This window comes from Ursus americanus, chromosome 7, assembly GCF_024610735.1.
Source record: "Ursus americanus isolate L20-20 chromosome 7, mUrsAme1.1.p, whole genome shotgun sequence".
In the NCBI taxonomy this organism is placed as follows: Eukaryota; Metazoa; Chordata; class Mammalia; order Carnivora; family Ursidae; genus Ursus; species Ursus americanus.
This window is the reverse complement of record NC_142133.1, coordinates 3,134,066-3,278,244: the sequence shown is the minus strand read 5'-3', so window position 1 is coordinate 3,278,244 and position 144,179 is coordinate 3,134,066. Positions and strand designations below refer to the sequence as shown.

At 38.4% G+C, this 144,179-nt stretch overlaps 1 protein-coding gene and 1 pseudogene across 1 annotated transcript; one reads left to right on the top strand and one right to left on the bottom strand.

Annotated features, from left to right (window-relative positions):
• Positions 1–66,144: 66,144 nt before the first annotated feature.
• Positions 66,145–99,665, bottom strand: LOC123775998 (transcription factor IIIA-like; annotated as a pseudogene).
• A 391-nt stretch (positions 99,666–100,056) lies between these two features.
• Positions 100,057–130,795, top strand: SLC5A7 (solute carrier family 5 member 7). Its single transcript, XM_045771775.2, has 9 exons — positions 100,057–100,555; positions 101,871–102,099; positions 107,443–107,556; positions 108,301–108,456; positions 113,785–113,933; positions 117,712–117,855; positions 121,454–121,607; positions 125,540–125,757; positions 126,787–130,795. The coding sequence occupies exons 2-9, from the start codon at positions 101,922–101,924 to the stop codon at positions 127,411–127,413; spliced, it is 1,740 nt and encodes a 579-aa protein (XP_045627731.1). The 5' UTR covers positions 100,057–100,555; positions 101,871–101,921; the 3' UTR covers positions 127,414–130,795.
• Positions 130,796–144,179: the final 13,384 nt, after the last annotated feature.

The window sequence follows — 144,179 nt, the reverse complement described above, 5'->3', positions numbered from 1 at the left end:
AATTGCATTGGCTATTCAGGGTCTTTTGTGGTTCCATACAATTTTTAAGATTGTTTGTTCTATTTCTGTGTAAAATGCCATTGGACTTTTGATAGGGATTACATTGACTCTATAGATAGTTTTGGGTTATACAGACATTTTAATATTTGTTCTTCCAATCTGTAAGCATGGAATATCTTTCCATTTATTTGGGTCTTCTTCAATTTCTTTCATCAATGTCTTCCAGTTTTCAATGTACAGATCTTTCACCTCCTTGGTTAAATTTATTCCTAGGTACTTCATTTTTTTTCAATGCAGTTGTAAATGGAATTGTTTTCTTTATTTCTCTTTCTGATAGTTTGTTATTAGTGTATAAAAACACAACAGATTTTTATACACTGATTTTGTATTTTCCAACTTTCTAGAATTCATTTATTAGTTCTACAAGTTTTTTGGTGGAGTCTGGGATTTTTTTTATATAATATCATGTCATCTGCAAATGACAGCTTTACTTCTTCCTTTCTAATTAATTGCCATTGATTTGTTTGTTCATTTAATTAATTAATTAATTTGCCTACTTATTCTGATTAGGACTTCCAAAACTATGTGGAATGAATTTGGAAAGAGTGGGCATCCTTGTCTTCTTCTTGACCTCAGAGGAAGAGCTGTCAGCTTCTCATCAGTGAGTATGATCTTAGTCATAAGCTTGTCATATGTGGCCTTTATTAACGTCAGGTATATTCCCTCTATATGATTTTTATCCTTCATATTTGTTAATTTAGTGCATCATATTGATTGATTTGCAGATGTTGAACCATACTTGTATCCCTGGGATAAATCCTTCTTGACCATGATATATGATCCTTGTAATGTATTATTGAATTTGGTTTGCTAATATTTTGTTAAGGATTTTTGCATCTACTTTCATCAGAGATGTTGGCCTTTAATTTTCTTTTCTTGTGGTGTCCTTGTCTGGTTTTGGTATCAAAATTAATACTGGCCTTGTAAAATAACTTTGGAAGTATTCCATCCTCTTCTATTTTTTGGAAGAGTTAAAGAAGCATGTGCATTAATTCCTCTTTGAGTGTTTCCTAGAATTTACCATGATGCCATCCGGATCTGGACTTTGGTTTTTTGATTACTGATTCAATCTCTTACCAGTAATTGGTCTGTTCAGACTTTCTATTTCTTCATGATTCAATATTGATAGGTTGTATGTTTCTAGCAATTTATCCACTCTTTCTAACTTGTTCAATTTGTTGGCATATTCACAGTGGCTCTTATGTTGCTTTGTATTTTTTTGGTATCAGTTGTAACATCTCATCTTTCATTTCTATTTTATTTGAGTCCTCTCTTTTTCTGGTGAATCTAACCAAAGGTTTATTTATTTTCTCAAAGAATGAGCTCTTAGTTACACTGATGTTTTCTATTGTCTTCTTAATCTCTAGTTCATTTATTTGCTCTCCGATCTTTGTTGTTTCCTTCATTCTCTGAACTTTTGGCTTCATTTGTTCTTCTCTTTCTGGTTTCCTGAGGTGTAAAGTTAGGTTGTTTGAGATTTTTAGCTCTAGAAGTAGGCATTTATTGTTATGAACTCCCCTCTCAGAATTGCTTTTGCTACATCCCATAAATTCTAGCATGTTGTATTTCCATTTTCATTTGTCTCAAGGTATTTTGATTTTTGCATTGGTCCATTGGTTGTTTAGTAGTATAGTGTTTAATCTCTACATACTCGTGGATTTCCAATTTATTATAATTGATTTCTAGTTTTATACCATACTTGTGGTTAGAAAATATGGTTGATATGATTTCAATATTCTTAAATTTGTTAAGACTTGTTTTGTGGCCTAACATATAATGTATCCTGGGTAATATTCCAAGAGCACTTGAGAAATATGTATATTTTGTTGCTTTTGGATGGAATGTTTTATATATATGTTTGTTAAGTCCATATGGTCTAACATTTAAGGCCAATGTTTCCTTATAGATTTTTCTTGTCTGGTCTGTTTGATCTATCTATTGATGTAAGTGGAGTGTTAAAATTGTCCATTATTATTGTAGGGCTATTACTCTCTTGAAGTTTGTTAATATTTGCTTGATATATTTAGGTGTTCGTATTGGTATTTTTTAAGAACAGAATTTCCTAATCTTTTGGGCACTGTCACAATGCTTCTTTTGCTAAAACAAACAATTCCTACCTTAACTTGAGGGCCCAACAAGATGGAGTAGCCCCATTTCTTCTAGGTCTTCCTATTTATAACTAAAAATGTTGAACCTGACACATCAAATGAGCATAGGAATAGACTGAAAGGTGGAAAAAAGAAGATGGACTGAACTTGAGGAGCAACATGAACTTGAATTCCTTGTTTCTTTGTCACACCTATATGTCCTGGACAGGGAGCTACAGAGCTTCCAACTGAAACTACCAACAGGCAAAGACCAAAAAAGAGCCTGTTCAAAGGACCTGAAAAAGATGGTCTGACAACAGAGAAAGTTTTTTGACAATATCCACCCTTCTCCAAACACGAAAAGAAAACCACACACTCCCACATGGTTTTAGCAGGACTGAGCAGGAAGCTGCTGGATTCCTCTGCCACTGTGTTGGTGGGACTGGGAAGTGCTATCTTTCTACTTTGGTCTGGTAGAAACAGGCATGGCTCTGATAACCCAGGCAAAGGAGTATCAACAGAGTGTGAGAGCCTGCAGCAAAGAGACATACTCAGCCTGTATGAGGCTTCACACACTTCTCATGTCAGCAAAACCTTGTGGGGGAGTTGAGCTTCTGTCCCAGCCCTGCAACAACAAAGTGAAGTGTCTTATGCTAGGTAGGCCCTCCACCCTTCCTGGTGGCAGCCAGACTCAAAGAGAAGTTGTCCTTCATTAGAGCCAATGAGAGATGGTGCTAGTTGATGGTGTTTTCATCCAGAAGATGTCCAGTAGGGTGGAGGAAGGAGATGAACTTCCACACACTTGTCTGCACTAAGGTAGCAGGAGTCTGTCCTCCATTCTGCTAGGGTGATGTTGGTGAGGTCCAGTGGAAAGCTGAAAATACACACCCACTGATCTTCACATTGTACCTCAACAGAGAGACTGCTCAAAAAAAAGATTTAAATATCATCAGGATTTTCTTAAAATAATAGTCAGTATGTCCAAATCACTTATCTGGCAAGTACTAGTATCTATTATATATAAAGAATCCTCAAAACTCAATAATTGAGAATGACCAATACATTGAAAATTCACTCATCTTACCAAGAACCAGGAAAATTACAACATGAATGAAAAAAGATAATCAACTTATACCAACATCAAGATGAATCAGAAGATAGAATTTCTTTTTTTTTTTTAAGATTTTATTTATTTATTTGACAGAGATAGCGACAGCCAGCGAGAGAGGGAATACAAGCAGGGGGAGTGGGAGAGGAAGAGCAGGCTCCCAGCAGAGAAGCCCGATGTGGGGCTCGATCCCAGAACACTGGGATCACGCCCTGAGCCGAAGGCAGGCTCTTAACCGCTGTGCCACCCAGGCGCCCCAGAAGATAGAATTTCAACAAGGATTTTTAAACAGCTATAAAAAAGCTTCAACAAGAAGCAAAGTTTTGTATGCTTCAAAGTTAAGTTGGCATCAATTCAAACTACATCATTAGAAGCTTAGGATGTTAATTATAACCTGCAAGATAACTACTAAGAAAACACATTTTGAAGTATGCAGAAAAGGAAAAAAGGAAGGAATCAAAATGGTACACAAGAAAAAATCAAACACAAAAAAGAACAGCAATGGAGGATGTGAGGAACAAAAAGATATGGCAAATATGAAACAAAACAAAATGGCAGAATTAAGTGCTGTATGAGTCAGGGTCCTCCAGAAAAACAGAAACCACAGAAGCTATATCTATAAAGAGATTTATTAAGAAATTGGCTCATACAATTTTGGAGGCTGAGAAGCCCTAAGATCTGCAGTTAGCACAAACTCAAGACTCAGGAGAGCCAATGGTGTAGATTCTGAGATGAAAGGCAGCCAACTCACAACCCAAGAGGAGCCAGTGTTTCAGCTGGAGTCAGAAGGCAGGAAAAGGCCAATTTATGCAAGAATTATTTTGTGAAATTTACTATCTTGTCTGAGTAATTTGTGAGACATGCTGAAGGCTACATAAAATTCAACGTTGAGAAACATGTAACCAGGACTTTTTATAAAAACTCATGCAGCATCTTAAAAAAATAGCAACACTCCCCCAGACAGTTACCAGTGACATCTATACAAAGGAAGAAAATGAAAATTATTTTTCCACCTTATCTTCTAGGTTTTCTCATAATGCACTTTTATTTTAAGCTTAGCTAATGCAAATATGTGATTCACTGTTGAAAGGCTCACAAATATCCTTCGTAAAATACTGCATTGATTTAGTATGAATCCTCTCAGCAACATCTTCTCCCACCATGACTGAGTCTATTAAAAGTTGTTCTGGCTGACCTCTTACAAAGACAATTACTAGGGAAGTAACTCCCTGTGACAATTCATGTCTTTACACATTTCTGAGAAGTGTCATTTTCTCAGGCAAGAAAAAGGTATCCTGTCATCTAACAGGAACTTCCTATCTAAGAAGTGATTTCACAGCCTTTCTTTTCAAATGTGCTAATAGTGGCTGGTCCCCATGCACATTACTAAATGCTTTAATTGCTGGCAAATGGTGAAAGGACATGATTTTCTTGTTTCCTTTTTCCAGAATGATTGGTACCAGTAAAACATCCTGAAATAAGTGTATGTCTGCGGGGTTACTGCATGTTCAATCCTACCCATATGAAAGTCACTTGGATTTGCTCTGATTTCCAGTAACTTCCTTTAGGTAAGTGCCTGGAGAGAAGCACCTGCAGACCCATGTACGGTCTATATAGCAGTAGGTAATCTTGTCTTCCAGTAAACTCTGCTAGCCACCTCTACCTGCCCCAACTCCGACTATAATCTGCACTGAAATCATGCTTTATGGTAACCAGAATTCAATTCCATAATTGTGCTAATGTTTAATCCTGTATTTAACAAAGACCTCTAATCTGTACAAATGAAATCCACATTATGAAAGTGGAAATACCTGCATCAGAAAAGGTAATAATACTGGCAAACGAAGTGTGAGATTTGCTGACCTAGATCCTTTTGTTGTTATGATACCAACTAGAATGCCCAGTTGCCCCTCCATCTGCAAGCTGGTGTTGATCAAAGGGATGAATACAGCCAGTTGCCTCCATATTCTACCCAACAGTTGCCAGCCCTCCCAGATGCTACCCTAGTCAATTTCCTCGTAGGTGCCACATGCATTAGCATCATTGTCTTCTCAAACTAATGAGAACATGATCTTATAACCTCCGCCTTGAGACAGGAAAATCAAGAGGATATCTTCAAGATCAGTCAGTTTAGACAGACACAGATTAAATAACTTAGTCAAAGACATAAAGCTTATTGTAAGTGCTGAAGGAATTCCAGAAATCAATTTGCCTGCCTCTTCACATTCTGTTCTTCTCAATTATGCCTGGTCTTGGCTCATAGCATCTTCTTTATTTCTCATTTTACTTTTCTTTTTTCTTATTTCTAAACACAGCTATTTTACAATTTCTGTCCATATTACTTTTATTATCTGAAATTGTTAGGACACTACATCCTGTTATTTGTTGTTTGTGTTGATTCTTGCTCACTGTCCACATGTGTCCCCATTTTTATAATTTTGGACTGTGAGTACATTTCCAGTAGGGTTGTATTTGTGAAATAGCATGCCAACTGGATTCAAAAGATATGGCTCCAAATAAATTGCCCATTTGCCTTTGTAGGCACCTCACTGGTGCCTTTTATGTTACCTTCTCATTTGGAAGATTTGGGATCATAAAATAATATAAATTCAAACTTTAACCCATCTTTATCAGAGACTTGTGATTACAGACTTTTAGGGAGAGTATGGATAATTCTTTTGCACCAAACCCATATAATGATAAACAAGCTTCCACATTTTCTCCTTTCTTCAATGAGCAATATCTTTTTACCTAAGACTTCCATTTGAAGGCCTGGGCTTAATGCAAGTTTCTCGGTTCCAGTCCCCCATTATGATTGTGCACATAATTTCCTTTTAATGGCCATTAAGTATATGCTTCCTGGTTGTTGAAATGACAAAATTCCCAGGGCAGCTGTGCTGGGTACCCACTGACCATTGTTTGTCATTTTCTCCTTGCTTTGGGCCCTTGAGAATGTCTGTTACTTTTTTACCAGTTCTCCTCTGTCTTTAAAAGTATATTTACTGGGGACGCCTGTGTAGCTCACTTGGTTAAGTGTCCAAATCTTGATTTCAGCTCAGGTCATGATCTCAGGGTCATGAGATCCAGCCCGTGTTGGGCTCCATGGTCAGTGAGGAGTCTGCTTAGGACTCTCCCTCTCTTTCTGCCCCTCTTGCCTCCCTCTCTAAAATAAATAAATAAATAAATCTTCAAAAAAAATAAAATAAAAGTAAATTTGCTGCATCGCATCCAGCATTTCTAGTTGTCTTGGTAGCAGGAACATTTCGGATTACCTAACTGGCCTACTTGCTTATTGTGATGCCTCCATTCTTCCTCCCCTCTCCCCCAACAGACACACAGACACCATTGACCCACACTGTTGTGTCTTTACTCTGTGTTTTCTGTTGGTAAGGTATCCCAGAAATAGTTTCTATTTATTCAATGATGAATCATCCTTCTTAGACATTATTTAGATAGCTCCTTCTTCTGTATATAGTTCCATTTTATAGCTCACGGATAGCTCCGCCAGAGGAATGGCAGAGAAAGGAATGAGATAAGCATTGACAAGTCTCATTTTATCAAAACTAGTAAAAAAATTAAAAAGAAAACAGTAGCAGAGCTCTAACAATAGTTTGGCAAATTATCTGAAGATCAAGTCGTCTGGTTTATTTTTAGCTATAAATTGTTTAGACATCAGTAATCTCTTTAGCATATGTAAGTCTTTCATTATGCTGTGTCTCTCTCTCTATTCTGTTCATTGCACCTGTCAAAGAAAAAAAAATCTCATTAATGGACCCATAAGAATAGCAAGCAGAATATCTTTGCCTTGCATGCATTGAGGGGAGGAAGAGCCACTGTTAACCTGGACTGCAAAGGGTGTGCCTGGTCTTTAGTAGACCTGCAGAAACAAGGAAATACCTTTGTACTCTATTTATAAAGTGACTGAAGGAGGAAAATGGCCATCAGGGCACATGGCATGTGGTTCCACTTAGAGTGTGTCATTAAAAAATTAATTTTCCCCTCAGGAATGGTGAGCCCTGACCCTGATGGCCCTGCTCGGCACAGATATAATCAGAGGGTTATAGATGTCTGTGCTGCAGAAAGACAGACAAAACTCATCATGTCTCAGTCATAAAGAGCTTGGTTCTGTTAATCAGTTAACAAAAGGGTGCCTGGGTCATTTCCATAATGACTGGTCCAGGCTCCTGAGACTCTTTGATGTATTTCCATCTTATCTCTCCCTTTTCTCAGTACCATCAGTCCCTCTTCTGAACTTATGTTTTCAACATTACCCCTCCTAGTCTTATAAACACCTCTTGGAATTTTAGGGTTTTTTATTTTGTTTTGCTTTCTGATTTTTTTTTTTAACAATAGCTCTGGAAGTTCTATATCTATGCCTGTGTTTTTCATTCAGATTTTTTGTTTTGTTTTGTTTTAACCATAAGCACCCCAGGCAATTCTGATGCAGATGGATCTCTAAAACAGTCTTTGAGAAACATTGCATTTCTACATGTCTACAATGAAATGAAAATATCATTTTTAATTAAAAAAATCAACAAATTAACCAGAGCACTTCTTACTATAAAATAATCAAGAAATGTCACAAAGAGTATCGTTAAGTGGTGATTGAAGTAGAAATTATTGAATTTCTCCATCTTCAGCAACTGGCTGAGTTATGATGAGAAAGAAAGTGCAGTTTTCTCCTTAGTATTAACTTGAAATCACTGCCCAGGAAGGCATTTCTAATAAAATCACTGATTTCTAATATATTACATATATATCAGACAACCCGTTGGATTGACAGGGAGTCAGGGATGGGGCAGTTCAACCTCGTGAAGGAAATTCCAAGCACCTTGATGATAACATCCACGTGCTCTTCAGGCAAATAATTGTGATATTTACTACACACCTAGAATGAGTTGAAGTTGTAGATAATAAAACAACGATCATTAACTGATCTTGTGATATGTACCAGGGAGAATATTTAATTTATATATATATATATATATATATATATATATATATATATATATATATATATATATATATATACATATATATATATACATATATATATATACACACACACATATATTTATATTTATTTATTTATACTTTATCTCATTTGTTGTTCACCACAGAACAAACAGCAATATCCTTGTTTTATAGATAATGACCATCGACAGCTGTAAAACTTTCAATGCTGCCTGCCTTACCCTAAGTACTCTCTCTATACTAACCCATTTGTCCTTCACGGCAACTGCACAGCATAGTCTATTACTATCTCCATATTTTCAGGAGGGGAACCAAAGCCCAGAGAGGTTCAACAACCTGCCCAAGGTTACAGAGCTAATACATGGGGGAGGGCAGGGGGAGGGATTCAAACTGAAGCTATATCTAGCTCTAGATTCTGTCTCTAGCTTTTGGAGTGGTTGTTCTCAAACTTAAGAGTACATTGTGTCAGGGGCGCCTGGGTGGCACAGCGGTTAAAGCGTCTGCCTTCGGCTCAGGGCGTGATCCCGGCGTTCCGGGATCGAGCCCCACATCAGGCTCCTCCTCTATGAGCCTGCTTCTTCCTCTCCCACTCCCCCTGCTTGTGTTCCCTCTCTCGCTGGCTGTCTCTATCTCTGTCAAATAAATAAATAAAATCTTAAAAAAAAAAAAAAAGAGTACACTGTGTCAGAACCGAAAGGCCTGAGAGCACACAGTGCTAGACCCCATGCCGGGGTTTCTGATGCAGGAGGCCTGGGCAGTGCCTGGGAATATGCATTCCTAACAAGTTTTCAGATGATCCCGGTGCTGCTCGTCTAGGACAGACACTTTGAGAACCTCTCTACTAGACTTAATTTTTTGTCAGATTTTTTTTAAACCTGCCTTCTGAATTCTAGAGTGAAGGTGTAACTAGCTGAAATGACTTCTGACAATAAACACCTCCTAGGTTAGGGGCACAGTCTTCCACAGGCCTGTCCTCCCTTCAGACTTGAGCCACCAGCGTGAGGTTCTCAGGGCCAAGATCATTTCTGGCCAACAGGATACAAATCTGAGGGTTCCTACTCACTGATGTCCAATGACTCACTAGAACGACCCATGGAATTTTTTGTTATAGGGAAAAGGATTCAAACTATTCAAGAAAAGAGATGCTTACAGTGAGGTCTGGGAAGCCCTGAACACAAAGCTTCTAATGTCCTCTTCCCGGGGAATCAATGTGCATCACCTTCCTAGCACACCAATGTGAACAATACCACAGAGTCGTATCCACCAGGGAAGCTCACCTAGCTTTGTTGTCCAGAGTTTTGGGGTTTCATTATGTAAGTATGATTGATTGAATTATTGAATGTGATTGCACTCAGTTTCTTCAGCCCCTGCCCTTCCCAAGAAGTTGGGCTGCTATCATGTGGCTCAAAACCCCAGCCATCAAATCATATAGCCCAACTTTCTGGCCTACCCAACCCCCTCCTCAGTCACCGCCTGCAAATAAGCTACCAGGGCCCACCATGCATAACAGACATTTCTGTTGCTTAGGAAGCTCCAAGGATTTAGAGGCTACCTTCTTCCCAGGAACAGCAGACTAAGGCCAGCCAGTCTTTATTTTACAGGACTAGCCAAAGTCAGACATTTGGCCACAAGCTAGTAAGTGTCAGATGAAGTTGCCCAAAGTTAAAACATGTTAAGTGCCATGGGCATGACTTGGACCTATGTTTTTCAGGCATAAAGGCTGGGCTCATAATTGTTATATTTTCTAGTTCCTATTATCTTTTTATTGTAGTGAAAATGCGTCCTGAGTTATTAGCAAAGTAGGTGATGTTGGGAGTCCAGGTGGGGAAGGAGAAACTGCTAATTTGGGGAATTATAAATTGCCCCTGCCAAGACTTACACTGAATTTCCTTTTTAAAATATATCTTTCCCGTCTACCTCAGAGGAGAAACCTTTCTCAGTGCCTTTTCCCCCCCAATCTGGGTAGCTCTAACAACACTGCAACTGGCTAGCACATTACCTGCAGTTTTAATCAACATCATTATCACCAGCAAATACCCTTCTTGCCCTCTTTCACAGCACTGCTATATATAAGTCAAGTGAAGCCCATCTGTGATCTGTGCTGAGTGGGCCCTCCAAATGTTGGTACAATAGATTCAAGAGCTAATTATGAGTGGCCTATATCTCAGAGTGGCAGCAAGCTTCTCCAGTGCAATTATTTTCCCTTTCAGTGCCATTATAAAACATAGATAAAATACAAGAAAGTAAAAAAGGCTAACATTTATTGTGTACTTACTATGTTCCAGGTCCTGTACTTCATATATCTTCCCTCATGCAAAGATCACAACCACCCCAGGAGAAAAGTACTATTATTGTCCCGATTTTCCAAACAAGGAAGCAAAATCACAGAGAGGTTAAGAAAATTGTCAAAGTTGCACATCTTATAAATAGCAGAACCAGGAGATGAACCCACGTGGCATGGTCTGGAACCCACATTCTTTTTTTTTTTTTTTTAAGATTTTATTTATTTATTTGACAGAGACAGGCAGAGGGAGTGAGAGAGGGAACACAAGCAAGGGGAGTGGGAGAGGGAGAAGCAGGCTTCCTGCCTATCAGGGAGCACAATGCAGGGCTGGATCCCAGGACCCTGGGATCATGACCTGAGCCGAAGGCAGACGCTTAACGGCCGAGCCACCCAGGCGCCCCTGGAACCCACATTCTTAACCATGGTGTCTACCGTCTCCACTAATATCAAGACCCTCATGCTTCCATTAGCTCCACAAACTAATTCTCTTCATATTTGTGTTGCATTGTTTCACTTACTATATTCTCTGTGGTGAGGAGGAATCTGTATAGAAAAGCAGTGAAAGGTGAAGAATTCAAAAAGAGAATCTGTCTGCTGATGTTTCTAAGAGCTAATATGAGTACAGTGTATCTGCTCTTACACAGGTGGGGAGGCAAGGTCAGATGCCTGTGGTCAGTCCTAGACAGTAACAGCCAGGAGGACAGCAGCTGAACTATGTCCTTCACAATTGCTCCTTTTTCCAAAGGGCCAGATACAGTGCCTATGAAGACAGACTTTGTTTTAATTACACACAACGTCACGAGCTGTGATGCTCAACATGAAACATGGCTGTCGTAGTCTGCTCGGGCTGCCATGAGAAAATACCAGACTGGAGGTGGGTGGAGGTGGGGCGGGGAGGAGGAAGCGCTTGCTTAACCAGCAGAAACTTACTTTCTCACAGTGCTGGAGGTTCAAAGTCTAAGACCTAGGTGTCACCTGACTTGTTCCTGGCGTGACCCTCTTCATGGCCTGTGGATAACTGCCTTCCTGTTGTGTGGAGAGAGAGAGAGAAGGCAAACTTTCTGGTATCTTTTCCTCTAAGGGCACTAGTCACATCCTGAGGTCCCAAGACCTCAGCTCACCCAAATACCCCCCGAAGTCCCCATTTCCAAACACCATCACATTGGGGGTTAGGGTACCAACTTAGGAATTTGAAGTAGGGTTGGATTCCATCCCTAGCAATGGTACTTTTATGTAACCTTTGTCCAGTGATTTTATATTCCCAATGAGATGTGTATGCCAAGGCTGCAGTGTGGCTGTCACAGCAGATATTAAATCAGGGCTGTCCACCCTAGCTGCTGTGACAGACCAGGCATCCAAAAGCTGCAGGCAGCCTCCCTGCCAGGAGCCAGCTGTCTGCATCCTCCCTCTGTGGCCGAAGGATGGTCAGACGGTCATTTAAATGCTTAGTGCCTCTTACACGGAGAAGCTTTGATTTGGGGTTTGCTCTAGGAAGTGACTACAATATATTAGTGTGTTGATAGGGAATATGCTGAAACTTGTCAAGAAATTCCACCCTGGGAAGTTTGATAAGGAGGCTGAATATAAAATGTAGCTCCCTGGAACTCTTGGGGGAAAATATGAATGTGTTCATGGCTTATAAGGAAACCATGCACAGTCACAGAGGGGTTTTATTAGCAGCCATGCCTGCCAGGTAATTTTTTTAAACAATCCTGAACCTGTGTTTATATCATCAAGTCATGATTATTCTAACAACAGCACTTTATTAACTGTTTATTTGAGTCTTCTGCTTTCAGAATTCACTTTTGGCCTGTCAGCCCACACCCATCCAGAGTTTGCCTTATCAAAATTCAAGGATGTCAGAAAAATGAAATGGGGGCACGCTGATAATTAACATAAAGCTCTTGAAAAGCATTTGCTAATGTGGAAGTTCAGTAAATACAGCCTGTGTTTTCTCTAAATAAGGCAATCTGACAGTCACGTGCTCTATTCACTTGGTATTAACAGCCTCCAAGTGTTCGATAAGGCAAAGGATTCCATTACACAGAGACATAGAATCCGTCGGTTCACGCCCGCTGCTTCTTGGCAGGAAATCTGCAAAGGCTTCCCAATCAGGCTACGTCTCGGTGGCCTGGTCAATGTGTCTGGCAGCTGAGCCGTGCCCTCACATGGCCCTTGGCACTGCTTAATGCACTCACACCGTGTTGGACTCGCCCCCGGCTGGGGAACTGACCGGCGCTTACAACTCAAGTCAGATGCGCTATGCCAACATAGCTGTGTGTTGACTGGTGAATAGCACTTCTAGTTTGTTAATTACAGGTCACTTGCTTTAGCCAGTGTCATGTACAGTGATGTCATTCATCTCAGTTGAAACAGTGGACTGAGTTACATTCTAATGCACAGCCCCAGGTTTAATATTTAGAGAAGTCCCTATGACCAAAGCAGGTCATGAGTTGGCTGTGTTAGCCATTAGGAGGAAGTGCCCCTCTTAATGTTGAGTAAATTGTATCAGTTCCTAGATACAGACTACCCAGTGCCCTCACCAATGCACTTGATAAAAGTCAGGCCAGTTCTGGGGTGGGTGTAATTCATCCTGACAGCCGTTAACCTTCTCAAAAAGGCATATACAACAATAGGGCTTGTTAGTAAGTGTTACTTAAAATACATTTTCAGCCTTGCAGCTTCCTGAAATAATGGAACTTTGGTTTACACATAATACATATATAAGTATGCGTTCACAAGAGTTCCCAGCATCTAGACTCCAATATGAAATGTCGATACTTGACATGGAGACGTGCAGAGTGAGAGGGGTGTTTGCCAGCTCCCAGGAGGACACACTGAAGCTTTAGCTCAGAGATACATCTCTGTGGGCTCACAGTTGTTCTTGCAAAGCACCTGACAAAGGGACCACTGTCCTGCGGAAACTCCCTTTGGCCGTGTTCACCCAGCTGAGAGCAGCTGCCGGTAGAAGGTCTGTCCTCCCGGTTGGTCTCCGGAAGTGGCAGTCAGGGGGCTGCACTTGGTCCCAGCAAACAACACATTTTGTGCAGCTCTCCTGGGCCTCAAGCTTCTCGTGCAAACCAGAATGCAAACCAGAGGGCTTGGGCCATATCACCTCAGCTGTATCTCCTACCGTCTAAAAATGCTGTCTCTGATCACAGCGAATGCTGTCTGTGAAGCTCCAGTCAAGAAGAGGGAGACCTGAAACCTGAGAGGAACCCACACACGGTCCTGACTCCTTATTTTCTGTGCCACAAGTAGGAGGCTAGTATCTCTTCCATGTGATTCTCTGGGAGGGGGCCAAGCTGCTTGCGTCTAGAGGCAGACTGTGAGGATGGGAAGGAGAGAGAAGGGAGGTGGTTCTGAGAAGGGAGGAATGGAAAGGAAGAGAGAACGTTTACGGTGGAAAGCTTTAGCTTCTACAGAGGAGCCTAATTGTTACAAAGACTTACTGGGGGAAACTTTTAAAGATACATGGTTTACTTAATTGGACTACAGATAAAATCATGTCTACAGTAGTCCTTATACATCTAACTCAAGCTAGAGATCCAAGGGAAAACAAGCACACAAAAAGCTTGTCCCTGGATATCTATTGTAAAAGTGGGGAAATAAATTCTTCTATTCTGCTTATCAGAGTGGCTTAGAAGAATTTAGTCTTGGATATGTTTAGGAATTTTAAAGTTATCATTTCAAAGCTTCTGGTAGTTTTTCATATTATTGCAAGTGGACAACATACATTTTTAGACATACAAAGTAGGCCCAGGACATGAGTGTTTATAGGACACCATCTGATGGAGAGACAAGAAAAGGGAAGGAGGTGAGTCAGTAACATGGGGATGACCAGGCACAGTGAAGAAAGGAGATAGGGAGGAATGTCAGCTGAGGATGAGTGAAGAACTTTCCAGAACAGTAGCATCAGGTTTCCATTATAAGTTCTTTCTCTGGCCTTATCAGACTTCATCTGGCATGTTCCAAACCTTTGGCAAGAACACACTACCATCACAGCCCTGGGATAGAGAGCCTGAGGGAGAAAGATGCAGGGGGGTGAACTTCCAGCCTCCCAGGGCACAGTGCAGAAAAATCCAGCACTTATCTGACTTCCTCTCTGCCCCACACCCCTCACCAGGTGCTCTAGCTCCAGGCCTCCTCTCAGCTTCTCAAACCCAGGACAGGGGCCTCTGCTCAGGGGTCTGCTGTTTCCTGGACCTTTCAACATCCCAGTTTCCTCTCATATGTCACCTTCTCAACAGCTTCCTTGAGCCACACTATATGAAGAGCCCATCCCAACTCAGTCCATGTCACCCTGTCTTATGTCGTTATCCCACTTGTCATTACCTGAAGTTTCTTTGTGTCTATGTTCTTTTCTGTATTCCTTGCCTCTCTACCAACAGTGCCTAGTCTCATGCTCCATGGACGTCTGCCAAATGAGTAAATCCTGAAAGAAACACGGCAGTCGAAAGCCAAAACTGGAATAAGAGCCTAGAGAGGTTGTAGAGGCAGACAACAGCAAGCAATAATTCAGCACCACTTAACCTCTGTGAATGTCCAGATGTTGTATACAGGATGGAAATGCTGTGGAAATCCCTTAGAATATTAAAGAGGTTGACCTCAGAAGACCAGAGGACTTGGGGATACATGGGATACATGTCTTTCTTTTATTTTAGACCTAGAGTCTTTTTTAAAAAATTTTTGAGTACACTCCACACTCAACGTGGGGCTTAAACTCACAATCCTGAGATCAAGAATTGCATACTCTACTGACTGAGCCTGCCAGGTGACCCTAGACCTGGAGCTATTTTATCTATCCAAGTCTTACTCAATCTCATCCAGTTATTAGTAAGAATGGCTATTTGCTTTTATTTTATGTATGTATGGTTCCCTATAGTCACATTTATTTAATAATACTTGCATAGGACTTCTTATATGCCCAGCACTAAATACTTAATAATACTGTGTGTGAGTCTTTATCATAACCCTATCAAGTAATTCCTATAATCATCCCTGCCTTGTGGATGACGGAACAGATAAAAACAATATCTTGGCCAAGAACACAGAACTAGGAAGAGGCAGAACAGGGTCCACACCAGGAAGTATGGCTCCAGAGTATATGCTCTTAAGCATTCAGATACCCATCCTATGGAGTCATCCAAACGAAATCCAATCTCAAAGTGCATGATGATGTTAAAATGCATCCTCTCTTCCAGTACATCCCCAGAAGACACTCGTCACAGTAAAATGCTGTGTTTGAACAAGGCCCACACTCCTGAATGTTCCATACTGAAAGGGCTTCAGGAGTCCAGACAAGTCAATGATCCTAATAACAAGTGATGGGCTGAATGTGGTGTGCACGCAGTCTTAGGTGTATGTTTGTCAGACAGAAGCTACAGATTGCTTCTGTTTTAATATGTGATGGAAATTGCTGAATATGTGTGACCCTCAGGGCTCTGACCAACATAATGTCTGCAGAGACTAAGACCAAGGAAACCCCAAGGATGCTCTTAAAAGTAACATCATTAAAGTCAGTAAAGGGAATGCATTTATTAAGTTGATGGCAGGGTTTAATTTAATGCTATCTAACTCTTTGACAAGACTATCAAGTCTCTTAACAGTGTTTTATCCTGCCATTAAATTGTTATAATTACTCAGTATTTGACCAGATGGCAAATAATTTCTAAAGTCAGACCAGGTGTTCAAGAAGCAGAGATAATCACAAAGCTGATGACTGTGGTGAAACTAATTTAAAATGCTGTCACAGTGGCACAGTGGTGCTTCCAGGAAGACTGACCAAAAAAAAAAAAAAAAGGAGTAAGAAAAAATTTGTTATTTCCTGAAAATGAAGCTAAATAAAGGCAGGTGTGAGAAAGGAGTATATAATTCTGCTGGTCCTAATGCTGAGTTTATTGTCAGTCAACAAATGCTTTCACAGGTGTAATGTCCATGTGAGCCTCAAAAGGAGGCTGGCAATAAACACTCAAAAGAACTTAAAATTAGCACCAGTGGCAGACAGTGTCAACCCAAATAAGCGTCAAGCTTCGATGCAAGCTGACTTTTCTCACATCCTCATTTCAGGCACAGGAGCATGGATTTCACGGTCGCAGCTGGAAGTCACAGTGCTCTTAATACATTTTCAAAGGAAGAGTTCCCACTAGGCAACCTTCCTAGCTTCCTGTCCCTAGTCCCTGCAGGAGTGACCTAAGCAATACTTGGATTGAACCAGAAGAGGGCTTGTTTTTATGATTGTCCAGAGTGACAAGAGTCCTCGGAAATATCTCTTAATGCTCTGTTAGGTGAAACTATTGGCAAACTATAGAGCATTCACATTTTTGGTAAAGAATCATTTTAATAAGGCCATGGTTAGATTGGACTCAGACAGTCTTGGCTCCAAGGGCTGGCTCCAATACTGATGGGGTGCTGGTCTGGCTTTGTGGATGCGGGTCACCTGCCCAGATCCAGTTCTTGGCTGTCGCCATGTTGGAATTCTTAATAATTTTTGAACAAAGGACCCCACCTTTTCATTTTGCAGTGAGCCCTGCAAATTATGTAGCTGATCCTGAGTGGGTGAGTTATTTAATCTCTCTGAATTACAGTTTCATTATTTGTAAATTGCAGAATAAGTCTAGTACTTATCTCAGAGATGATTTGAAGAAAAAATTAGGTAGTCAAGCTCCTAACACATAGTAAGCACTCAATAAAAACTCCTACTATTGAATTTTGTCATTGTTATTTGTTGTTATTGCTATTAGTAGTATTGTGAGTTTTTAAGGTAGCTCATTTGTCTCTCTAGAGCAATTGGCAAAGTTGCTCACTCTCTCCTCCTTGAACCCTTTGTCTACTTGCCTTTCGGGACACCCCACTCCCCTGACTTTCTTCCTACATATCTGGTCTCTCATTTTCAATCTCCTTTTCTCATTCCTTCTCATTTCTTCAGCCTTTAAATATTGTAGGACTTCAAGGCTTGTCCTTATTTCTTTGCTATTTTATTTTTTTAAAAGATATTTATGTATTTACTTATTTGAGAGAGAGAGAGCACTGGGAGAGGGAAGAGGAGCAGAATGGAAGAGAGAGGAAGAGTGAGAGAATCTCAAGCAGACTCTGCAGTAAGCATGGAGCCCAGTGCAGGGCTCAATCTCACAACCCTGAGATCACGACCTGAGCTGAAATCAAGAGTCAGACACAACCGACTGAGCCACCCAGGTACCCCCTTGCTATTTTCTATCCAAACCCATCCTAAATGGTCTTATTCTGTCAGGTTTTAAATAGCGCATGTGCTAATGTCATGGGCTGAACTGTGCCCACCCCCATTCATATGTTGAAGTCCCAACCTCTGGTATCTCAGAATATGACCTTAGTTGGAGATAGGGTCTTTAAAGAGGTAATTAAGTTAAACTGAGGTCATGAGGGTCAATAGATCAAAAAGTCTTGACCTTAGACTTCCAGCATCCAGAATTGTGAGAAAATGAATTTCTATTTCTAAGCCACCCAGTCTGTGGTACTTTGTTATAGAAGCCCAATAAGCCAATACTGCCAACAACTCTCAAATATTTATCTCCAGCTCAGACATCTCTCCCAAAATCTAGATGCATATTACTGTCTACTTGACATCTCCATTTGCTGTCTATTAGCCACCTCAGACTTAAACTTGGATCTATATCTCTTTCCTATCTCAGTTAATGACAATCTCAGGCTTTCAGTTGGTTAGAATAAAAACCTTCGAATCACCCTTAGGTCTTCTCATTCTCCCATGCTCTGCTCTGAATCAATCAGCAAATCCCATAGGATCTGACTGCATACTGCATCCTGAACCTGACCTCTTGGTACCATTTCTTCACTATCACTCAACTGGCTTATTCCATCTGTCCCCTCAGTCCAGTCTCATCACAGCAGTCTTAGATCATCTGAAAAATCTAAGTCAGATCATGTAACTCCTATTTTCAGAATTCTGCAGTGGCTTTCCATCTCATTTGAAGCAAAAGCCCAAATCCTGCCTGTGGCCTTCAGGTCTACCACACTCCCATTATCTTTCTGACCTCAATCGACCTTGCTCAACCTGCCTGGTGCCATTCCTCCAGCATTCCACATGTTTACATACAAGGCATGTGCACACTGTGTTCCCCTTGATATCCTCATGCCCTCCAGCACTTCCTTCTAGGTAGTTACATAAAAATCAACTTCTGAATGGGGCCTTCTTGAAAGTGAGGACTAAATTTTAACCATTACCACCTAAACACTTCCTATCTACTTTCTTTATCTTATATTTCTTCCCCAGCACTTACTGTTTTCCAACAGACTCTATTTCACTTATTATGTTATTCATTGTCTTTCTTGTCCAGCATAATTCTAAGCTCCTTCAGGACAAGATTTTTTGCTTGTTTTGTTTACTGTCTTCTCCACAATACCTAGTGCAGGATCTTGTACATAGTAGGTAGTCAATAAACACTTGCTGAAATAAATACTTGCAGAAGAAAAATAGAAAAGGTACCTCTTTTTTTCTTCCTATACACTTAAATCACATTGGAGGTATGTCAAATATGGGCATTAACACTATGTTTACATGATACCATTCACAACATACCGTCTCTCTTCTGGGCATGGTCTGCTTATTTTTTACGAAATTCTGTTGGCTTTTAAAAGATATGCTCTATTCTCCCGAGAAAGTGAAGTATAATGGGAATTATTCTGACCTTAAAAATTCTGTATCTTTTATTTATAATGCACAGAGACTTAGTGTATGTCAGTGTATCTGTAACTATCTCAAAATTTAATTTATATCATCCAAATCACAACAGGAGAGAGTTGGTTCTGCAGCAGCATAAAATGGATAATTTTTTTCTAGTCTTCAAATACAATTTAAGTTGCCTGGATTTTCTCCTGAGCCTTCTCCGTGGCCAGCTCAGACTTCCTCTCATGGTATTTATATTTCAAGAAAGCAAATAGGAGGACATGGCCTCTGGAGGTGTCTCTGCTTGGAAGGCTCTCAACCTCCTCTCTCCTGTATTCTATTGGTCCAAGCAAGTCACAAGCTGGGCTCAGATCCAAGGAAGTAGAGAAACAGCCTTTATCTTGAATGGGAGGTGGTGGATAGTGATCACAAGAACTTCTGGTCATACTGCAGTCTACTACAGTCCACCATCTGTCCTAAATTATTCATGTTACTTCTGTCTGCAAAATGTTCATATCATCCCAGAGACCCCGTAAGTCCCATCCCAATTGTAGCATTCGACTAGAGTTGAGAATCTTTGCACTGCGTCAGGTTCAGATATGGATGACACTCTTCAGGTACAGTTCCTTAGATACATTCTGTCTTGACCCAGAGCCTATGCACCAAAAAGACATGTTATCAGCTCTCCATATGTTAAGGAGTCAGGGAAAGGAAAACTACAGCAGGCATCCCCATTCAAACTGGGGAGGAAGAGAAGCCCAAAGCTGTATTAGCCTATAGAAAGTCTTAAGCGCAGCCAAGACATGTGGCCAGAGACCACTTCTCTGGCCCCGGGGAATGTTCCTTGAATGTTCCCAGTTCTGTTCCCCCCTTATCTCTCCTTCCCCTATGTTCTTTGTCTGTAGCCTCTGAGATATCGTTCTTATTCAAAAAATAATTAATATATGTTTGCAGTTGCAAAGCTTTCTCTTAGCTTCCTGCCATGGAAAATTGGGAGTCCAGAGATCTCTTTTCAGTTTTAAATGTTTCTGACCCTTTAGGTTCAAGCAATAAGGGCTGGCACAAGTATGTCTTTTTTTATATTTTTCTAAATTTCTTTTGAAACTTATTGGAGTTAACTCCATACCCCAAAGCCACATCCATAATGCTATTCTGGGCATGTCAGGCTAGTTCAGGAATCATAGTCAAGATTCTTACAAGCCAGGGGCACCTGGGTGGCTCCGTCAGTTGAGCGTCTGACTGTTGAGATCAAGCTCTACCTCATGCTCTACACAGCAGGGAGTCTGCTTGAGATTCTCTCTCTCCATCTCCCTTTGCCCCTCCTGCCCCAGATCTCTCTCTCTCACACACGTAAATAAATATTTAAAAAAAAAAAGATTCTTACAAGCCAAGAAAAAAAGATTCTTATAAACCATTTTGTCTAGCTTAGCAGGTCTGCTTGCCATGGACTTAAACCTAGCTAGGTCAGTGCTTCACAAAGTGTGGTCTTCAGACCGGCAGCATCACCTGAGAACTTGCTAGAAATGCAATTTTTGGACCCCACTCTGAAACAACTTAAACAGAATCTCTTAGGAAAGAAGATGGACCTTGTGTCTTAATAAGCCTTCCAGATAATTTTGAGGGATACTAAAGTTTCAGAACCACTGTTGTACATAAGGGTCATACACACCTTCACTTGATCCTTCACAGAGATCATATTTTACAAGGATAATCACTTGCAAACTAGGCAAACTGGGGGTGAAAAGAAGTTTAATTTTCAAATCCAGCAAGTGTCAGACACACTATACTCTCTAAATTCTACTTGCAAGCTGAAAAGTTCCTTTTTTGGTTGGTCTCTCTCATGCATCTAACAGACTGCATGCAGCTAGAAGAACCTAATTGAGTTTTCAACATTCTGCCTGGAGAGCTGCTTAGCCAGATCTGCATGTTTTGTTAGGGACCTTTTCTACCATCTAAGTTTTTCTACAACTAAATGCCATGGGTTGCCCATTTTTAGCCTTCAGTAACAATTTTTTCACAGATTTTTCAGTTTGCCACTTATTTTTTATGTTCTGGTTAAGAATTTCCTCACTGTTCTCTCCAGTCTTTGGCATCCACCTTGCCTACCACTAAAGCAAAAGCCACATGTTTTCAATGATTGCTACAGCAGCATCCTACTTTGAAGTACTAAATTCTGTATGCATTAGCTCTTGCTGTGTGCCAACCACCCCAAAACTTAATGTTTAAAACAATAACTTTGTATTTCCTCCTAACTCTTTGATTGGCACCTTGGATACAGCTGAGTGAGCACCGTCTGGTCTCTCAGGTGCTTGGAGTCACTTGGCTGTCCTGCTGCTGATGGCTTGGAGCAGATAGCCTCACACACACTGACAGTGGGCTGGGGCTATGGGTGGAAGGGCTTCTCTTTCCCATGCCCCCTCAAGCAGGCCACACTGGGCTTTCTCACATGGCAGCCAGGTCCCAAGAGGGCAAAAATGGACACTTCAAAGAGTCTAAGAGCTTCATAGCATCACTTCCGTTGCATTCTCTTGGCCAACACAAGTCACAAGCTGAACCTAGATTCAAGGAATAGAGAAACAGATCACCTTTTGTGGAAAGGAGCAGGAAGATCACATTACAATGTGGCCTATGTACAAAGACTAGAAAAACACGTAGTTATATTTTGCAGCACACCACACTGTGCTTGGGGAAGTTATTTACAATGTAAGCTCCAAACAATTTTGTGTTAATGACCTTTCATATAACCTGGAACCTTGGTTTAACTACTGCAGTAGATTTTAGTAATTCTCTAAACCAAGAGACCTATGAATAGCTTTATTAAAGGCATCGCCTCAATGAATAATTATAAGCCAGTGTGTTATGGCACCAAATATGGCAAGAAATGAACAAAGTGACTCTCAAAATGGAAACTCCCAGCATTTCTTAGGGTTCATATACCACTTGATTTGTTGAAAATTGAAAGCCAAATAAAGGAAAGATGAGAGGAGGTTAAAAGACTATCAGTTAATATCCTGAAAAATATGATTAAATCAGAAGATATACCTAATGAGACCAGAATTGAAAATACAATATGAAGACACATAAATGTATGGAGTCCCTGGAAATTATAGGATCGTCACATACTTTCACCTAAAATTAGTGGGGGACCAACCAGGAATTGGTAGATTCCTACTTATTGGATAATGTGAGACACAGGCCAGGGACACCATAACACGAACCCAGCAAATGAAATCAATTATAGTGAAATGTGAGGGAAAAGGAACACCAAAGGGAAAAAAGAAGAAGAAGGAGAAGAGAAGTATGAGGAGAAGAAAAAAGGGAGCTGGCAAAGAAAACTAAAGGGGAAGAAGAAAGAACCTTTGGAACAATTCATCAGATTTATCCCAATTGCAAGGAAGATCAGTTTGCTCCATAGACAAATTCCAGTTTCCACTCTGAGCTCTCTCATGTGGATGTGGGTCTAGTAGGTTGAGAAATGCAACTTGGATCCATAAAGGGTATTGCCATGTGAAGTACAGTCTCAGAGCCTCCTCTGACCCCGCATACTAACCCTCAAATATGGACAGACAAGAAATGGCAAAAACTTAACATTTCACCATTGCACTTGCCAAAACACAGCTGGAATGATGTTTCAGATATACTTCTTTATTGTCTGTTTGTCTTTGGTTCGGTCCTTTGTCCTGAGTCTGAACCAGTGCCTGACAAAAGAACAAATAAAGGAACACAGCATGCAAGTTTGTGGCAATCTGGTGAGTATGACTAACATTTGCTTAATTGTTTAATTCAAGAAATTATGAATTCTTATGTTAATTAAGTATATTCATATCTATTCTCTCACCTGGATCCCAGAATAAATTATCTTTTTTTAATGTTGTTTTATTATATTATGTTAGTCACCATACAGTACATCCCTGGTTTCCGATGTAAGGCTCAATGCTTCATTAGTTGTGTATAACACCCAGTGCACCATGCAATACGTGCCCTCCTTACTACCCATCACCAGCCTATCCCATTCCCCCACCCCCGTCCCCTCTTAAGCCTTCAGTTTGTTTCTCAGAGTCTATGGTCTCTCACACTTCATTCCATCTTTTAACATAAGACTGAGAGTTAAAAATAGAAATGGAAGGAAATTTTTCGAACTCTTTCTATGAGGCCAGCATTACCTTGATCCCAAAAACCAGACAAAGACCCTATCAAAAAGGAGAATTACAGACCAATATCCCTGATGAACCTGGATGCAAAAATTCTCACCAAGATACTAGCCAATAGGATACAACAGTACATTAAAAGGATTATTCACCACAACCAAGTGCGATTTATTCCTGGGCTACATGGGTGGTTCAACATCTGCAAATCAATCAATGTGAAACACTATGTAAATAAAAGAAAGGACAAGAACCATATGATCCTCTCCATAGATGCAGAAAAAGCATTTGACAAAATAACAGCACCCTTTCTTGGTTAAAAGTCTTCACAGTGTAGGGATAGAGGGAACATACCTTAATATCATAAAAGCCATCTAAGAGAAACCCACAGCTAATATCATCCACAATGGGGAAAAACTGGGAGCTTTTCCCCTAAGGTCAGGAACATGGCAAGGACGTCCACTATTCTATCACCACTATTGTTCAACATAGTAGTAGAAGTCCTAGACTCAGCAATCAGAACATGAAAAGAAATAAAAGACATCTAAATTGGCAAAGAAGTCAAACTCTCACTCTTCACAAATGACATGATATTCTATGTGGAAAACCCAAAAGCCTACACCCCAAAATAACTAGAGCTCATACAGAAATTCAGCAAACTGGCAGGTTATAAAATCAATGCATAGAAATCAGTTGCAGTTCTATACACTAACAATGAGACAGAAGAAAGATAAATTAAGGAGTTGATCCCATTTACAATTGCACCAAAAACCATAAGATACCTAGGAATAAACCTAACCAAAGAGGCATAGCAGAAAACTATAGAACATTCATGAAAGAAACTGAGGAAGACACAAAGAAATGGAAAAACATTCTATGCTCATGGATTAGAAGAACAGATATTGTTAAAATGTCTGTGCTACCTAGAGTAATCTATACATTCAATGCTGTCCCTATCAAAATACCATCAATTTTTTTCACAGAGCTGGAACAAATATCCTAAAATTTGTATGGAACCAGAAAAGACCCCAAATAGCCAAAGGAATATTGAAAAAGAAAACCAAAGCTGGTAGCATCACAATTCCAGACTTCAAGCTCTATTACACAGCTATAATCATCAAGACGGTATGGTACTGGCACAAACACAGACTAGAGAACCCAGAAATGGACTCTCAACTCTGTGGTCAACTAATCTTCAACAAAGCAGGAAAGGATACCCACTGGAAAAAAGAGTCTTTTCAACAAATGGTGCTGGAAAATTTGGACAGCCACATGGCAGAAGAGTGAAACTGGACCATTTCCTTACACCATACACAAAAACAGACTCAAAATGGATGAAAGACCTAAATGTGAGACAGGAATCCATCAAAATACTAGAGGAGAACACAAGCAGCAACCTCTTTGACCTCAGCCACAGCAACTTCTTCCTAGACACATCGCCAAAGGCAAGGGAAAGAAAGGCAAAAATGAACTATTGGGATTTCATCAAGATAATAAGCTTTTGCACAGCAAAGGAAACAAAAGCTGACAAAGCCAAGAGACAACCAAAGATATTTGCAAATGTCTTATCAGATAAAGGGCTAGTATCCAAAATCTATGAAGAACATAGCAAACTCAACACCCAAAGAACAAATAATCCAGGTCAAGAAATAGGCAGAGGACATGAACAAACATTTCTCCGAACAAGATATACAAATGGTCAACAGACACATGAAAAAATGCTCCACATCACTCAGCATCAGGGAAATACAAATCAAAACCATATTGAGATATCACCTCACACCAGTCAGAATGGCTAAAATTAACAAGTCAGGAAATGACAGATATTGGTGAGGATGCAGAAAAAAGGGAATCGTCTTCCACTGTTGGTGGGAATGCAAACTGGTGCAACCACTCTGAAAACAATATGGAGGTTCCTCAAAAAGTTGAAAATAGGGCTATGACCCAAGAATTGCACTACTAGGTATTTACCCCAAAGATACAAATGTAGTGATCTGAAGGGGCAACTGCACTGCAATGTTTATAACAGCAATGTCCACAATAGCCAAACTATGGAAAGAGTCCAGATGTCCATGGACAGATGAATGGATAAAGAAGATGTGAGTTACGTACACACACACATACACACATACACACACACACACACACACACACACACACACACAATGGAATACTACTCAACCATCCAAAAAATGAAATCTTGCCATTTGCAATGATGCGGATGGAACTAGAGGGTACTATGCTGAGCAAAATAAGTCAACCAGAGAAAGACAACTATCATACAATCTCACTCATATGTGGAATTTAAGAAACAAAACAAGATCATAGCGGGAAAGGGAAAAATAAAACAAGATGAAATCAGAGAGGAAGACAAACCATAAGAGGCTCTTAATCATAGGAAACAAACTGAGGGTTGCTGGAGGGGAGGGGGGTGGGGAGATGGAGTAACTCGGTGATATACATCGAGGAGGACACATGATTTAATGCGCCCTGGGCTTATATAAGACTGATGAATCACTGAACTCTACCTCTGAAACTAATAATACATTATATGTTAATTCATGGAATTTTTAAAAAAAGATTTAAAATAATCCAATCACCTAGTGTTTTCTAAATTCACAAAATATATTAATCTTAGGGATAGTAACCTTCAGGATTTGGGAATGAGACACCTGAATTCCCTGAAATATTTGGGAATTTCTAAAATCATATTACATTGAATTTTTCATAAAACTTTATTTACATCTTTCAAAATAATGATTGGTAACTATAATAACAAAAAATGAATATTTTTTCTGAAAGTAAAAGTTTTAGAGGTTTTTCTATTAAAAAGATAGTTTATTATCATATATAGAAACAATATTATATATTTCAATGTATAAAAATCTCCATTTGATTTGAACATTTAATAATGGAAAACATTAAAAGAAAATAATACACAAAATAAATGTCATTAAAAATACTTAGGGGCACCTGGGTGACTCAGTGGGTTAAGCTCTTGATTTGGGTCAGGTCGTGATCTCAGGGTCCTGACATCCAGCCCAGCCTCAGGCTCTGCGCTCAGCAGGGAGTCTGCTTGCGATTCGCTCTGTCCCTCGGCCCGCCCCGTCTTGTGCTCTTGAGCACACAGGCTCTCACTCTCTCTCTAAAATAAATAAGTAAATCTTTAGAAAAAAGCATTTAAAACTGAAATGTAATACCATAAATATTCAATATTTAAAAGTGATTCTTAAAATGAAAACTTAGAACAAAAAGCTAATCATTCTGATAGTTTTGGCCACGTTTCATTACAAATATTCCCAAAAAAATGCTTCTCTTCTGTTTTATTCATTTCTTTTTAAAGATGAAAATATTTTTGTCTATTTGCTTTGATTTTGGTTTTGCCCCTGGAATTGATACTGCTCCGGCTAAGTCAGATTCTACATCAGCTGCTGATTTTGCATCACGGTAGCACTCATCAGTCCCACCTGTTTTTTGCATTTCTTCTATTAAAGAACAAATACCTATGCTGAATATTCTAACATGAAAACACCAGCAAACCTGGGTGTCCTCTGAATAATCGTACATCCAGGTCCTCCAGCAAAGTCAGCAGCACTATGCAAAATCAGAAGTTGAAATTGTCAATTTCAGGACTCAATACTTCCTTCTTAGAATATTACTATGTTGATTGTTAACTTTTAATTCCCACAGGAGAGTTATGCTACTTTCTTCATTTTTCTCATTTCTTGATTTTTTTTTCAGGACTTGGAATTCTGAAAAACATAAATTTCCTGAGAATTACTAAGAAGAAATTTTCCCTTAGAGACACTACATTCACTTTGCCATATGCTATTCTATAAAAATCTTGAAATCTTGACTTTGTGCTTTGAAACAATTATCTGGGGGGGTGTTTTTTTCTTTGTAATGAATATTCATCTGAGGCTATTCTGGAATAAAAACCTATATTCTTTTGGATGAGATTAAATATCTGTTATCTGGTATTTTGTTTTCTCTCCAAACTGTACCTTGTTTTGTAGAGATGAAGTCAATTTTATGCCTTAATCTCAAATTGCTCAGATGTCTGCAAAGTGTCAGCCCAATATTTTAGTTCATATTTTATTAGCACTAATGTTATGAAAATAGGTATTTGACAGTTGGTAACATACTTTCAGTGCCACAAATGGGTCAATGAAAATGCTGAATAATAACAAATTTCCCTTATTAACACTTAAAAGATTCTCAAACATTCCACTTGAGAATATGAAATGTAAGCACGATTTTTGTACCTGTCCAAAGACAGACTCTCCTAATTTCTTTTTTCTGGCTTAAAATAATCCTATGCTATTTCTTCCTTTTCTTCTTTTGTTGTGTTCTTTCATTCCCTTCTGTTAGTGAATACCTTACCGAAATACCTTTTGGAATACTCAGAGTTTGTGTCATAGGAAATTTTCCTGAATCTAATCAATGTGGTTGTTCTTCTTTCTTCTACCTTATAAAACGTACATTTTGAGTTATGCAGATAACTCCTTGCCTAGAAGCTCGTTCTGACAACCCTCCTATTTTTAGATCCCAGGAAATTTAGATGCTTCTCCTGACTCCAGTTGCCAAGAAACAGCCAAAGACCAACATCAGTGTCTCCTTTATGACATGACCTTGGAGAAAGCACAAGGAGAGACCCCTCTGGATGGTTAGATCTCTGTTCGTTCGGAAATGCCTTTAGAGAAGCTTGCTGCAAATGATTAAGGCCCTTTATTTGTTTGTCCTGATGTTGGAAATGGTGGAGGATGGGAGTGGGGTGTCCTCACAGCTCCCTAACGGATGCAGAAGAACTAGCACTTTAAGAGGAGTACAGATTCTACAACACTCTCAGTGCCTCTCAGTATCCACACGGCCCCAATACACAAAGCTACCCCCATTCCCACTGGCCAGGTGTTTGTATTTATCCTGCTTTGTCTGTATCAGGAAGCCAGCAAGCCAGGCTCCCTCTGCATATGGAGCTCAGAATGCAGTCTTGTCATTACAGTGCCTGCAGCTAGCCACAGATTTCCCACTCCCAGCTTCAGGAAGAGCAAAGCTCTGCCTCCCACACTTGCCCACTCTCACAGCTAACATTCTATCTGGTCATGTCTTTTGTAGGACAGCCTCTGAAAAGGTCACTGTTGCTACCTGTTTTATCATCCTCCTGGTTATTGGCTTCCATTTTCCCTTAGAGTGCTATCATTTGGATCATTCTCAGCTTCAAAGTCAAAAGTCCCATCACCCAGCCGGGGCCCCAGGCATCATCTTGACTGGAAGGAGATTTCAAATAGCAGGGACCACTTGGTGACAACTCCACAGGCTCCAGAACCCCCTGTGGCCAACCCCACTGCTCAATCTCTTGCCTCAAAACAAAAGGCCCAATTATCATTCTCAACAAACAAGGCAACTTCCAAATAAATATCCTAATTTATGGACTGTGGTAGAACACGAATGCTATGAACATAATGTATACAACAAATGTTGATTAAGCAAAATATAGAGATTCTGATATTCCTATTAACAAACTTATGCAAACAGGATTCAGAGCAGAAGCCTCACTAAAAGAATCACAAAATGCATTTTATGAAATAGTTTAGAACAGTAAGTGCTCTTACATATAGAGAAGATACCACCTTACGCCAGTTAGAATGGCAAAAATTGACAAGGCAAGAAACAACAATTGTTGGCGAGGATGTGGAGAAAGGGGATCCCTCCTACGTTGTTGGTGGGAATGCAAGTTGGTACAGCCGCTCTGGAAAACAGTGTGGAGGTCCCTTAAAAAGTTAAAAATTGAGCTACCCTATGATCCAGCAATTGCTGGGTATTTACCCCAAAGATACAGACGTAGTGAAGAGAAGGGCCATATGCACCCCAATGTTCATAGCAGCATTGTCCACAATAGCTAAAACATGGAAGGAGCCGAGATGCCCTTCAACAGATGACTGGATTAAGAAGATGTGGTCCATATATACAATGGAATATTACTCAGCCATCAAAAAGAACGATTTCTCAACATTTGCTGCAACATGGATGGCACCGGAGGAGATAATGCTAAGCGAAATAAGTCAAGCAGAGAAAGACAATTATCAAATGGTTTCACTCATTTATGGAACATAAGAAGTAGGAAGATCGGTAGAAGAAAGGGAAGAAGAAAGAGGAGGTAAACAGAAGGGGGAATGAAACATGAAAGACTATGGACTCTGGGAAACAAACTGAGGGCTTCAGAGGGGAGGGGGTGGGGGAATGGGACAGGCTGGTGATAGGTATTAAGGAGGGCATGTATTGCATGGTGCACTGGGTGTTATACGCAAGTAATGAATCATGGAACTTTACATTGAAAACTAGGGATGTACTGTATGGTGACTAACATAATAGAATAAAAAATATTAAAAAACAAAAATTTAAAAATATTATTTAAAAAATAAATAAATAAAATTTAAAAATAAAAATAAATAAATAAAAAGAGAAGATATATGATTTTAAAGCTCAAATTATTAAATACATGGTCATCTTGCACTTTCTTCTTCAAACCATTCCCAAAGATTACAAGTTCAGTATCAGCACCACCATATTCTGGAAGTTGGAAAGGTGATAACCAATATATTGCTGTCAGTCTACATTTTTCTATGACTGTATTTAAATTTGAACTTACACCTGGATTACGTATGCCCTCCATGTCCTCAGGTATCATAGCTGCTTCTAGATCACCAAGGAGTCTCCATAGCCTGAGGCTGTTGCTGTGCCATCTCTCTTCCCATTTCTTACTAGAAAACAGAAGTTACAGAGAAGTCAATGGGTATATTCCCCAATCACTACTGGGAAGGAACACAACAATATTTTCATCTTATTTGGTGTTCACACCCGGTAGAATACCTGTTTCACCTTTGATGCTCTGTTTTTGTTGACCGGACATAAATAATAGCAACAACACAAAAGCCCAAGCATGTCCTAAGCACTAGTAAATGCACAAGCAGTTAGGAGACAGTAGCACCAGGTATACAACTTGTAAACCAGCTTCTTTCATTTCTTCTTTCTTGACAAAATGAAATGAATCTCTTAAAACAAAAATTTCTTCTCCTCCTTCTCCTTCTCCTTCTCCTTTTCCTTCTCCTTCTCCTTCTTCTTCTTCTTGGTTTTTGGTTTAGTTAGTGCCTAAATGACTAGAATTCTATTTTTATTTCCCCTGGGTGGGGGAGAGCAGGGGTGGTAATAAGGACTAGAGTGTTATGTTTTAAATAAATGGTTGCTTGGGAATAACCATGACACTGCCCCTCACTTGCAAAAATAATTGTTTGCCTAAATCAGTAAATGGGATGACTATTTAAAATGCATCATTAAAAGCTAATATGCGAATAATCTCAGCAATTATAATGGCACCTGTGCCTGGGCCAATTGAAGAAAATACAGTTTTCACTTTATTATGCATCAACATAATAAACAATATTCAGTACCACCAATATAAACCACACACACACACACAAATAGATGGTTAGTCATCACAGAACATTCATGCCTCTTCCCTTCTCATCAGTAATTTCATCCCTTTGTTTTTAAGCACACATGACTCAGAGTAAGAAGGGTCTGCAAATAGCATGATGTGTTGATGGATGACCCTGGAGTACAGAGAGGTTACCTGTTGCAGAGCTGGAACTAAAACAAGGTTCTTTTTGGAAAGCTAATCTAACCAGGCTTAATGCTAACCTTACTTAAAACCTTTCAGTGGTTTCCTGATAATCTCATAAAATTCCAAGTCCATGGTCAACCTCTCCAACTTCATTTCTTTCAACACTTCCCTGAATTCTCTGTGCTGTAGCCATAAAGAATATTTATTTTCTATGCCTCAGATATGCTGTCATTCCAAAAGGTCTTTCATATGCTGCTTTCTTGGCCCAAAATACTTTCCTTATGTCTTTGACCACATTTTATCTACTGACTTATAGGTCTCTAGTTAAATGTCACTCCTTAATAGAGCTGTACCTGAGTTTTAGGAGTGAGTTACCTTCCCCTGCTTGCCTGCTCTAAGTTCTTTTAGCCACACTGAACATACATTTTGTTAAGGCCCATCACATTTGTTTTCTAGTGTCTCTCCTTCTAGTCCATAAGCAATTGGAAGGCAGGGACAACTTCTGCCTTGTAATTATACACTTCCATTTTGTGGGAAGTACCTGGCACATACTACACTTTCAATTAAAATTGGATAATTTGTTATTTGATTAAACAAAGTGTCTTGTTTCTATTGATTATTTCCAAATTTAATCGGATTGATTCCCCAATATAAAATACATTTTGCGAATACATAACCTTATAAATGCTTACCATTATAACTAAAGATGATTTGAGATTTTTTTTTTCAGTAATTACAGTTACTGCAATTTCCGAGTAACATATAGCGGAAGAAACCAGGGATTTGAAAGAGAAACAATAATGCAGGGTCTCACTCTGTCAATTTAAGAGTTCTTCCTTTACATTCTTCTGTGGTAGAGCTGAAGGCACGTTTTTGATGATATCTTATTGTGCCATCTCTCCCTATTTCCAGATCAAATCCTACATATTGGCAAAGTTTGCTTAGGAACATTTTTTAATTGTTATTTAGAAAAAGTTTTCTAATGTCCTATGTCCATTAGCTATCAATTAAAGCATATTTCTCATTGGTTTCTATTATTGTTCATAGTATTTTGTTTTTCAGATCACAAGCCTACATTATTTCCAACAAATTAATTTGCCTTTTACTATCCTACTTGAGTAGTTAAGTTCAGGAAAAGAAAAATTCTGACCTCGTACATCTGATCTTGCCTTATCATACCCTAGTTCAAAAACATTAACCATGACTGCTAACTTATGAGCATTTTTGGATACCTAACTGACATGTAAAAGGTGTACAGGAAAAAATTTTAGATAATATCTATTCTTATTTGCATATCTCTGGCTTTTAAAAAATTAGATATTTGTGTTCAAATGATCTGATGCTTTGCTAAATTTAAACTTGTTATCTCTATACCAGCTGGAGAAAATGCATTCTCAAGTACCTTTAATTTGCAAAAAGCCTTAGAGTGGTTGACATTATCCTAAAAGTTTGACTGATTCATTTAGGGTCACTAAACACACAAAACAGTCTTACTGAAGCACACAGGACGGTGCAAGTGGGAATAAAAATGACAAAGGGAGTGACCTGAGATGTGATGAGTGACTTGGAAACTTAACATGAAGCCATCATTACTATTACCATCAGCATTATTTTCAGCTTCACCAATAGGAACATCCAAAACTGAAAGTGATTGCTGCCAGCCCCACACTAGGGATTATCTACATAAATCATCCCTTCCGTTGTCATATATGCCTAAAACTCCACATGGTCAAGTGACATTTAAAAATTTTTTAAAAACTACACAATATCCCACATATTAATTGAGATGTTTTATATTTTTAGTATTTATATTTTCATTGTATGTAATGAAATTATATTAACATATATAATATACATTATATGTCATAACATATTAATATATCACATTAATATTACTATATATTAATATGTATTATTTAATATATATCAACACATACTCAGTTGTTTATAAGTGATTGTGCCTAATTTTCCTGGGCATTGAGCTCAATTTGGCTTAAATTGTATTTATTCATATGTATCATGTCCCAGATTGTTTTGAAATGGGTGCTTATTAATTAGCAGTATCATATAGAACATAATTAAAACCGAACAGAGAGAGAGGATGGAAAATAGTTCCATCCGTACCAGGAATGGTATGGCATGAGGTAAAAATCAAGTCGAATCACATTGTGAGTCATCTAAAAGCCTGCCCTTAACTTTCATGTCACACCAGGGAGCCAACTTTCAAGCTGTATTGTTCAATTCATTAGGTTCTTAAAGAACTAACTTCTTTTTAAAATCAGATTCGGATTCTAGCTCAGCCAATCAGGAAAAGCCCAGTGGGCCTAATTCTCATTACAGCCCTCTTACCCACCGCTCCTGAGCAGGAAAGCTCATCAATTTCAAAGGCTTCCCTTGGAACCTGCACAAGGAGGGTCACATGACACTGGGGTCACATGACCTCTTCTAGGAAATATTGGAAAATTCTTATGATACAAAGCAAGCAAAGTTTCCAAGAGATCAAAATCTCTTTGATTAAAAGTGTCAGAAGTGGGGTGCCTGTACAACATGGACAGCACTGGAGGAGATAATGCTAAGTGAAATAAGTCAAGCAGAGAAAGACAACTATCATATGATTTCTCTCATCTATGGAACATAAGAACTAGGATGATCGGTAGGGGAAGAAAGGGATAAAGAAAGGGGGGTAATCAGAAAGGGGAATGAAACATGAGAGACTATGGACTATGAGAAACAAACTGAGGACTTCAGAGGGGAGGGGGGTGGGGGAATGGGATAGACCGGTGATGGGTAGTAAGGAGGGCACGTATTGCATGGTGCACTGGGTGTTATACACAACTAATGAATCATCGAGCCTTACATCGGAAACCGGGGATGTACTGTATGGTGACTAACATAATATAATAAAAAATCATTTAAAAAAAAAAAAAAGAAGTGGGGTGCCTGGGTGGCTCAGCCAGTTAAGCGTCTGGCTTTTGATTTCTGCTCAGGTCATATCTCAGGGCCATGAGTTTGAGCCCCATGTCTGGTCTGCTGAAGATTCTCTCTCCCTCTCTTTCTGCACCTCCCCCCCACCATGCGCACTCTCTGTCTTTCTTTCTCTCTAACAACAACAACAAACAAAAAGTGTATGAGGTAAAACCCATATCAACGGACGTCAGGAAGTTGCCCTCTAGGACTGCCAAATTATTTTATCAAGGTTAACAGATCTGTAATATTTTGAATTGGTTCATTCGTATCTTCCCCTTGTTAGTTAGCCTCACATAATTATACCAGACAGCCCCAGAATTCATGCTAAGGAAGATCACGTATTGGTATACAATGTTCTTGTTGACCGTGGCTTGACTAATTTTAACACAATTGTCAGACTTGTGCTGACTCAGTCAGGTTTCTGTCTTATGCCCTAGTAAACATAGCATAAAGAGAAGGACAATTGTTCCATATCGGGGCCTAAGTGGAGAAAGTCTTCCTTGTTCTCTGGAAAAAATTATTGGAAGTCAGTTTTTGATGTGGTAATTCTACCCTAGTTTTTTTTGTCGTTTGTGTTACAGAGGGGTAAGAAGAGAGAAACTTTTGTCCCAAAGTGACACTACCCATTTTTCTGCCTGAAATGTTTAAAACTTTCAGCCTTCTCTTACTGCTTTGAGAATGAAGGCCTGGATTCAATGAATAGGAAATTTGTTTATATTGCTTTTGTTTTCTCAATGAAGATATATTTAGGGTTATTGCAGAGAAATAATGAATCACCACCATTTTAATTATTAACTTAATGAGAATAAACAAGCACCTTGATTTCAATACAAATGAATTTCTATACAAAAATAGCTCTATAAATGAATTTCTATACAAAAAAAAAAGTCATTCCCCAAAATGAATTTTTATGATTCCTTTTCAGATATTTACAACCAAAGGACCACAACTTCCAGGATAAACTACCCACAAAAGATATGAATAAAAAGAAATTTAAGAAGTCACACACCATTTTATCAAAACCGTTCTTGATAATCCCTACCTCTCTGGCTCAGGCACAAAGGAACACATCAGCTCAGGTAAACTGACAGACACACCCAGAGCAGTGCTGTTGTCTGATGAGGCCAGTGCTCTGCTGGCCTCTGTGGGCTGGTTCCTCAATCACAGTTTCTCCCCTTGTACTTACAGATTCTGAGACAGAAGATACAGATCTCACATCCTTTCAAGTTCATGTCCAGTGATAGGAAAGTGTCCTTTTCGGAAATCTCTTTTTGCCCAAAAGTTAGCTATAAGCTTCTCCCTGATCTATCCCTGTAGCCAGGGAAATGCAACATCCAGGGTCCTTGTTACACACTTCACTGAAGCCATGTGGTCTGTGAATAGGAGACAGGGTAGCTTTCCAGAGGAAAACGAAGGTGGTATGGTTACCAGAAAGCAAGCAAACACCTTTTGGTGGGGCAACAAGACAAAACAAAACAAAACATGCTCACACAAATACTTTTGTTTCCCTTCTGTGGAGAATTTGGGATATAAATCAAGAAGAAATCTAACAGTATCCACTGCCCCAATATCTAGAAATATATTCTATTAATATTTAGATGTATTTCTCTTGAAAATTGTTTTCCAATATAGCCCAATCTGCTTTATTTTTAACCAATGGACTTGTTTCTTCACAAAGTTAAAATCTACATGTTCTTGAATAATGTACTTTTCTTTAATTAACATTATTTTGTAGAGGGTTTTAGAAGTATCAACATAGTCCTCTTGTTAATTCCCCCTAAAGCAAAATGTATATCAGAAAATCTGATACTTAAGCTTATTCTGCTCTTAGGGCAAAGCAGTTGTGTGTGAAAAGGGTGCAGAAATGCCTCTTCACCAATCATATATATTTAACATAATTGAGAACCTACTCTTGAAATAGCCCCACCACCATGCAGCATTGTATTTTTATTGTTTTTACTATGTATCACTGAATAATATTGACAACATGAATATTAATAGCACCTTGTATCCCTTTGTCTGGATGTTCCATAATTTATTTGGCTGATCTCTATTCTGGCACTTCAATTATTACAACTTTTAACTATTACATATAAAAAATAACTTCAAAGAATATTCTTGAATATAAATCTACACTTGCATCTCTAATTATTTCCTTAGGATAAATACTTCAAAGCAGAATTACTGGGTAAGATGGTCTAAAATGTTGTAAGTCTTTTGGTACATATTGCCAAAATGCCCTCCAGAAAGTTAGTTCCATTTATATGCACAATCCCACTCTTGCTAACACTCAGTATTAAAATTGTTTTAAGTTTAGAAATAGTATATTCATATAGTTAAGAAATTCCAAACAGTCCCATTATTTCAATAAATTCTACTTTCAGTGCATCTGCTGATTAACACTATAAATCTATGGAATCTGTTTCTGTTTCCTGATATATCAAATTTGAATTGCATTTATTAACTTCTGTGCTATAAAATAAGAAAAGTAGTTTAACACGTAAACCACCTCCTTCTCCATCCCTTCTAGCAATTTTTTATATTATTATATTTAGACATCAATATAATTTGATCTAAAACCAACAGTTTTTAGTTTTATCTTTTAGGGTTTAATTAAATTTGGACAGAATCCTACACCCCTCCACTAAGGAAGATAGAAAATTTGTTCAAAATAACTACTCCCCACCACCAGCTCCCCTTTGCCTTCTGCCTCCTTGTTGGCAGCATTACTCCTCCATTACGGAGGGGTCATGCAGAAGGGTGGGGTTATCAGAGGGACTATAGAGCACATCCTGGATACAGTGGAAGCCACAAGATCAAGGCATGAAGAGCAGAGTATAATATTAATAAGATAATATTTAAAGCCTTTTACTTCATCCATAGCAGTGCTTTTCCACCTTAGTGCAATTGACATTTTGGACCAGAACTTCTTTGTCTGGGTCTGTGTTGCCCCTGCAGGGTATTTCCAGCATCCCTGGCTTCTGTCCCCCAGATACCAGTACTAACCCTCCCACTGCCATAACAGAACATGTCCCTGGGTATTGCACATCCCCTGCTGGGGCAATATTGCTGGGTGGCAGAGCACTGTACATTTTATTTTATATTGTTTTATTTTGTTCTCTTGTTATAAGTTGTTCAACTCCTCTCTGTGTTTAGAATGGAGGTAGGAGTCAGGCAGGACACATCAGTCTAGTCTGCCATCTTGACTCAGAGTCTCCTAGTAGTGGTGCATGGCAGGGAAAGCCAGGTTAGCATAGGTAGAGACTAGGTGCATGAGGAATGGGATGCACAGGAGCTGAAGTGGTGAGATAGACACCAAACAGGTGTCAAGATTCCCACAAAGCACAAAAAGAAATCCATGCTTTTTTGTCCTTATAGGACCAGAGGTCAATGGAAGTTTTAAGTAATTAGCACTGTATAACTAAAGCTTTTTGTTTTTTTTTTTTTTCTTAAACAAACTCTGACAGTGTGTAAGATTGATGACATGGAGTACAAAACATCTACTGAGCGAAGGCAGTTAGAGGGTGGATGATAGTGTCAGGCTGAGATAAGATGGTAAGGAAGAGCATTAATGCAGTGGTAGCCATCATGGTTAGGAGACAAAAAATAGGGAATGTTCCTGAGATAGACTTGCAATGTTTAGCAAGTAATGAAGGGTGAAAAGAAATGGAGCTTGGGAGGACATGGAGGTTGCTATGTGGGATACACGGACGTACAAATGACCAGCAGGGGCAGATGTGGGAGAGGCTGCACCACACCCGGAGATCTATGTCTAGTGCTCAGGGGAAAATGGTGCCAGGAAAGAGAATCAAGACTAGAAATACAGATTTGGGAAATATGGGCACACAGGAAACAAAAGCAAGTGGACAGCATCATTAGATCCCAGGTAAACCAGCAAAGCAGAACCAAGATGGAATCCATGGCACTACCAACAATTAAGGGGCAGGTATGGAAGGAAGAATGAAGACACAAACCCAGAAGGAGGAGAATACAGGCAACATGGCTGCACTGAGGAGAAACAGGATGTTCAGGAAGAAAGGTTCCATCAGCATCGTCAGTGCTGCAGCAAGTGAGACAGGTACTGAAATTAAGGGAAAAGGATGAGGTGAGGATTTAAATGCACTAAACCATTTTACTTCTTAAATGGGGAATACTGAAGAAAATATGATAAAATATTAACATAAGATAAAATCTAGATAGTACATTTGTGGGTATATTATTTTGTATATTTCCTACATTTTCTACATTTATAGAAATATGTCATATGTGATTATTAAAATTTAATAGAAATTTAAAGTGAAAAAAATTAAACCACTGATTAAATTGGGCAATTAGAAGGCATTAGCTACCTTATGAAAACTCTTTCCACAATAGGAGTGGGCATGCCTGTCATGTCATGGTACATACAGGGAGATGGGCGGTGGAGTAAGTGAGGACCAGGAAGACAAATTATTCTTCCAGAAAGTTCAGAAACATAGAAATGGTGGGAATTAGAGTAGTTCCTGCGGTGGCAATAGGATTGTGGGAAAGATTTTTAGAACAGGGTGTTAATTTGTAGACTCATGGCAGAGGAGAGGTGGAAGATTTAGAGACAGAAGAAATTACTGATGAAGAATCATGGAGAAGATAGGCCTTCTTCAGATTAATAACTAGAAGCCACGTGGAAAAATTTTAAATGCAACATTCAAATCATCAGTTATAGCTGTGTAACAATTAGAACCTAAACACCAGTTTTCTTGGACACAGAATATATTTTAAACTGAGACATCTCAGTCCACCTTTATAAAAATAACTGCCAGTCAGCTCACTCTCAGAAAACATGTCTACTTGTCGTGGAGGGAGCTGGAGAGGGCATGTCACACTGATGCTCCCCACACCTGGAACAGTGGGGGGACATAGTTAACACTCTGATACAATGTTCATCAACAAATGTACTGGTGAGTATTTCCTGTTTAGCATACCCTCAGTGAATACAGGCATTCAAAATTCTCACGATCCCAGGAAAATGGGTCTTCCAAACCTCCTTCAATTGTAATTTCATCAACATGTAAAGTTTATGTTAAGCATGAACTACAGTAAAAGGAATCTAGTTTCTGTGATTTAGTTTCATTTGGTTTACATTTTTTGTATATTTGTCATAAAATTTTAGACCCATTCAAATAGAATGGAGCTCTATAGAGTGTAGTATCGAGGGAAGATTATTTTTATCTTTGCTTTGTAAGAATCTTCATTGACAAACATTTTTTGAACATCAGCTATATAGGAAGCAGTGAACTAGACATTGGAAAGATTATGATAATAAAGGGTATGCCTTCAAGGAGTCTACATTCTAGCAAAGCAGAACAGAGGTGCAGTGAAAACGGGACAAGCAGGTGAAGGCAAGCAGAGCTGAGCATGGGCTGAGCATGGAACGAACTTGTCAAAGTTTCAAAATGAAAACATTGTACTAATTTTATATTTGACCTCCTCCTAGGTGTAGAGGTAAGAAAAAAGCAAGAATGCATGGGTTACCTATAAATGTGTGCATAGTCCCTGAGTTGAAGGAAAAGATGCACATGGTTAACATGTGGTACTCACCATGAGAAGGATCTAAATAGAGATTGACATTTGGAGGGCCTGAGTGATGTCAGACTTGACACCACGGGCTTGAATTTGTGATTTGTATCCTGCTTTGCCACTTACTACCCTATGTGAGTTTGGGAAAGAAATTTAATCTCCCCAAGTTACTGCTTCCCCATCTGCAAACGGGGTAGTGATTCTTATCTTTGAAGTTATTCTGAAGATTAAGTGAGATAATGTATCTTAAACTGTCTGGTAAACACAAAGCTTTATGTAAAAGTTAATTATACATAAACATTAAAGGAAGTTATAAAGAGACAAATGCCTTAAGTATGAATAAGCTAAATACATCTGTAGAGAAAATGTGTCTTACATGAAAGTGAACTCTATGTTATTCAGAAATAAAAAATTCATTAATTTAATAAAAGCAATGAAAATTATGTCCTAGGATTTCTCTCAGTATCCCCAGAAATGATGCATGACTTTGGATTTGGTATGGTTCCATATAGCAGGCTGTGTTTTTAATCTTCAGCTGCATTTTAAATTTTAGAGTTAGTTTACCAGGAGGCGGGGAAAGTGGGCTCTTTCCAATACATTTTACATTTTGATAAACCTGGATGTAGCCAATAAAACTACAAACCTTCGAGCGAAGAAAACACATTTTCTTCTTTGAGATCATAAAAATAAAATTCTGATTACATTGACTAGTATTTAAATTAACTCACAGTTTCAGATTTAATCACATTTGATGATTATACGAATTATCATTTATTGTCTCCGTGCATGCCATTTTTTTCCTTACTGAAAGCCATACATTTTCAAGTTTCCAAGTATCGTTTCTGCATAGAGCCAACTATTAATTTACTTGTATTTTAAACAAACCCTAGCTTTCTTGCGTAGGAAAGATAACAATATATCAAGCCATTCAACCTTCAATAAGCCACAGTGTCAGAGACAAGTGAAGGATTCAAACCAGAATGGGCAAAACATAATTGGATAAATGGAGGGTAATTGTTCTCTGGATGAGGCCACGTGTTCTTATTTATATTACTGGCTAACTCATTTCTGCAATCTAATGGGCTTTTCAGGGTTGAAATGCAAGGATTTGTTCCATATTACAATGGAATAACTTAAAACATCTTAGAAAGAGTCTTTGGAATGCATACATTTGCTTTCCAGATCATAAAACCAACACAAATAATTTAGGTTAGATTGGAAAGACTGTAGCTCACTGATCACCAGCAAAGCCCAGTGCTAATCCATATTTTATGGAACGTACATATTTAATGAAGCAGGAACAGTTTTCCATTTCAGAATGAAACGAAATGCTGGTTGTTCTGTAATTAAAGGGAAGGGTGAGGACACCCTCCGCTGTTTTGGCTTTTCACCATCCAGCTTCCTGGTGGTGATTCACCCTAGGGAAAGGCCTGCTGTGGTCCCCTTCTGCCACAATTCTTTCCATCCTTTATTAAAGCTGCAGGGCAGGGGGCAGGGACTGTGTTCACTTCAAGTGCAGTAGACCTTTGCACATACCTGTCAGCAAATATTTAAGGACCATTCCAGATGTGTTTGCCTTACTACCCCAGGGAGATCATAGGGCCAATTTTGTATTCTTCTGTAGGTTTTGGCCCACATCTGAGACAGAACTGGGCAAAGGTTAGTCAGTGCCTGGGTGTGGGAAGAAGGACAAGATTCTTTCATACAGAAAGACTCACTTTCGGATCTCACAGAGTGAGACATATTGAAACAATGGACCGAGCCTTAGTTTGGATACAGAGACAGAAGATAAACAGTCTCAGTAACTTGACTCAAAGAACTGTTCTCAGTGGCTTGCCCCAGTGTCCAGAATGCCATCTTTAATGTTTTGGCCCTCTGTGTAAAAATGCATGTGTATCCAGAAAGATCCCAGAAACATACAAAACTTCTTAAAAATAGTTTTTTTTAAGTTAATTTATTTATTTTAGAGAGAGAGAGAGCACGTGCATGAGCAGAGGAAAGGGGCAGAGGAAGAAAGAGAGAGAATTTTGGGGCGCCTGGGTGGCACAGTGGTTAAGCGTCTGCCTTCGGCTCAGGGTGTGATCCCGGCGTTATGGGATAGAGCCCCACATCAGGCTCCTCCACTGTGAGCCTGCTTCTTCCTCTCCCACTCCCCCTGCTTGTGTTCCCTCTCTCGCTGGCTGTCTCTATCTCTGTCGAATAAATAAATAAAATCTAAAAAAAAAAAGAGAGAGAGAATTTTAATGAGACTCCCCACTGAGCATGGAGCCCTACATGGGGCTTGATCTCACGGCCTTGAGATCATGACCTGAACTGAAATCAAGAGTTGATGCTTAACTGGCTGAGCCACCCAGGTGCCCCTAAAAAACAACATTTCAAATCATGATGAGTCATTTTTACCTCTGTATGTGTTTATGATCAGGTTACTTACACTGGATTCTGGGAGAAAGGAGCTATAGAACAAGTGGGTTTTTATGGGAAAACCTAGATAGACTCAGGGCATGGGATGCCACTCCAAGAAGAATGATGGGTGGGTGTAGCACATATGGAGGGTGATGTGGGAAACAAAGTCAAAAGAAAAATTAAATTTCCTTACAACTTACACCGCACTGATATATGTGTGAAGGGTCTGATGACTAAAGTTTTACTAGACAGTAATAAATGACTTTTCCTAACAATAGCTAGCCCCCTCCAGGTCCTGGAAACCTTGCTTCCAAAATTGCAATCCTTAACGCTTTCCCAACTTGAAGAGTATTTAATTGGCTACTCCCCATGTACTCCCCATGCAGCTCTTTCTGCCCACAGGCCCTGTCCCCACGCTTTAATAAAACCAACTTTTTGCACCAAAGATGTCTTAAGAATTCTTTCTTGGCCATCAGTTCCAAACCCCAAAATTTCCTACATCAGTGGATTTACTAGTAACTACAGATCAGCACTGGGACACAGGCTCTTGGAATGAGGGATGGAAGGAATCCTGATTGAAGGGACCAGAGAGGTAAATTTCAAAGTGATTAAATGTACATTTTTTTCATGTCTAACTGATGAGTGTCCTGTTACAATGCAGGAATCAAATGAATATGTCTAAAGGACTCAAGTGCAATGCACACTGAAATGCTTTTATTGGGATGGGCAAACTTAGAGCTATCAGAATGAAAGAGAGAGAGAGAGAGAGAGAGAGAGAAACTGCTCCATCTGTCAGTACCTAGGAGGAGAAAAGAAGCAGGTATTTCTGAAGAGGCGGATCACCTCCTTCAGATCCTTGCCTGAAGTCAACTGGTTACTCCATCTGGGTTAAGTATAGTCCATGCTATTCATTTGTTTATTTTTCTTTTTAAGGAATGGAGTCACCTATTGTTTTCAATTTGCATATGTCCTCTTCAGAGAGAGGGGTGTGTGGGGAAAGGATGGATTGACAGGCTTGGCCAAATAACAAACGTGCTCAATCCCGGACTCCAACTCTTAAGGCCAGCTGAACTGAGATCTATTTCCTTTCAAAATGGACTCAGTCATTAATCCCCAAAAGGGATAAGGGGAACCATGTAACTGGCAATTTGCCATATTATTTAGTATTGTGAGTGCGCAGAAACTGTATTTACGTTTTCATTCCTTGCAATGTTCATGGCTGAGCACCAATTCAAAACTTTTAAACGCTATTCTACGGTCTATAAGCAAGACAAAATTTGGGGCACTAGTAAGGAAGTGATTTCATTAGGATATTTCCAGCAAAAATCTAGGGAAGGAAGAGCAGAAGAAAAAAAAATACTTGTGAATGCTTTTAATTAACATAAAAATAGAAGGCATCAAATTCAGTCAGTAATCAGCTCCTAGCCAATGGATGCATTGACTGAATTATCCATAATAAGTTTATCCTCAAGATGAGGGCACAGAAAAACAAGCACCTTAATTTACTTCACCATTAGATTTGACATTTGGACCTGAGCTGTTTTTAGAAAAGTATGAAACACTAACCCCAATAGGTATTGGGTTTTCTATGTAATTTCTGGGCTTGCTTCTTTGAAAACTTTTCCTCTACCCCCCTCTAGTGAGTCAAAAGCAATAAAACAAGAAACTTCAGCAACTCATTCTGCTAAGTTTAAATTGTGGAGAAAAAAATAAAAACAGAGAACCCTCGGGACCCTTATGCTAAAGGTCAAAGTAACTTGCTTTGAAGCCTACATTATTTTCAGTTTGGACATTAATTCTACTTTTGTGGGGATTTTTTTCAGAATAGCCATGACTGAGATCTTTTAAAATGCTACTTAATAAATCAGGACTAGAAAAGCTTCACTGAAGCAGAGCGGGCTTTGTCAGAACAAGATGGTTTCCATACAGGCAACTTGTTTCCAGTACCTAGGCAAATATGTGAGAATGAAAGACATGCTCTTGGATCCACCATCTAAATGACCCAGAAATCACACAGAAGGGACCATACAAAATCAGTTAGATAATCATGGCACCAGGTTTCTACCAAGCTCCTCAGAACCTGAGATTCCATGAAAACAAATCCACCAAAGGAAAAGAAGTGGAACTATATGCCATTTAAATTCAACAAGTTCTTAGTGTCTGTGCTTCAAGTTGAAAGAAAGGAGAAATGGAATAGAAAAGAACTTGTATTATGTCTGTGGTTGCTGAACTATGTTCCTCTCTCAATCAGGGAGGGAAGGTGAAAACACTGCCACTTTAACTGTGGGGTCTGTTTTCAGAGGATGTGGAGGGTTGAGTTACAAGCAAAGATGGGATGGATTTTTTCCTACTCTCTCTGAGTCTGAGCTTGGAGTCTTCTCAGTGGCTTGTTAAGAAAATAGGCAGCTCTCGCTGCTCCCAGCTGGCAGTGAGCAAAGAGAGAACAGCTTTCTAAAGTAGAAATGTCCAGGATGCCCACTCTCGCCACTATTGTTCAACATAGTACTAGAAGCCCTAGCAACAGCAATCAGACAACAAAAAGAAATAAAAGATATTCAAATTGGAAAAGAAGAAGTCAAACCCTCTCTCTTCACAGATGACATGATACTTTATGTGGAAAACCCAAAAGACTCCACCCCCAAATTACTAATTACAAATTCACTAATGTGGCAGGATACAAAATTAATACACAGAATTCAGTTGCTTTCCTATACACTAACAAGGTAACTGTAGAAAGAGAAATTAGGGAATCTATTCCATTTACAATAGCACCAAAAACCATAAGATATCTTGGAATAAACCTAACCAAAGAGGTAAAGGGATCTCTACTCTAGAAACTACAGAACACTTATGAAAGACATTGAAGAAGACACAAACAGATAGAAATCCATGCTCGTGGATCGGTAGAGTGAACATTGTTAAAATGTTTATGCTACCCAGAGCAATCTATACTTTCAATGCCATCCTGACCAAAATACCAATGCCATTTTTCAAAGAGCTGGAACAAACAATCCTAAAATTTGTGTGGAACCAGAAAAGATCCTGAATCACAAGGAAATATTGAAAAAGAAAAACAAAGCTGGGGGCATCACTTTGCCTGATTTCAAACTATATTACAAAGCTGTGATCACCAAGCCAGCATGGTACTGGCACAAAAACAGACACATAGATCAATGCAACAGAATAGAGAGCCCAGATATGGACCCTCAACTGAATGGTCAACTAATCTTTGACAATTCAGGAAAAAATATCCATTGGAAAAAAGATAGTCTCTTCAATAAGTAGTGCTGGGAAAATTGGACAGCTATATACAGAAGATTGAAACTCGACCATTGTCTTACACCATACACAAAGACAAACTCTAAATGGATGAAAGACACCGATGTGAGACAGAGATCCATCAAAATCATAGAGGAGAAGATAAGCAGTAACCTCTTTGACATCGGCCACAACAACTTCTTTCATGACACATCTCCAAAGGCAAGGGAAACAAAAGCAAAAATGAACTTTTGGGACTTCATCAAGATAGAAAGCTTCTGCACAGCCAAGGAAACAGTCAACAAAACAAAGAGGCAACCCACAGAATGGGAGAATATATTTGCAAATGACACTACTGATAAAGGGCTGGTATCCAAGACCTATAAAGAACTTCTCAAACTCAGCACTGAAAAAAAAACAAATAACTGAGTCAAAAAATGGGCAGAAGATATGAACAGACACTTTCCAAAGAAGACGTATGAATGGCTAACAGACACATGAAAAAATGTCCAACATCATTAGCCATCAAGGAAATTCAAATCAAAACCACATTGAGATTCCACCTTACGCCAGTTAGAATGGCAAAAATTGACAAGGCAAGAAACAACAAATGTTGGAGAGGACGTGGAGAAAGGGAACCCTCTTACATTGTTGGTGGGAATGCAAGTTGGTACAGCCATGTTGGAAAACAGTGTGGAAGCCCCTCAAAAAGTTAAAAATAGAGCTACCCTATGACCCAGCAATTGCACTACTGGGTATTGACCCCAAAGATACAGACCTAGTGAAGAGAAGGGCCATATGCACCCCAATGTTCATAGCAGCATTGTCCACAATAGCAAAATTGTGGAAGGAGCTGAGATGCCCTTCAACAGACGAATTGATAAGAAGATGTGGTCCATATATACAATGGAATATTACTGAGCCATCAGAAAGAACGATTACCCGACATTTGCAGCAATATGGATGGGACTGGAGGTGATTATGCTAAGTGAAATAAGTCAAGCAGAGAACGACAATTATCATATGGTTTCACTTATTTGTAGAACATAAGGAATAGCAGAAAGGACATTAAAAGAAGGAAGGCAAAAATGAAGGAGGGGAAATCAGAGGGGGAAACGAACCGTAAGAGACTATGGACTCCTAGAAACAAACTTGAGGGTTTCAGGGGGGGGTGGGGGGATGGGTTAGCCTGGTGGTGGGTATTAAGGAGGGCATGTATTGCATGGAGCACTGGTTGTTATATGCAAACAATGAATCATGGAACATTACATCAAAAACTAATGATGTACTGTATGGTCACTAACATAATAAAAAAATAAAATAAAATAGAAATGTCCAGTGATATAAATATGGTTTTTTGTTAAGATATATACTTAACAAGATATATATACTTTTTAAATTTTAAATTTTTTAAATTAAAATTTTAAAATTTTAAAATTTTTTAAATTTTAAAAAGTAAAAAAGCAAAAAAATAGATTTGCAGTATTTTAAAACCTAGAGATCTGCTAAGCCCTTTAATTCATTTTTTTTATAAATAAGGAAATACAGACCCAGAAACACTAATGATTTATTAAAATGACAACGTGCCACTGTCCCTGTTGCTAAGAGAGCCTTTAATCTTTTCTGATGCTGAAGGCTTGGGCATGTTCTTCGTACCTCTGAGTCTCTCAAACCAACGTTAAGTAGAAGCCAAGTCTTTGCTGATCCACCAATCCAAGTCACATGAAATGGGAAAGCCTTATCCTCCCATTGACACTCAAATATGCCAACTGAAGGTGTCTGTGAGGGGTCAACTTATTGAGATGAAAGCTAGGCTGTAAAAAGGCTAAGCATCTAAGGTTGGGATAAATATAGTAAACAGGTAAAATTTGAAATTACTTTGACGTAATTAAGTGGGACCCCCAGGAACTTTGATTCAGCAAGCAGAGACAAATATAATGTCATTTTGGATGTCACCAAGATGGTGACTTAAGAACTCTTGAATTATTCTCCTGCCACTGGTGCACCAAATGTAGAGCTACACGCAGAGCAATTTCCTTTGAAAGAAACCCGGACACTAGCTGAATGACTCCTATACCTCAGGTAACTGAGAAAAGACCCACAGTGAAATGGGTAGGAAAGGCTGAGACACATTCTTGCTATAAACACAGTGCCTTGCACAGCAACTTACCACAAGAAGGTACCCTCCAACTCCCAGCTTCTCCTTGAGGAGTAAAGGGTTTGGGCCCTACATCCAGTGCCCCAACTTTAAAGGTTGATAGATAAATCACTTAACTTTGAAAACCAGCAGGACTTGTGGTCACAGGTCCCATAAAGTATAGCAAACAATGGGCAATTGTTAATGGGCACATGAGCGCTCACCACAGCTATCCTCCCAGGGCTCTGCACAGAAGGAGCGGGCAAAACAAACAACAGATAAACAAACAAACCCAAAACCAAAACCAAAACCAAACCCACCCACATTTCCAGTCTTTCCCTGAAGGAATTTGACTATATACTTTTTAAGCTGCTGCCTGAAGGTCAAGTTTCCAATTAGCATGCACCTAAGTACTGTCTGTAATCTTCCTGGGAGACCAAAAAAGTCAGTGGGCACTTGGGCCAACTTCCCCAACTGGCTCATTCCAACAATAAAACCAAACTTCCAGCTTCATCCTAGAAGGAGCTTGTCCATACATCTAGTGCCCCAACTTTTACAGCTGCCATGAGAGGGATGGGCCCCCAAATTACCTATCACTGATAAACAATGGGGCTTACATTCATATGAGTCCCCCAGGATTATAGCAAACAAAGAAGTTGTCAAACGGTCCCGCAAGCACTCTCCCCGTAGCTGTCACCCTGGGCTCAACACAGGGACTGGACAAAAAAGTCCATCTGCCAGTTTTTCCCCAAAATGATTTGAGTGCATATTTTCCCAACTATTGCCTAAGGCTCTGGCTTCTAATCTGCCTACGTATGGGAGCTGACTGCATTTCCCCCAGTAATCTATTAGAGCTAGTTGGCACATCCCCTGATGTCTCCCTTCAGCTTGCTCCAACTGTAAAACCAAGTCTCCAACTTCTCCTTGGAAGGAGCTTATCCAGACATAAGTACCCCAGTTGTTATGGATGCCACCCAAGGGACTGGCTCCCAAATCACCTAACTCTGAGAACTGATGGGGCTTAACATTCATAAGTCCCCTGGGACCACACAAAAGAGGCACTTCCATTTGGAAGCCCAGTGATTATTCCCTCTGGCTCAACACAGAGTAAGTAAGCAAAAACATCTGGGTCCCAGTTTCACCCAAATAAAGGGTAGACTATATACCTAACAACTTGCCTTTCCCATGTGCTGCACAAAAGTGGGGTTTCGAATTAGCCTGCATCAGGGAGCTGAAGGGGCAGGCAATTAGTCATCTTCCAGGAGCCTCAATAGGTGTATGAGTATTTGGCCCACCTTTGGGACACCAGCAGGTCCTGTCACACCCTCAACTACTAGGAACTACTAAAAACAAAGACAATATTTTGCACAGTCACAGAAGTTTGAATGGCAACCAGCAGCTTGGTCCCAGGCTGACCGATGAAACTCTTCCCCCTACCTGTCAATCAAGATTGAGACAGGTGGCTGTTTTTTCTAATGTGTAGAAACCAACACAGAGACTCAAATAAAATGAAGAGGTATAGCAATATGGTCCAAACAAAAGAACAAGATGAATCTCAAAAAACCAGTGTTAGTGAAACAAGGATGAGTGGTTCACCCAAGAGAATTCATAGTAATAGTCATAAGCATGCTCACTGAGGTCAGGAAGCAGTTCGTGGACAAAGTGAGAATTTCAACAAAGAGAGAAAATGTTTTAAAATGTGACACAGAAATCATGCAGCTGAGGAATAGAATAAGTGTACCTAAACATTCAAAGGAGGGTTTAACAGCAAACTAGACCAAGCCAGAAAAAAAAAAAAGGGATCCGTGAACATGAACAAGACACTGGAATTCATCTAATCAGAGGCACAAAAAGAAAAAGAATGAAAAAGAAGGAAGATAGTTTCAGGGCTTGATGGGACACCATCAAGTGGACCAATATTCACATTAGAGGGGTCCAGAAAGACAAGAGAGAAAAAAGATCCAGAAAGCTATTCAAAGAAATAATGGCCAAAAACCTGGGGGGGGGGACATAAAAACAAAACAGATATCCAGATCCAGGAAACCCAAAAAGTACCAAAAAAAGATGAACCTAAGGAGACCACATGAACACACATTGTAATTAAATTATCAAAACTTAAATACAAAGAAATGCAAAAGCATCAACCCTCCCATAGGACCATGAGAAGACTTTTCAGCATAAACCTTGTAGCCAGGGGCGCCTGGGTGGCGCAGTCGTTAAGTGTCTGCCTTTGGCTCAGGGCGCGATCCCAGCTTTCTGGGATCGAGCCCCACATCAGGCTCCTCCACTATGAGCCTGCTTCTTCCTCTCCCACTCCCCCTGCTTGTGTTCCCTCTCTCGCTGGCTGTCTCTATGTCAAATAAATAAATAAAATCTTTAAAAAAATAAAAATAAAAAAAAATAAACCTTGTAGCCAGAGGAGAGTTAAATGATATAGTCAAACTGCTGAAAGAAAAAAGAAAATCTACCCAGCAAAGCTCTCACTGGAATTGAAGAAGAGATAATTTCCCAGACAAAGAAAAATTGAAGGAGTTCATCACCATTAGACCAGCCTAAAAGAAAAGTTAAAGGGAGTTCTTCCAACTGAAATGAAAGGATGTTAATTAGTTAACAGGAAACATAAAGTATAAAACTCACTATTAAAGGTAAACATAGTGTTAAATTCAGAATACTTTAATATAGTAGTGATGGTGGGTAAATCACCTATATAACTCTAGTATAATGGTTAAAAGACATAAGTATTAAAATGACTATAACTACAATAATTTGTTAATTTGTTAATGGACACACAATATTAAAATGTAAATCATAACATCAAAAACATAAAATGTGGAGGGGTGTAACAATGTAAAGTTTTCATATGTGTTCAAAGTTAAGTTGTTATCAGCTTAAAATAAAAGTGCTTTTGATGTAAAATTCATGGTAACTAGAAACAAAAACAAAAACTTATAGTAGATACACAAAAAGTAAAGACATAGAAATCTAAGCATACCACTGCAGAAAATCACCAAGTCACAAAGGAAGAGAACAAGAGAGAAAGGAAATAACAAAGGAAATACAAAAAGCCAAAAGACAATAAAATGGCAATAATAATTCCGTAACAATCAATAATTACTGTGAATATTAATGGACTAAATTCCTCAATCAAAAGACACAGAGTGGCTGATGGATAAGAAAAGTAAAACAAAACAAAACGGAAAATTTATTTAAAATATTTATTTATTTATTTATTTATTTATTTATTTATTTATTTATCAGGGAAAGAGAGAGAGCGCGAGTCCACAAGTAGGCGGAGAGGCAGGCAGAGGGAGAAGCAGCTGCCCACCAGACTCAAATAAGCTTTGAGGACACAAATACACTGGAAGAGAAAAGATGGAAAAAGATACTCCATACAAAAAGAATGCAAAAGAAAGCAGTGTTAGCTACACTTCTATCAAACAAAAGTATAGTTTAACCAAAAACTGTAATGAAATACAAGTAAAATTATTATCTAATGACAAAAGGCCCAATTCATCAAGAGACTGTAACAATTCTAACTACTTATACAACCACATTGCAGCACTTAAATATATAAGTGAACGTTAATAGACAAGAAGGGACAAATAGACATCTATTCAATAATAATAATAATAGGGAATTTGAAACCCCACTTGCACAAATGGATAAATTTTCCTGGCAGAAAATCAATAAGGACACATTGGACTTAACTGTACATTAGACCAGAGGTACCTGACAGACATGTACAGAACACTCCATCTAACAGCTGCAGAAATCACATTCTTCTCAAGCACACATGGAACATTTTCTGGGGTAAGTCATATGTTAGTCCATAAGACAAGCCTTAATAACTTTAAGAATATTCAAGTCATATAAACCATCTTTTCGGACCACAGTGACATGAAAGTAGGAATCAATTAGAGGAAGATTGGAAAATTTACATGTATGTGGAAATTAAACATGTCCTAAACAACCAGTGGGTTAAAAAAAAAATCAAAGGGAAATGAAAAAAAAATCTTGAAACAAATGAAAATAGAAACACAACATATCAAAACTTGTGGGATGCCCCAAAAGCAGTTCTTAAAGGGAAGTTAATAGTAATAAATGCACACCTAAAAAAAAAAAAAGAAATATCTCAAACAAATAACCTAACTTTGCACTTCAAGGAACCAGAAAAAGAACAAATGGAACCCAAAGTTAGTAGAAAGAAGGAAATAACAAAGATAACAGTGAAAATAAATAGAGACAAAAAAGGCAATAAGAAAGATAAGTGAAACTAAGAGCTGGATTTTTGAAAAGGTATACAAAATTGACAAATCTTTAGCTAGATTACAAAAATAAGAGAGAGGACTCTAAACTACAATAAAATAAAGAGAAAACATTACAACTGATACCACAGAAATACAAAGAATTCTTTTTTTTTTTTAAAGATTTTATTTATTTATTTGACAGAGATAGAGACAGCCAGCGAGAGAGGGAACACAAGCAGGGGGAGTGGGAGAGAAAGAAGCAGGCTCATAGTGGAGGAGCCTGACGTGGGGCTCGATCCCGTAACGCTGGGATCACGCCCTGAGCCGAAGGCAGACGCTTAACCGCTGTGCCACCCAGGCGCCCCAGAAATACAAAGAATTCTAACAGACTGCTTTGGACAACCATACTTCAACAAATTAGATAACCTAGAAGAAATGGACAAATTGCCAGAAACATACCACCTATCAGGACTTAATCATGAAGAAATTGAAAATCTGAATAGACCAATTACTGTTAAGGAGATTGAATCAGTTATCAGAAATCCTCCCTCCCCCCAAAAAAGTCTGGGACCAGATGGATGGTGAATTCTAGCAAACATTTAAAGAAAAATTAATGTCAGTCCTTCTCAAACTCTTCCAAAAATCGAAGAGGGAACACTTCCAAATTTATTTTCCATATCAGCACTACCTTGATATCCAAAGTGAGACAAAATCAGGGATGCCTGGGTGGCTCAGTTGTTTAAGCATCTGTGTTTCGCTCAGGTCATGATCCCAGGGGCCTGGGATTGAGTCCCACTTCGGGCTCCTTGCTCAGCGGGGAGCCTGCTTCTCCCTCTGCCTGCCTCTCCCCCTACTCTTGCACTCACTCTCTCTCTCTTTCCCTGACACATAAATAAATAAATAAATATTTTAAATAAATATGAGCAAATCAAATACAGTATCACCTCAAAATGATCACATTATGATCAATTGAAATTTATTCCTTGGATACAAGGATGGTTCAACATACATGAATCAATAAATGTGACAGACCACATTAATGAAATAAAGAATAAAAAATATGATGATCTTAATAGATTCAGAAAATTCATTTGACAAAATTCAACATCTTTTCATGATAAAATCAGTCAACAAATTATGGATAGATGTAATATACGTCAACATAATAAAGGTCATATATAATAAGACCACAGCTAACATCATACACAATGGTAAAAAGCTGAAAGCTTTTTTTCTAAGACCAGGAATAAGATAAGGGTGCCCACTCATACCCATTTTATTCAACATAGAACTGGAAGTCCAAGCAAGAGCAATTAGGTAAGAAAAATAATTAAAAGGCATACAAATGAGAACGGCAGAAGTAAAATGGTATCTGACTGCAGATGACACTATCTTATGCATGTATAGAAAACCTTAAAGACTCCATCAAAACAACTGTTAGAACTAATAAACCACTTCGATATAGTTGCAAGATAGAAAAATCAACATACTGAAATCAGTTATGCTTCTATACACTAACAGTAAACTATCAGAAAGAGAAATTCAGAAAACAATCCCATTTGCAGTAGCATCTAAAAGAATAAACAACTTAGGAATAAATTTAACCAAAGCAGATGAAAGAGCTATGTACTGAACACTCGAAGACATTAATGAAAAAATTGAAGAAGACACAAATAAATGGAAAGATATTTCATGTTCATGAATCAGAAGAACTAATATTGCCAAAGTGTCCATACAGATTTAAAAGAATCCCTACCAAAATCCCAATGACATTTTTCACAGAAATAGAAATAACAATCCTAAAATTCATGTGGCGCCATGAAGACTTCAAATAGCCAAAGCAATCCTGAGAAAGAAAAAAAAAAAAAAAAAAGCTGAGAGCATCCCACTTCCTACTTCCAGACTATATTACAAAGCTATCGTAATCAAAACCATATGGTACTGGCATAAAAGCAGACACAAAGATCAACAGAACAGAATAGAGAGCCCAGAAATAAGCCTATCTGCATATGGTCAAATAATTTACAACAAAGGAGCCATAAATATACAAAGAGGGAAGGACCACTATCTTACACAGTACGCAAAAGTTAACCCAAAATGGGGTCAAAGACTTGAGCGTAAGACCTGAAACTGTAAAACTCCTAGAAGAAATCATAAGGGGTAAGCTCCTTGGCACTAGCCTTGGCAATGAGTTTTTGGAATTGGTAACAAAAGAAAAGACAAATACAAGTGGAACTACATCAAATTAAAAACTTCTGCACAGCAAAAGAAACAATCAACAAAACGAACAATCCATAGAACAGGAGAAAATATTTGCAAACCACATATCTAATAGGGGTTAATATCCAAAATACATAAGAAACTCATATAACCCAACAGTAAAAAATCAAACACATAACATGTTTTTATGGGCAAAGGACCTGAATAGACATTTCTCCAAGGAAGACATACAAACCATCAACAGGTACAAAGATGTTACACAGCATTAATAATCAGGGAAATGTAAATCAAAACCACAATGAGATATCACCTTCATCCTATTAGGACATTTCCTATCAGAATACAAAATATAACAAATGATCCTGAGAATATGGAGAAAAGAGAACCCTTGTACATCGTAGATGAGAATGTAAACTGTACAGCCTAAATGGAAAATAGTATGGAAGTTCCTCAAGAAATTAAAAATAGAACTACCATGTAATCCAGCAATCCCACTCTGGGTTTAAATGCAAAGGAAATATTCTTAATCCAGTCATCTGTTGAATGGCATCTCGGCATCAAGAACTGGGGATGTACTGTATGGTGACTAATATAACAAAATAAATATTATTAAAAAAATAAAAAAAATAAATGCAAAGGAAATGAAATTTTTATCTTGAAGAGATATTTGTATTACCATGTTTATTGCAGCATTATTCACAATAACCAAGGTATGCAAACAACCTAAGTGTCTATTAAGATGAAAATTCTTGCAAATGATGTTTCAGAATTAAGATTAAAATGCTTGTTTTTAAAAGGATCTGATTTCTGTGTATGTTAACAGAATTTAGTCTTCAATCAAAAGAGGATGTGGTGTACACATACAATGGATAGTATTCAGCCTGAAAAAAAGAATGAGATCCCACCATTTTTGACAACATGTATGAAACTGGAGAGCATTATGTTAGGTGAAATGAGACAGACAAAAAAAGATATGAACTGCATGGTATATCAAGTCTTACTAAAAAAAAAAAAAAAGCTCATAGAAACAAAGAGTAGAATGGTGGTTGCCAGGGGCTCAGGGTTGACTTTCAGTTATAAGATTAATAAGGTCTGAAACTTATACATTAGGTGTAACATGGTGACTATAATTTATTTACTGTATTGAATAATTGGAATTTGCTAAGAGTAGAGCTTCTATGTTCTCACCACACACACACACACACACACACACTCAAAAAGGTAAGTAGGTGAGGTGATGAATGTATTCAATAACTTGATGGCAGGCACCCTTTCACAATGTATATGTATATTAAATAATCATGTTGTACACTTTAAATATATTATGATTTTATTTGTCAATTATACCTTGATAAAGCTGAAAAAAAAGTGTTAACCTCACTGCATTTAATAGCTGTCCACTCCACTGGGTCCTGTTTTCCATCCTACAAACCTGAAGTGTAGGCCCTTACGTTTCTGAGTCCTGAACCTATAATGCTTTAAGAGGACTGCGTGTGGAGAAGATGGGGTGGAGGGTGGAGGACCCCCCCCCCAAAATGTCATGGGTGGAGAGCCACCCCAAATGTCATTTTATCTTTCCAAAATTTTAACCTGTTTTCATTTCTTATGCGGGTTTACCAGCAGAGGGCGCCCCAATACCTCTTTTCTTCTTCCCCCAAAACAAAACCATTTAAACAAGTGACCTGGAAAATCAGATTTCACTTGATTGCAACATATTGATCACTTATCATCTTTACAAGCAGTTAGAAATGCTCTTCATAGCACAGAGTGTATGTGTGTATCCTTCTGGAAAAGGAGGCAAAGCTGAGTTTTATGGAGAATATACTTCAACAAATGTAACAAATTTGAACTAGCATGGTAAAGTCACTTTATTTAAGATGAAAATTCTTGCAAATGATGTTTCAGAATTAACATTAAAATGCTTGTTTTTAAAAGGATCTGATTTCTGTGTATGTTAACAGAATTTAGTCTTCAATCAAGTTGGAGAATCCAAGATTATTATTTTTTTTTAGTCTAGGCTAATCAGTTAAATGAATGTTATTGGCTTCCAGCCTACTTTTAATTAGTAAATTTAAACTTTACAAGTGCAGCGTGCTATCCTATTGTCTCTTTTGGGAGCAAACAATTCTAAATCTGTAAACTACCTTATTTCCTAAACTGGATTTTGTTTCTCAAAGCATTTAATGGTAATAAAGGACTTTGTCTATTTCATTTTCCCTGGGAAAACCTTGTGGTCTCTGAATTTTGACTTACTTAAAATTCGGTTTTGTGTTCTATATGACACTGTACAACAGAAAAAGTAAGCCTTAATATGAATTTTGGACTTGAGTTAACAACAATGGATCAGTATTTGTTTAGCAATTCTAGCAAGTATACCACACTGGGACAAGATAATAATAGGGGAAACTGAGCGATAGGAAGAGAGGTTATATGGGAACTCTTGGTACTATCTGCTCAATTTTTCTATAAACCTAAATCTGCTCTAAGATGTAAGGTCTATTAATTTTTTAAGGATAGAGGAAGAAATATAAGAAGATTCTAACACTGCCCGGTCAAGGGAAGGAGAGACTGTATGGTAATGCCTGTTTCCACTAGACCTTGGGCAGAGCCTTGGAGAGTGGGGCCTCAGAGAATTTTCAGTCTGCTAACTGTTTTCATCAGTTGTTGACTTAGGAGGTTTTTCATGGGGAGGAGGAGCACTAGAATTTGCATTTCTAACAAGTTCTGAGGTAATGTTTCAAATACATTTAGGCAAAAGGGACACCTCACAGAGATTTCTGCCATATCACAGGGGAAGGAAGCCACAGACATTCTCCAACCCTCAAGCCAGGCAGTCGCCATGATTGGAGGGGCCAGGCCTGTCAACACTGAAACTCGTGAAGCTGAAAACCGAACACCAGAGTGGACAAAGAACATCTCAGAATCCTTGTGGGGACCAGTGATGCTGGGACCTGATTAACACAGCCCTGGGGAAGAGAGAGGGCCTCCACTGATAAGATTATTGTCACTGCAGCTGAGTGGGGGCTTGAAAAAAAGCTCAGTTACAGAAAATAATTCTATTTGTTACACATTTATACAAGATATTGAAGTTTTGGCAAACTCTCTGTTTGCCAAAATTAAGATAAAAGAGAAAAAATCCTAACAGGTTAACAGAGAAATCCATTCTTCATCATTTGTGGTATAAGATACATTAAAATGATTTCAAAGATTTCATACTTCTCAAGTTTAAAGAAACATCCTTATTTAAGCAGAAAAACTGGTACAGATTGATATTTGTTTATAAATTCTGATATGCTTGTCGATCAGAGACAATGTCATAAGATGCAGGATATAAACCAAGAGGCCCTAGAAAATTTTTGATGGACTCACTGTTTATAAGTTGTTCTTAATGCATTATTGATTACATCTTTCCAAATTGTCTGTTTTTCCTACAGAAAGGATTCCACTCTTTTCATTCTGATAATGCTGGCTAACATAATTCATTAGTTAGAACATTTCAGTTTTATCACGAGAGCAGAGAGAAAACATGGCTGTGATCTTTAGACAGCACCAACAGGGCAATTTCATTCAGAAGTGCCGAGTATGTTTCTGATACGTTTCACCTGCCAAACCTATTATCCTGGCAAAATTGTAAAGGTGGGATGTAGGAAAGAACAAAAGCCCTAAATCTATTTGAACATTTGCAGTGAATTTTATATAGTTGCTCCGTTCAAATGGATGTGAGTATGTACTTACCTGCCTGTCTATTTTCTGGATGGCTAGATGCTTTTCCCTGCCAAAAGTCAACTGTCTTCTCTAGACTTCGTATTTCTCACATGGGGATTATTTTCCTATTTGTATAGTGAGAGACTTTACAAATGTTACAGAGAAAGTAATGGAAGAGCTCTGTAAGACCTGACTCATCATATAAGAACTCCATTCTCTTATCATCCTCAGTCATTGGAGAAAATTGAATCAGCAAATGACACCCTCAAATAAACTCACAAAGCTATCTGAAGACTTGCCTTAAAGTTTTATGCAGACCACCCCAGTTTACAACCAGCAGGTACAGACAAGTTTTCCTGCAGGTCAAGTACAGGAACCCTTGCAAGAACTTCTGCTCAGAGACCTGGAAGCATCACTGGTGATGACTGCCCTTGAACCTCATAGAAAGAGATCACAGGTACTGTTGGGAGGGGGAGTGTACTACGGTAAAGCTCTGAGGAATCAACTTTGAGCTCACATTTCTCAGTTAGAAAGACATGACACAGCCGTTTCCTGGACTCCATGCCTGTGGAGAATCTCCTGGGATTCTCGAGAAGCAGATTATAACCTGAGGGAGAAAGCTTTCCTAAGATTTTACCAGACTGTTAAGTAAGAAAGGCTTCTGCCCAAACATTGAATCAAGACCTTGAGTACCAGGAGCCTGCAACTGCACACCCCACATTCTCTCACTCTCTTCTTCCTTCCTCTAGCTGTCTTTCCCTCTCTGTTAGTTTAACATTCTGGACTGTTAATTATCAGGGGTGGAAACTTTAACATATCTTCCCTTAATTCTGATGCTTTGGTCTCCAGGGCTAATCCCTGGTATTGTGACACCTGCCTAATAAGCAGAAAACATGAACAAGCTTGGAGACTAGAGACTGTGCCACTTTCTGGGTGGACCTGGGAACTCAGAGACAGCATAGGGTTTGCTCTCCTGGTTGGGACTAGAGAAGATAGGCAAGTAGCTAAGGGGAGCATATCGGGGCACATTGATTCTATTACTTCTTGCCTTTCCCTGAATCAAAAGAGTCATGTGCACTCCCATTCTTCACCATTTTTATTGAATCTGGAAAATTGAAAACAAAAACAATTTCCTCTGATAATATTTCCAGACTTCACTGAAATCAGACATCTTAGAAAGATGATTTCTGCCTTACACTCAGGTTAATTTTGAAAAACAAAATCCAATAAATATTATGTTTCCACTTTTATTATGTTTTCAATCTTTGAGCTGTTTACTCAACTGAGCTTTTAGATGATGTGAAGTTTGTTGACTTCCAACTATAAGCTTTTCCTCAATAAAAAACTAGGTTGCAAGAAAACAGCTTTAAAAAGATACATAGAGAGGTCTCTCAAGCTTTGTGGTTTTCATAATATTAAACATTATTTATTGAGTTCCCACTGTGTACCAAACTCTATACTAAGGGCTTTACCTTTATTATCTCATTGAATCTTCAAAACATTATCTTGCCGTTAAGAAACGGAAAGTGGGGTTCAAAAAGATTATGTAATTTGCCCTGTGTAAAGAGATTAGTAGGAACCTGTGAATGAGATCCTATGTATGAGGTTCTATGTATGAACAGGATCTCTGTATGAAATATTAAGTATCACTTATGCTGACAATAATTTTTAAGATTTTTTTTTGGTGAAGACAACACCTACAGTCCAAGCATTATTTTGTCTACTATTCAATCCAGAAATGCTTTGCTGCTGCTCAGAAGTCAACCAAAACCTAAGCTGTAGATGTGAACACATAGCTATTACGAAGTTTCCCACTTCGTGTGGGACTGTGTGGACCACGAGAAATTGCTATAGTTTCAGAAGAACATTAACTGTTCTTAAGATACTTAAGTATCTTAAGATACTGCTTAAGAAGAAGTTAATTATCTAATACATTATCTAATAGTGTCTAATAAATCATGTCTGTTTTGGGTGCAGTAACACTCACAAGCAGGTCTCCTATATTGTAAGCGAATCTCCTTAGACTAACAACCTTCATAATCTTGGTGCCTGCCCCAAACACAGCCCCCACCACTTGGCTCAAAGCTCCCCCAGCAGACTGCAAACTCATTCACAGCAGGGACTTTGTCCTTGCACTTAAAGTCCTCAATTCCTAACTGGAGAAGCTTACAAATCTTTTTAAATCACTGAACAATGAAAATCTTCAAATTAATAAACTAAAAGTTTCATCCACATGGCCTCAGTGACTAAAATCATATTCTAAACAAAAAGTTATAAACCTTTCTCCCAAGTCCCAGACTTATAACTTTATTCCCATTCATCATGGACATCAGGAGAAAGAGGAGACACATCCACTAGGAAAGAACTCTGCTTCTTTTATACCTTCAAGTAAATTCTAAAAAAGAAAATGTTTTGAGAACAGAAAGTAAAGTACCCTAGAAACTAAAAAAATATAATGAAACTAAAAAAAATATAATGAAGGTAAAGATTTAATTTAAAAAAAAGAAAATACCCTGAGGATGGAGTAATATGAATATACAGGAAGGGGAAGAACTCATCTAACATTTACTACGTATGTTGCTCAAAGGTTTGTTTAGGACATTCCGTCCTTGTGTTTTTCTCTGTCCTATAAAAAGAAGTCACATTTATGTATAATTGCTGAAAAAAAAAGTGTGTGTGTGTGTGTGTGTGTGTGTGTGTGTGTGTGTGTGTGCACGTCATGTGCTTGTGTGGTAAAGATCCAAAAATTAATAAAATGCAGGTCAGACTTACCGACATATCTGCCATTAGAGGTCAAAAGTAATGGAGAACATAAGAAGTAGGAAGATCGGTAGGAGAAGAAAGGGAAGAAGAAAGCGGGGCATAACAGAAGGGGGAATGAACCATGAGAGACTATGGACTCTGGGAAACAACCTGAGGGCTTCAGAGGGGAGGGGGGTGGGGGAATGGGATAGACTGGTGATGGGTAGTAAGGAGGGCACGTATTGCATGGTGCACTGGGTGTTATACTCAACTAATGAATCATAGAACTTTACATCAAAAACCAGGGCTGTACTGTATGGTGACTAACATAATACAATAAAAAATTATTATTAAAAAAAAGTAATGGAGAACAGCAGTGTAGTGACTGTCTTCTGTTTTCTATAATTCAGCTTTCCCTGCCCTTTCTTTTGTTAACTGAAGGCCTTATTTTCCATGAGAGAACCAGCTCATTCCCAATGTTTTGGTGAGACTCCTACTCCTGGTGGGCACATCCATCAGCTACCCTCCCCCAGCTACCCAAGTTATAGATGCTTGACCCAGTGAGTTCAATCTGATACTCTCTCCAAAGGTTTTAGGATTTTAATAAACCTACACAAGGATGGACAATAATCTGCTTGAGTATTTCCAATGAGCATCTTGCAGAGCCTCACCCTCTCTTCTTGCTACCAGCTCTCCAGATCAATCCAACTCTTCTTTTCCACTGGCGTGAGCTAAAGGCAGAATCTGTTGCCCAAAACCAAAACATCCTAATCAACACCAGAAAAGTCAGATAAAGTAGTTTGAGAACTCAGAAGAGAGTTATTTTTGGTTAAAGGAATTAGAAAAGACTCAAAGGATAAATTGGCATTTTAGTTACTCCCTTAAAAAATAGGTAGGATTTGGATAAGAAGAAGGAGGAGGAGGAGGAGGAGAGGAGGAAGAGGGAAGGGGAGGAGGAGGAGGAGGGGGAGGACGGAGAGGAGGGAAGTGGTGTCTTGAGTAGGATATATATGTGACCACAGTTATACGGGCAAGAAATTGTGGAAGATTACATAAATTCAGATACAAGAGTAGTAATATAACAATGCTATAGCCTTTTTTCATTTGTAAAAACAAAGGAAATTTCTCTTTTCTAAACAATATTCAGTATCTCAAAACATGTTGATGAATCCTTCAGTCTCATGAATATAGTTTTTGGTAAAGGGTTAGATTAAGAGATTATATTGGAGTTTATTACTGACAGTCTCTAACTTTGAGCCAGTTTTTTTCTATAAATTCTTTTTTTTTTTTTAGTAGGACACTTTATTTTTATTTTATTTTTTTAAATTATTTTTTATTATATTATGTTAGGCACCATACAGTACATCCCTGGTTTCTGATGTAAAGTTCGATGATTCATTAGTTGCATATAACACCCAGTCCACCATGCAATACGTGCCCTCCTTACTACCCATCACCGGTCTATCCCATTCCCCCACCCCCCTCCCCTCTGAGGCCCTCAGTTTGTTTCTCATAGTCCATAGTCTCTCATGTTTCATTCCCCCTTCTGATTACCCCCCCTTTCTTTATCCCTTTCTTCCCCTACCGATCATCCTAGTTCTTATGTTCCATAGATTCTGTTCTTATCTGTAGAAAAACTGCTTGATCCATTGTCACAGAGGTCTATTGGGAAGATAGTAAGTTGATGCTGAAAAAAGGATTTCTGGTTTCCTCAATTGCTTGATTTCAATGCCATCATGTAACTGATAATTCTTATTCAACAAATGAAAATATTTTGTCACCAGTCATGGTAAATCTGGCTTATAGTTAATCCACATAACCCAGAGCAGTCATTCGGGGAAGATGTCAACACCCAGAATCTGATGAAGGGGATCAGATTGCCTTCATTTGATGTCTTTCCAATAAAATGAAGGCTTCTGCACGTAATCAAAAAGCAATTCATTAAGTAATATTTCCATTGATGCCCACCAGGTCCTTTCTTCTAAAAAAATGACAAGCAAGTTTCAGAACAAGGTCATAAATTGTATGAGAATCAAATGAGAAATTGTAGGGAGAAGTTATAATTTTCAGCTACATTATGGTGTATGAAAGGCAAAGATGGACAGAAGCTTATGGCTTCTCTTTTTGTTAGCATAAATCAGTGTTTCCTAAAGAGTGATTAGGGACCACCAGGTCCTTAAAATATCCTCAAAAAACACTAAAACATAATGTTACATAGTCAAGCATATTTAGGGAAGACCTTCTTATGATTACATTAGCATATCAAAGGCTTCAGATACCCTTCCTTTAAAGAAACCTACTCAGACTTCTTGAGACCAGCAATTCCTAAACTTACGTGGCCACAGGACTGTTTTATTTTCTCATATTACAAATCGATTTGAGAATAACTGTCATAAAACTTCACTTGCCTTCTCATTCTCAAACTTCAACAAATGGACATCTATTGAACTCTGTTACTAATTCTTTTTATTGTACTTTTTATTATTTATTATTTATTGACCTGTAGTGTCCCTAATATGAGTATATTTTACAAGATATGCTTATCCCAGGTGAATTTGTATGTGACATTCCCTGTAAGTCTATCCAGAAGTTTCCATCTCTTAATGGAGGCAAAGGCCTGAATATGATATCCATTGAGTGGTCAGATAGCTAGAGTGGTAGCTCAGGTGCCATGTATCTTAGAACTTATCCTAGTGAGTGAGGAGGAACCCAAGGAAGAAAGAGGAAATGCTCCATTCTGTGTATTCAAATGCACTATAGGACAGAGAGACAGAGCATGGACTTTGGAGTCAGGGAGAATCACAACTGAATCTTGGTTCCAACACTAACTTACCAGTTGTGTGACTTCAGGCAAATTATTTACTCTCAAGAGAGCCTTGGTGGACGCGTCTACATAATGGGAATAATGATACTACCTCATATTGCTTTAGGAAAAGTAAAAGCATTAATGAATATAAAGGTGGTAAGTAGCCAATTCTTTCTTCTCATTCCTTCTCCACTTTTTTCCTGGGCATGCAGAACATAGAACAATAGTCAGCAAGCTCAATTCTTGTGCTGGCTCATATCACTGGGACAATTAGGCCATTGTTCAATATAGTAGTGAGGATATAATGGAAAACATGGATATTCAGGAAGATGTTAAACCTTAAAGGAGTTTTGTGATATTCCTCAGGGAGTAAAGAATAAGTGTATTAAGGAGTCCTGTCTCTGAGTAGTGGTTAATCATTCAGGCTTTAATATGACATGTTATTCAGGTGGTACTTTTAGCTCATCACCCAGAAATCTGATAACTTAATTAATGTTGCTATGAAATGCAGATAATTCATACTTAAGACAGAGTATAAAGGAAAATTACTTGCAAGATCATTTGCTTGAAGAGAAGTACAAAGAAATCATTTCCCAGGGTGGTTAAAGGCAGTGTGGGGAAAAGATTTTACACAATAAATTAGGAAATCTTTACAAGATTTTTATGTTTGCCAATTTCAGACATAAGAAATGACATTTTGGTCATATTATTTTAAAAATTATTAACGTGATCTGTGTTCTAAAGACAAAAAGACTGTCAGCAGTAAAAAGTAATCAAATCACAGCATTCTTTTCCTTCCAGAGGCATTAAGGACATCAGATTAAACGTGTGCTTTTCTCACATGCTCCTCAATTATGACAACTATTTTGCTTTAACCATCTTCAAACAGGAAAAGTTTTAAGAGAAAAAGAAAGAAAGAAAGAAACAAGGATATAGCTGTGCTGTGGGGAAGGCATATTTCTGATGGATTTCCTAGATTTTATCAAACTTCCACCCTTGTTGCCTTACACCTAGTTTACAAATCAAGCCATAGGATTTTTCTTTAGCTTCACTCTGTGAAGTGCATCAACCACCCTACAGCCACCTGGAGGATTATCAAACTCTCAACAGGGCAAGGACTTATGGCTTTAAATTCTAAGGGTATCAGCTAAAGCCGCTGCCATTATGACTTATGAATTGACTTCCCTCCAGTGGGTCTTCTGGTGGATGGATTAGGAATCAGACACCATCATTTTGTGAACCCCAGTGTGCACAATGAAATTGTTAAAGTTAGTGATGGCGCCTACCTGAAATTATAGATGTTTGTTTTTAATTTTTTTTACTTTCTCTCTCAGACAGTATTATAAATCCATTCATAGATTCGACTGGTGTTCAAGTAATGACAGATGAATTGTTTTATTTTTCTTTGAAGGATATTTTCCTTTTGTCTAGGTGCACTCTATAATTCTTGCCAGGAATTACTTTTTGCTTCATAGAAATAATCTTATCCTTCTCAACAAATCAGTTATCACATTTTTTTTCACTGTACACTAAGTTTTGATAAATTTGTTTGCAGACTTAAATGGAGAGGATCTTTGAAATATGTGAGTTTTTATTTTAGCTGCTATCTAAAGACTAGTATAAACTAACGTATAAACTAATGACATGGGGAATTCAACTCTGGCTCAAGGGATTATCATGCAACACACAATAAGAGGAAGTACATTTTAAAGAATGTAAAATTAATTAGGAAACAATTATTATGGACTTCCACTGTAGTTGCCTGAACTATGCACTCCTTTATAATAATATCATGTCTCCCTCACTTATGTAAATTTGCTTCCTAACAAAGTGCATAGTATCTCATTAATTCAATGGCCACTGTACAGAATTTAGCTAATGAAGCCCCCAACACACATATATACACAAATGCATACTTATTCAAAATCATGTGCAAGTATACTAGAGGTCACAAACTTAAGTGTGTATAGGCTCCAGGCAGATAATCCAATCAGGGAGACAGAAATGGTGAAACAATTGACCCTCTCTGTCTATCCTTTATTTTCCCACTTTTGATAGAGGTATTAATTCAATAACTACTTTATTCTTCTCCTAACCCTCATTCTGAAAAAGGCAAAGTAAATATTCAGAAGTAAATGCAAGGTGACACTTGCCCTTGGTCTCAGGAACGCCAGAGCGGTCCCTCAGGTCTATGGCTCCACACGTAAAGGAAGCAGTGATCATTCATCCAGGCCTGGCATATTCCTGTGGGAACCAACTATCAGCCAGGCTGGCTTTTCAACTTTCAAAGGAAATCCGAATTTTTATGTGAAATCTGATTTTAAGATGTTTGGATAAGCTAGAAACAGATCTGCAGATTGAATCAGCTCATGGAACACCACTTGACTGCCAGAAGAGCCATATGGCAACCCGGTAATACCAGAGGACAGAATGAGAAGGAGTTGAAGCCTCAGTGAAGCTACATCCCCAATGCCAATAACGACAAGAACAATAAACCTTGTGGGATGCTTGGGTGGCTCAGTTGGTTAAGCATCTGCCTTTGGCTCAGGTCATGATCTCAGAGTCCTGAGGTCGAGTCCTGCATTGGGGCTCCCTGCTCAGTGGGGAGTCTGTTTCCCCCTCTTCCTCCCCCCCTGCTTGATTATGCTCTCTCTCTTGCTCTCTCTCTCTCAAGTAAATAAGTAAAATCTTTTTAAAAAACCAATAAGCCTTGTGTATTTCCATTTGTAATATACTCGTAAATATTTCCATTTGTAATGTAATTTCCATTGTAATATACATTTGTAATATTTGTGTAAATCCATTTGTAAATAATATACAAGCTGTCGACTCACTTAACCAGTATACTCATTGGGATGGAAAGAAAAAGAAAACCATATCCATCCCCAGGTTTTTATTCCCCAGATACAATGACCTACCCTGGAGAGGCAGAGAGTGGATCCCAACTATGCCTTAGTCACAGCCCAACAGCCTCTAATAAGGGAAAGAATCGTTACTGTTTTTTTAATAAATGGCTATTCTTTTTGTAATGCTGCCACATTTATTTTTATTTGAATACTTTCTTTTTTTGCTGTGCATCAGTGATCTTAAAAAGAAAAATGTGCTTCTGAGAGATAATAACCGAGGTGGCTGCTCTGTAGTCCTTTGAATCGAGCAATCTGGTGTTTAGTTGAAGGTAAGTATTGCACCTGTTGGGGGCACCTTGTCTTCAGTACAGTTCCCTGACTGTCCATCTTTAGGTGCAGATAAGCCTTGTTCTCGTTTCCTTTAGGAGGAATCTATCCACTGAGACCAGGGGCCAAGCTCCATTCTTCATGAGATGGTTTTACTTCAAGCTTCAGTTTCTTCTCATCAGGGTCACGTGCAACAGTATGCCTAGTGAGACTTTGTTCCATTGCACATGTTTCACCACAGCCAGCACGTTCATGCGTAAATGGGAGCCTTTCCTCAGGAAAAGAGAGAATGTGGCTCTGGAGGTCCAGCACAGTTGTGCAGTTTCCACCACAGCCTTCTCTTGGACGCTGGCACACATCCCTTTCTATTTTTTTTATAATGATTTTTTATTATATTATGTTAGTCACCATACACTACATCCCCGGTTTTCGATGTAAGGCTCGATGATTCATTAGTTGCGTATAACACCCAGTGCACCATGCAATACATGCCCTCCTTACTACCCATCACTGGCCTATCCCATTCCCCCACCCCCCTCCCCTCTGTAGCCCTCAGTTTGTTTCTCATAGTCCATAGTCTCTCATGTTTCATTCCCCCTTCTGATTACCCCCCTTTCTTTATCCCTTTCTTCCCCTACTGATCATTCTAGTTCTTATGTTCCATAGATGAGAGAAATCATATGATAGTTGTCTTTCTCTGCTTGACTTATTTCACTTAGCATTATCTCCTCCAGTGCCGTCCATGTTGTAGCAAATGTTGAGAACTCGTTCTTTCTGATTGCTGAGTAATATTCCATTGTATATATGGACCACAACTTCTTAATCCAGTCATCTGTTGAACGGCATCTCGGCTCCTTCCACGATTTAGCTATTGTGGACATTGCTGCTATGAACATTGGGGTGCATATGGCCCTTCTCTTCACTACGTCTGTATCTTTGGGGTAAACACCCGGTAGTGCAATGGCTGGATCATAGGGTAGCTCAATTTTTAACTTTTTAAGGGACCTCCACACGGTTTTCCAGAGTGGCTGTACCAACTTGCATTCCCACCAACAATGTAGGAGGGATCCCCTTTCTCCACGTCCTCTCCAACAATTGTTTCTTGCCTTGTCTATTTTTGCCATTCTAACTGGCGTAAGGTGGTATCTCAGTGTGGTTTTGATTTGAATTTCCTTGATGGCTAATGATTTTGAACATTTTTTCATGTGTCTGTTAGCCATTTGTATGTCTTCATTGGAAAAGCGTCTGTTCATATCTTCTGCCCATTTTTTGATTTGTTTATTTGTTTCTCGTGTATTGAGTTTGAGAAGTTCTTTGTAGATCTTGGATACCAGTCCTTTGTCTGTAGTGTCATTTTCAAATATCTTCTCCCATTCCATGGGCTGCCTCTTAGTTTTTCTGACTGTTTCCTTGGCTGTGCAGAAACTTTTAATCTTGATGAAGTCCCATAAATTCATTTTATCTTTTGTTTCTCTTGCCTTTGGGGATGTGTCATGAAAAAGGTTGCTGTGGCCGATGTCGTAGAGGTTGCTGCCTATGTTCTCCTCTAGAATTTTGATGGATTCCTGTCTCACATCGAGGTCTTTCATCCATTTGGAGTTTATTTTTGTGTATGGTGTGAGATAGTGGTCAAGCTTCATTCTTTTGCATGTAGCTGTCCAATTTTCCCAGCACCATTTATTGAAGAGACTGTCTTTTTCCCACCAGATGTTTTTTCCTGCTTTATCAAAGATTAGTTGCCCAAAGAGCTGAGGGTCCATTTCTGGGCTCTCTATTCTGTTCCATTGGTCTATGTGTCTGTTTTTGTGCCAGTACCATGCTGTCTTTGTGATCACAGCTTTGTAGTACAGCTCGAAATCCAGCATTGTGATGCCCCCAGATTTGTTTTTCCTTTTCAACAGTTCCTTGGAGATTCGGGGTCTTTTCTGGTTCCATACAAATTTAAGGACTATTTGTTCCAGTTCTTTGAAAAATGTCCTCGGTATTTTGATCGGGATAGCACTGAAAGTGTAGATTGCTCTGGGTAGCATGGACATTTTAACTATGTTAATTCTTCTGATCCATGAGCATGGAATATCTTTCCATCTTTTTATGTCTTCCTCAATGTCTTTTAAGAGTGATTTATAGTTTCTAGAATAAAGGTCCTTTACATCTCTGGTTAAGTTAATTCCAAGCTAACGTATGGTTTTTGGTGCTATTGTAAATGGGATGGATTCCCTAATTTCTCTTTCTTCGTTCTCATTATTCGTGTACAGAAATGCAACTGATTTCTGAGCATTGATTTTGTATCCCGCCACGTTACTGAATTGCTCTATAACTTCTAATAGTTTGGGAGTGGCTTCTTTTGGGTTTTCCATATAGAGTATCATGTCATCTGCGAAGAGAGACATTTTGACTTCTTCTTTGCCGTTTTGAATACCTTTGATCCCTTTTTGTTGTCTGATTGCTGTTGCAAGGACTTCTAGTACTATGTTGAATAATAGTGGCGAGAGTGGGCATCCTTGTCGTGTTCGTGATCTTAAGGGAAAGGCTTCCAGCTTTTCCCCATTGAGAATAATATTTGCAGTAGGCTTTTCATAGATGGCTTTTATGAGATTGAGAAATGTACCTTCTATTCCTACACTCTGAAGGGTTTTAATCAGGAAAGGATGCTGTATTTTGTCAAATGCTTTTTCGGCATCGATTGAGAGGATCATATGGTTCCTGAGTCTTTTCTTGTTGATATGATGTATCACGCTGATTGATTTGCGAATATTGAACCACGCTTGCATCCCAGGTATGAATCCCACTTGATCGTGATGGATAATCCTTTTAATGAACTGTTGGATTCTATTAGCAAGTATCTTGTTGAGGATTTTGGCGTCCATATTCATTAGGGAAATCGGTCTGTAATTCTCCTTTTTGAGGGGGTCTTTGCCTGGTTTGGGGATCAAGGTAATATTGGCCTCATAGAATGAGTTTGGTACCTTTCCTTCTGTTTCTATTTTTTGAAATAGCTTTAGGAGAATAGGTATTATTTCTTCTTTGAATGTTTGGTAGAATTCCCCAGGAAAACCGTCCGGGCCTGGAGTTTTGTTATTTGGAAGGTTGTTTATCACTGACTCAATTTCTTCATAATTAATTGGCCTGTTTAAGAAATCAATTTCTTCCGGTTTCAATCTTTGTAGTTTATAGGTTTCCAGGTAGGATTCCATCTCTTCCAGATTGCTTAGTTTACTGGCATATAGCTGTTGATAAAAATTTCTAATAATCCTTCCAATTTCAACGGTGTTCGTCGTGACCTCTCCTTTTTCATTCACAATTTTAATAATCTGGGTCCTTTCTCTTTTCTTTTGGATAAGTCTTGCCAGTGGTCTGTCAATTTTATTGATTCTCTCCAAGAACCAGCTTCTAGTCCTGTTGACCTGCTCTACTGTACTTCTGGTTTCTGCTTGATTGATTTCAGCTCTAATTTTGGTCAACTGCTTCCTCGTGCGTGGATTAGGCCTGTCCCTCTGTTGCTGTTCCAGCTTCTTGAGGTGAGAATATAAAAACTGCATTTTAGATTTTTCTATTCTTTTGAGTGAGGCTTGGATGGCTATGTATTTCCCCCTTAGGACCGCCTTTGCAGTATCCCATAGGTTTTGGACTGTTGTATTTTCATTCTCATTGGTCTCCATAAATTGTTTAATTTGATTTTTGATTTCCTGGTTTATCGAGTCATTCCTAAGCAGGATGGTTCTTAGTCTCGAAGTGTTTGAGTTTCTTCCAAATTTTTCCTTGTGGTTGAGTTCCAATTTCAGAGCATTGTGGTCTGAGAATATGCAGGGGATAATTTCAATCTTTTGGTATCGGCTGAGACCTGTTTTGTGTCCCAGAACATGGTCTATTCTTGAGAATGTTCCATGGGCATTAGAATAGAATGAGTATTCTTTGGTTCTGGGGTGTAGTGTTCTATATATATCTAAGAGGTCCAACTCGTCGAGTATGGCATTCAAAGCCTTTGATTCTTTGCTTAGTTTTTGCCAGGGTGTTCTGTCTATTTCTGAGAGTGGAGTGTTGAGGTCCCCTACTATTAATGTATTTTTATTTATATGTCTCTTTATTCTGGTTAAGAGTTGGCTTGTGTATCTTGCTGCTCCCCTGTTGGGGGCATATATATTTATAATTGTCATATCCACTTGTTGAATACTTCCTTAAAGAATAATATAGTGCCCTTCTGCGTCTCTAACTATAGTCTGTAGTTTAAAATACAGTTTATCTGATATGAAAATTGCTACCCCAGCTTTCTTTTGAGGTCCATTTGCGTGAAAGATGGTACTCCATCCCCTTACTCTCAGTCTGAATGCATCTTTGGGTTCGAAATGAGTCTCTTGTAGACAGTAAATGGATGGGTCATTTCTTTTTATCCAATCTGCAACCCTGTGGCATTAAAGCAAGAATTTAAACCATTTATATTAAGACTGAGTACTGAGAGATATGCTTTTAATTCTGCCATGTTGTCAGTAAAGTCTTTGTTTGTATTGGCTGTGACTTTCTGTTTTGTATCACTCTTGGGGCCTTTTTACTTTTATAGAACCCCCCGTAATATCTCCTGTAGGGCTGGTTTCGTGGTTACGAAATTGGCTAGTGACTGGTGATTCTGAAATGTCTTTATTTCTCCATCAATTCTGAATGACAGCCTTGCTGGATAAAGGATCCTTGGCTGCATGTTTTTCTCTGAAAGAGCTTTAAAAATGCTCCCCCAACCCTTTCTCTCATTCCAGGTCTGTGTAGACAGGTCTGACGTAATTCTGATGCCTTTGCCTTGGTACGTGAGAAATTTCTTTGCCCTGGCCGCTTTCAATACTGTATCTTTGGATCTAATATTTGCTATGACGTGACGTGGTGTAGGTCTGTCATGGTTGAGCTTGGGAGGGGTCCTCTCTGCCTCTTGGACACGAATGTTTGTTTCCCTTGCTAGATTAGGGAAGTTTTCAGCTACAATTTGTTCAAATATCTCTTCTAGACCTCTGTTTTTCTCCACCCCCTCGGGGATGCCGATGATTCTGACATTGGATCGTTTCGTTGAGTCAGTAATCTCCCGTAGCCAACATTCGTGGGCGTGGATTTTTTTAAGACCATCTTCTATTTTTATTTTTTCCTCTATTAACCTATCCTCCAATTCACTAACCCTTTCCTCTGCTTCGGTGACCCTGGCCGTCAGAGCCTCTAGTTTTGCCTGCATTTGGCTCATAGAATTTTTAATTTCTGTCAAATTCGCTCTCATTTCCGCCCTTAGGGATTCTATATTCTCAGTAACATTTTCCTGAATACTTTTTTCAAGTCTACTCATTATCTTGACCATTGTTACTCTGAATTCCATTTCTGATAATTTGGTTACATCCATATCCGTTACTTCTGTGGCAGAGGACACAGACTCACTGTCTTTTCTTTGCTGGGGGGGGCTTCTCCTTCTTGTCATTCTAATGAGGAGAGGTTGCGGGGTTGTCCAGAGCCCAAATTATTGACTGGGTCCCAGGCCGTGCCCCTTGTTTTATAGGGATCTTAGAGATGTGGGAATCTTCTTTAAAGATTTTATTTATTTACTTATCTGAGAGAGGGAGACAGACAGTCAGCAAGAACGGAACAGAAGCAGGGGAGTGGGAGAGGAAGAAGCAGGCTCCCAGCAGAGGAGCCCGATGAGGGACTCCTTTCCGGAACGCTGGGATCACGCCCTAAGCCGGAGACAGGCGCTCAATGACTGTGCCACCCAGGCGCCTCGGGTTGTGGGCTTCTTGATTTTTCAGCCTGCCTTCTGTGTTCTGGGGGAGGGGCCTGCCGCGCCGATACTCAGGCAACCCTGTTTGGTTAGAGTCTCCATGTCCCCTGCGAGGGAGGATGGGGATGGGCACTCTCTGAGCCGGTATTTCCAGGCTTTTGTTCTCTGGCGGCTTTCCCTGGCGGCCGGCTATGCCTCTTCTGAGAGTCAGAGCAGCAGAGGCTGCATTGTCACAGAACAGAGGGATTGCGGCCCGTTCTCCACTGATGTTCTGGCCACTTTAACTCTATTACTATTGGTGCTGCTCAACCCTGCAGCGTCCCGGGATGTGCTCACCAACTCGGCATCCCTGCCCTCACTTCCAGGGCCGGCGCATCTCTGTCCTTTGTGTTTCTAATGCCGCCAGCCACCGGCTGCCCCGCACACTCCCGGGTCTCCCGGTCTCAGTCTATGCCCGGTGAGCACACCTCGATTCCGGAGTTTTGTGAGAAGCCTGGTGGCACGCGCACCCGGTTCAGGGTCTCAGTCTGCTGTTTCGCGGGTGCCAACCGCGAGTCTGCCCGCTCCCCCGTGCAGGTGGCCCGCCAGCCGCCAGCCACCCCACGCACGCTCCAGGAGCTCCCGGTCTCAGTCTGGATCCCGTGAGCACACCGGGATTCCGGTGTTCCGGGAGATGCCTGGTGGTGCGCGTTCACGGCTCACCGGTCTCAGTCCGCTCTCTCGTGGGTGCCCTCTGTGAGTCCGCCCACTCCCCCGTGCAGGTGGCTGCCGCTTCCCGGTGCCCAAACGCGGCGGCTCCCTCCCCCTTCCGTTTATCTTCCGATATCTGTGCATGGTTTACAGCTCCCCTCTTCGTACCTCAATACTCAGCGCTGGAGATGTTCATTTGTAGAGATCCAGATGCATCATCCTGTGTCTCAGGCTGATTCCGTGGTTATTTAGGCTGGTCTCGCACCTATCCAGCTCGACTCAGGGGACTGGCTGAAAAAGGGGTCCCCTACTCCTCTGCCATCTTAACTCCTCAACCCACACATCCCTTTCTAGGGTGTGAGTCTTCATACATTGCTTAAGGTAATCTTTGTGTTTCTTTCTTTTTTTTTTTTCAGATTTTCATTTAAATTCTAGTTAGTTAACATATAGTGTAATATTGGTTTCAGGAGTAGAATTCCAGTGATTCATCACTTCCATATAACACCCAGTGCTCATCACAAGTGTCCTCCTTAATCCCCATCACCCTTCTAGCCCATCCACCCACCCACTTCCCCTCCATCAACCCTCAGTTTGTTCTCTGTTGTTAAGAGTGTCTTATGATTTGCCTCTCTCTCTTTCTTCCTTCTTCTATGTTCATCTGTTTTGTTACTTAAATTCCACATATGAGTAAAATCATATGGTATTTGTCTCTGACTGACTTTTTTTGTTTAGCATAATACACTCTATCTCCATACATGTTGTTGCAAATGGCAAGATTTTATTCTTTTTGATGGCTGAGTAATATTGCACACACACACACACACACACACACACACACACGGCACATCTTTATCCATTTATCACTTGATAGACACATTTGGCTATCGTTGATAATTTGTCTACTGTTGATAATGCTATAAACATGAGACAGTATGTGCCCCTTCAAATCAATATTTTTGTATCTTTTGGTTAAATATCTAGTAGTGCAATTGCTGAGTCCTAGGGTATTTCTATTTTTAACTTTTTGAGGAATCACCACACTGTTTTCCAGACTGGCTGCACCAGTTTACGTTCCCACCAACAGTGTAAGAATGTTCCCCTTTTTCCCACATCCTCGCCAACATCTGTTGTTTCATGACTTGTTAATTTTAGCCATTGTGACATGTGTGAGGTGGTATCTCATTGAGGTTTTGGTTTGCATCTCCCCGATGCTGAGTGATGTTGAGCATTTTTTCACGTGTCTGTTAGCCATCCAGATGTCTTCTTTAGAACAATGTCTGTTCATGTTTTCTGCCCATTTCTTAACTGCATTATTTGTTTTTTGAGTGATGAGTTTCATAAGTTCTTAATAGGTTTTGGATACTAACCCTTTATCAGATATGTCATTTGCAAATATCTTCTCCCTTTCTGTAGGTTGCCTTTTAGTTTTGTTGATTGTTTCCTCTGCTGTATAGAAGATTTTTATCTTGATGAAGTCCCAATAGTTCATTTTTGCTTTTGTTTCCTTTGCCTTTGGAGACGTATCTAATAAGCAGTTGTGTGGCCGAGGTCAAAGAGGTTGCTGCCTGTGTTTTCTTCTAGGATTTTGATGGATTCCTGTCTCACATTTAGGTCTTTCAACCATTTTGAGTTTATCTTTGTGTATGGTGTAAGGAAGTGGTCCGGTTTCATTGTTCTGCATGTGGCTGTCCAGTTTTCCCAGCACCATTTGTTGAAGACACTGTCTTATTTCCATTAGATATTCTTTCCTGCTTTGTCGAAGATAATTGACCATAGATTTGTGGGTCCAGGTATCTTTGCATTTAAATGTTTTCTGGCATACTTGGCATTTTATGTCTTCTTTATGAGTTTCTCATACATGTTTTAAAAGCTCTGTCCACGTTTTTGCCACAAAGGAACATTCTGTTTGACACATTCAGCCCTGTGGATCTTCCCGTGTAGTTTAAGCCTGCTGAGTGAGGTGAAGCATTTCCCGTACCCTTCAGGGGCACACTTGTGTGTGGCACTGGCACTGGAATGTTGGCACTGGTGGATTCTCAGCTGCCGGTGTTTCTTAAAGGCCTTCTTACAACCTTCAAAAGTGCATACATGTCATTCTTGCTGATTTTCATGTCTGCATTCAAAATGCTTGCTCGGGATTGATTTTGTGTTGAATTTGTGATCACAGCCACTAGCTGTACCAATGGCTTCCCCTCGGTGTGAATCAGGACACGGTGGCTCAGATGGCAGCTCCTGACGAAGTTCTTTTGCCACATCCTTTGCAGTCATACACAAAGGGTGTCTCCCCACTTGCTTGCGCAGGTGCGCATCTAGCTTCCAAGCCTGTGATTGTCACTGCAGTCAGGGAAGGAGCAGATGAACCTCCTATTGAGTGCCTAGGGCCCAGGCTGGGGTGCTCATGGGCAGGCCAGGTGAATGCAGTGGTGGCAATATTCGGGGATGTCACCAACAACACAGGCCCTGCTCCAGGGCCCTAAGGCCCATCCTTTTCACCCCCCCACCCCTGCTCAGCCACGTGTGTAACCAAGTGCCACAAGCCATTGTGCACTGCCAACTCTCTTGTGCCTTCTGCTCCCAGAGGACCCTCCACACGACTAAAAAATAAGAGTGCAGTTACAAGTATAGGCCAATCAGTAGGAATGAGTTGCTAATGTGACATTCTATAGTCTGTGCCACTCTGGTTCAGCAAAGAAAAAAGACAAATGATAACATGTGTTTTGTTTTACTTATTCACAATACCAGCACAGTTTGAAGAAATACTTATTACCACAGGATCACGGTTGCATAATTATAGGCATCTTTAAATAAAGTTTTACTTTTGTTATTCAACTTTTATGGCAAATGCAAAAAAAATTAAAAAGCTATTATGCACATAAGCCTGGCACATGGTAGGTGATCAATATATATTTATTGAAAGAATAAATGGATTATTTTACCATATTCAGCAAGAGAGCACACGTGTCTAAATCATCTATAACTAAAATTAACAGAAATATATAATTGGATCTGCTTATATAACCATCTAAAAGGAATTAATTACAGACTTATTGCAGCCAATAAAATTTAATCTGAATAGAAACATAAAATTATCTAAAATGGAAATTATAGGTCAAATTGCTTTATTATTGTTTGGGTTTAAGTCTTTGTATGCAGAATAAATTTCCTTTTAATAACCTAGGACATCTCTAAAACTATTTTGCATTGGAAATATATGTAGAATATCTATCCTTAATGAAATTTAAAAATCTTCTATTTGTTTCCTTAAAGGAGTCAGTAACATAAATGATTTCAGCAGTAATTCCTACTAATTTTTATATCGAACATCTTCTCAACTTCCACATCTATTGAGTTTTTGAATCATTGGTTGACTAGTGGCGAAGATAATGTTCATTTTCATTTTCTTCCTTACTGAGCAACAATGCTTAATGATTAAAAAAATTTACTAACAGAAGGTATTTACATTCAACATGAACAGAGCAAACAATTCCAATCATCAATTACAGTATGAAGAACACAGTGCACAATACAGTTGATTCTGTTGACTAAGGAATGATTAATGTCTCTTACTGTTAGGAACTAGAGAAGACTCACCAAATGGCCCATTAGATTCACATTCGCAGACTTTCTGTGAAATTGAATTAAGTGAGATGTTGATGTTTATAGAGTTTTTAATCTTTAAAATGCAAAAATTAAATCAATACCAATCATCAGGAAAAAATAAGCAAAGAGACTTGAGGTATACCTGTAATTTCCAGGTTTTAAAATATTTGTCCTCAAAAAATCTAGGATTCTGTAATTCAAAGCATAAGTGTCCCCAAAATATAGTATATGTATCCCAGATTAAATCAAGATGCTGGGAACAAAAACTCTTTCATGGTTAAAGGATAGGTCTTCTTTATATCTGGTGGATTAAAGCTGGGCCTCTTCATTGTAATATTACATTTCTCCCAACAGTAAACTGGAAGCATTATTTCTTTGTGGCCCTGGAGTGGTGGATGAGGAACTGGCTTATCTCTTTTTCTCTAATTGCCTCTCCACTTTTAAGTAACAAACACTAATAATAATTCCCATGAATTAGAGACAAAAACTAAGGTTCACTCTCAATTAGTCATCTTAACTGGATTTTAACTTACTTAAATGCATAAAATATTTCTTGTGAGTCCTTAGTACAGAGTCCTTTATTTTATTATAGAAAAATATACAGAGTTCAAGAATGGCCTTGGTTAACATGATTTTGTTTTATCAATAAAATGTGACGTTGAAATTCTGAAACCATGGCACAAGTATGCTGGAATTAAGTAAGTAAGTAGATGGAAGATGATGGAAATCTGGTTTATCATTGTTCAAGTGGGGAGTTACAGAAAAGAGATAACAATGGCTAGAATAATTCAAGTGGTTCTGGATTTGATTCGGAGACAACAGCATGAACTCGTGTATTATATAGATATAGATAGATATAGGTAAATGATAGATGGATGGTAGATAGATGATAGATGGATAGATAGAGATGAATATATGTAGAATATTTATAGATGTGGGGGTAACATGGTTAGTATTCATACATATTTCCAAACTCTTATCCGAGAGAAGTAGAAAAAATGATGTTTCAGAAACAAGGAGCACATCCAGAGACCATATCTTGCTTTGTAATACCATTTTCCATAAAAGGACCTAGAATTCCCTGGTAAAATGGCTTATTCTACAACTGGGTCAGGGAATATATAAAATGAGCTTGGACCATCTTGCAGTGGTAAAAAGTAAAGAAATGTCAGAACATACACACACACACAAAACAATGGCAGTATGTCAAAAGGACACAGTAGCCAATTGTAAAAGATCCTAATTGCAAAGCTGGAACAATTTAAGCAACAAAATAAATAATTTGGTTTTGGATCATAACCCCAGAGCATAAAATAAATATCCATGAGATAAAATAAATAAATGATTAAACAATAAATGAATAAATTGGGAATAATAGACAATTCTATTATTCCATACAGAAGAATTCCCAGAAATTGATGTAAATAGTTCCCCCTCAAGGCATTGGAGTGTAAGTCTCCACCCTTTAAATGTAGGCTGTACATAGTAACTTCCTTCTAAAAAGTATAGTATGGAAAGAGGGAGGAGAAGGGAGAGTAACTTTTCCATGGAGATACATGAAAAATACTATCTCAGTCAAGTAAGAATCCATGTTCATAGCATGTACCCTTGATATAAGAATGATATTATGTGTCTGTGGCCTTCCTCCCCCCAATCCATAATCACAGTCTAATTGTGAAAAAAACATCAAACAAACCCAACTGAGGTACATTCTATAAAATACCTGACCAGTACTCTATAAAACTGTGGGGGCCATTAAATAAGGAAACTCTGAGACACTGTCAAAGTCTAGAAGAACCTGAGGAGATATGATGACCTACTGTAATATGGCATCTTGGATAGGGTCCTCGGACAGGAAGGGACATTAGGTACACACTAAAGCCATCTGAATAAATGACGGGTTTTGATTAATAATAATATTACAATATTAGTTAATGATGACAAGTGTATCACACTAATGTAAGATATTAACAATAAGGGAAATTGAGTGTGGTGATATATTCTCTACTATGCACAGTTTTTCTGGAATTTAAAAGTATCCTAAAATAAAAATTCATTGGAAAAAACATGATGTTGATTTCTCTCTTATTGGAATAATGATAATTGTAGAATTTGTATTTCATTGGTTTTCTTTTACATTTGAGCTTGCTTTCTCTCCATATTCTTGGCACTTATAATCCCTTATTGACTTCAGTGCTATAAACTGTCTCCTACTCTTCCCCAAATCCTTACTGATGATACCTGAAAGTGAATCACATAGTATGTTTTAAATTATATTTGCAATAATAAGAAATGTGTTGTTGATCAAGGCCAAAATCTGGTGTTGTTACTGCCATCACAAACCAGTCAAGGTCAAATGTACTCAGGTAGCTCACAGACTCATTTTGAAGTTGCTTTAGCAACAGTTTATTAAGTTCATTTGACAGCCCATCCATCATATATCATGTTCCTATGTTCTTTGAAAATGGAAGATTTTGCAATCAATGAAGAGCACACGTAAAACTATTCTCTCGAAAGAGCATAATTTAAATTTAATGGAAAAACTTCTCAAAAGAATGCAAGAAAAATTTCACTCTAGTTTTGAAAAATAAAGGCCTCTATCTTTTAAGTAACATACTCTAGTTTTGAGAAATAAAAGCCTTCTACCTTTTAAGTAAATCTATGTATAATAAAGTATATATAGAGTTTCTTGTATATACAGAAAGAAATTAATATTATTATTAAGTATAACAGAAGCCTTTATTTTCTGTTTCATAGTTTCACTGCAAATTTTTTATGTCAAAGAACCAAGCAAATATAAAGGGGTAGAATGAAATATAATTATATCCTTCTAAGGGTAGGTAGCATTGAAATTCATTAAAATTACCTTTTTGGCAAGAAGACTAGAAAAGGTTTATAAAAGGAAAAGTGTCAGGTAATGCAAGTATACAATTTTGGTTAACTCACATGTTTTTCTTTGAATTACAGCCAACTACCTTAATTTTTTTCGTACAAGGCTACAATTTTTTTAAAAGATTTTATTTTTTCATTTATTTGAGATAGAAAGAATGCAGGGGGGAGGGGCAGAGGGTGAGAGAGAGAATCTCAATCAGACCCTGTGCTGAGTATGGAGCTCAACCTGGAGTTCAATCTCATGACCCTGAGATCATGACCTGACCTGAAACCAAGAGTCCAACGCTTAATGGACTGAGCCACCCAGGCACCACTCGGCTACAATTTTTAAAGGAAAAAAAGTTAAATAATTGTCCCCAAAATGTTTATTCTAGATACCACATTCTAGATATCACTTCAATTCTGTAAACCAAACAGGCCCTAAAGCAGAAAACTAGGGTCAGTCAGAGGATTCTGAAATTTTATCCTGTAGACCTCCAAGCCATTTGCTGCTCTGACAGTCATCTTATTTTCATGGTTTATTTGGAATCTGGAATGGAAACAAAGACATAAAGTGGCAATCCTAACTCTTCTTAAAGATTTAAGTAACAGCAGTGAACACATCTCTGATGATATCAAGAATTTTGTAGCGGCGCCTGGGTGGCTCAGTCATTAAGCATCTACTTTGGGCTCAGGGCATGATCCCAGGATCCTGGGATCGAGCCCCACATGAGGTTCCCTGTTCCCGTGGGAACCTGCTTCTTCCTCTCTCACTCCCTCTGCTTGTGTTCCCTCTCTCACTGGCTGTTTCTCTCTCTGTCGAATAAATAAATAAAATCCTTTTAAGCAAAAGGAATTTTATAGAAATTACAAGTGGTTCTTTCTCAATAAAAATGGGAAGATTCCTCCACTGGCCAAATATAATTAAGGAATACGTTGGCCTTAAATATAATTGACTTATGATCTTTACCAAATAGAATTAGTGGGAATGCTATCCATTGGGTCATTTTTCCATTATATTATGAGAATGTTCAAATATACAAATAAATTGAAAAAGCTGTATAGTAAACATGCACAGTCTCATCACCCAGATTCCAAACAAACAAACAAACAAACAAAAACATTTTGCGATATTTGCAAATTCACACATCTACTCATCCTTTCCTCCATCAATCATTCTTTTTTTTCTGGATTTCAAGTAGGTTATAGACATATTTCACCCATAAACATTTCATTATGAACATCAATATTTGTTTATGCTTTTTGAGGTAGAATTTATGAAGTGAAATATCTAAGTCTCAGGTGTACATCTAAGGAATTTTAGCAAATCTAGATACACAAACAGAAAACTGCTGTCAAGATATCAGCTGTCACCATTGCATGGGAGGTTTCCTTCATGTTCCTCTCCAGCCAGTGCCCAGTGCCCACCCCACCCCAACAGAGGGAACTCGTGCTCTATGTTTTACCACAAATCAGTTCAGCCAGTTCTAGAACTTCATGTAATTGCTCTCATGCAGTCTGTACTCTTTTCTGAAGGCATGTTACGCTCAACAAATATGTTGGAATTCATCATGTTGTTTCATAGATCAGTAATTTTATAACAGCTTCATTGAGGTATAATTTACATATGATGATATTCATCTTTTTTTTAATTTTTTTATTATATTATATTAGTCACCATACAGTACATCCCTGGTTTCTGATGTAAAGTTCGATGATTCATTAGTTGCGTATAACACCCAGTGCACCGTGCAATACGTGCCCTCCTTACTACCCATCACCGGTCTATCCCATTCCCCCACCCCCCTCCCCTCTGAAGCCCTCAGTTTGTTTCAAGTATAATTAACATGCAGTGTTTTATTAGTTTGAGGTGTAAAATATAATGATTCAAGAATTCTATGCATTTCTCAGTGTTCATCGAGATGAGTGTACTGTTTATCCCCTTTATCTATTTCACCCTCCCCCACCACCTCACCTCTAGCAACCACCAGTTTGTTCTCTGTATTTAAGAAAAATACTTATTGTAAGTGTAAAATTCAATGAATTTTTGGTAAATATATAGAGTTAGGTAACAATACTGCATTGGAGTTTTAGAATATTTCCTTTAGCCCAAAAGTTCCCTCATGCCTGTATGCAATTTATTCCCACTCACAGTCACCGGCCATAGGCAAGTAATGATTTCCTTTCTGCCACTATTGACTTATTATTACATGGAATCACAAATCTGTAGTCTTTTGAGTCTGGCTTTCTTTCACTTACTATAATGATCTTGAGGTTCATACATGTAGTAGGATGTATCAGTAGTTCATTCCTATTATTATTAAGTAGTATTCCATTGTATGGTCATACCACATCTTGTTTATTCCTTCACCAGTTTATGGATAATTGGGATATCTACTTTTAGACAATTATGAATAATGTTACTATGAACATTTACATATAAATCTTTGTGTGGATTCCTAGAGTTCAGCTGTCTGAAGTTGCTGGGTTATATGTTATGATTATTATTTAGAGCTTTCAGAAACTGCTGAACTTTTTTTCAAAGTGGCTATGTCATTTTTTGCTCCTGCCAGTTATGTATGAGATACCAGTTTCTACACATCCTTCTCAACACTTGCTATCATCTTTATTATTGCCATTATAGTAAGTGTGTATCTTATTGAGGTTTTAATTTGTATTTAATATGTATTTCTCTAATGACTAATTATGTAGAGCATCTTTTCATATGCTCATTAGTCATTCTTTGGTGAAATGCCTCTTCAGATACTTTGCCCATTTAAAAAATTGAGTTATTTGTCTTTTTATTATTGAGTTGTAAGTGTGATGGTTAATTATATGTGTCAATTTGACTGGCCACAGAATGTCCAGATAATTTTGGGTGTGTCTGTGAGGGTGTTTCCAAAGAGATTAGCTTTTGAATTGGCGAACTAAGTATAGCAGATGGTGCTCTCCAAATGGGTAGGCATCGTCTAATTCACCGAGGGCCTGAAGAGAGCAAAAAGGCAGAGGAAGATTGGCTTTGCTTTCTGCCTGACTGCATGAGCTGGGATAGCAATCTCTCTCTCTCTATATATATATATATACTATATATATATTGTATATATGTGTGTATATATATGTAAATATATACACACAATATATGTATATGTATATGTATATATACACACACATACATATATATATATATATATTTGTAGGGCATGCCTATATATATATATATATATATATATATATATATATATATAAAATATGTAATCCTTTTGGCTCATTATATATAATTTTATATTTTATATACATTATATATAATTATACATGTATATGTATTGTATATATTATATATGTTAATTATATATTATATATGTGTATATATGATATGTAAATATATGTGTTTATATACATTATATATATATATATCCTTTTTGTTCTGTTTCTGTCTCTTTGGGGAACTCTGACTCATATGTAATAGTTCTTTACATTCTGGACACAACTCTAATCAGATATGATTTACAAATTTTTTTTTTAGTACCCGGATTATCTTTATTTTCCCCCCCAAAGAAAAAACAAGGTAAAATTTTTAATTGAAATTTGTATTGAGACAACTGTAGATTCAGATGCAGTTATAAGAAATAATGCCAAGAGATCAAATTAACATTTTTCCAGTTTACCCCAATGACAATGTCTTGCAAAACTATAGTACATATACTACAGTACTACAATATCACAACCATGATACTGACATTGACACAGTCTACTAATCTTATTCAGATTTCCCCATTCTCGCTTGGACTTATTTGTGCATGTGTGTATTTATTTGTATGTAATATTATCACATGTATAGGTTCATGTGCAGGCAAACCTCATTTTATTGTGCTTTGCTTTATTGGGCTTTGCAGATATTACATTTTCTACAAATTGAGGTTTGTGGTAACCTTGTGTCCGCGAGTCTATTGGTGCCATTTTTCCAACAGCATTTACTCACTTAGTATCTCTGTGTCACATTTTGGTAATTTTAATAATATTTGATTTTTTTCAATATTATTATATTTGTTATGATGATCTGTGATCAGTGGGCTTTGAAGTTACTCTTGTCATTGTTTTGGTGTGCCATGAACCATACTTATATAAGGCCACGGTGAGCTTAATCAACAAATGTTGCGTGTGTTTTGACTGCTCCACTGACTGGCCATTCCCCTCTCTCTCTCTCTCCCTCTCCTCAGGACTCCCTATTCTCTGACACAAAACAATATTGAAATTGAGCCATTTAATAACCTACAACTGCTTCTTTTTTAATATTATTTATTTATTTATGAGAGATAGAGAGAAAGAGAGAGAGGAGCAGAGGGAAAGGGACAAGCAGACTCTGTGCTGACTGAGCCAAAACCAAGAGTCAGACACTTAAGTGACTGAGACACCCAGGCACCCCCTGCAACTGCTTCTAAGTGTTCAAATGAAATCAAAAGGTAGAAATTATTAAGCTCAGTGAGGAAGGCCTGTCAAAAGCAGAAATAGGCTGAAAGCTAGTCTTCTTGCAAGGAACTTAGCCAAGGTGTGACTGCAAAGGAAAAGTTCTTGAAGGAAATTAAAAGTGCTACTCCGGTGAACACATGAATGATAAGAACATGAAACAACCTTACTGCAGATATGAAGAAAGTGTTAGTGGTCTGGATAGAAGATCAAACAGCCACAACATTCCTTAAGCCACAGCCTAATCCAGAGCAAGGTCCTAACTTTCTTCAATTCTGTGAAGGCTGTGAGAGGTAAAAAAGCTGCAGGAGGAAAGTTTAAAACAGACATTGGTTCACGAAATTTAAGGAAAGAAGCTGCCTTCATAACTGAAAATTGCAAGGTGAAGCAGCAAGTGCTGATGGAGAAGCTGCAGCAAGTTCTCCAGAAGGTCCAGCTCAGAGAGTTCATGAAGGTGGCTACACTAAACAACAGATTTTTAATATAGATGAAACAGTCTTCTATTGGAAGAAGATGCCATCTAGGACCTCCACAGCTAGAGAGGAGAAGTCAATGCCTCGCTTCAAAGCTTCAAAGGACAGGCTGACTCTCTTGTTAGGGGCTAATAATGCAGCTAATGATCTCAAGGTGAAGCCAATGCTCATTTACCACTCTGAAAACCCTAGGGCCCTTAAGCATTATACTCAATCTACTCTGCCTGTGTGCTACAGATGGAAGGGCAAGACCTGGATGACAGCACACTGGTTTGTAACGTAGTGTACCAAATATTTTAAGCTCACTGTTTGAGACCTACTGCTCAGGGGGAAAAGCAATCCTTTTAAAATATTACTGGTCAGGGGTGCCTGGGTGGCTCTGTTGGTTAACCATCTGCCTTGGGCTCAGGTCATGATTCTGGAGTTCCAGGATTAAGCCCTGAGCCAGGCTCCTCACTCAGCGGGGAGTCTACTTCTCCCTCTGCACCTTTCCCTGTTCATGCTCTCTCTCTTTCACTTTCTCTCAAATAAATAAATAAAATCTTTAAAAATAAATAAATAAAATAAAATAATACTCATCATTGTCAGTGAATGCACCTGGTCACCCACCAGCTCTGATGGAGATGTACAAGATGAATGTTGTTTTCATGCCTGTTAACACATTCTGTAGCCCATGGATCTTTCAAATACATTATTTAAGATTTCTCAAATAAATAAATAAAATCTTTAAAAAACACACATTATTTAAGATTTCTCAAATAAATAAATAAAATCTTTAAAAAACAAACAAAAAACCAGAGAGACAAATCCAATATTTGAATATGAAAATACTATATAAATAAAGCAAAATTATTTGAAAGAATATGCCAAAATCCAAAATCTATCATTCACACTATCCAGGATTAGGATACAAACCAAATTACTCAACGTAATTAGCAATGGAAAAATGTGACCAATTTCCAGTAGAAGATAGTAATAGGAAATAAACTGTAGGTGACCCAGATGCTGCCACTAACAGACCAACATACTAGCACACCTATTTTTAACTATGTTTGACTACATAAAGAAAATATGTCATGCTGACTGGAAAGATACAAAATTCAGGGAAGGTAACAATTTAAAGAAAACAAATAGAAATTCCAGAACTACAAAACACAATGTGTGAATTTTAAAGAAAAATAGGATACGGTAAAAGCACAATGGAGATGATCCCCCCAAAATTTCAAAAGTCAATGAGCTTAAATATATCTCAACAAGAAGGATCCAATCTAAAAAACAAAGACAAAAAACTGAAAATACAACTAGAATCTTAAGAATCAGAGCCGCGCGTTCAGGTGCCAGGAAGCGGCAGCCACCTGCACGGGGGAGCGGGCGGACTCACAGACCGCACCCGCGAGAGAGCGGACTGAGACCGGTGAGTCGGGAGCGCGCGCCACCAGGCATCTCGCGGAACACCGGCATCCCGGTGTGCTCACGGGATCCAGACTGAGACCGGGAGCTTCCGGAGCGTGCGCGGGGCGACTGGCGGCTGGTGGGCCACCTGCCCGGCGGAGCGGGCGGACTCGCAGTCGGCACCCGCGAAACAGCAGACTGACCCTGAACCTGGTGCGCGTGCCACCAGGCTTCTCACGGAACTCCGGAATCCCAGTGTGCTCACCGGGCATAGACTGAGACCGGGAGACCCGGGAGCGCGCAGGGCGGCTGGAGGCTGGCGGCTGGCGGTGTTAGAAACAAAGGACAGAGACGCGCCGGCCCTGGAAGTGAGGGCAGGGACGCCGGGTGTGGGGCACACATCCCAGGATGCTGCAGGGTTGAGCAGCACCAACAGTAACGGAGTTAAAGTGGCCAGAACATCCGTGGAGAATGGGCCGCAATCCCTCTGTTCTGTGACAATTCAGCCTCTGCTGCTCTCTCAGAAGAGGCATAACAGACCACCAGGGAAAGCCGCCAGAGAACAAAAGGCTGGAAACACCGGCTCACAGTGTGCCCATCCCCATCCCCCCTAGCAGGGGACACGGAGACTCTACCCAAACAGGGTTGCATGAGTATCGGTGCGTCAGGCCCCTCCCCCAGAACACAGAAGGCAGGCTGAAAAATCAAGAAGCACACAACCCCAGGGCAACTGGGTGGTGCAGTCATTGAGCGCCTGTCTTCGCTTAGGGTGTGATCCCGGCGTTCCGGAAAGGAGTCCCTCATCGGGCTCCTCCGCTGGGAGCCTGCTTTTTCCTCTCCCACTCCCCTGCTTCTGTTCCCGTTCTTGCTGACTGTCTCTCTCTCTCAGATAAATAAATAAATAAAATCTTTAAAGAAGAAGCCCACATCCCTAAGATCCCTATAAAACAAGGGGCACGGCCTGGGACCCAGTCAATAAGTTGGGCTCTGGACAATGGACAACCCCGCAACCTCTCCTCATCAGAATGACAAGAAGGAGAAGCCCCCCCACCCCCCAGCAAAGAAAAGACAGTGAGTCTGTGGCCTCTGCCACAGAAATAATGGATATGGATGTAACCAAATTATCAGAAATGGAATTCAGAGTAACGATGGTCAAAATGATGAGTAGAATTGAAAAAACTATTAACGAAAAGGTTACTGAGAATATAGAATCCCTAAGGACAGAAATGAGAGCGAATTTGACAGAAATTAAAAATTCTATGAGCCAAATGCAGGCAAAACTAGAGGCTCTGATGGCCAGGGTCACCGAAGCAGAGGAAACGGTTAGTGAATTGGAGAATGGGTTAATAGAGGAAAAAATGAAAATAGAAGATGGTCTTAAAAAAATCCATGCCCACGAATGTAGGTTATGGGAGATTACTGACTCAATGAAACGTTCCAATGTTAGAATCATCGGCATCCCCGAGGGGGTGGAGAAAAACAGAGGTCTAGAAGAGATATTTGAACAAATTGTAGCTGAAAACTTCCCTAATCTAGCGAGGGAAACAAACATTCGTGTCCAAGAGGCAGAGAGGACCCCTCCCAAGCTCAACCACGACAAACCTACGCCACATCACGTCATAGTGCAATTCACAAATATTAGATGCAAGGATACAGTATTGAAAGCGGCCAGGGCAAAGAAATTTCTCATGTACCAAGGCAAAGGCATCAGAATTACGTCAGACCTGTCTACACAGACCTGGAATGAGAGAAAGGGTTGGGGGAGCATTTTTAAAGCTCTTTCAGAGAAAAACATGCAGCCAAGGATCCTTTATCCAGCAAGGCTGTCATTCAGAATTGATGGAGAAATAAAGACATTTCAGAATCACCAGTCACTAGCCAATTTCGTAACCACGAAACCAGCCCTACAGGAGATATTAAGGGAGGTTCTATAAAGGTAAAAAGGCCCCAAGAGTGATACACAAAAGATAGTCACAAGCAATACAAACAAAGACTTTACTGGCAACATGGCATCATTAAAATCATATCTCTCAGTTCTTAGCGCAAATGTAAATGGTTTGAACGCTCCCATAAATGCACAGGGTTACAGATTGGATAAAAAGAAATGACCCATCCATTTGCTGTCTACAAGAGACTCATTTCTAACCCAAAGATGCATTCAGACTGAGAGTAAGGGGATGGAGTACCATCTTTCACGCAAATGGACCTCAAAAGAAAGCTGGGGTAGCAATTCTCATATCAGATAAATTGGATTTTAAACTAGAGACTATAGATAGAGATGCAGAAGGGCACTATATTATTCTTAAGGGAAGTATTCAACAAGTGGATATGACAATTATAAATATATATGCCGCCAACAGGGGAGCAGCAAGATACACAAGCCAACTCTTAACCAGAATAAAGAGACATATAGATAAAAATACATTAATAGTAGGGGACCTCAACACTCCACTCTCAGAAATAGACAGAACACCCTGGCAAAAACTAAGCAAAGAATCAAAGGCTTTGAATGCCATACTTGATGAGTTGGAACTCATAGATAAATATAGAACACTACACCCCAGAACCAAAGAATACTCATTCTATTCTAATGCCCACGGAACATTCTCAAGAATAGACCATGTTCTGGGACACAAAACAGGTCTCAGCCGATACCAAAAGATTGAAATTATCCCCTGCATATTCTCAGACCACAACGCTCTGAAATTGGAACTCAACCACAAGGAAAAATTTGGAAGAAACTCAAACACTTGGAGACTAAGAACCATCCTGCTCAGGAATGACTCGATAAACCAGGAAATCAAAAATCAAATTAAACAATCTATGGAGACCAATGAGAATGAAAATACAACAGTCCAAAACCTATGGGATACTGCAAAGGCAGTCCTAAGGGGGAAATACATAGCCATCCAAGCCTCACTCAAAAGAATAGAAAAATCTAAAATGCAGTTTTTATATTCTCACCTCAAGAAGCTGGAACAGCAACAGAGGGACAGGCCTAATCCACGCACGAGGAAGCAGTTGACCAAAATTAGAGCTGAAATCAATCAAGCAGAAACCAGAAGTACAGTAGAGCAGGTCAACAGGACTAGAAGCTGGTTCTTGGAGAGAATCAATAAAATTGACAGACCACTGGCAAGACTTATCCAAAAGAAAAGAGAAAGGACCCAGATTATTAAAATTATGAATGAAAAAGGAGAGGTCACGACGAACACCATTGAAATTGGAAGGATTATTAGAAATTTTTATCAACAGCTATATGCCAATAAACTAAGCAATCTGGAAGAGATGGAATCCTTCCTGGAAACCTATAAACTATCAAGATTGAAACCGGAAGAAATTGATTTCTTAAACAGGCCAATTAATTATGAAGAAATTGAGTCAGTGTTAAACAACCTTCCAAATAACAAAACTCCAGGCCCGGACGGTTTTCCTGGGGAATTCTACCAAACATTCAAAGAAGAAATAATACCTATTCTCCTAAAGCTATTTAAAAAAATAGAAACAGAAGGAAAGCTACCAAACTCATTCTATAAGGCCAATATTACCTTGATCCCCAAACGAGGCAAAGACCCCCTCAAAAAGGAGAATTACAGAGCGATTTCCCTAATGAATATGGATGCCAAAATCCTCAACAAGATACTTGCTAATAAAATCCAACAGTACATTAAAAGGATTATCCATCACGATCAAGTGGGATTCATACCTGGGATGCAAGCGTGGTTCAATATTCGCAAATCAATCAGCGTGATACATCATATCAACAAGAAAAGACTCAGGAACCATACGATCCTCTCAATTGATGCCGAAAAAGCATTTGACAAAATACAGCATCCTTTCCTGATTAAAACCCTTCACAGTGTAGGAATAGAGTGTATATTTCTCAATCTCATAAAAGCCATCTATGAAAAGCCTACTGCAAATATTATTCTCAATGGGGAAAAGTGGAAGCCTTTCCCTTAAGGTCAGGAACTTGACAAGGATGCCCACTCTCGCCACTATTATTCAACATAGTACTAGAAGTCCTTGCAACAGCAATCAGACGACAAAAAGGGATCAAAGGTATTCAAATCGGCAAAGAAGAAGTCAAAATGTCTCTCTTTGCAGATGACATGATACTCTATATGGAAAACCCAAAAGAAGCCACTCCCAAACTATTAGTAGTTATAGAGCAATTCAGTAATGTGGCGGGATACAAAATCAATGCTCAGAAATCAGTTGCATTTCTATACATGAATAACGAGACCGAAGAAAGAGAAATTAGGGAATCCATCCCATTTACAATAGCACCAAAAACCATACATTACCTTGGAATTCACTTAACCAGAGACGTAAAGGACCTATATTCTAGAAACTATAAATCACTCTTGAAAGACATTGAGGAAGACATAAAAAGATGGAAAGATATTCCATGCTCATGGATCAGAAGAATTAACATAGTTAAAATGTCCATGTTACCCAGAGCAATCTACACTTTCAATGCTATCCCGATCAAAATACCGAGGACATTTTTCAAAGAACTGGAACAAATAGTCCTTAAATTTGTATGGAACCAGAAAAGGCCCCGAATCTCCAAGGAACTGTTGAAAACGAAAAACAAAGCTGGGGGCATCACAATGCCGGATTTCGAGCTGTACTACAAAGCTGTGATCACAAAGACAGCATGGTACTGGCACAAAAACAGACACATAGACCAATGGAACAGAATAGAGAGCCCAGAAATGGACCCTCGGCTCTTTGGGCAACTAATATTTGATAAAGCAGGAAAAAAACATCTGGTGGGAAAAAGACAGTCTCTTCAATAAATGGTGCTGGGAAAATTGGACAGCTACATGCAAAAGAATGAAACTTGACCACTATCTCACACCATACACAAAAAATAAACTCCAAATGGATGAAAGTACTTGATGTGAGGCAGGAATCCATCAAAATTCTAGAGGAGAACATAGGCAGCAACCTCTACGACATCGGCCACAGCAACCTTTTTCATGATACATCCCCAAAGGCAAGAGAAACAAAAGATAAAATGAATTTATGGGACTTCATCAAGATTAAAAGTTTCTGCACAGCCAAGGAAACAGTCAGAAAAACTAAGAGGCAGCCCACGGAATGGGAGAAGATATTTGAAAATGACACTACAGACAAAGGACTGGTATCCAAGATCTACAAAGAACTTCTCAAACTCAATACACGAGAAACAAATAAACAAATCAAAAAATGGGCAGAAGATATGAACAGACACTTTTCCAATGAAGACATACAAATGGCTAACAGACACATGAAAAAATGTTCAAAATCATTAGCCATCAGGGAAATTCAAATCAAAACCACACTGAGATACCACCTTATGCCAGTTAGAATGGCAAAAATAGACAAGGCAAGAAACAACAATTGCTGGAGAGGATGTGGAGAAAGGGGATCCCTCCTACATTGTTGGTGGGAATGCAAGTTGGTACAGCCACTCTGGAGAACAGTGTGGAGGTCCCTTAAAAAGTTAAAAATTGAGCTACCCTATGATCCAGCCATTGCACACCGGGTGTTTACCCCAAAGATACAGACGTAGTAAAGAGAAGGGCCATATGCACACCAATGTTCATAACAGCAATGTCCACAATAGCTAAATCGTGGAAGGAGCCGAGATGCCCTTCAACAGATGACTGGATTAAGAAGTTGTGGTCCATATATACAATGGAATATTACTCAGCTATCACAAAGAACGAATTCTCAACATTTGCTGCAACATGGATGGCACTGGAAGAGATAATGCTAAGCGAAATAAGTCAAGCAGTGAAAGACAACAATCATATGATTTCTCTCATCTATGGAACATAAGAAATAGGATGATCAGTAGGGGAATAAAGGGATAAAGAAAGGGGGGTAATCAGAAGGGGGAATGAAACATGAGAGACTATGGACTATGAGAAACAAACTGAAGGCCTCAGAGGGGAGGAGGGTGGGGGAATGGGATAGACCGGTGATGGGTAGTAAGGAGGGCACGTATTGCATGGTGCACTGGGTGTTATACACAACTAATGAATCATTGAGCCTTACATCGGAAACCAGGGATGTACTGTATGGTGACTAACATAATATAATAAAAAATCATTTAAAAAAAAGAATCTTAAGAATCTGTGGGACAAATTCAAAAATCTTATACACATGGAGACACAGATGTCTAGGAAAAAGAGAAGGGGGCAGAAACAAAATTTTTTAATGATGTGAAATTTCCTGATACCATACACAAAAATTAATTTGAGGTAGACTACAAAACTAAAGGTAAAAGCTAAAATTATAAAGCTTTTTAAAGAAAATATTGGAGACTATTCTTTGACTTGAGCTAGAAAGTCTTAGAGAATGAAATAAACTAAAGAAACTAGAAACTAAGGAAACTACTCAATTACTTAAATAAAACTAAAGAAAATAAATAGATTCAATCAGACTTAAAAACTTCTGATCCTCAATAAGTAGATATATAAAGAATATCTACAACTAAATAATAACTTTTTAAAAAACAAGTAACTCATTACAATGGGAAAAAATTAAATACACACTTCACAAAAGAAGACGTACTATTTTTTTTTTAAGATTTTAGTTTTTTACAGTAATCTCTGCACCTAACATAGGGTTCAAACTCACAACTCCAAGATTAAGAGTCACATGCTCTACTCACTGAGCCAGTGAGGTGCCCCAAAAGAAGACCTGGTATTAATCATTAAGCACATCAGGAAAATGCAAATTAAACCCACAATGACATATCTCTACATAACAGCCAGAATGGTCAAAATTAAAGGGAAAAAACATATATACAAATTATTTTAAAACAGGAACTGATAACACCAAATGCTGGCAAAGATATGAAGCAAAATCTTATATGTTGTTAGTGAGAGTATAAAATGGTACCACTACTTTGGGAAAAGATCTGGCATTTAAAAAAAATCTGAACATACATTTTCTGTGATGCAGAAATATCATTTTTATGCATTTACACAAGAGGAATAAAAACCTGTGTCCTCAAAAATAGTTTCTCATAGCATACATCGTAGTCAAAAATTGGACACAACCAGTTGCCTATCGAAAAGAGCATACAGATCACACAATGGAAATGACAGCAAAAAAGGAACACATTACCTATCCAGTCAGCAACATGGATGAATCTCAAAAAACTATGCTGGGTGCAAGTTCATACTGTGTGATCCCATTTACATGAAGTTCTAGAATAGACAAAATTAATCTATAGTAGAAGAAAAATCAGAATATCACTTGCCTTTTAGGGACAATGGCAAGAATTGACTCAGAAGGGTTGTAACAGACTTTCTGGGGGCACAAGTAATGTTTTATATCTCGGATCAGGGTTTGGGTTACACTGGTTCTTGCATTTACCAAAACTCAGCTAATATACTCTCAAGATTCATGCATTTCATTGCATGTAAATTTTACCTCAATAGGAAAGAAAAAAAAACTGTAAATGATTATTGAACTCCAGTTAATGATATGCTTGCTCAGGGGGGTATTCTACTTATGTCATTTATTTTGAAATGCATCAAATAAACAAGATGAATTGATGAGTAGATAGAAGATAGATATGAGAAAAAGAAATGTTTTGATAGAATCTAAATGGTGGCTACACAAGTGCTAACTTTGATACATGTTTTAACTTTAATGTTTATTTGAATACGTCCATAATAAAATGTTAGGGGAAAAAAGGAGAAATATCTTCTGCTGCTACAAGAATGATAGCAATGTTTGCACAGAATGACTTTGACACCACCAATAGATGGTGACCCTAAAATACATTATTCATTAGTTATACTTAAAAAAAAATTGTGATGAGGGTATACAATTATATAACTCCCATATAACTTCTTGTTTTAAAAGTATGAAGATTTAGTCATCATATGCCATTTATTATAAGGACAGAAGAAAAAACTTGGCATTTGCAGGGCAATTGCATTTGAATCTAATTGATTTGTTTCCAAGTGATTAATTTTAGTGTTATTGTCAGCACATGGAGGTCTATTCTAATGTGCTCAGGTCTTTATTTTGAATCTCATTTTTTTCCTTCTGTAAAATAGTAAGGCAGTTTAGCTCAACTAACTTTTTGACTAGTGGTATTCTAGGCACAATGCTAAGTGCTGACTATATAAAATGTATGGAATGTGATCTTTCCCTTCCCAGAGTTCACAGGGTAAAAGAGAAATCGACATAGGATCTGTAGATAATTCATAGGTAGTAGTAAGTGCCACAGGACAACAGCCTGGAAGAGGGACACATCACTTGGCTGGGCATAGATAAGGATCATGGAAGTTTCTCTTGGATTCCTGTCTGAGCTAGATCTAAATGAAAAGGTGTTAGTTAGCCTTATACAAGGTGACCAAAGTGAAGAGGGTGTCACTGAAAAGTTTCTGGGGACTGTTGGTGAGGACTGAGTGTCAGGCAGAGGAAGAAGTTGGAAGATGTCTCTTCCACATGTATCTCTATGAAAGTGAATTATTACCAGTCCTCCCAGACCTACCTACAAAAATATAAATTGAATTTAGTTAAAAATTTATCAAGAAGTAGAATCTAGACCTTAGTCTATGATGTGGTTCATGAAATATAAGAACTTCTGAAGCAGCCCTGAGGTTATTAGCAAAACATTTCTTTGCCATTAAGTAAGGAAATGGGCAGAAACATTTATCTACCATAAGTTGTGTAATTAACTGCCACCAGAGGCTGGAACTTCAGCAGTCTTCAACAGTGAATCAAGCAACAATAACAGAAGTTACTGCTGAGGTAGCAATTGCCTACTGTATACTGAGCACCAGTGGGAAAACATGTGTTGCACATAATGTTTTAAAAAATACTGCCTCAGTTAATCCTCACATTCCTATGAGATCAACACTAACCTAGCATGGTTTTTATTTCTACTTTAGAGAAAAGAGAATTAAAACTTAAAGAAGGCAAAATAATTTTCTGAAGTTCCCATAACCAGCAAATATCAGCTAAAGTTGTGTGTTTTGACTTCAAAACATTTTCCACCCTGAAAAGCAGCAGGATCCCCAAACTTAGCTGATTATCACGCTCCCCAGGGAAGGTTTTCAAATAAGGGAAAGGAAAGGAAAGGAAAGGAAAGGAAAGGAAAGGAAAGGAAAGGAAAGGAAAGGAAAGGAAAGGAAAGGAAAGGAAAGGAAAGGAAAGGGAAGGAAAGGAAAGAAGAGAAAAGAGAAAAGATTCTGCTTTTCTATTTACCTATATACACAATGAACAAGTGGAATCTGAAATTAGAAGCACAGTGGAATCTGAAATTAGCACCCCCCCAAAATAATACAGATATGAATATAACAAAATCTATGTGAGAAAAACTACATAACTGATGAAAGAAGAACTAAATAAATAGAGAGATAGTCCATGTTCATGGATAAGATAGGAAGACTCAATATTGTCAAAGATGTCAGTTCTTCCCAAACTGATCTATAAGTCAATAAAATTCCAATCAAAATCCCAGAAAGTTATTTTGGGGATTTTGAGAAACTGATTCTCAGGTTTATATGGACAGGTAAAAGACCCAGAATAGTCAACACAATATTGAAAGTTGGAGGAGTCATGTTACTCAACTTTAAGACTTAGTATAAAGCTACAGCAATGAGACAAAGCGATTTTGGTGAAAGAACAGAAAAATACATTAATGGAAAAGATTAGAGAGCCCAGAAATAGACCCACATAAATGTAGTCAACCGATCTTTGACAAAGGAGTAAAGGCATTGTAATTGAGCAAAGAAAGTCTTTTCAACAAATGGTCCTAGGACAACTGGACATCCTCATGCAAAAACAAAAATGAATATAGACACAGACCTTACACGCTTTACAAAAATTAACACAAACTGGATCTCAGGCCTCAGTGTAAAACACAGAACTCTAAAAGTCCTAGAAGGTAACAGGGGAAAATATAGATGATCTTGGTTATGAAGACGACTTTTTATATACAACATTGAAGACACAATCCATGAAAAAGGTAATTGATAAGCTGGACTTCATTAAATTAAAAATTGTTGCTCCATGGAACTTTACATCAAAAACCAGGGATGTACTGTATGGTGACTAACTAATATAATAAAAATATATATTATTATAAAATAAATACATAAAAATAAAAATTGTTGCTCTGCAAAAGATACTGTCAAGAGAATAAAAAAAAATAAGCCACAGACTGGAAGAAAATGTTTGCAAAACACATATGTTAGAAAGGACTTTTATCCAAAAGATACAGAGAACTCTTAAAATTCAAAAACAAGAAAATAACCTGATTTAAATATGGGTTAAAAGCCTTAAAAGACGCCTCACAAAAGAAAATAGATGACAAATAAGTGTATACACTGTATACCATATGACATCCGTGAAGTGCAAATTAAAATAAAAATATAATACTATTACACATGTATTGGAAGGGCTAAACTTCAGAACACTGACAACAACAAATGCTGCTAAGGGTATGGAGCAATAGGAACTCTCATTCATTCCTGGCAGAAGTAAAAATTGGTGCAGACACTTGGAAGATAGTTTGACAGTTTCTTACAAAACTTAACATCCTCTTAAAATGTGATCCTGTAATCACACTCCTTGGTATTTACCCAAAGGAGTTGAAAACTTATGTCCACATAAAAAAACTGCACACATATATTTATAGAAGCTTTACTCATAATTATTCCTAGACTTGAAAGTAAAGAAGATGTTGTTTAGTAGATGAATGGACAAATAAGCTGATACATCCAGACAATGGGATATTATTTAGCATTAAAAAGTAATGAACTATCAAGCCATGAAAAGACATAGAGGAAACATAAATGCACATTACTAAGTGAACAAAGCTAATCTGATAAAGCTACATACCATTTGATTCCAATTATATGACATTCTGAAAAAGGCAAAACTATGAAGACAGTAAAGAGGTTACTGGTTGCCATAGGTTAGTGAGGAAGAAGGAATGAATCGTTGGAGTACAGAGAATTTTTAGGGCAGTAAATCTAGTCTGTATGACACTATAATGGTGGGTACATGTCATTATACATTTGTCCAAACCCATAGAAAGAACACCGAGAGTGAAATCTAACATTAACTACAGACTCTGGGTGATAATGATGTGTCAGCGTAGGTCCACCCATTGTAACAAATGTACCACTGAGTGGGGGTGAGGGTGTGGGTGGTATCAATAATTGTAGAGGCTATGAGTATGTTGGGGAGGGAGTGTTTGGGAAATGCCTTCTATTCAAATTTTCTGTGAACTTAGGTTACTCTTTAAAAAAGTAGTTCATTTAAAAAGAGATTTCTGAACTCTTGTCCAAGATTTACTGAATCAGAACTTTTGCTGTGGGGTCCTAGTATCTACAACTTTTAAAGTACTCTGTGACTCTGATAATCCCGTGGTTTGCAAATGACAGACCAAATTGCAATTGAAGCTGAATGTAATCAATCAGAAATTATGAAAGATTCAAATAAAAATTGTTTGAAGAGAAGGGCCATATGCACCCCAATGTTCATAGCAGCATTGTCCACAATAGCTAAATCGTGGAAGGAGCCAAGATGCCCTTCAACAGATGACTGGATTAAGAAGATGTGGTCCATGTATACAATGGAATATTACTCAGCCATCCAAAAGAACAATTACCCAACATTTGCAGCAACATGGATGGGACTGAAGGAGATAATGGTAAGCGAAATAAGTCAAGCAGAGAAAGACAATTATCATACGGTTTCATTCATTTATGGAACATAAGAAGTAGGAAGATCGGTAGGAGAAGAAAGGGAAGAGGGGGCAGTAAACAGAAGGTGGAATGAACCATGAGAGACTATGGACTCTGGGAAACAAACTGAAGGCTTCAGAGGGGAGGGGGGTGGGGGAATGGGATAGGCTGGTGATGGGTATTAAGGAGGGCACATATTGCATGGAGCACTGGGTGTTATACGCAAGTAATGAATCATGGAACTTTACATCGAAAACTAAGGATGTACCGTATGGTGACTAACATAATATAATAAAAAGTATTATTAAAAAAATAAATAAATAGGCAAAGCAAATAAACAGAAAAGAAATTTAGAAAAAAGAAAAGAAAAAATTGTATGAGGGAACTGGGACATTATGAAGGATAATAATATAAGGTGAATGGATTCCCCAAAAATCTCATTATGCATTGTCATTCATATCTGAGTCACGTTCAATGTGTGTATGAAAAATGATGTCCTTCTCAAATGATCAAAGTTATAAAAACAAAAGAAAAAGAGAGAGAGAGATGATGATGTTTGACACTGTTGTTCCATGGACCATACTTTGAGTAGTAAGGTGGTAGACTGTAAGCTCAAAGAGGATGGGGCTTTCTTTGTTTCTATGTACCTGGCATCTCTCATAATTCCTGGCACACAATAGGTCCTCACACTGTGTCTGTTGAATGAATAAATCTCCCCCTCCTCCAAGAATACCTGGGCCTGATTAAGGCCTTTTTGTGTGTTTTCCCTTAAATCTGTGTGTATAGCTATGACATAGCTTTGCCAGCATTTATAATAGTATACTCCAGGAGAGCTTTTGCTGGTTTGTTCCTGTTTTCCTTTCATTAATGATAAATTGCCTGAGGGCAGGGACTATATAATTTCCACACATTTCTCAGTACTTGGAACAGTGCTTAGAACACTGAAGGTACTTAGGAAATGTCTGTTAAATAAATAAATTATTTGGAAAGGCACAATCTCCTTTTTTATCTTCCAAAGCTGCAATTGAGCTTCCACTGCAATGTATTTCCCATATTCTCAGGAGAGTGGATGGAGAGTTGCATATTGAAGACAAAACAGGAACGGGTGTCTGGGAAGGTACATCCCGGAGCAGAAATTCACAAGCGGCGTCATCATTAGATCAGACGCAGGAGCCCAAAGGGCTTTGAAAATGAGGAAATGTCTCCACAGCACTAGACTCAATACATCAGCAGTTATTTTCAACTGGTGCCTTCTGTCATGAAGATAGCTGCTCTGCCAGGTCAGAATTGTTTTGGCTACCTTCAAGGTCATTGTGCCTTCCCAGATCTGGCCCTGAATCTAGAGGCTGGCAAATCTGGCTTCTTAAAGTGGATTAAGTGGGCCCCACAGAGAGCTTTGTGTCCTGGCTGCATTCCCAATTCTTACAGCCTAAAGCCCTGGTGATGTTTCTCTGAGGACAGCCACCTCTTTTGTCCCTCTTCGGTTTTGAGGCTAGCCCCCTGGACCTGAGCCTTGCACACTACTTCATGCACTCTCATTGCCCATATCTTCTCTGCTACAACCACAAGCTCTTTGTCATCATCACCTTAAGTGTATTCTGGTAGGGAAGACACAGGAAAACCTGTGGCCAAAGTCCAGAATCAGAAATTGACTTATATATAACTGTCAAAAACAAAATCAAGAATGAATGAATGAATGTTTCTGTTGAAAAGCACTTGAGTAATGATATGAAATTCCACCTGTTTTCTATCAGTTCCTTAAAATTGATTAAATTCATAACCCTTCCATGTAAAAATAGGAGTTACATTGAAAGACTTCTTAAATCTTTTCCAGAAAATCAGTAAGCTAATCATTTGAACCAGATGAATGAACTGTCCATGCAAACCCTTCTCCCTTGTCCTAATTTCTGTTTGAATTCCATCGGCCTCTTATCTCAAACAGGGTGATTGGATGCAGTTACTGTTTATACAGAGAACAAAGCAAAGAAGTAGTGATATAAATTTGAAAGTCCATTTCTAAACCCAGCATAAAAAAATGGGGGATGGTCTAAAAATTCACCTAGAGAGAGGTGACCAGTAATTAAGGAATACTCTTACTTATTCTATCAGTTACTAGATTTTCATATTTCACTGTTCAATAGACTGGCATGGTGGAATATGGAAAAAGGGAGAAAAGGAACAAAATGACCAGAGGGGCTTGTGGCTTTGTGACTTGTGGCTCTTCTCTCTCTTTTTCCATACACTCACAGATGTATATAAACACACACACACACACACACACACACACACACACACACACACACACACACATATATATATGGCTATAGATGTGCAAGTATAACCATGGATATATAAATAATCTAGGCCTTAAATATAGCTATGTGGGGATAGATAGATAGATAGATAGATAGATAGATAGATAGATAGATAGATAATAGATAGATAGATAGTTTTAAACTTATACAGTAGATTTTTTGTAACGCTGAAATAGGATATTTTGGTGGGCAAGCAATCTAGTTAGCTCTACAAGGAAAATTACCTTGTCTGGCTTGTGTGATAACTCCATTGTTGTTTTGGACAACTCTTAAGATCTTGTCTTTCATTTTAACCCCATTTTTAAACGGAAGGGACATGAATTTAAAATGACTATGGAAACCTTCCTGAAATATCTTCAGAGAACCCCTCACCAGGGCAGCAGGAACCAGCCTCCACCCGCGGCCCATGGGAGGCAGTGGGAGAGAGTCCCTCTCTCAGTGAGAGATGTAAGAAATCATTTACCGCAAAGTCTGGGAAGACAACTCTCACCCCTTCCTCTCTGTTGGACTTCCAGCTGCTCCATCTGAAAACACGATGCTCCGAAACCCTCCCAGCCTCCCCATTCCCTGCTTCCAACCAGAAGTCATGGGAAAACAGAATGGGAAATGACCCTCGGGAACACGCCCTCCTTCCCGGAGGAGGGGAAAGGGAGTGGCAGCGACTTGGCCGGCACCGCCAAGGCGCGGGATACCGAGGCGGCTCTAACTGGGAGCCCAGGCTCTGCCCCAGTCCCTCAGCCCCAGTCACTCTGCACCCCTACACCCACCCTGAGCGCGAGGCACTGTCCCCAGCACCCGCCCCAGCACCATTTTGCTCTGACGTCCGCCTTCCCAGCTCTGACGATCGCCCCCGCCGGCCGCTCTTATAAAGGGGACTTTTGCCAATACTGGGATCGATCGCCACCTCGCCGGCGTCGAGCGCCCGCCGCCTCAGCTCACACACCTGTCAACTCCTCGCGCCCCCAGGTTCTGGAGACCCGGGGCTGGAACCCCGCCGCCTGGCCCTACCCCTCGCCCCTCGGCACCCCTGACCCTCCCGCCCTCCGCACCCTTGGAGCCCCCAACCCCCGCGGTGCCTGGGCGGCGGTCACGGGAGGAGTCCCAGACGCCGGAGCGCTTCCCGGCGCGGCGACCACTCAAGGTAGGAACAGAGCGGGCATCCGGGGCACCTCGGAGCCCGCTACCCGGGGGACACGGTGGCCGCCCCGCAAGCGTTTTTAGGTCGAAGGGACGCGGCTTTTTCGCCTCTTGGTGGGGATGCGCGGGCCGGTCCACTGTCTGGCACCCATGGCTCTCGAGGTGCATCGGCGGGAAAGTCCCAGCGCTGGAGAGGGGCCTAAGGGTAGCGGGAGGGATAGCTGGGATCTGGGGAGCCCCCAGGCTGGGCCCGGAGAAGAACGAACTTCCTGGCTCCCGTGTTCACAAAAGCCGAGCGCATCCAGCCCGCCCCGCGCTTCTTTCGCTTCCTGTAAAACCAAGGGAGGCTAGTTCTTTCACCCAAGGTCTCATCACCCACCTGCGGACACGATTATTTGTTTTTCCGCAAGAAATGTGCTTGTGTGAACGTGAGGGCATGAAATAGCCATGGTCACGAGGGCTGAAAAATAAGAGAACAAGAATTCCAGGAAGTACAGGGGTTAGAACTTGACATCTGTCTCTTAAGAGTCTTGTTTTTAATACCTTTGATGCCTTCTTATATTTTTAGGCAATTCTGTATTTATAAATCGCTTTCTTGTATATACCATTAAGAGGGTGGGAGAGAGATGAAAAGAGCAAAGAACAAGGGATGAGGAAGAAGAGCGGACCAAGAGGGTGCACTCTTTAAACAATGTAACATCTTTAGTTGCTACAGTAACTTGGACCACAGGCACTTGTTGGAAATTAGAGTTGATGTGGTTTTGAAACGGATTTTCCTCAAGTCCCCCCACCCCAGATATTTGCATGTCACATTACTTTTGGAACCATTCCCTGAAATTGTTTGAAAGGAGATATAGAGGAATGAATGAATGCATGAATGAATGAATGTAAGACTATGTTAGAATTCTCAAGGTAGTCTTACAATACCCTTTATGTTACTGAATAATTCTAGATGGAATAGTAAGTTAGTTCCAAAAGCCAAATACGTAATGTTTGTAAATGATTTCTTGACCAAGTTACAAGACAAGGTTAATTTTAAATTGAAAGAATTTATTTAACACAAAAAGTGACCGTGGCTACATTTGTTAAGCAGCATTTTCAATTTTTTTTCTTTTTCTTGAAAGCTCAAAACAATAGTAAACTGTTAAATAGTAATTAGAATAAAATAGTGGGCATGTGTTGGCAATTGCCAGTGTCATATGTAATTTCGATGTGCTTTTTCTGTAAGTGGCACAGGATCTCTCATGAGCCAGCTGGTTTATTCCCAGCTGCCTATGCATGCTTGGCTGGTTTATAATGCATTACTGTATTTTCTTCAGAAATCTTAATGAAGTAGCTAGCTGTGGAAGAATCTGGACCCCTAAATAAAAATGACTTTCCATGTGGAAGGACTGATAGCTATCATCGTGTTCTACCTTCTAATATTGCTGGTTGGAATATGGGCTGCCTGGAGAACCAAAAACAGTGGCAGCTCAGAAGAGCACACCGAGGCCATCATAGTTGGTGGCCGAGACATTGGTCTGCTGGTGGGTGGATTTACCATGACAGGTAGGTTCTGATGCCTCCATTCTGTGCTGCGCACCCCTCCGTGGCTTCTCATAGTGACAAAACAAATATTAGCCTTTGTCCTTTGGGGATTCCTTATGTTTACTGCTTATATAGTCTAAAAATAATTTTACATTTATTTAAAACAAAAATAAAATGGTTTCACCTCAGTAGTACTTGAACAAAATGATTTTATAATAAATCGCTGGACAGACTATCAGTGAAATGACTGTGGGGTATCTGGACAGTTTGGTGGGTGGGAACAGAGTAAAAACAAAGAGGTGGAGAAAAGTGTCTTAGTCTTACAAATTATGTGATAAAGTCAGTGTCTCATCATATTCACTAATACAGGAACAAAGTTGTGACTTTGGGTTGTCTTAAATGATGAATGTCAATGAACATTAACTTGTGATGGTTTTCAATTGAATAAATCAGGGGCAACACAATTCCAAATTGATAGATGCTCTGTTTTGAAACCCAATTCTCATGCTTCATTCTAACATAATATAATAAAAAAAAACATTAAAAAAAATGAAGACAGTGAAACCTAATTCTCCCATTTAATGAACTAATTCCTTCAGAGGAGACAATCACATATTAGGAATCCACAGCACTGGGGGAAAAATGATTTCCAGGAACCTTGACATAAAAGGGGAAAAGCTAGGGTGTGCCCTAACAGGAATGCCTCAGCCAGCGACGCAGCCCTCTCCCATTCAAACCACCTCCAGGCTCTGAGGGTCTGTTGCCCTGAGGTGGTTCTGTTTAAGTGGTGACGTGTTTCTCTTTTATATTCTTCTTCGTTGTAGAAAATATTTATGAAATCAACAATTTAAAATTGTGTCTTTAATATTATTTGATACATATTCACTAACAACACACATTTCACTTCTGATTCTTACTAGGTTTTTAAACATTAGTAATATGATCCACACTAACTTGAACTCTGAGAGCTCAATGGAAAATATCCCATCAGAAATCATAGCCAAATGATGCCCAATTTCAGTCCTGATGTGCTACTTAAAAATGATTCATCTTTAAATGAAATGGTTTACCAAAGCAGTCTGTGAAGACTACATCCCTGCTGGCCATCTGAAACCTATAATATTCTAGAATAGTTTATGGACTATAGGTTTTATTTTTCAGATATGCACATTGTATGTTCTTTAACTCTTTGTCAACTGCCTATGGTTTCATATCATCTTCATGAAGCTCTTTTTATTTGACCATTGTGAAAGGGCTCTGGGATGAAGTAAGGACATAGAGTATGTGGTTAACAAGGACCAGAGTCAGCACCAAAGCCAGGTCTTCTGGCAGCCACGCCCTGAGGCCCCTGCACATTCCACAGCATGCAGGCCTCCAGCTGAATTCACTTCCTTTCTTTTTAATTAATTTTTATTATGTTATGTTAGTCACCATACGGTACATCCTTAGTTTTTGATGATGTAGTGTTTCATGATTCATTATTTGCATATAACACCCAGCGCTCCATGCAATATGTGCCCTCCCTAATACCCATTACCGGCCTATCCCAATCCCCCACCCCCTCCCCTCTGAAGCCCTCAGTTTGTTCATTTCCTCTTCTGTTTACTCCCCTTTCACTTCCTTTCTTTATAAAGGCACATCGTTTGTAAAGAGGTCCTTTTTTTACCCTCTGTTTCTCAGTTTTTCTACATACACTCATATATAGAGTAACTTGTATCATGCAAATTATTTTCTGTGATATCTAATACACAGAATCATCCATAAGCCTACCATCTGCATATACGTTTACTGAAATGTTGGTATACATTTTCAGATGTTGTTTCTCTTATTATCCACCTCTTGATGGACTCCATACACAACTTTACATCTTCATTTTCATTGTTTATTATACTACAAACATTTCTTCTTTACCCTAAAGATCCAGATGCGATATTGGCATCTGAAGTGAATTAAAACATTGTGATTATATTTCATTCAGGTTTTTCCAGTACAAAGAAAATGAGAAGAAAAGCAAAATAAAACAATGAAAGTTGATCTCACTAAAAAACTGTTGAAAAGAATAAATGAGCTGCTCTATATCAAAGTCTTTGTTCATTGTAAATTTTGTTCATTATTATAATGTTCTATTACTGTAGTTTAACATTTTATCTATTGTGTTCATAAAGATATCCCAGATTTTGTTCATTTGTCATCTAGAATGATTTTTTCAATACAATAGTTTATTAAGTATACAGAAAAATTTAAATCATGGTATTTCATATGAAGGGTCATGGTCTAGCTCATATTTTAAAGATTTTTTTTCAGTCTTTCAGAACTGAAAAGAACCTTGGTCAATATCATAATTCACTTAAAATCTGAAACATAATATCTAAACCTTGTCAGATTCATTGATTGTATATATTTGATAAAGAATAAAGCTTAAAAACGAAAAATCCGTATAATTTGAAAGAATTCTTCTTCTCACTGGTGAATCTGACATGAAATATACAGACATGCAGAGCAAATTCTAGCATAAAAGGGGTGAGACTGGTAAAAATGGGAGGACTTCAACATGATAAGTAACCAAGTCTTCACTTCTGTAATAAGTTGATAATCATTCAATCACCAAGTTTGTTTTGGACAAAGGAGAGGACACCTACACAATGAAAAATGATCACTAAAAAGCTTTGTGCTCATAGGACTATTTATGCAATAAAACATTGCTGGTGTGTTGTTAGCACTTCCAGTAGCCTAGCAGGAGAATCTGGTCTGATTCTGCAGCTGTGAGAATCATTTCTTCAAGTCCCAGTTAGGAACCCAGTGGAGGGGGGAAACCCTGTTTATTTTTATTTTTATTTTCTTAATTAACATATAATGTATTTCAGAGGTACAGGTCTGTGATTCATCAATCTTACATAACACCCAGTGCTCATTACATCACATGCCCTCCTTAATTGTCCATCACCCAGTTACTCCATCCCCCACCCACCTCCCCTCCAGTGACCCTCAGTTTATTTCCTATGATTAAGAGTTTCTTATGGTTTGTCTCCCTCTCTGGTTTCATCTTGTTTCATTTTCTCCTCTCTTCCACTATGATCTTCTGCCTTGTTTCTTCAATTCCACATACCAGTGAGATCATATGATAATTGTCTTTCTCTGATTGACTTATTTTGCTTAGCATAATCCCCTCTAGTTCCATCCACATCATTCCAAGTGGCAAGATTTCAATTTTTGACAGCTGTATAATATTCCATTGTGTATGAATACCACATCTTCTTTATATTTGTCTGTTGATGGATATCTGGGCTCTTTCCATAGTTTGGCTCTTGTGGACATTGCTGCTATAAACATTGGGGTGCAGGTGCCCCTTCAGATCACTTCATCTGTATCTTTGGAGTAAATACCCAATAATGCAATTGCTGCATCATAGGGTAGCTCTATTTTCAACTTTTTGAGGAACCTCTATACTGTTTTCCAGAGTGGCTGCAAGAGCTTGCATTCCCACCACCAGTGTAGGATGGTTCCCCTTTCTCTTGCATCCTCACCAACATCTGTCCTTTCCTGACTTGTTAATTTGAGCCATTCTGACTGGTGTGAGGTGGTATCTCATTGTGGTTTTAATTTGTGTTCCCCTGATGCCAAGTGATGTTGAGCATTTTTTCATGTGTCTGTTGGCCATTTGTATGTCTTCTGTGGAGACATGTCTGTTCATGCCTTCTACCCAGGGAAACCCTGTTTAAATTTTCAGGAAGGCTCAGAATGAGAAGAACAATAGCATCTGTTATTTGTTAACACCCATGTAAAAGCTTCCAAACAGATGAGAGTGGCTGTTAAGTGCATATTTGTCCACTTCAGGATTTTGTATATGAATTTTCCATTTAAATGTGCTTAAAATTCCTTTGCTGGAAGGTCCTTTCATATTAGCCTTTAAACAATAATACTAACTTCACAACATTCTCTTCTTTGCTTTGTATTTGGATCAAAAGCCAGATAAATTTTGGCATGAACATAATAGAGACACCTGATAGTTTCATATACGTATTATTTATTTTACTTACATTCTTTGAGAATTCAGATAACTTTTCAGAGTCAAATTTTATTCCCAATTGGATGATATAGCCTAGAATTCAGACTCATATCTGGTAAGCCAACCTATGTTCCTCGTAATTTCACACAAATTCTACAAGGGATTCTTTTAAATATTTTGGCAACACTCTTAAAGGATATAAACTATGAAGATTTCAGTGTTCCATTACCTTTAGCTTTTCAGCAGTAATCAAATGTGACATTACCTTCTCACAGAAAATGGTAAAGTTTATAGATCCTTTTTTGGCCCAATCTTGTTTAACCAACCTGTGTTTACTTTGGTTCCTTGACCTCCTCCTTCAGCTATCATGCTACAGATATTCTATTAAATAACACCTGAAGAAGATAATATTTCTTATTATTCTCCATGAAATATCAAATATCTTACTAAAAGATCCAGATTAAAACAAAGAATGCAAGTGGGTATGCAGTCAACATTTCAAATTCTAAATGCTATTTCTGTGCCTAAGTGTATGTTGGGTACTTGGGAAGAGGGAGGGAAATGATAGCTTAATCTCACTTTAGGATGCCTTGGAGTAAAAGCGTCATCTCTCCTTTAACAATTTAAGAAAGTAAGCAAAATGTTATGATGGAGAACAGATCTGCCAAAATCCTATGTACCCAGGGTGTTTAAGAAGTGACCCTATTAATAAAAATAAAAATTTTTAAAAAGCACATACATCCACAACTGCATATGCATGCACTCCCCTCTCCGACCCCCTACCCCCCCCCAGGAAGATAATTGTGATCAGAGTGAGAAGATCAATACAATTAAAACTGACCTCACGTTAGGGAGGCTGGGGGGGGGAGTACTATTATTGAGAATAGAAATAGTCATATAATATTTTGTATATAATGTCAGACTTCGGTATATAATAATATTGTTTGAAAGTATTGATAACTAAATGGACTCAGAAAACACCCAGGGCAACACCGTCCAAGAGAAACATGGTGTGAGCCATAAAGGGAATGTTAAATTTTGTACAAACCACTTTAAAGAACATGAAAAAATAGGGGAATAAATATAAATAATAGAATATTTAACTCAATACATTGAAAATGTTTTCATTCCATCAGGTAATTAACACAAAAAAATTATTGCAACAGCTTACATTTACTTTTGCAAACTCGGTCTTTGAAATCCAATGTGTGTTTTACACTCAGAACGTTCAAACCAGACTAGCCATATTTTGGGTGCTCAGTAGTCACAGGAGGCTAATGGCCACTGTGTTAAACTGAACAGGTCTAGCGTATGTTCAGTATGATGGCGTCTTTCCCTCACTGTTCGTTCTATTTCAGCCACCTGGGTCGGAGGAGGTTACATCAACGGGACAGCTGAAGCAGTGTATGTACCAGATTATGGTCTAGCTTGGGCTCAGGCACCAATTGGATATTCTCTTAGTCTGATTTTAGGTAAGTGAAAGTTTAAACCTTAGTGACCCACTCAGCCAAGCATAAAGAAGAGGAGTACAAATAACAAGTGAAATAACGAGTCAAACTGTGAATAACTATTGTGGGGGAAAAAATGTTACCAGAAATCTCTCAAGTAGATGTTACCAGAAATCGGTAACACTAATGCTTAAGATTATTTGATCCCTTGATTGTGGAGTATGTTTTTTAAAAATTCCTTGATCTATAGCAAGAGAATAGTGATTTTTTTTCTTTCAAAAACACTGGAGGAGATTATGCTAAGTGAAATAAAAAATAGTATAGAGGTATCATTAACAGGGAATCAACTTGAAATGTACCTGAATTTCTTTTTGTAAATCAAACTGAGAAAAGGTCAAGAATATTACATAATAGAGTTCCTAATTTTTTTTTGCACTTTTGCATTTATTGGATCTTGTGCTTAATCAGTGTCTGAATGCTATGCTCGGTGATACAAAGGCATTTTAGTGAGCGCCACACTGGTCCATGTTTTTCAATCCACATGCTTTGGATATACCGTCCAGTGACAAATGTATTAAGAAATTCACGTTTGGTTGTTACATATGTCTTGGTTTTGTACTCACAGTATATTTCAGACTGGTTCTTCCACACATACCAGTGTTCTAAAAAAATTTTCCCTTGAGAAATTATAGCATAGTAAAAGTTGGCAAAGACTATTATATTATGAATTTTTTATTTTCTCATAAACACTTGTTTAATTTATTTTAGGTGGTTTGTTCTTTGCAAAGCCTATGCGTTCCAAGGGATATGTGACCATGTTAGACCCATTTCAGCAGATCTATGGAAAACGCATGGGTGGGCTCCTATTTATTCCTGCGCTAATGGGAGAAATGTTTTGGGCTGCAGCCATTTTCTCTGCCTTAGGTAAGGACCTCTGCCTCTCTCTGGTTAACGGAACATCACATACCCAACTTTACTCCCTTAAGCCACAGACCAGGCCACCCACAGCCTCCCTGCCTGCATGAATGCAACTATCTCCCTGCTTATTGTTCAGCGCTCCTCCTCCAGTCTACACATAGTACAGACTCATCCTTCTAAAATGCAAATCTGATCATGTCCCTTTACTGTTCCTTTCCAAACTTTTAAGTGAGTGAATAAAGCTTTTTATGGCTTAGATTATGATTCCTCTCATTATCCCCCTCCTCCTTCCTTTTCCAGAACTCTAGACATCACCTTCTCTCTGGCCTCTAACACTGTGAAAGCCCAGGTGTCCTCTACTTTGGACTCAGCCCCCGCCCACACACACACCCTTTTGCACATCTGCCTAGCTAACCAGGAAATATCCTTCAGTCTTCTCTTAGATGTCACTTACTCGGAGCAGTAACCCTGACCTTGCTGGATGCCTTTCCTGTGGCCTCCTTAGGCACCTGGAATTTTGTTTTCATTGGACTTGTCACTTTGTATGATTATATGCCTGTTTATCTATATCACGCCCAAATCCAACCTCACAAAAGGGATTATAAATTTCTTGAAGGCAGAACTTGTGCCTTGTTAATAGTCGTGATCTTATCACGAATGAATGAGTGAGTGAATCATCTCTACTTTCTTCAGAAGAGAAGAAAAACAACATCACATCTTTTCTCAAAGTAACCCTCAGGTACTGGGTCGTAGACATGTTTAGGGATCTAGAAAATGAACTTATACTCCAATAAATGCTAAGGACAACCTATCCTGGGCTCACTGATTCTCAGCACACTTGTAAGCTTTAGAAAACGAGAGACTTCAGTGGGGTGGTGGGAGATCTTCAGTCAGGCTTAATAACCTGGTTTTTGATCAAGGGGAAATATAAGCCATTTCACTGAGTGTTGAGGTCCTTCTTGAAGATCAACAGTGTTGGAAGTTCTACAACCTTCCTCAGTGAACTATGTCTGTGTTTGACATCCAGGCATCTATATAGGTTTCTCTCCATCTCTTCTTACAAATGAAGATAAAAGGCTTCAGGGTACAGCTAGACCCCAAGTGGTCAAACAAAAGTGAGATAAGACGAATGTCCTTCTACTCTATATATTCCAGACCACAAACTTCTGGCTTTGGTATTATCATCAGATCTGACCTCTGTAATAGCAGATATTAGTTTATGTTACCTTTCACTTTCTTTTTTAAACTCCTATATAATCTTACCTTCTTAGTCTCCAACTGTAAAATGAAGGGATGATTTGATGTAGAAAAGAAGAGAGTTTGATAACTATAAAATACTGTATAACTCAGTGGAAAATGTTGCACTTTCTTGGTACAATATAATAATACTCCACAATTACCCCTACACTTACACTTGATGAAATTATGTGTAAAAATATACCTCCCTTCCCATCTTGCTCTCATTAGCCAAGAAGCAATGGGTAGTTTTTTGTCATTGGTTTCAACACTCACTAGAAAATGTTGATTTTAAGAACAAGTGGCCCACTGAGATATTAAAAAAGGAGTGGGCTGAATAGCTAATGGAATACAAAATGTTCACTCTCATGGAATAAAGATCAATTTACGTAACAGAGCCCTAAAGGGAGAATTGAATTAATAAACTAATATTTCTCTTTTGTAAAAAGGTTTATTTATTTTAGAGAGAGAAAGAGCACGAGCAGGGGGAGAGGCAGAGAGAGAGAGAAGCATACTCTCCTCTGAGCGCAGATCCTGACATGGGGCTCGATCTCACAAACCTGAGATCATGGTCTGAGCTGAAATCGAGAGTCAGACAGACACTCAACCAACTGAGCCACACAGGTGTCCCAACTAATATTTCTAAAGTATCTTGGAAATATAAACTTGAACTAAACTCCAAACATTGCTGCAATTAGTTATTTTTGTATGTGTGTATGTGACTATGTCTGTGTGTGTGACAATATATATGTAAAATATGTTGAGATATATATATATATATATCCCTCTCTACATAGATGCACACACATATCAAGCAACATGTATAAAAACATCGCTGCTATTGCTTGAAATATATGCTCTGGCAAAGAGAAGGTGCATTTTTAAATTAACACATTTTCTTCAAAAATAATAGTTGAACATAATTCAAAATTACTGTTTGTTAGAAATACTTCGGAATGCATAAGAATAGACAAATATAAGATCTATTACCACCCTGCTGTGAATATGCTTAATTCACCACTGAATCTTAGGAGAATTTTACACTGTCTTCTTGACATAAATGGACAACATCCTTTACAAGCATTTTTAAAAAAGAAATACATAGTTACAGGTGCCTGTGTGGCTCAGTCAGTTAAGTATCCGACTCTTGATTTTGGCTCAGTTCATGATCTCGGGGACATGGGATCAAGCCCTCCATCAGTCTCCACACTGAGCACAGGGTCTGCTTAGGATATCTCTCTCCCTCTCCTTCCACCCCTCTCCCAACTCATGCACTCTAAATAATAAATAAATAAATAAATAAATAAATAAATAAATAAATAAATAATTTTTTTAAATGTATGTTTACACTTCTCACAACTCAAATTCAGTGAATTTTTATAACTTTCTTTATAGTTTGTTTATTTTTATGGCTGCATGAATGAAGTTATATTTCATAGCAGATCTGGAAGTATAACTTATTTTGCTCACTACAAATGATGGAATTATTTAGAAAATATTTTACAAAAAAAATTCATCCCAATCTTAGTAATGATAGAGAAGTGGGTGACTTCTTTAAAACCACTGAGTTGCAACCAAATGGTAGTATTTACCAGTATCCAAATTTTTAGAATCCTAGCCCAGTGATCTTTCTTCTAAGCATACAGTCTCCCTCCCTATTTTTGGAGGTGTCGAATTAATAAAATTTTCACTAATGGGTAGAAAATTAAACAGCAGCCCAAAGAGACAGGGTAATAGTTGTACTTTTCATAATTCATAATATATGACTTAGAAATGTCATTGTTAAAGTAGAAAACCAGACCAAAAGAAGAATGGCAAGGAATTGCTACTAAAGTTTCAATATGAAGTAAATAATTACAGAAAAAAAAACTTGTTAAATATCTATACAACAATAACTCAGTCAATTACCCAAAGTCACTTATAAATAATTGTAATAATTGACTGCCTTCCCTTGTCTTCATCCTCCAATTCCTTACCAGACTTTTCATTTTATTATTTTGGCTTCACTCAATAAAATAATTTTGTTACCAAATCCAAAGCACTAAGGAAAAAAATCTCGAAAAATATTTTCTATTGTTATATTAGATCAAAATATTTTATGTTGCTCCTTCAGAAAATGGATTTTCATCTCTGATAGGTTGCATACACTGTTAGCATGCAATTGAGGAGTGGTAGCAGAACATAAGATTGCAATTAATGATATAAAAAATCACAGATTTGTTCCATGTATATTAACATTCTTATAATTGCTGTGTTTAACAATATAAAATATATAACTTTTGAGAACAATGGGGAAAGGGTTTGTAAAGCAGCAAGTGAATTCTGAATTGGAAATCCAAGAACCATAGTGGTCCAATTGTTCATTCCCTAATATTCTCATTAGAAATATAGATAACAACAAACATAATAAACTAATAACATAAGAAAAATACAAATTTTATTTCTAAGGCAGGTTTAAAACTCTGATATTGAAAATTACTTAAAAAGATTATGTTGAAATCTAAGGCCCTTCAACAAAGTGGTGTCCTAGCAGTGGGACTGGAATAAAATTTACCAATTTTATCATGTTCTTCTACAAAATTGACTTAAATCTTGGTACCTTATACCATCTGTCATTTAAAAATAAGGTAATAACAAATGTTGGAGAGGATGTGGAGAAAGGGGATCCCTCTTACACTGTTGGTGGGAATGCAAGTTGGTACAGCCACTTTGGAAAACAGTGTGGAAGTCCCTCAAAAAGTTAAAAGTAGAGCTACCCTATAATCCAGCAATTACACTACTGGGTATTAACCCCAAAGATACAGATGTATTGAAGAGAAGGGCCATATGCCCCCCAATGTTCATAGCAGCATTGTTCACAATAGCTAAATTGTGGAAGGAGCCAAGATGCCCTTCAACAGATGACTGGATTAAGAAGATGTGGTCCATATGTACAATGGAATATTAGCCATCAGAAAGAACGATTACCCAACATTTGCAGCAACATGGATGGGACTGGAAGAGATTATGCTAAGTGAAATAAGTCAAGCAGAGAAAGACAATTATCATATGGTTTCACTCATTTATGGAACATAAGAAAAAGCAGGAAGATTGGTAGGAGAAGGAAGGGACGAATGAAGGGGGTAAACAGAAGGGGGAATGAACCATGAGAGATTATGGACTCTGGGAAACAAACTGACGGCTTCAGAGGGGAGGGGGTGGGGGAATGGGATAGACTGGTGATGGGTATTAAGGAGGGCATGTAATGCATGGTGCACAGGGTGTTATATGCAAACAATGAATCATGGAACACTACATCAAAAACTAAGGATATATTGTATGGTGACTAATATAATAAAAAATTATTATTAATAAATAAATAAATAATAAAAATGTAAAAAGCTAACTAGGAGGCACCTGGGTGATTCATCCAGTTAAGTGTCTGACTCTTGGTTTCGGCTCAGGTCCTGATCTCATGGGTCACGAGACCAAGCTCGAGTTGGGCTCTATACTCAGTGGGAGTCTGCTTGGATAGTCTCTCCTTCTGCTCCTTCCGCTGCTTCCTCTCTCTCTAGTTCTCTCTCTCAAAAATAAATAAATCTTTAAAAGAACAAAAATAAAGAAAAATAAAAATAAATTTAAAAAGCTAGCAGGGGTCAGAGTTAATGCAAAATAGAAAATGAATGATTGATCTTACCTCAAAGATGAGTTAATATATTGCACATAGCTAGTAAAATTATTGCAAGTTTTTATAGTAGTATTAAATTTAGTATATTTCTTGAAATTCTGAAGTCATGTCATGAATTTTGGGTGTACCACATAAACAAGTTACCAAAGCACCAATTTCACAAAGAAAGAATATTTTTAAACATATGTGTATTTATATACATAAGTACATATATGTATTTATATACATAAGTATATATGTATATATATATACACAAGTTACAGAGATTTTAAGATTTTTGTATGAAAACTTACATTAACTGTTACTGTATAATACATTTCACATGACATGGGGAAATACCTGCTGTCACTGATCATTCAATATATCCTTGAACAGAAAGTGGAATCCATTTGAGTACCTGATCACAGCATTCTCCTGTCTGCTTTCTTCAGGAGCCACCATCAGCGTAATCATTAACGTCAACGTGCAAGTTTCTGTCATCGTCTCTGCACTGATCGTCACTCTGTACACGCTTGTGGGTGGTCTCTACTCAGTGGCCTACACTGATGTAGTTCAACTTTTCTGCATCTTCATAGGCCTGGTAAGTGGAGCCATTCACAGATTTTCTTTCTTTTTTTACTTTCCTCTCCTTCTTTCTGAAAAGTAATGTGGTATTTTTTATGAACTCAGCAAAAATTAATAGAAATGTTATTTTCCATCATGAGTAATACATAGTAAGTCATGTACCATTTGAAATTTTAAATTTCTCAGTGAATTAATTGGACAAAACATTATAATCATTTTGTTAGATTTTGACAGAAAATATGCCCTCAGTTTAATTCTTAGAAAGGTCTAGGGCTTCTTTTCCTTCATGCCTATGTTTTATGGAAACTTATGTGTGCTCTTGAGTTTGAAGGCTACACACTTTACTCAGAGTTAAAATGCAACTAAGCAGGGAGCCTGAGGTGGGCCTCAATCCAAGGACCCTGGGATCATGACCTGAGCCAAAGGTAGACACTTAACCAACTGAGTCACCCAGGTGCCCTCTGCATTGGTTTCTTAACCTTCCCCTGTATTTGTTTTAATTGATCCATAAGACAGAAAGTATCCCATTCAAAAAACTGTGGGTTTCGATATTAATCTTCACTATTCAGGGTCTAAAAACAAAGAAAAAGTTTAATTATATAAGGCATTACAAAGAATTATTATGTATTGTTTATAAGTACTAAACTAAATTAGGTAATATACGTGTGTTTCATTTAGTAAAAAGTACTGCATAATTATGAGACGAATATTATTGATATTACATTAAAAGTGCTTTTGTGTATTATGAACACATTTTAGTCAATGTTGAGCCTTTGCAAACTCAACATCTTAAAATGTGAAGACTGTGTTTTATATATATATATATGTGTATATATATATATATATATATATATATATATATATGTATATATATAATATCTAAGGTGTATCCAAGAAAACGGTGGGAGCACTCCATGCTGGGCACTGTAGTGGGTTCATACACATGTATGTTATCCTAGCTGGGTAGCCTGTAGGGCTGGTGCCCTTGGAGAAAGACCACAGAGAGAAGAAGCTAAGGCTGCACATCATGACTCCCTTCCCATGGATGATTAAAGCACCCTTGAGCCTCCTCTTTTTTCCTTCTTTTTCTCAGAATGAAAAGCTCTTCACTCTATTTTAGTGCTTATACTAAACACTTAGAAATGAAAACTGGAAGTTGAATCTCACACTCATTTTTGTTTTGTTTTTATTTTCTAGCATCTTTAATAATAGGAGGAAAATTTTAAAAGAACTGACTACAACTAAAATTATAGTTAAGCCATAAATTTACATATGCTAGCAATGATCACAACATTTCCTCTTTTTCCCTTAGCATCTATGTGCATTTCATGGAATCTCATTCACTAGTATCTTAGTTGAATTCAAGTCAATTTAATTTGCTCAATGACTCCTACTTTCTTGTTTTTAAATTGTCAAAAGCAAGTGGACAGTGCTGAAATTCAGAATTCTCCTTAGCATCGTTGTAAGCTTCCAGAAATAAATCTCTGTTCCGAATTTTGGAGGCAAGTTTGCTTTGGCAATGACAGATCTCTTAGCTGATGCACTTTATATACTAAGAAAGACAACACCAGGGGATGAAGCTACTTATTGATGATATATGTAATTTCTCATTGCTTTTCATGAGATCAGAACTTAAAATACACAGGAGCATAAATCAAGCATGCCAGTATAAAGGTAATAGGACAAATATATGTGGGAATAGGTGTTAGAGTGGTTTTCTACTACAAAATGTAACTAAACTCATGAGGAATTGAGTTGTCTTTGTTACTAGTTAAGAGCTTTTCAAACTCAATACACGAGAAACAAATAATCAAATCAAAAAATGTGCAGAAGATATGAACACTTTTCCAATGAAGACATACAAATGGCTAACAGACACATGAAAAAATGTTCAAAATCATTAGCCATCGGGGAGATTCAAATCAAAACCACATTGAGATACCACCTAATGCCAGTTAGATGGCAAAAATTGACAAGGCAGGAAACAACAAATGTTGGAGAGGATGTGGAGAAAGGGGAACCCTCTTACACTGTTGGTGGGAATGCAAGTTGGTACAGCCACTTTGGAAAACAGTGTGGATGCCCCTCAAAAAGTTAATAATAGAGCTACCCTATGACCCAGCAATTGCACTACTGGGTATTGACCCCAAAGATACAGACGTAGTGAAGAGAAGGGCCTTATGCACCCCAATGTTCATAGCAGCATTGTCCACAATAGCTAAATTGTGGAAGGAGCCGAGATGCCCCTCAACAGATGACTGGATTAAGAAGAGGTGGTCCATATATACAATGGAATATTACTCAGCCATCAAAAAGAACAATTACCCAACATTTGCAGCAACATGGATGGGACTGGAGGAGATTATGCTAAGTGAAGTAAGTCAAGCAGAGAAAGACAATTATCATATGGCTTCACTCATTTGTGGAACATAAGGAATAGCAGGGAGATTGGTAGGAGAAAGAAGGGAAGAAGGAAGGGGGGGTAAACAGAAGGGGGACTGAACCACGAGACACTATGGACTCTGGGAAACAAACTGACGGCTTCAGAGGGGAGGGGTGTGGGGGATTGGCTGGTGATGGGTATTAAGAAGGGCATGTATTACATGGAGCACTGGGTGTTATATGCAAACAATGACTCATGGAACACTACATCAAAAACTAAGGATATACTGTATGGTGACTAACATAACAGAATAAAAAATTAAAAAAAAAAGAAAGAGCTTATTGACTTGATGGAGTAAAAGACAAAGCTTGATTTGTTTTCCAAGCTTCAAATGGCTATACATGCATACATAATTAACGAATCAATTCACACCTTAAACTACCTGCTTCTCTCAAATTCTCCAATTCTGTTTATTTTATTACCATCCTTGGAGCTCCACAACTGTAAACTTGAGGTTCATCTGTTCATTTTCTCTCTCTGACCTCTTCCTGCTGTAACCTAAGGGCTGCTCAATCTCCCTTCAGAAACTTTTTCATTACCAATGTCTTTCCATGTCCAATATCATGGCTCTATTTAAGGCCATTATCTGGTTATATCAGTGCACCTACTGCTTTTCCTGACTCCTCCTTCTAAGCTTACTGTTCACATCTATGATATTAAAATGCAGAAGAAATATAGTAAAATCTTTTTAAAACTCAGAAGAAATGCCTCTAGCTTCCAGTTGCCTTCAAAACAAAATATAAGCCCCTTAGTTTGCAATTCAAATTTCTTGCCCTTTATTTATGTTGATCTCTCCCATTTCCCTAAGCCACTCCCATACCAGAATACCTTGTCACTCAAAAGATCTGTGTGCATACCCTGTATGTTCTTCTCCTCTTTGCCTTGTTCCACCTAGACAGCCTTCCCATTCTCTTCCTTCTTCTTTTATTAGCAATGGGCTCATCCTTGAAGTTTTGTCTTACCTATCAAGTTCTCAATCAGATCTTTCTTTGTCACTTTAATAAACGGACATCTTTCTCTAAGTCAAAGAAAACATTAAAATTTTATATATAGATATACTTAATGTTCTCAAATTTAATGTTTTCTTCCCAAAGGTTGGCTGACTGCTCCTATAATTGATATGACATGGTATAATTAGGCACAGGTATAGATAATATGTTACTCTAACTTTTTTTAATCAGTATTTGATGGCGTCCCGCAGAGAACATGATTCCAGGTTCTTCTCTGTCTGAACAAGAGGAACAACTGAGCTATGTGATCTATGAGAACACAAAACATGTGTCTAAACCTTGTGTATATGAGACAGGCAAAAGCCATAGCTTAACTCTGTCACGTCCGTCTTTGGTTGCAGTGGATGAGCATTCCTTTCGCCCTGTCACATTCTGCAGTCACCGACATTGGGTACACTGCTCTGCATGCCAAATACCAAAAGCCTTGGCTGGGGACCATTGAATCATTTGAAGTCTACACTTGGCTTGATAGTTTTCTGCTGTTGGTAAGTAATGCCCTTACCTGAGGAAGGCAGTCTCATTTTTCCTAAAATTAACCGCATTTTTAAGATTGAAGGTTTATATGTAAATTTTACTTACTGGCTCATGTCTTTTTCTGCACTGACTACTTCCTGTTGGAAGGATAGAGCCACTTACTGACTATGGTAGCTGACTGGTGCCCAAGTGGAGAGAGAAGCCTTAAAGAGAGAATGTCTACGGTGTGATGTATGGTGCATCCACATTTCTATTGTGCTTGCATGTAAAGAACACCATGCCCTATCCCCAGGGACTTACCTAATCTGAGGTCAAGCCACCTAAAAGTTTTAATTTGGATTAAGGCATTAAAACAAGCTTCTTCTGAAATAAGTAACCCATTCAGTCTAATTACTGAGTAAATTATTGCCAAAAGTGCAGACGGAAGTTGGGAAAGGGGGTGTCATTCAGGAAAGATGTCAAGAAGGAAGTGCTGGGAAGTCAGAGACAGCTTAGGAACTTGCAGAACTTTGGGCTGAAGGTGTTGGTAGTGAGATGTGGGGCACAGAAGAAATAAAGGCAGATCACAGATTGAGGGATGAGGGGAAAGACAAAAGAACCTGCCAGATTTTGTGATCTTGCTAACGAGAGGGGTTACTTAAAAAGTAAAACACTGTATTGAACTTCAAAATAAGAAATAAATTAACATTTATTATTATTAACATTTATATCAAAATTAAAGGGACATTATTTTTGTTTTCTTTTTAGAGGGTTTCCTTTTTAGAGGCTTCACAATATTTTGTGATTTCACTTTGTATTTGTGTCACTTTGCTAAATTTCAGCAGTTAAAGTAGATATGTCTGTCTCAGTAGAGAAATTCCTAGTAAGAAGGCAGGAAAACATACAAACAAGTTGTTTCCAATGGTGGGTGGTGGAGGGCTTCTTTCCCAAGGTTTGTTAAGAAATGAATTGGCTGACATTTTTCTAGAATGGCTTATAATTATGAATTGAATAGAGAAAGGGGTTAAATATTACAAGTATGTGAAATTATATCTGCATGGCTATTTATGGTTATATATGGAGGAGATTATGGCACTCAGAGAACATAGGCAGTCTGTTGATAATCACACCATTGTCTGAGTGAGAGATTGAGATAAAGCATCAAGACCCTAAAGTCATTTCTCCTACACTACACTTTAGTCCTTAGATTTATTAATCTTCAAGATAATGCATTATATCCAATGACTGCTAAAGTTTCTTCCATCTCCCAAAATTATATGACTACGTCATGTTCATTCTTCAAAATGTAGTATAAGTGGTAGTGAAACGATAGATGTTGAATGGACGAATGAGTGAACTGTAGAAGTATGCCTCGAAATGTTTCACCAAGGGTCTCTGATCTTCCAACTGTCTCTGAACTTCCACCTGTCATAAGGACTTGTGGAGTCCTGCTCTGGATACCTTCCAGGGATCTCCCAGTCCCACCCTGAACCTGCTCGCTGACAGCATTCTTCAGCTGGCCTGTTGTGGTGGCCTTTCACAGTCTCCATGCGGCAGCCTGCCCACATCTCACTTGTCCAAACCCATCTTCCACCTTAGTCATCAGGGCTTCTGTTTGTCTGCGGAGGTCAGATTTTACCTTACTTACAAAGCTCTGACAACTTAAATGTCTGGAGAGATTGGCATGTAAATGGTTCATACAGGCATTGAAATTATCGATGAATATTCATTGGCATAGAAAATGTTAACAATATTCAGACAGTCCTGATTTATAATGGTTCAACTTAATAGGTTTTCAACTTTGCAGTGGTGAGAAGGCAATAGCATTCAGTAGAGGCCATACTTTGAATTTTGATCTTTTCCCAGGGCTAGCAATATGTGGTATAATCCTCTCTCATTGTGCTGTGCTGCGGCAACCAGCCACAGCTCCCAGTCAGCCATGAGGGTGAACAACAGATACACTGACTAACATTCTGTACCCATACACCATGCTGCTTTTCCCTTTAGGTATAGTATTCAATAAATTATAGAACATATTCAACACTTCATTATAAAGTAAGCTTTATGTTCAATGACTTGTCCAACTATAGGCTAATGTCAGTGTTCTGAGCATGTTTAAGGTAGTCTAGGCTGAACTATGATGTTCAGTAGTTCAGGTGTATTAAATGACTTTTTGGTTTTGACTTCAGATATTTTCAATTTATGATGGGTTTATTGGGATGTAACCCCATCATAAGAAGGAAGATCTGTATGGATTAACAGGTTGCAAACCAAAGGAAGAGTTTTGGAATAATATAGACTTGAGGCATGGACTATGAATTTTAGAATTTCTTCTTTTACTTTTTTTTTAACTTTTAAACATGTATAGCTTTTATACAGAGGAGATTATCCTGGAATCAATATGTAACAAGCACTCTCATTAGCACAGAGGTGAGTGATAAACAAGATATCCCAGAATTTGGAGCCCAGTGAGGGAGACAGGCAATTTAAGAAACAACTTCAGTACATTGTAATATGGAAAATTCATTCACCAGTTCACTCATTCGTGTGATAAATATTTATTGAACACTGCATACAAGTCAGAGAACCATGGCAGTAATCATGGGGAAGGTATTCCTCAGCATCCTCTTTAGCCACTCCCACACAACTTAACCTTTAATTAAGCCAAGACACAGTGGTCTCAGAGCTGCTTCATTGCTTTTTTCTTTCTTCCTTTTTCACACTGAATTCTCTGCCAGGTGTTCTCTTCTCTCTCCATCTCTACGTAGTGACGCCCTCTCATGCAGTTCTGTAGGTTTTCCTGATTATCATGCAGTTGTCCTTCCTCCCACTTCCCCCCCTCCCTCTGTTACCCCTGAATAATTAATTGTTCTCATTTTTCTTCCCATACATACCTCCTCATACCAGGCAACAAATTACATTATAGTTCACTGTCTCCAAAACTTTTATGATTGCATATCCAAAATAAGAATTTAAGCACACTCCCAGTGTAGATATATGTAGTTATGAATTACTTATATAGAGTGTACTAATACGTTGTATAATCATTTAATAAAAAGAATGTAACATATAAGTATGAGGTAAAAATAAGTATAAGTAGAAATTCTAATATTTTCTTTTATGCTCTTTTATATTGTCTTGAGCACTCTGCACATGCCACTTTGGAAGACACTGTGTTGCATTGACTCTCCTAGTGAACAGGGAGCTCCAGAGCAAGAACCAGTCCCCTCACAACCATCCTATTACCTGGTCCAGAAATATTTACTGGGTTTTATTGATTCAGATTAAAGTTTCTCCTTTCAGAATCTTAATTTTTTTGAGACAGTTTTGTGATGGTTAAAACGTCCAAATGAAAATAAATTGAAGGCTTCTGGATAGTTCTAATGCAGTTTGAGGTAGGTAAATTAAAGAATAGAAAATATAGGGCTACATAACGATGAAGGAAAAAAACTTGAGGAAATTCTGCACAGTTGAAAACGTGACAATAACATGATCGCAACTGAGATGTTTGGCATATAGAACCATTGTTCTATTGTGAATGTGACCATAAAACAAAAAATCTTATTTAAAAATACCTAATAGATATTGTTTGCCTCCAATTCATTTTGAGTCCCTCTTGTTCCCATGCAGATGCTGGGTGGAATACCATGGCAAGCCTACTTCCAGAGGGTCCTCTCTTCATCCTCAGCCACCTATGCTCAAGTGTTGTCTTTCCTGGCAGCTTTTGGGTGCCTGGTGATGGCTCTACCACCCATACTCATTGGGGCCATTGGAGCATCAACAGGTATATCTCTTGCAGCTTTGCTAATTGACCAATTACCACCCAGCTGCCCTCCCTCCCCTACTTGCCCTCTTAACTCCACTTAGTTGTTTCTCATCATATTCATATAGAGACCTTTTTATAGCATTCAAATAACTGTATTATAGCTCAGTGCCTGCAGTTTTTGATTGCTCTCCCCACCAATAAAACCTATGTGAGCATACCCCCCATGTTGATATACTTATAAATTGTCTATATGTAATCCTGTCAGCAGTGGTTCTCAACCAAGGTGCACATTGACATCATCTGGGGAAGAGAAGAGATGCTTTTAAAAATACCTATTTCTATCCTACCCTACAGGGATTTTATTTTAATAATCTAAGATGGAGCCAGAGACCAGTGTTTTTTAAAGACCCTTAGTTGGTCGAAGTTGGCCTGAGTTGGACGTTACTGGCTTAGAAACTTAACTGACACCTAAGGACCACTTTGAACTTGAGATTCCTGCTTTACATTTTTTTAATAGTTTGTTAATTAAAAAGTTTCTTTCTTGGAGAAATAAATTAGTAAGTGTGAAGGTAAAAGTAAAATTAAGGCACTGAGACTTAGATAATATGTTAATCAAAATTGGTAAAAAGAGATGTTTGTAAGATGCTTGTCTCCTAGTTAGCCTCTACCTAAAACCTTTTTATAATCTCACCATTAATTTAAGTGAAATTGCTAATTATTCCTGACACTTACGTATTTATGCTATACAGCTTCCAAAAGCATTCATGAAAATACATCACAGTAACCAAATTCAAAGAAGTCCTGTAGGTAGAAGTCATTAAAACAGACTATATAAATTTACCTTTCACTCCACTGTGTTTCGTAAAGATGATACAGGGTGATAACACCCAAGGCTATTTTGATTTTCAAGTAGAGCTGCTTTTTGGATTATGTAAGTTTTACAAGAGCAGTCATGGTTCATAGCATACATTCTCCACTCCAGTTGTTCATCCATGACATAAATATTTAAAAAGTTGTTTGACAAATGTGATTGTGTGTCTTTGAATGAAAGATAGCATTTATGTCACAATCAGAAAACAGATCTGGCTATGTATGCGTGCTCATGCATGTGTGTGTGTGTGTGTGTGTGTGTGTGCGCGTGTTGTAGGACAACAGACTGAAAAAGCCAATGTAAACTCTATTTTTTTTTCTTGGATTAGGTACACATTCTTGGTTGTTACTTCTGGTACCATAACATCTCAATGAAAGCTATAAAATTGGCTTCAACAAAGCATAGCTTTGAACAATTGTAGTGGAAAATGGGGAAAGAAAAAAGTGGTAGGATCCAAGGAAAACCACTCCTATTTGGTCCTTGAATTATGCCATTGAAGTTCAGCAAATAAAAAAGGAGCTATACGAATGTACATTTAAAGATTCCATTGTAATTCTTCAGTACATATAGTATAACTAAACAGTAAAGAACTATATATTTTCAAAGATAAACTTATTTTTTCATTTGTACCATGATTTTCTTCATCTTGCATGGTGCACAAGATGTTTTTGTACCCTTTACAATAAATTCTTTTTTTTAATAATTTTTATTATGTTATGTTAGTCACCATACAGTATATCCTTAGTTTTTGATATAATGTTCCACAATAGATTCTTAATAGCCATTTTCTAAGTAATAGGAAAAAATATATTAGCACAATGCAGAATTTCATTTGTTAAAAAAATCAATTCAAAGATGTAATTCCTTCTATGAATTCTAGAGTTCAGCAGACCAACTCATCTTAAAATTTAAATAATCTTACAGCCTATTTTACTAGTGGCTCATCTCAGGTTCTGTTGAGGAAGAATATTAATATTAAATAATATTAAAGTCCTAGACTGCTAATGCATAGGTTTGTATAAATCAAAACACTCAGGTTTTTGGCTGGATTTAAAAAATTAATGGAAATTTTTGGAAAATAATGCTGACAGTGTTTAATTGATCATACAAGTCCTTCAATTATGATAAAAAGACTTAAGCTTGCCAAAATAAAAAATATAGTGTCTTATTTTCTTTATAATATCAATAACAGATATAATTTCTAAGTTTCAAATTTTATTATTTTCCTTTTTAAAAAAAATTTTTTATTATATTATGTTAGTCACCATACAGTACATCCCTGGTTTTCGATGTAAGGCTCGATGATTCATTAGTTGTGTATAACACCCAGTGCACCATACAATACGTGCCCTCCTTACTACCCATCACCGGTCTATCCCATTCCCCCACCCCCCTCCCCTCTGAAGCCCTCAGTTTGTTTCCCAGAGTCCATAGTCTCCCATGGTTCATTCCCCTTTCTTTTTATAATAATTTTTTGTTATGTTATGTTAGTCACCATACAGTACATCCTTAGTTTTTGATGTAATGTTCTGTGATTCATTATTTGCATATAACACCCAGTGCACCATGCAATATGTGCCCTCCTTAATACCCATCACTGGCCTATCCCAATCCCCCACCCCCCTCCCTTTTGAAGCCCTCAGTTTGTAAGTTTCAAATTTTAAAACTTGAAAGCACATATGCCTATTTTTTTTTTTTTGAAAACCATTTATATATTTGAAGAAACTGCGTGTTGCTTACTTTGGCTTTGTGGCTTTAAAAAACATTTTCAGACACTTACATATATTATTTATTGTATGAAAATGTGTGGTTATATAATTTATGTATGTAGTTTTTCTAAATGAGCTTCACAGTGTTATTTTGCAAGATAAAATAAATTGGTAATACTCTGTAATGAAATTTTACTCCAAAGGTTAATCTATTGCACTAACTATAATTTGGTGAATTCCCAGATTTAGCTGAATATTACCATCATTCAGAAATATGCAATCAGAATCTTTCAGGATACTCTGCATTGTAAAGGCATGCCCGAGAGATCCCAGTGTTCATTAAGGTTTGCAAACCACTGAATTAATCCAGTGATGGTTCTTCTTTTTACTTCTTGTTTTAACAAAATCAAGCACTTGCCATTCTCTGCCCATTTCTTCCTTATCCTCACAACTGTCAAACTGGTTCATTGCTTTTAACAGCCTGGCTCACGGACTCAGCCAGATATGTGCTGTAAACAGTTGCCTATGCATCTCTGGTGCCCATGCCCTCCTGCTTCCTTGAGACTCTTTCTATTTTTCATGTTTTGAGTCCTTTTACACAGAGTCCAAAATCCTCCTGAAGTGCAGCCTCATATCTGCACTTTCTACTCAATAAAGCAAGGACTTTCCTTTATCTATTGTGCCTCCTGTTTCTAGTAAGTGGAATCCAATGCAAGAAGGAATTTAGTTGGGAGAAAAATGATGCTGAGGAAGCTCCAAAACCAAGTTCATATACAGGAAGAGGATGGGTGAGAATAGCTCCTCTATTGTCTATACATTAATGCATGTGTGACTGAGGACTGAAACACTAAGTGTCCTCTCACATCTCCAGCTGGTTGAAGAAATATTCCACGCTTTTGTTTTAGAACATCTGTTTTCCATTCTGAACAATTTGATGTCGTAATTACAGGAGAGAAATACAGAGTAGGTAGGTAGGTAAGTAGATAGAAGATTGATGATTGATAGGCAGACAGATGATAGATGGATGGATAGATAGATGATAGATAGATAGATGATAGATAGATAGATAGATAGATAGATAGATAGATAGATAGATAGATGATATAGATAACAGGTCTTATGAATAAGGCTAAGTGTAACCAAAACCCACTAGAAGCCAGAATTGTATATAAGACAGTGGACTTCCCACCTACTTAGACCAACATACCTAGTTAGATTTCTAGACCAAATTATAGACTTCTCCTCTAATTAGACTTATTCATACATTCTGAATTTATTTCAAAAGCTCCAAGTAAATAGGATGACCTCCAGATAGATAAAGAACACATGGGTCTTTGGTTGTCTTTATATTTGTTTTTCCTGTTCAACAGACTGGAACCAGACTTCATACAGGCCTCTAGATCCCAAGAGCAACAACCAAACGGACATGATTTTACCAATTGTTCTGAAGTACCTCTGCCCTGTGTACATTTCTTACTTTGGTCTTGGTGCAGTTTCTGCTGCTGTTATGTCATCAGCAGATTCTTCGATCTTGTCAGCAAGTTCCATGTTTGCCCGGAACATCTACCAGCTTTCGTTCAGACAGAATGTAAGAAAGATTTTTTCAGACGTAACATCATCATTGTTGTTGCTGTTGTCATTCCATTTATTGTGTCTGTAGTATTACGTATTTATTAATATCCTATTTTAAATTGGGCCCTAGTTTGATTAAGCACACAAGGTTAACTAACACTGAATTTTATTGAAGCTGTATGTAAACATTTTTAATGCATGTTATCATTCATGTTGGTGTGGAAGGGAACAAATCAACACAGGCATTTTTCGCGAGGTACAGTCATATTGCCGTAATTTACATTTCTTGTCTTTCTGATGAGTCATGAAACCTAAAATAGTGAAAAACTTTGAATATAATCAAGTATGATAAGAAACTTGAAGCAGAACATAGTGAGTAAGTTATTTCGTGGGCATTTGTGTAGCATCTGTCCCACTCTTCCCTTGAACTCCCAAGTCTATATTGGTAAGAAAATTGCCTCTTAGTGTGATTGACCTTATTGAATCAAGAGGGTGCAGAACAGCACTGTTGTGTCACTGAGGAGCCAACAGCCCCTATTCACCTTCTTCCTTCACTAAGGCTTTGTCTTTCTCTAGTTTTCCTAGGTCATAGTGAACAAAATGATCCCACTTGTTTTTTAAGGTGGCTGGACTTAAAGATGGTAGGACTCCCAGGAGATAGCAAGCAAGGGTGGGCCATCCCTGCTCACAGCCACATAGGAATTATTCCTTAATATGTTAAGTATGTGAAATCCTTTCTTTCATTACTATTCCTGTATGACAGCACATTGGCTCACCTCACTTCTCCCCTGCATGTTCAGGGAAAGGTGTAGCTGCTTGTGCTTCCACAAATGGCACACAGAAACCCCTCCCAAAGGCCCACCAGGGAAGCCACCTAGATTGCTTGCTACCTATGCTGTGGTTTAGGCTGATTTTGACCTCACTGACCTAGACGAACCAGGGGAATTGTTTAGACCAGCTTTAAAGCACAGAAATGCACCTCATTCTTCACCTAAATGAGCCAGCTCACTGTGTGAAAAGCTGTCACTGTGGCAATTTCTTGCAGGCATCAGACAAGGAAATCATCTGGGTCATGCGAATCACCGTGTTAGTGTTTGGAGCTTCTGCCACAGCCATGGCCTTACTAACCAAGACCGTATACGGGCTCTGGTACCTCAGCTCAGACCTTGTTTACATCATCATCTTCCCCCAGCTGCTCTGTGTGCTCTTCATCAAGGGAACCAACACGTACGGGGCTGTGGCAGGTTACGTGTTTGGCCTTTTCCTGAGAATAACCGGCGGGGAGCCGTATCTGTACCTGCAGCCCTTGATCTTTTACCCTGGTTATTACTCTGATAAGAATGGCATATATAATCAGAGATTCCCATTTAAAACCCTCTCCATGGTTACCTCGTTCTTATCCAACATTTGCATCTCCTATCTAGCTAAATACCTGTTTGAAAGTGGAAACTTGCCACCCAAATTAGATGTGTTTGATGCTGTTGTTGCAAGGCACAGTGAAGAAAACATGGATAAGACAATTCTGGTCAAAAATGAAAATATTAAATTGGACGAACTTGCGCCAGTGAAGCCCCGGCAGAGCATAACTCTCAGCTCCACTTTTACCAATAAGGAGGCCTTCGTCAACATCGACTCCAGCCCAGAAGGGTCTGGGACTGAAGATAACTCATAATGACCCCATCCAAATAAAATACTGCTTTCACAAACAGAGGGCCACAGCAGGCTAGTCTGGGAAGGATGGGTTGCAGCATATAAAAAAATATACTTTAAAAACAAATAGCATTCAGGAAGATAGAAGTCCATATAAAAGTGCAATTGCTCAAATGCAAGCCAAGCTAGAGGGAAGCATCTGTGAAAGCGACAACTTGTTTTCTCATCGATATTTCTCATCCTCGTTTGATTCTGACTTTAGTTAGTTTTAAGTATTCAAAATTGAATTAAGCCCCGTTCAAAGAACAGAGGGCCAAACAGAGTATTTATCTTTATTCTGAAAAAAAGAAGTAGATACAAAAGAGCCAAGGAGATTAGGTGGACTTGATCCAGATCTTGTCTGCTAATGCACTAGTGGGTATGGTTTATTGTCACAGTGAAGTCAGGAGAGGAACTTGCTATCACTCCAATGAATGGTGCAACAAATTAACCACTGATTGTCCTGATGTGATGATTGATCCCTTCTTTCATGTTCTTAACTAGAACATTAGCTGGATATGAAATTCGTTTCACTTTTTGTAGTGGCACGTATTATTCTGAGCGCAGACACACACACAAAATATTGTTTTGTGTCATTTCTTTAGGTACAAGGTAATAGGAAAGTAGAATCCATCTTTGTAGGGGAGCACTGGTTCCTTTGAGTGTGCCTAACAGCTACCATACACATTGAGACACGTACCTGGAGGACGGAAGTCATGATTATTAGGCAACCTTAAAGCAATAAATCAAGAAGGCCATTAAGCAGAAAGTGAAAGGAAGAAGAATGGGTTTTTACCTTCATCTGAAATTTATATAGTTTTGCTTCATGGTAAAAGAACCAACGTCTTGGCTTCCTATCTAAATTGGTATTGGAAGTGAAATTGAGCCATGTACAAGGAGAGGGAGCAGCATAACACCAATTAAGGTTAATGAGAGATGAACAGCCCCTCCTGATAAAACTAGAAAAACAAAACCTTCTCAGTTTTGGACCTTCATTTGCGAGGATGATTTAGTGTCAAGAGAGTGACTCTGGCACTTTTTGCAAAAGCCAGTCTTAGGTACTAGACAAATCACCACTACAGAGAGTAGATAGTGACTTTTAAAATGCAGAAGGAAGCAGAAAGTAAAAATAAGTCCTAAAGGGAAAAAGCCATCAATTTTCACATTTAGTGTCTACATAACTTTAATGAGATTGGTCATTAAATATTATTTTGCTCCTTTTCTGGAGTTAAAAAGTGCATATATGTGTATATATACATATATACATATATGTATACATATACATGTACACGTGTGTGTATGTGTGTGTGTATGCATGCAGTGGTTTGTATCCATTTTAGAATTTTAAATGCTTTCCCAGTAGTCACATTATAGAAATAACCAGATCTATGTCTACAAAAACAGAGTGAATTGATGAGCTTAAAAAATTATCTGCGCATTTGATCCAATAAGGAAAGGCAACATGACTTTTTTACACTAAAGTACATTGTCCAAAGACATTTGTTTTGCAATTCATAGACAAAATGAAATTAATTCAGTGTTCAACATTAAGTATAAAAGTTGTGTTCAGGAAGCTAGAATTCCTTTTTTAAAAAAATATTGTCTAAAAGCATCAAATAATGCATCTCCTTTGTTATTAAACATGAGTTAAATTCACAGGGTAATTTTTAAAATATGAATTAAATAATTTTACATGTTGTAATGTCCTATATTTTAATGCTTTATCAAAACTTGTTGGAGAATATGATGTTGTGTTCAGAATCTTTATAGAACATCGTCTATACTTAAATGAAAAGAGAATTATTTTCACTCATCTATTTGCTCAGAATCTTCTCTATGTCTAGTACCCAATGGAGTACTTGGAAAGAGCACATTTTTGGAACTAGTAAGTGTGGGAATCCCAAGATTCTCAGACATGGATGGAGAGATTCCTTCCAGGGCAGGAAGGTCACGAAGGACAAAGTACAGTGATGGAACCATTTGGCATGGAAAAGTGATTCATTCCTGGGGACTGCAGTTCCGGGTACATTCAACCTATTTAGGCGCCAGCTTCCGTAGAAGACATCACCATATTCTAATAGAATACAACAGGGATTTAGTCTCTTTGAAGATGTTATAGTTTACAATTTTACTGGGAAACAGTTGTCCAAATATGTTCAGATATGTGCAATGACCTTAGTTAAATCCAGTGAAATAGAATAAATACTAACAGTGAAAATTTCTTCCATCCCATTCATTTTGTAATAATAAAAGATAAAGGGGGGGAAGGGTTTACCTTATCCAAAATATTAAAAACTAGATAACTTAAATAATGTAAGCCAATAAATAATGTCCTATTTTTATTTCACATGTTGTTTCATACCTATTCTCAAACTAGATTTACAAAAAGCTAGTTTAATATAAAATCCACTAATAAATGTGCAAAATATTGGTAAGACGGTTTTTTTAAAAGGACAAAAAAATGACGATCAAAGGGAATGAAACACAATCACAGGGTTGTCAGGCACATTCACACGCACATTTCCCTCTTTCCAAGAAAGGAACACAGTTGAGACTCTCAGAAGACAATGCCTTATGCTCATCTCTGCTCTGTTTTGACATCGTGGATAATTCTGGTGGCTTTGTATTCTTCCAGCTTCACTCAGTGGATCTAATTTTCAAAAACCCATTCTCAATGAAAATAAAACAACAGAAACATTTTAGACACCTCTGGAGGTAATACCCATGGATAAAGCATTAGAATAAAACATATATTGTATTTTCATACTTCTACAATAATTTGTAACATGGTTTCTTGGTTAATTTTAACATGTTTTTTCCCCCACACATATTTTCCAAAACATCAAGCTTGTAGCTGGACTGAAAAGTCAACAAGCTTTCAAATAGTGTCAAAATTCAACTTTGTTGCTACTGTTAAAGTACTGAATTATATGTGAATGTTAAATGAATGTAAGCTTGAAATAAGTGAATCTAATGTAATGGCTATTAGCTTTTTATTTGGAAATAATGAATTGGCATTGTATTTTAAACATAAAGTGTGACTTTTTCTTTATAGCCTTTGAGAAAATTTACTCTGGCATAATGTATAATTTATTGTAAGTTTGCTACTGAGTGGACAGATACATATAATGGTTCTAAACATATATCTTTGTCTGTCAAAATATTATATAAATTATGCTTAAAATAAGTAGATTTGCAGCTATACATGTAAATGTTTTCAATGTAAAGGTATTGTATTAAATTGTGCTGGTGCAATTCAGGAGATAATTGTCTAGGTTTGGCTTTTTGCGGCCCTCTCTTAAAACCAATATAAGTGGTGCTTAGAGACAACTATGCAATGGAATTGAAATAAACCATCTCACTGCTGGAACATAAAAAATATGAAATGGCAATATTACACCTTGCATAAATCTTAGGGCAATATGTGATATCATATCTCAAAAAATGTGAATTATTGTTCCTGAAAAAGAAGTTCTGCCACTTGCACATAGGCCTTTCTTTGAGTCAAACAAATCAGTAGACAGAATATCTGTTCCATTAATATCAAGATATCTGCATCTTAAAAACCAAGTAGCTGTCTGATAATTATTGGTCTAGGATACACAACCAATCTTTAAGTGAAGAACTGTCCTCATTATGCTCTGATTATGCACTTTATATCTTTTACTAACTTTCTCAAAGTGTCTTGGAAAGTGTAATTATATATGTATTCTCAGAACTTTGACCTCTTACACCTTAATCATAAACATTTGTGCCTTTGGTTATATAGAGACGAGGGGCTTAGAATGAGCTTAAGGATGAATGAAGGAAAGAATAAATAGTTACAGGAAGAAATATATCAGTTTGTCTGCCATTTTGGACACATTTCTGAAAAGCCTGTAATTTGCTTTATCCCGATTCTATACTACAGGGGAAATTATTAGGAGCTAGAAAAGACAATGTGTATTGGAGCATGTGTGTGCTTTCTTCATTTTAACCCTAGTGTTAAGAGAGTTTAATTTTATCATTAGCATTCTCCTCTAAGGTGGATATTCTGAGAGAGGTCCAAAGAGTTACAAGATCATGATAAATGATCACTTCTTCATATTTTATACAATCACCCAAAGAAGAAACCCACAACAGTAAAAAAACAGACATCTCCTCGTATTTAAATTCTTTTTAATCAAGAAGTAAATGGTAATTTTGTTTTGGTTTTTGGTTGGAAAGCTATGGTTACCTATTTAAAATAAGTACCACCTTATGTATTTGGAAAGCCAAAATGCTGAGTTGATTTATGAATTTTTGAACTAGGAGTAGTTAAAAGCATAAACCAGATAGGACCAAAAGGCTAATAATGATGGAGTAGTAGATATTAATGAAAGGAAACTGAAAATGGCCTCTGATGGTGCTGCAAAATGCAGCTGGAATGTGGGAGCCACAGCACAAGAATGGCTCGGACTCACTGGCCTCTGGCCTAATTGTAGCATAACTTGGAAGACAGTAGCTGAGAGTGGAAATACAGAGTAAGACACGTAATGGCTTTATTTTTTTTTATGTTTTTTTATTATATTATGTTAGTCACCATACAGTACATCCCTGGTTTCTGATGTAAAGTTCCATGATTCATTAGTTGTGTATAACACCCAGTGCACCATGAAATACATGCCCTCCTTACTACCCATCACCAGCCTATCCCATTCCCCCACTCCCCTCCCCTCTGAAGCCCTCAGTTTTTTTCTCAGAGTCCATAGTCTGTAATGCTTCATTCCCCCTTCTGATTACCCCCCCTTTCTTTATCCCTTTCTTCCCCTACCGATCTTCCTAGTTCTTATGTTCCACATATGGCTTTAAATAGCCACTCTGCCTCAGATTGAGGGTCTCAACAGTCATAATCTTAGCCAAGGCACTTAACTTCTAGAGCCTCAGTTTCCCAAATGAGAATTGCATTTATCTGTTACTGGGCTGAAATTCTCCAATACCTTAAAGGCTATGTGGTAGATAGAACACATAAGTGTAAAGATATGGAACTATAAACATAGCTCTGCAGCTGGGAGAATTGGACAAAGCACATTTAGCTATTTGGGAAGTTATTTTGCCTGTGAATCTTGTTATATTCAACTAGTTTAAAGCCTGGATTCTAAATTAGGGATGAAGAAAGAAGAGTCATGTTTTCAAGTACATTGACATGAAGGTTATATTTGCTTTGTTTGACTTTTCAAGGACCTAATGTAACAGAATTTTAGTGCTGCTCTGCATGCACCCCAGTTGTGGTCCACGTATGCATATGAACTTAACAAGAAGTGACGAAGTCTATGGGAAAGGTCATCTCATTATTCGTGTGGGAATTTTCAGGCAATACCACCACCAAGAGCACTTTGTGCTTGGAATAAGAAATGGAAAATCTGTAGGTCATTTATAGGTTTGGAAAAGTCAATCAAAAGTTTCTTTAGTTTGGCTGTTTTGTGTATTTCTGATCATCCCATTTAAAAGCATCCCTTTGACTCAATTTCTTAAAGGTAAAAAAAAATGATAGATTGAAAAAGCAAATTTTGTTTTTTGAAAGCCACTCAAAGCTGGCCTTCAAAGCTCATAAATGTTTATGTTGGGGGTGGGAGTGGAAATGTGCTGATGGACTCCAATAGAAATTAACATGAAATTTAAAAGTATCAGGATCAAGAAAGCATTGCAAACCGTATTACTCTATATAGGTTAAGATGTCCTGAGCACAGATGGCCATGGGCATAAAATATAAGCTATGACTTAAGTGCAGGGAACACTCTGGGTTGAACACATGCAAAGCAATTGCAGCCCCAACCATGTTTGTTCATGTTCACAGAGCATGAATAGATACAATGGATGCTACATGATCTATTTTCTGTTACTCAACGTTGAATTGACATTTACCCTTCAGAAAAAATCTAACCCACATAGGCTTCCATTTCATAGCAATTTGCTTTTCACTTCATTTTAGTTTTTAGAATAAAATTTCTATTAAATAACACTATGTTTAGTATTTTCCACATTTCCCTTTTAAAGAGAACTATAAAGCTCCAGTAAACCAGTTCCTACTAGAGATTTTAAAACATAATATAAAATAAAACCATCTATCTGACTATGTAGCCTTATGCATAGCTGATTCAGTCTTCTATTGTTTTTATACCTATTATCTTCAAAACAATTCTGAGATCACTGTTTTTAGAAAGATGGCTAGAAAAAAATCTTCAAATTAATTTTAGTTCACTCTACCTTCTAATTTAAGAAACATTTAGAGAATTTTAAACAATAAAGCCTGAAGTCAAAAAAGTTTTCCAAAATTCATGTTGTTGATCTATTAGGAATTTTACTTTCTTACCTTCATTCCCAATTGAACAAGGAGTTAGGAGATGTTACCCTTCATTCATGGTTTAATCTTTGATAAGCTAATTGACCTTTCTTGGTGCCAGTAATTTTCTGTAAATGATGATCTGTGGAGCATCTCTCTGACTTGGAATTTAACAACTACACGAGTCTACATCTCTCCTCCATATCAGTCCAAACATATTTCATTACTCATCCTGGAACTATTCAAATTATCAAATCCCCTGGATCTCAAATTCCTCATTTGCTGTGAGCTGAAGTGTTATGGAAATGGCAAGAGAAAATTGTTGTGATAGACCTGTTCTGTAACTTGATCGCAGCAGTAGTTATGCAAATCTATACATCTGACAGAACTGTGTAGAACAATGGGAACAAGATTTCCCTTCTCTCAGTGTTCCTGTGAGAGTCCAAACTTTCTGCAACTCTAAATACCATGAGCATTAGTTCTGAGGCCATTTTTCTAGTTAATTGATCTCACCCAAAGTAAAAGAAAACTTCTCCTATACCAAATGACCAAAACTTCTCCTATACCAAATGAATATCCATAGTAGGGCTCTGGATTACACCCAAGGATGTCAGAAAGACTGGAGTGTTTTCTTACCAAGTATTTACATTTCAAGAGAAATGAAGCGCAGAACTTAGAAGAGTCTCTAGGTCATAAAAGCCACATTTTGAGTTTTTCTGAATTTTGAAGAAATTTTATTTAAATACCAAAAGTGTTAGAACTAGGACCCATGCCCATTATCCTTCCAAGGAGACAGCTGTGCTCTTCACCTCTATAAGCAAAGAAAAATCATTTTCGTCATCTCTTATCTGTAGAGTATTCACTGCTGAGGAACATTGTGTGCCATATACCACTGCCATAATTTTTATGAGTGAGGTACACTTAATGACCATCCAGTCTTGTTGCCTATTACAATAATTGTGTCTCCTGACTCCTGATAATTGAATATCTCCATTTGGACTCTAGGACTCTACTGTTTTTTGTTTGTTTGTTTGTTTGTTTTTAAGATTTTTATTTATTTCTTTGAGAGAGAGTGAGAATGAGAGAGATCATGGGTGAGGGCGGGAGGAGAAGCGGACTCACACCTGAGCTGGGTGCCTGATGTGGGTCTCGATCTCAGGACCCTGAGATCATGACCTGACCTGAAGGCAGATGTTTAACTGACTGAGACATGCAGGCACCCTAAGGACTCTACTGTTTTTTGGTCCTATCTCTTATCACTCGGACTGCTATCAACGAGCTCCTGCTACCATCTACTTTAGCCTATAAAGGAAAGCACCACTGAATTTCCAATACTCCTGTGTATTCCACTCCAGCAAGCCCACTTCCCAGAATGTTTTAACCCTTTCCTCTACTATCTAATGTGACAGTTCTGGTATTTCAACTTCACTAAGCCAGGCCAAAACAGTTCATGTTTCTAGGGCCATTCTAGGCATAAGTTCACACCATCTCCAGGGTCCTTGCCAGAGATCCTGTACCTCAGGCAAATGCTCCCATCAAAAAGTTTCTCATCTGGAAGAGGCACCAATAACCAAGTATACAAGACAGTTCTTGTCATCAACCACTTAAGTGTTGACATGGTGAACACATGAATGAAGTGGCTATGGTGGCATGGAAAGAGGCTATAGATGAGACTGACAACACAGGCTCCTTTTTACCAAGCTGATCTAGATACAAGTGTCTAGTCTACCAGGAACAAAGACTAACAGAATTGTGATATGGCATCATTCCTTGACGAAACCAACAGACCACATCATGGCAAGTTGATTTCATTGGGTTTCTTCCACTCTGGAAGAGTAAGCAATTAATTCTGACAAGAATAGGTTATATATACCCCCCCCCGGATATGGGTTGACTTTCTTGACAACATCTCCATCTAAGAGTTTATAGAGTGCTGCTCCTCCAACACAGGATCCCTCATAACCTCACATCAAACCAAGGGACCTACTTTACAGCAAAGGAGGTATACAAGTAGGCCTATGTCCATGGGCTTCTTTGGTCATGTTCTACAACATATGACCCAGAAGCTGCCTGCCTGTCAGAGTGTAACAACCTTCTGAAGGTACAACTGAAACACTGCTTCAATTTATGGAAACAATTTATGATAATACAGTGCCATCATCTAGGATGCAGTATACACCTTGGATTAAAGAACTTTACCTGATGCTGTGTGCCCAGTAGGAAAAATAAATGCATCTGGGAACCAAGGAATGGGGAAGCAGCACTAATCCTACTAAGCAACACTCCTAGTGACCCAATGCAGAATTTGTGCTACCTACCCCTATAGCTCTGAGCTCTGCATAGTTGGAAATCCTGACCCCAAAAGACGAATCACTTCTGTCAATGAAATCAGCAAGATCCTCATTGCATTAAATGCTACCACTGTCACCGGGGCACTTCAAGCTCATTTACCAAGGCGTTAGAAGGCAAGAAGAAAAGTTGCTATCTTCATGGGGATATTGATCCTTATCCTGAGAGGGATCTAGAACTGCTTTTACCTAGTGAGAGCAAGGAGAAACACATTTAACATCCAAGAGATTACTCTGTGCCTTTTGGTATTCTCTTGCTTACTTGAGAGGATAAACATGGACAAGTTCAGCAAATATGCCCGAAAAGAGACATGGTGCCTCACCCTTAGACCCCTCAGAGATGAAGTTTACATGAGTCACCACCAGCAGACTTGCTAGTGAGGGACTTTAAGATGTCTCACAGAGAAGGGAGACAATGAATATTAGTCATGGCCCTGAAAGCAGTACACTGGTACAGCTATAGTTGGTTCCATTTGCTTTCCTTTTCCAAGTTTTCCCAAGAAAAGAGATCCACTGGTATCTTGAAAGACTCCATTAAAATTTCTGGACCTCTATGGGGCGCCTGGGTGGCACAGTGGTTAAGCGTCTGCCTTCGGCTCAGGGTGTGATCCCGGTGTTGTGGGATCGAGCCCCACATCAGGCTCCTCTGCTATGAGCCTGCTTCTTCCTCTCCCACTCCCCCTGCTTGTGTTCCCTCTCTCGCTGGCTGTCTCTATCTCTGTCAAATAAATAAATAAAATCTTTAAAAAAAATTTCTGGACCTCTAAGTAATGTTTACCTACTCCCTACTTCCAAGTGGTTCTTCAGTCCTCCTTGGAACATACTGGTGAAGGATACTCACCAACTCCTGAGTCAGCCTACTCAAACATTACAAAGTTCCTACTATTTAACATGTATGTATTCATTTTATTGAACAAAATCTGCATTTCCCTTAATTTGAAACAAAAACTTTATCTATACAACAAAGTGCAAATTAGCCTCCCTACCCACAATTTTGATTGAAAAATGTAACAGAAGAGTCACACTCTTGCCACTCAAATAGGTACAGATGATGCTGTATGGGCAGAAACAAATAATCTGATTAATATAGTAAATTCCTGTCACCTTTTGTCCTCATGGGAAAAAAATGTAGCTAAAGTAGTAGAAAAGTGATGAACTGTAAGGTAACAATTCAGAAAGAGAAGTCTTTGTCATATGTCCCATTCAGAGCAAATACAAATTCAAGCCTAATATACTTTCATATAATTTGACATCTTCAAGAGGTGACAAAGGAAAATTTCATTACTCCAGATGAAGTCAAAAGTTATCCACATAAGTCTTTAAAATCCCACTGTGCCTGGTCCTACCCTATGTCTCTTCTCTGTCTTTCTCTCCCAAAATTTCTGGCCACAATCTCTCTTTCTGACTCTCTCTTGCCTTTTCTTCCTCATGGAGAAAAATTCAGTCTTTTTTTTTTTTCTTCCTGAGGCCTGTATCTTCATTCTGTACTTGGACTAGCAGAACAAAGGTGACAAACCTACAAAAGCCCTTTTTACACCATGAGAAAGGTAGAAGCTATACATGCTTCTATTTTTATAAAAATGTATTTTCCCAATATTTGGGCATTTCAGCCCTGCTAATATTCTAAGAGCACAACTTTCTCAGCATATTTAGGCATGTCTACAAAATCTAGGGCTAAAGTAAACTAAAACAACAGAAAAAATGAGAATGCTTTTAATTTTACAGGTAAAAGCCATTGATTATCAAAGACCACTGTCATAATGGACATGATTATAAGATACCATATTCTGTGAATTAATCTCTCCCTCTTCCCTAAAGTAATAACTTCCATGAGAACATGAACTCATTCATCATTTATGTGGAAGCTATTTATCTTACCTGGCTCCTTGCCTATAGAAAAAGGTTGTTGTTTCAGACATATCTTAGAAAGGACTTCAGATAATTCAGGGGAAGTGTCCTAATTTATGATCCTTATAAATATGTCAAAAATTGAATTGAATACAGAGGAAGCAAACCATAAGATTCCCTGCCTTTTCCCTTTGTATTTCCCTTACTAGAGATATTTCAGCTAATTAAGGGTACAGAAGAAAAAAAAACTGTACACATATTCCATTCTGGTTTTTATTATGGGAGAACAGATGTGAACAGAAGCCAATCCAATTCCCTAAAACACTATTTTGTCCGTATTAATCCAGTTGTTATAAAAAAAAAACTTATAGATGCTTAGAGAATTATGGAACTCATATATCTTTCCTCTGAGGATATTAATAAGTCCACAGTTCAGAAGTATCACTCTAGGTATTACCTACCACAAAAATAATTAAAAATAGTTAAAAATTCTTGGTTAGACAACAAAAAGGATCTGAGGCTCTTAAGACTATTTCTGGGGTAGAAATAGAGTCATTTATTCAATTTTATGAGACCAACAACAATTTTATTGGGACTAGCAGAAATCAAAGATCAAGCAATGATAATACTTCTAATTATATATATTAGGAAGTACAGGGTTCATATTTTTGGGAAACACATTCTGATTTTGTTTAATAAACCATATTACAAAAAGACTCTAGGACATCACCAGGGTGGCAAAGCAGGAGATCCCCAACCTCCATCCCCACAACAAAGATCAATAATTAGGCAGCTATCTATGAACAAAAACATCCTTGGGAGAGCTCAGGAGTCCAATTAAGAAACCTCAGGAACATGGTGGGAAAATCTGAGAATAACTGCACAAAAAGGTAAGGAAGAAAAATTTCATTTTGCCTGCATCACCCCATTCCCCAGGCCAGCACTGCTGAGCACCATATGGGAACTCCCCAGCTAGAAAGAGTACCCCCTCAATGGGAAAGGCAGAGCAGGGTGAGCAACCAGCTCCCCCAGCCTTTGGTGCACCACATGAAGGCCTCACTTCAAAATTATCCCACTCAAGGACTGGTAAAACTAAGATGAACAGAGATCAAGGAGTAAAAGCTGGGGTCGAAAAATAAAAGCAAGGGCTACTGGTACTAACCATGAAGTGACTAAGGTTCCCATAACCTCTGCAGAGGACCTCAGCAGCTTTCATCTCTGAAGAAATGTATAGCCAGCACAGCAGCCAGGAACCCACTGTAGATTTTACCAGGTATTCACCCTACACATACTTGCATTCACAGATGCCGGTCATTTGAGTCCCTCCCTGCCCCCTTCCACTCCCACCCTACCAGAGCCCAGGAACTCCACCAGCAGCCAGCCCAGGCCTCTGCAGCTGTGTGAACACAAAACACCAGCCTAGACCTTTGCAGATAGCCCCCATCTCCACGTATTTGCTTAGGGCCAACCCCTCCAGCTGTGCATTTATACATCACTAGACTCTACCACCATGTATGTGCCCATGGCAAGGTCCTGCAGACATAGAAGTACACCCAAAAGGCCTAGGTCCTAACAGATGCTTGTGGGTCCAGATCTGGCCCTGTCTCCAGTACCTGGCCTGCACCACTGGCTCATCTGCAGCTAGCCCACACAGTTGTTTCTAGGCCTGGCTCCAGCCCTAGCTCCTGTCACTGGCCTGTACCACTGGACTTGCCTGCAGCAAGGCCTTCCAGCTATGCACCTTCACACCAGTATCCCAACTCCCTTCACCACCCTCCCCTGCGATGCATACACCCTTGAGGAGACTCTGCAGCCCAAGAAGTACATACTGACATGCAGGGTCCCCACAGCTGCTAGCACACCTGCAGTTGACTGAGGCTCTTGTGTTTGCAATTAGCCCTTACTACTACACAGGCAGTAGTAAGCTGGCACCCTCAACCAAGTATGTAAAGAACACCAATTCCAGCCACCAATGCTGCCTGCCATTTTTCCTCGCCACAACTAGAGGTGCCACTGAGGATCCCTATAGGCCTTACATCCACTTCAGTCTCCAGCAGTGCTCACCTAGGACCATGCAGTTGTTGATACTGTGGACTCCAGAGGCCTGGATCAATGAGACATCATGCCACCCAGACTTGGAGTCACCACATGACCTTGCACGACTAGACCTAGTGCTACAGTACACTGCAGGGTTCCCCCACCTGCGGTGTAGGGCTTTCTTTACTGAAGTCAGTCCAGACTGAAGTCTGGAAGAAGTGACAGCTTCTTCAAATGTGCAGACACTTCCACAAGGCTGTAGGGATCATGAAGAATCAGGGAAATATGACATCACCAAAGGGACACAGTAAACTTCCACTTAAAGATGCCAAAAAGATAGAGATACATGAATTGCCTGACAAAGAATTCAAATACTTCTTCTGAAGATGCTCAGAGAGCTATAAGGGAACACAGCTAAAGAATTTTAAAAATCTGAAAAACAATATAACAAAATGAGAATTTCCACAAAAATATAGAAAATAAAAAAGAATCAAACAGAATTTTAGATATGAAGAATACAATGACAGAACTGAAGAATGCAAGAGAGCTTCAATAACCAACTTTACCAAACAGAAGAATCAGTGAGCTTGAAGATAAATTATTTTCAGTTGTCCAGTCAAAGAAGCAAACAGAAAAAAAGGGACAAAAAAAAGAATGAAGAAAGCCTGTGGCACTCATAGGAAGAGAAACAACAGAAATAAGAGAAACAATCTATACATCACTAGAGTCCCAAAAGAAGAAAGGGCTAAAGAGAAGCTTACATAGAGAAATAATAGCCAAGAACTTCTCAATTCTAGAGAGAGATTTGGACATCCAAGTTTAATAAGCTAATAGATAACCCCATAATTTCAATCCAAAATGACCTCAACAATGATTATTATAAGAAAATTATCTAAAACCAAAGACAAAAATAAACTTTAAAACAATAAAAGAAAAACATTCTCTCCTATAAGGGAACTCCCATAAGGTTATATAAATAGATTTTTCAGCAGAAAAGTGGGATGATACATACAATGTGTTGAAAGAATAAACTACCAAGCAAGAATACATTATCCAGCAAGTGTCCTACAGAAATGAGGGCAAGATGAAACTTAACCAAAACAAAAGCTGAAGGAGTTCACTGCTGGACCTGTGTTACAAGAAATGAGTTCTTCAACCTGAAAAGAAAGGATGCTAATTAGTAACATGAAAACACATGAAAATATACAGCACTCCAATAAAGCTTAGCATAAAGTCAGGTTTATCATACTTTAATACTGTACTATGGCGAAGAATTAACCACTTAAATCTTATATAAAGGGTAAAGGACAAAAGTACTAAAAATGGTTATGCAATAACTTGTTAAACAATATACGATATAAAGAGATGTAAATTGCGACATCAAAAATATAAAATGGGGGCAGAGGGACAAGAGTGAAGAGATTTTTATGCAACCAAAGTTAAGCTGTTAGCTTAAAATAGACTGTTATATTAGCAAGATGGGTCAAGTAAACCTCAGGCTAACCACAAAACAGAAATTTATAGTAAATATGTACAAGATAAAGAGAAAGTAATCAAAGTATATGACTGCAGAAACTCATCAATTCACAAAGGAAGATGTCTGGAGAGAAAGAAAAGAACAAAAAAAAAACTACAAAACAGAAAAAAAATTAACAAGATGATAATTGTATTTACCTATCAGTAATTACATCAAGTATAAATGGATTAATTCTTTTTTAATGTTTTTATTTTATTATGTTAGTCACCATACAGTACATCCCTAGTTTCTGATGTAAAGTTCGATGATTCATTAGTTGCATATAACACCCAGTGCACCATGCAATACGTGCCCTCCTTACTACCCATCACCAGTCTATCCCATTCCCCCAAATGGATTAATTCTAATCAGAAGACACAGAGTAGTAGAATGGATTTAAAAAAACAAGATAATAGTTTCTAATGATTGCTTCTATTTCTCTGGTGTTGGTCATGATATCTCCCCTTTCATTCATAATTTTATTAATTTGGGTCCTTTCTCTATTCTTTTGAATAAGTCTGACCAGTGGCTTATGGATCTTATTTATTCTTTCAAAGAATTAACTTCTAGTTTTGTTGATCTGCTCTACTATGCTCCTGATTTCTAATTCATTGATCTCTGCTCTAATCTTGATCAATTGCCTTCTTATGCATGGGTTAGGCCTGTTCTTCTGTTCCAAAACCAGCTTCTGAAGGTGAGAATATAAGGACTGCATTTTAGATGGTTCTGTTCTTTTGAGTGAGGCTAGGATGACTGTGTAGTTTTCCCTTAGGACCTCCTTCACAGTGTCACATAGGATTTGGACTGATTTGTTTTCATTCTCATTGGTTTCCATAAATTGCTAAAGTTCTTCTTTAATTTCCTGGATTACCCAACATTCTTAAGCAGGATGGTTCTTAGTTTCCAAGTGTTTGAGTTTCTTCCAAATTTTTCCTTGTGATTGAGTTCCAGTTTCAAGCATTGTGGTCTGAGAATATGCAGGGAATAATCTCAGTCTTTTGGTATTTGTTGACACCTGTTTTGTAACCCAGTATATGCTCTATTCTGGAGAAAGTTCCATGTGCATTCAAAAAGAATGAATATTCTGTTGTTCTGGGGTGTAGTGTTCCATATATATCTATGAGGTCCATCCGGTCCAGTATATCATTCAAAGCTCTTGTTTCTTTGTTGATTTTCTGCTTAGGTGATCTGTCTATCGCTGAGAGTGGAGTGTTGAGGTCCCCTACTATTAATGTATTATTATCTATATGTCTCCTTATTTTGATTAAGAGTTGGCTTGTGTAGCTGGCTGCTCCTCTGTTGGGGGCATAGATATTTATAGATATTTAGATCCTCTTTTTGGATACACCCTTTAAGAATAATATAGTGTCCTTCTGTATCTCTAACTACAGTCTTTAGCTTAAAATCTAATCTGTCTGATATAAGAATTGCTACCCAGCTTTCTTTTGAGGTCCATTGGCATGAATAATTGTTCTCCATCCCTTCACTTTCAGTCTGGATGTATCCTTAGGTGCAAAATGAGTCTCTTGTAGACAGCAAATGGATGGGTCATGTCTTTTTATCCAATCTGCAACCCTGTGTCATTATGGGAGCATTTAGGCCATTCACATTGAGAGTGATTATTAAGAGATATGATTTTAATGATGTCATTCTTCCTGTGAAGTCTTTGTTTCTATAGATTGTAAATTTCTGTTCTGTATCACTCTTGGGGTCTTTTTACTTTTATAGAGCCCCCCCTTAATATTTCTTGTAGGCCTGGCTTGGTGGTCACATATTCTATCAATTTCTGCCAGTCTTGGAACATCCTTGTCTCTCCATGCATTCTGAATGACAGCCTTGCTGGATAAAGAATCCTTGGCTGCATGTTGTTTCTTCTCATTTAGTGTTCTGAATATGTCTTGCCAGCTTTTTCTGGCTTGCCAGATCTCTGTAGACAGGTCTGATGTTATTCCGATGTTCCTCCCTCTGTGCGTGAGGATTCTCTTCCCCCTCGCTGCTTTCAAGATTGTTTCCTTGGATCTTAGATTTGTGAATTGTACTCTTATGTGACGTGGTGTTGGTCTGTTCTCATTGATCTTGGGAGGGATCCTCTCTGCCTCTTGGACACGAATGCTTTTTCCTTCACCAGATTAGTGAAGTTCTCAGCTACAATTTGTTCAAATATCTCTTCTAGACCTCTTTCTTTCTCCACTCCCTTGGGGATGCCGATGATTCTGACATTGGAACCTTCCACTGAGTCAGTAAACACCCATACTCTTTTTTTTGAAATTGGAGTTTTTTAAGCGATGTTCCATCTTTTTCCTTCTTTTCTATCATCTCATCTTCCAACTCACTAATTCATTCTTCTGCCTCATTTACCCCAGCCATCACAGCATCCAGTTTAGACTGCCTTTGATTAATAGCATTCTTAATTTCAACCAGATTTGCTCTCATTTTCACCCTTAGAGATTCTGTATTCTCATTAATATTTTCATTAATATTTTTTTCAATCCTACACATCATCTTGACCATTGTTACTCTGAAATCCATTTCTGACAATTTGGTTATATACATATCCATTAGTTCTGTGGCAGAGGCCACAGTCTCTGTTTCTTTCATTTGTTGGGCATTCCTCCTCCTTGTCATTCTGATGAGGTGTGGTTGCGGGGATGTACAGAGCCCAAATTATTGACCACGACCCAAGTAAGGTGCACTTGTTT

Bases quoted from the DNA above. Each gene is read 5' to 3' on its own strand.
- SLC5A7 (XM_045771775.2), top strand. From the start codon at position 101,922: ATGACTTTCCATGTGGAAGGACTGATAGCTATCATCGTGTTCTACCTT. The intron at 117,856-121,453 runs GTAAGTAATGCC...GTTCCCATGCAG, and splicing joins TTGATAGTTTTCTGCTGTTG to ATGCTGGGTGGAATACCATG. The intron at 121,608-125,539 runs GTATATCTCTTG...CCTGTTCAACAG, and splicing joins GGCCATTGGAGCATCAACAG to ACTGGAACCAGACTTCATAC.